This window comes from Stenella coeruleoalba (genome assembly GCF_951394435.1).
Source record: "Stenella coeruleoalba genome assembly, chromosome: 15".
Taxonomy (NCBI): Eukaryota; Metazoa; Chordata; class Mammalia; order Artiodactyla; family Delphinidae; genus Stenella; species Stenella coeruleoalba.
The window spans coordinates 83773518-83916995 of NC_137161.1; the positions used below are offsets into that span (position 1 = coordinate 83773518).

Here is a 143478-nt window from a genome sequence, read left to right on the forward strand (position 1 = left end):
TTATGTCATGCATTACCAAAAGATAGATATACCTGACATCGTATCAGGTTCCAAAGGTTCTTAGGTCAGTAACATAACAATTTAGAAAAACATACACATTTAATGGTTTCAGGTTTTCTAATGCTTAAACTATTTACACCAAAATTTACAGAAAATAAGGTAATTTCGAAATCAACAGCTCAAAATAAATGATTTGCCTAAAGTCCACTTCTCAATCGCGTAACTCCTACAAACTGTATCTTTAGTTATCCTTAAAAACAACCAAATCAATCATCTTAAAAATAAATTTAGTCTTTCAGAAAAGAAACAGTCCAGAGGTGGAATGGCTACATGGCTGGCTGGTTCAGTGGCTCAAGAGCATTGCCCAGGTCCCAGGTTCTTCCAATCTTTCTGCTCTGCCACGTGCAAATTATATCATAATTCATTGCTGAAAGACAGAGCCAGGCATCACATTCCAGAGGAGGAAAAGTTCAACAAGGTTCCATTTCACCCAGCATGATTCCTTGAAGCTTTGAAGAAAACTTTTCCAGAAATAACCTGTCAGATGTTTCCTTTATTTGTCTAGAATGGGTCCTTGGACCACTCTAAACCAGTTGCTGGCCATGAGAAAGGGATTATCATTATTGGCTGAAACTAATCAGGATTTTTCTCTTCTGTCAGGAGAAATGGATACCCAAACTTGGCCAGCCAACAATAAGGAGCGAGTGACTAGGGTGGTCACCCAACAATGCCAGCTACAAAGCCATATGAACCCACTCTTAATCCATTCAGGAAGGAGCAAAGCACAGTGTTTAAAAATACCATCCTATCAAAATTAATTCCTAGGTTACACATTATGTGTGCTCTGCACACTTACACTTAGGTAGGCATCTAAATAAAAAACCGTAGGTGGAAAAAATCAGATTAAAATGAAACTATTTTAGGTTCATCTAAAAAACTGTACTGAGTGCAATGAGTCCTATGTTCCTCACTACAGACTTCTAGCATTAACAATTGTAAATTATCTATGCCATTTGCTATTTTTTGCATAGATTTCTATCTCTTGCTAATTCAGATACAGTTGAAAACATTATTAAAAACACTGGCTCCCTTATGGAAGACTTAGTTCATTACCAATGATAAAATGCATTTATAAATGCCAGGGAAGATTACAAAAAGAAGCATACTTTTTATCCTTCAAATATTAGTTCAGTAACAATGCATATTAAGATACTAACATAGTGGTGCTACTTAAAATGGGTCTTTACCATATGCCTTAGAAATTATTCTAATAAGGATAGGATGCCTTTTCAAACATGACTCAAACTGAACAAACAATTCCTGTAATGCAGCATCTTAAAAAGCAAACAAACAGACCAAAACACCCTCAAAAGCATTAGTCCTACATCCTCAGGACCCACTCATATATGAGCTTAATGTTGCCATGTTGCTGTCTTGATTAGCTACCTGACAACTTTACAGCTTCTATTTACATAAGGAGCATATTTATTCACAACGGCCATCTTCTGCGGCTCCTTTTTTACAAAAAGCTTTATATTTTATCAGAAACATAACTTTCAGTATTCATAATTTCCAACAGAATATATTCTCCACATTCCTTAAGTTGAGAGATTTTCCCTTGGTCTGAATTCCCTGATATGTGAAATAGTTTGAATCCATGGTGAAACTATGTACAATTTAAGTATCAATAAATTTTTACTCTTGTCAACCCATCATGGGGCCTAGTTACAGTTGTGGTTTCCATCCTGTGAACTTCCAGATTCCAAGTCTGACTATAATGCTCGAAGGCTTGTCCACACTCACCTGTGTGAACTATCTTAGGATGGTAGAAATATTGAGGGTTCTGTGACATTAAATGAGGTGTGACTTCAAAGAAGCCTTCCCACGTCAAGTACGTTCATATTCCCTCTCCTGTGAATTCTTTGATGGCTATTGAAGGCTGATTTGTGGTAGAATTTTTTCCCACATTCGTTACATTCATAGGGCTTCTCTCCTGAATGAGTTCTATAATGTACTGTAAGGTATGACATCCGAGAGAAGGCTTTCCCACATTCGTTACATTCAAAAGGTTTCTCTCCTGAATGAATTCGATGATGGATAGTGAGATATGACATCTGAGAGAAGAACTTCCCACATTCATAACACTCATAGGCTTTCTCTCCTGTGTGTGTTCTCTGATGTCTATTAAGAGCTGAATTCTGGCAGAAGGTTTTCCCACATTCAGTACATTCATAGGGCTTCTCTCCTGAATGAATTCTGTGATGTATAGTGAGGTATGACATCTGAGAGAAGAACTTCCCACATATGTAACATTCATAAGGCTTCTCTCCTTTATGTATTCTCCGATGTCTACAAAGGGCTGAATTCTGGTAGAAGGTCTTCCCACATTCGTTACATTCATAGGGTTTCACGCCTGAGTGAGTTCTATGATGTATAGTGAGGTATGACAACTGGGAGAATAACTTTCCACATTCATTACATTCATAGGGCTTCTCTCCTGTGTGGACTCTCTGATGTCTCATGAGGGCTGAGTTCAGGTAGAAGGTTTTCCCGCATTCGTTACATTCATAGGGCTTCTCTCCTGAATGAGTTCTGTAATGTACAGTGAGATATGACAACCGAGAGAAGAATTTCCCACATTCATTGCACTCGTAGGGTTTCTCTCCTGTGTGTGTCCTCTGGTGTGTAGTCAGAGTAGACTTGCGGCAGAAACATTTCCCACACTCATTGCACTTATAGAGTTTCACGCCTGTGTGAATTTTCTGATGGTCATTAAGTGCTGACTTCTGGGAGAAGGTTTTTCCACAGTCATGACAAACATAGGGTCTCTCTCCTGAATGTGTTCTCTGGTGTTGTGTGAGATGTGTCTTCTGGCAAAATGATTTTCCACAATAACTACATTCATAGGGCTTCTCTCCTGAGTGAGTTCTCTGATGTTGAATGAGGTGTAACTTCTGGTAGAAAGTTTTCCCACATTCAGTACATTCATAGGGCTTCTCCCCTGTGTGTGTTCGCTGATGTACAGTGAGGGTTCCCTTCTGGCAGAAGGATTTCCCACATTGGTTACATTCATAAGGTTTCTCTCCTGTATGAGTCCTCTGGTGTATAATAAATTTTGACTTTTTACAGAAGGACTTCCCACATGCATTGCATTCATAGGGCTTCACTTCCATATGAGCTCTCTGGTGCACACTGAGGTTTGACATTTGGAGAAAGGCTATTTCAGATTCGTTCCACTTGTAGGGCTTCTCCTCCATATGATTAACAAACACTGTACCCTTTTGAAAGGCTTTTTGATATTCCATATATTCAAAGGGTTTCTCTAAAATATGAATGTTCTGATAAATACTTCCTTCATTTAGAGCATAAGCCTCCCTATTTTGATTAAATTCATAAGGTTTATCTCCTAGATGGGTTTTTTCAAGCTTAACATGGAGAAGAGATTTCCCACATGCACTACATTCATCCAGCTTCATTCTTGCATAGCTTCCATCACTACTAATATATTCTGAAGTAGATTTTAAACTCTTTCCACATGAGTCACATTTACAGGATATTTTTCTTGAAGGAACAGGGTTTGTTTCCACATTAAAAGTCTTACCAAAAACATTACCTCTCTCTTCAATCAGGGTTTTGTTGTTGACAGATTCGGTTTGCCTTGAATGTTTGTCTTCATTTTCCTGGGCTCCCTCTATCAGATCATGGGCTTCCCAGTCTTCTTCTAAAAAGAGGCAAAATTAACCAATTTTTATACATCTTCCTATATAAGATATGAGATGTGACTTGTACACAAGCCATTTCTTTGTGGCACAGGTGCTAGCTTCATGGACAGATGAAAACAATTCCAAGTGTACTTTTTTCCCTTATTCTTTTGGTTTGGAATAAGCACCCACATGCATACACACAACCTCCACAATCTCCAGTGGTGAGAAAAGCTGACAAAAGCACAAGCACCGGGCTTCCCTGATGGCGCAGTGGTTAAGAATCTGCCTGCAAGTGCAGGGGACACAAGTTTGAGCCCAGGTCTGCGAAGATCCCACATGCCACAGAGCAACTAAGCCCATGTGCCACAACTACTAAGCCTGCGCTCTAGAGCCTGTGTGCCACAACTACTGAAGGTCGCACACCTAGAGGCCGTGCTCCACAACAAGAAGCCACCACAGTGAGAAGCCTGCACACTGCAACAAAGAGTAGCCTCTGCTCGCCACAACTAGAGAAAGCCCACGCACAGCAACGAAGACCCAACGCAGCAAAAACACACACAAGCACCTTTGATCTTTGCTACTTTTAAGATTTTGTTCAAAACTGGGTATAGAAGGTAAAATACAAACGTGGAGCAATGATGAGAAGATGCTGGGTGAATGACCAATTCTTAGATGTGAAAGGACTCACTGCAAACAGGTAAACTGATGGGGCGACAATGAGTTTAGCCAGTGGACAAGGACAAGGAGGAATCAGTCTCAGGAGGTGGATCGGCACTTTCACATCAAGTGGAGAGACAGATCACAGGCTAAGGCACTGTCACCTACACCGAGATGTCTGGTACCAGCAATGCTCCAGCTTACGTTCAACCACAGGTCTCTGCTCCTATTGTTTTACTAAGTTTGCCGGACTTCCAGCCTTGATCCACTCAAACCCTATCTTTTAGGGTGTGTCCATGCTTAAAAAAAAATACTATTCAAGTCCTTTCTCAAGTTAATTAGCTCCATTTCCCCTTATAGATGAAAATAATTACTCTCCATATATTTCTGATTCAGCCTTGCATTGGAACATTAACATTCCATGTGCAATGCTGACTTTTAAATTACCCATGCATCTCTGTTTTCTTTTCTTAACCAAAACCTCTTAGAAAGTATGGCTCTATTTCCTATTTCTTTTGAACCCCTCAATAGAAATCATAGTTGTTCTTAATTTTAATCATATGGACATCTTTCGACTACCAGCAGAATATATGGGATGTCACCTAGACATACATATTTAGAAATAAATGCCTATATCTGAATCACTTTGCTGTACACCTGAAACTAACACAACACTATAAACTGACTATACTTCAATAAAAAAATAAAAATAAAATAAAAAGAAATACCTGCCTATAAATTATTTCTGATTGAATGGACAAGAAGGTTCTTTCACTGACCTGGCTCCTCAGATAATCAAAGAAATAAACATGTACTATATATTACATACTATGATGAGGGGAGAGAACATGGCCTTTTCTTTATTGGATTATGGGGGGCGTGGTGTGCAGAAGCTCAAGCAAAAAATACATAATCAAATAACAGATTCCTTGATCAGACCTAGCTTTTTTTTTAAGGCATCACCATGATGAGGTTGAGTCAAAGTCAAAGAAGAGATTGGAGTGATGATTAGAGCTGGAAGGAAAAACTTCAAGGAGGGTTTGAATATTTGAGTTCAGACTTAAAGAATGTGTAATCTGGACAAATAACCCACACCCCAATGAAACAGAAGACATTTAGAAGTGTGGACCAAAGGGAGTTTATCCGGAGTTTCAGAAAACAATAGAAAATTAAAATTTCCAGGTAACACGGGGCCGATATTGGGTAATTCTTAAAGGAGGAGGAGTTTAAATTCTTTTTAGCAATCAACAGGGAATTGCTGTAGGCTTACCCTATGAGACTAGTGATAAGATGGGTTAGAAAGGCAGATGAACACATCTTGCAAATCCAGTCAGAATGAAGGAGCGCCTACTGCTCCCACAGGAAACACTGAACCAGAGGACAGGGTGGACAATGCAGCATTAAACAGACAAAAACCCTCAAGACTTCAGACAGGAGGAGCCCTTTGAAGAAGTCGGGGAACAAACCACTGAAGTGCGAAGCAGATCCTTCAGAGACATTTCTGGAGGGGGGGTGGGAGGATAAATGAGCCACGACTCATTTCTGTACCTCCTACTCACTCCACACCTACTCCGACACGACAGCATTCAAGGCCCTGGCCACAGAACAGTAAATAGGAGACAAGATGAAAATGGGCATTTGGAGGAAGAGGGAGATACCAAACTCTAGCAGCACTCATCTCAGGAATGACCAGCACCTGTGCTCATGACAGCAAAGGTGAACTGAGTTTACTGGTTTATGCACAAGACGGGGGTTTGACCTCTGACCTCAAGGAAAGAGAAGTGAGAAGTGAAACTGCAGACAGAAACAAGTCTGAGGCATTTCATGGGAAACAAGAAAAAAGGGAAGTAAAAGAATATGGAGAGTCACGAGTTATACTCTAGTAACAGACTATGAATGGCTGAAAGCAAAAAGAATCTACGATAAGAGGTTACTGAATATGCTGTAAGAACAAGAGGATCTGAGGTTTAAGAGGAAGAAGGAAGTGAGTGGGTTTGGTTCTGGGTAGAAGCAAGCGTGGAGGAGCTCTACCAACATAAGCTTTTGTGGGGAAGGAGGAAGTCTTGGGGAGTGAGATTCGTGTAGCTACAGCACACGAGCAACTCTCCTTAGTCACTTCTAAGGCTTGGCACCATTAAAAAATTCCAGGGAAAAACACTTCTGAGTTACCGACCTCCTCACTGCCTCACTCACACACCTGGGTAACTCTGAAGTAGGAATTCTCCTCCCACTATCCATGGCTCTTCTCCTTTCTCCAACTTGGTGATAACTTCCGGTTTGATAATGTGACACCCTGTTAACAGAAATGAGAGAGAACTTGAGCCTGGCTGCTGGGCTTCCAGATCTGTCATCTAAGCAAAGGGCTGCCTTTCGAGCTACACAACAGAAGTGGCCATCTGTGCTGTACCAAAATTAGAACCTACTTGGAGGCAAAGACCAAATGCCCTCCTGCCTGGTGCCCCAGATTACTCACATTTGTCCCGTTAAATTCAAAGTTAAAGTCAGTAAGTTAGAGGGAAATCCTGTTTATCTCAGCAATTCAGAAAGCAGGTTCTCCTCACCCACAGAAACGAGGTGGCTGTAGTTCTCCAGCATCACATCCCTGTAGGTTGTCTTCTGCTCAGGGTCCAACTGCTGCCACTCATCCTGGGTGAAGTCCACAGCCACGTCCTTGAATGACACTGGCCCCTGTAATAGCACCGTGATGGGAACTGGGTGACGTGGAGAAGACTTAGGGGAACAAGAGCTCACCCAGCTCACCAAGAAAGTTAACACTGTATACCTCTTTTACGTTATGGATCTCATGGGAGGAAAATAAATGCAATACACTGCTATGAGTTCATTCAGTGTACAACGAAGAAAGAAAATATTGTCTTACACTGTGAGCCAGGAACAATCCTGGCTGTTGGGGACCTACAACAGCAGACAAAGCCCCTGCCCCCGAGGAGCACAGGCCTGAGGGCACGCGTGCCAACCCGGGATGCACTGTGCCCCTTCGCTTGGCTTCCAGACTGTTAACAGCGTGGTCCTCCTCTTACCTCCCCGGCCACTCCTTCTCAGTCTCGTTTGCTGGCTCCTCCTCTCCCCTGAGTCATCCTCAAGTTAGAGGGACCTGGGGCTCAGTTATTTTCTTTTACACTTTGCTTTGATGGTGATCCCATCTGGCCTCATGGCTTTAATTACCATCTACATGTCAACATTTCCCAAATTTATATCGCCAACCCAGGCTTCTCTCCTAAACTCCGGACACATGTGTCCCATTCCTGTCCTAAGCTTCTCCTACCGCTCACAGAAGGAGCTGAGCTGCAGTACTGGCCACACTTCCCAAAGTAACAAGCAAGCCAGGCAACACATCCTAGTTCCGTATTTTACTATGAAGATAAGCCTGGAGTGGTCTGACCCTGACCTGCCAAACGAGCTGTCAGGGACAGCTGGGTCAGCTGCCCCTAATTCCCAGCTGGGGACTTGGAATCCCTTCTTCCCATGAACACCTTCCAGGGGAGAAGCACACTCCTGACAAGGGACAGAGCGCTCACAAAAGAACTAGAAATTGCCACACCCAGACGTTTTAGCATGGATCTTCTGAATAAATTCACGAACACTCACACCAGTCATTACAAACTGTTTCCTTCTGTACCATCACCTCTGAAATAAAGATAATAATGGGGGGGCTTCCCTGGTGGCGCAGTGGTTGGGAGTCCGCCTGCCAATGAAGGGGACATGGGTTCGTGCCCTGGTCCGGGAGGATCCCACATGCCGCGGAGCGGCTGGGCCCGTGAGCCATGTCTGGAGCCTGTGCTCCGCAACGGGAGAGGCCACAACGGTGAGAGGCCCGCGTACAGCAAAAAAAAAAAAAAAAAAAAAAGATAATAATGGTACCTATCACATAATGATACAGGTCAATATCAAATGGGTTCATCCATGGAAAGCACTTAACATAGTTCTTTGGACATAAAATGCTTCTCAATGATACCTACTATTATTGTTGATAATCTAAAGTGTATCCTATTACTCGTGAAAGGAGGACAAATATGAAGCAGAAAACAGAGAAGTAAATTTAAATAACTAAATGTAATGTGGCTGTTAAGTTTATGCAATTGCCAACAAAGGAATACAACACAGGACCAGCATGTTAAACATAAAAAAGTTCAGGTGATTTCAAAAGAACGTGGAGGGAGGAATGGTGTGGAAGAGGTTAAGGAAAAGACCACGCCAAGCACAGAGGCCGTTTAAGATGGCAACAAACTCCTGACATTGACTGGAAATCAAAGTTCTTTATGTGTAACAATCGAAGAGGCAGGATGGGTCCTGTTAGCAAGGTCCCCTGAGATGCCAGGTCACCTGACCCCCAGCTCCAGATGCAGAGACGTCCGGGACCCAGGCTTTGCTGGCCTGGGAAGGCTGAGGGTGCCCACCTGCTGACAGGACACCGGGGGGTGGGGGGTGGGGGGGTGAGCGGGGCGGGGGGAAGAGCTGGTTGCCGCCCAAGGCAGACGAGCGTCTGTGCAGAACTGCCTCGGCTCAGCCTCGAGAAGCCTGTCTCAGAAATCGACAGCAAGTCTTCCAGAAGCTCTGCCCATATTCCATTCAGGCGTCACTGGTCACACCTGTGGCTGCCCGGATGAAGACTGGGGGCCCACACGTTCACACACTGAAAGTTATTACCAAATGCAAGAGAGTGAGGGATCAGACCATGAACTACTCTCATGTTAAAGCGTAAGTAGAATCACGCACACCTTATTCTCCTTTCCGGTTCTGCATTTGTAATTTCACAAAATGTGTGATCTGTGGGGCTTTTCTAATTGCTTGTAATTTTGCCGGATGAGAAAAAAACAGCACAATAAGAAAACATTATAGTTTTCACTGGTAATGGGCATAAAAATATATGCACTGTTGCTGCTTGAAAACAGCATTCATGTGAATGTTCCAGATGATTTTCTATTTGGTGATGGGTTAAGTGGCTTGCCCACGTTCACTTTTATGTAAAGGGAAGATGAGAAAACTGCACTTTAAACTTAAAAAAATGGATGTCAGGAAACCTGGATAACAAATTAAGAAAGCAATCAGAACTGCAAATACTGAGGGGTTTTAGGTCAGTTTCAAAACACAAGGGAACAACCCACGACGTATGTGTCTTAAAAAACCACTTGGTACAGTAAGATTCCACACAGACAGCCTTGTAATCCCACAAATCAGAACTGGTTACACATTTCCCACAAGCCACTTTCTCAGCGTTACGTTAACAGTGTCGGCTCACTCCCCTGCTTGGTGGCAGAGAGGACGGGTCTCCTTTCCTTTCTGAGATTCTTTTCATGAGTGGCTAGAAAGCTTAAGCACTGGAATTCCATTAGACAAAAGGAGTATTCCTCAGAGGATCGTACGTGACAAAACCCCAAGAGGGCTTTAACAGCTGCGTCCCTGTGTCAGAGATCTCCCATGCATGGCTGGGGCCCAAATGACACACAACAGCGGGGGCCCAGGGGCCGCAGTCCTAGGACGCTGCTCCACAACCAAAAAGGTCCTCTCGCTCCTCAGGGAAAAAGAAAGGTGTTCCCAGACACACACAGCCTCCACAGCCAGGAAGCGAGGATCCCACCTGCCTGGCCTGTCCCAGGAGAGTGGCTGATGCACTGCCCAGAACCAGAAAGGGGAACTGAGACCCAGCAGAAAGGGAACCACGAGACCGACGCATTCCTCCCCCCTCACGCACCTCTGCCCGCAAAGAAGCTGCACCTCAGTACTGACCAAGGAGGGTGCTCTTCAACTAGGACTCTTACCCACACAAACGTGCTGATTTCTAGAAACTTTTGAAATGCATAGTATTCAACCTCTCAAAGTAAAAAAAAAAGTAATGAATTACATAGCAATGCTGGAAAATACAGGAAAAAGACAATGAACTTTGGAAAACAATGTTTACTAACATGACCCCAACTGGAAAAATTTAGAAACATTTAACACGACTCTGAAAGCCAGTAAGACAAGGAAAACAAAACAGAACGAAACAAAACAAAACAAGACAGTATTGGGGCAGGAAGACGGGCAATGCACATGACAGGCCCTTCATATAAAAACAGAAATACACCAGTCTGAAAAGACCACAGACAGAAGGATTCCAACTACGTGACATTCTGGAAAGGGCAAAAATACACAGACAGTAACAAGATCAGCAGCTGTCGGGGGCTCGGGGACACTGCGGGGGATGAACAGGTGACCGGCACGGATGTTTCGGGCAGTGAAGTGCTTCTGGGTAGCACTGCAGTGGTGGCTGCAGGTCATCACACTTGTCCAAACCTGGGCAGTAGGACACAGAGAGGGAGCCTTAATATAAACTACAGACTCCACGGGAGAATCAGGGGTCAATGCTGATCCATCACTGCGATGACGCGCCACACAGGCCTGAGAGGTTATTAAGGGAGGGAACCCAGAGGGACGGGCATAGGAAACTGCTGTCTGCTCGATTCTCCTGGAACCCTAAAACTGCTCTAAAAACTGTCTACCCATTAAAAAGAAGAAACAGCTTCTAAGCATGTGAAAATACTCTCAACCTCATCACGATTCAGAAAACCCCAAGGGAACGTCCATACTGCTTACCGGGGCCTAGGACCAGCGGGAACACGCCGCGGCCTAGCCCCTTCCTGTCGGGCAGCGCGCTGGAGCCCAGAGTCCCCCTGACTTGACCCACCGCACCCCACCCCGTGTTTCATGCCGTCCACGGTCTCTACACATGACATCTTTAGATCAGATGACTCACTGTCCCGATTACAAGGTTTCAGTTTCTCCACAGGATGAAACAAAAACCAGCACAGGGGGGAGGCTCTTCAGTCAACCTCAGGGTCTGCCTGCATCCACGTCCCGCTGTTCCTGACGGGAGGCCCACGTCCTAAGGAAGGAGGTCCTTACCAGCACCTCAGGAGCCTCATCCAGTCCACCTCACGCTGCTCTGAGAGCCTCGCCAACCTCTGCAGCTACCCAAGTCCTGGTCACTTGAGGCCCGTCACCCTTCCCCGAGTCACTGAGCCACGTGTTCTGACGATGCATTTATAACCAGGATCTCGTACTTCCCCAGTGGCGCAGTCGTTAAGAATCCGCCTGTCAAAGGCGGGCACATGAGTTCGAACGCTGGTCTGGGAAGATCCCACATGCTGCGGAGCAACTAAGCCTGTGAGCCACAACTACTGAGCCCGCCAGCCACAACAATGGAAGCCCGCATGCCTAGAAGCCGTGCTCCTTAGTAAGAGAAGCCACCACAATGAGAAGTCCACGCACCGTCGCGAAGAGTAGGCCCCACTCGCTACAACTAGAGAAAAAGCCAGCAGGCAAAAACAAACACCCAACGCAGCTAAAAATGATTAAATTAATAAATAAATAAAAGTCTAAATAAATAAATAAAACCAGACTCTGCTTTGTCAGCACTCTGGATTTCCCTACACATTGACGGGCAGGATTCTCTTCCTCTCCTGTAATGATGTCTGTGAAGTGCCTTCCCTGCGGAGAAGAGAAGCTACTGGAAGCAGAGAACTGCTTCTTAAGATCACATTGCAGAAGCTGAAAACATTTGATGTTTATGTCTAAGAAAAAAGACACAACACTAGATGCTGTGAATGGTCTCCAAGCCAAGAGCGAGGCAAGCAGGACACTTCCTCTAGGGATCCTTCCATCAGCAGAGCAGAAAATGTCCACTGGGCCCCAGAGTTCTGCTCTCTCCTCAAACCCCCAACCTCACCCTCACCCTCAGCTGAGGAGCTGCTTCCCTGAGAACAGAGAAGCCATCAGAGGGCTTCCCCACCTGCAACCCAGCTCTGCCATCCCCTCCCCACTCCAGCACCCCGGGCAGCAGCTCTCCCCTCCCCCACACGCATCTACTGGATCATTCCCACTCTTATTTCTCCCATCAAAACACAACACAACACAACACAACACAACACAACATTCTCCCCGGACCTCAGCTCCTACTCCAGCTACTATCCAATTTCTTCTTTCCCCGTCACAGCAAAACGTCCTGAAACAGTTGGGAACAGAACAAACCCAGTTCTCCCACTCCTCTCTCCTAAGCGTCTCCGATCAGGATTTTACCCCACAGATCCATCCAAACGCATCATCAGCGAGATACGACCTCCCCCCAGTGCTCAGCTCGATGGTCAATGGCTCCATAGAACGGCAACCTCGTTTGTCCAGTCACCCAGGGAACCTCTAAAGTGGTTCCCACATGCACACAAAACGCTGTGCTTAATATTTTAGGAGAAATACTCAGCGTGGAGAATACACTTGAGCTGCTGGAGGAAAGAGCAGCACAGAAAAAAAGTTTCCGTAACTACAGAAATGAAAAGATAAGCTATTTTAATGGTAGCAAGTACGGGATGAAGGGGAACGAATAAAAACCATTTACACTACGACATTAACAAGCCTAATACTACAACGTGGTAACAGAGGCTGCAGAAGCACTTTAGAATGAACCCATTTTTCTGGGTAGGGTGACAGGCTAGACGATGCAACGATGAGCCGCCAGGGACAAAAGGAGAAGGCAAGGGGCGGGGGAGCTGTAAATAATCATTCTTGGATCTACTGGATCTAGCAATTTGAGGTGCCCTTTGGACAAACTCCACAGAGATGCTGGCAAGTGGCTGGACAGAGACATCTATCTGGTCCAGCTGGGAGAACTGACAGAGCTGGAAGTGAAAAGCACCACAAGGCGAAGTCAGACAGGTTGAAGAGTCATGAACCAAGAGTGAAAAGACAACACACAAAGAGGGGGGAAGAAAGAATCAGTCAGGAAGAGAGCAAGGAGAGATCTGTCATAGAAACCAACACAGCAGACTCTGCAGATGGGAAGGCGACAGTGGTCTGAGGTGACGACTGGCAAATCGCCACTGGTTTGTATGCTGGATGCCAGGTCACCTCAACCGGATCAGGTTCCGGGGAGGGGCAGAACCAAGACCGCAAGCTGCACGATACAATACAGGTGGGAAACACGGAATCTTTGCCACAGACATCACTACATGGTGTGTAACGCGACCCTGTTAGATTGTAAGTGACAAAGAGGGAAATTTACTGGAAGGGTGACAAGGCTGTGCTTCCAGATGCTCCTCATTGCGTCCCTGGACTGAGCACTGAAAACAATGTACCTATGTGACAACGGTGTTCTACTGAACAGAAAAGTTCTATGCCCTGAGTGCTCCCTGGAAGGCATGCTCTCGGCTTACGGGAAGGACAAGGAAGGCACCGATGTCAACACGTTAGGGGCTGTGGCTCAGGAAGGCTAGCGGCCTACAGCGGGATCCTCAAGGAAACCTTTAACGCCCGAGAACAAAAGTGCTTCGGCAGGACAATGTAAGTCAAGCAAGGGATGGCGTTTTGCCACAGATGTCAAGAACACGAGGCTTGTACTGTGTCTATAAGAGGATCGTGGGATCTACACGTGGAACTTGCCAGAAACACTTGGTACTGACCTGCTCCTCTACACTTTGTCGAAGCACATCTTTTCCGTACTCCTACTTTCCCATTTTAAATTTTGAACCATTCGCCTCCCAAGGTGTTATCACAAAAGAACAGCAGCAGGTAAATAAGTAAACAGCAAAACTCACCAGGGGCTGATTCATTTTTTGCTGCTCTTGGAACAACGTGCAGGACTGTGACAGTGGAGGCGGACCTGCAGAAGGAAAACGCAGGTAGTGAAGCTACGACTGAAGCGGCTCGGGGTTGCACGAGCACCCGCCCCGCGCTCCACAAGAGACACCTGTGGGAGACCCGCCATTTCCTCTTCAGAAGGGCCTGTTAGAATGAGGAGGGAGCAACCACCCTCAGGTCTGTAACTCCCACGTGGCTGGGGTACCTGAGGGGATACTTTTTTCAGCAGCGAGTGTACATTGAGTCCTACGAAAATAATCCTCCGCCATTAAATATGAAATTAAAAAACGCTTATAGTTTAACTCTTCTAAGTCTGTTAACAACTTAGATTAGACATCCACAGCATACCCAGAATAAAGGGACACACTCAGGTGCGTTACAGTCTTTCAATTATTTGTACAAACTTTACAAACTTATTGCGACGCTCAAAAAACACTTTTATTAAAACTGACTTTAAGGGGACAGAACACCTGCCCTAGGAGTTTAGATTCCTTGTAGCGACTGCACGTGCACACCCGGTGAGGATCTAGGACAAGTCATCTCCCTTCTCAGGCCAAATCTCTTCCTTCCTCAAGCGAGGCAGCAAGACAGAAGCCTTGCAGACTCATCCTGCACCGATAACACTGTGCGAATCCACAGGGAACAAGCGAGGGGGGCAGGGGACGCTTAGATTAGACAACCAAGGTGGTGACGCGCCTTGAGAGACACGTGCGAGATGCCGACACGGCGACAAGAGGACGTGGAGGATCGGGGTTGGACGGAAGGGAGGACGAGGCACGTCCCGGCCGAGTCTGTGGCCCCTGCTCCCCCAGAACACCCGGAGCTCACAAGTCCCAGGGGAGCCCCATCCGGAGTAGCCGGCCCTGCCCTCCAGCCCGGCCCCTCCACCTCCGGGAAGCGGTCAAACCCTCCCGATCGCACTACCGCGGGGCCCGCGGCGGGGTAACCCAAGCCCGCTCTGCAACGGCCGCAAGGTCCACAACCGCCTGCAGGCACGCAGACGCACCAATCCCGTCGAGACTCGCTGACCGTCCCCGGGCTCCCGAGGCTCCGGTCCGGGGGCTGCTCCTCCGGCGCGCTCCTCTCTCGGGGTCCCTCCTCTCCGCCTCCCTAGGCCACTGGGCCCGAGGAGCCGGCTCTGGGCCTACGGCACAAACTCCCTTCAGGCCCACGGCTCTCCCGGAAACTCGCTATGCCGCGCACCGCCGCCGGCCGCTCGGCCACTCCGGCCCAGGCCGCGGGCTCCGCGGCTCAAGCTCGGCGGTCCCACTTCCAGCCTCCGCCCGGCCTGCGCGAACCCTCGCCCGCACACCCCGCTCGCGCTTGTTGCCGGCCGGGCCGGACGGCGTCCAGCCCCGCAAGACCCGAAATGTTCGGCAAGAAGCCAAAACGGCGGAACGACGACCATAGCCGACCTGCGCACGCACAGGAAGCGAAGGCGGCGCGGCGACGGCGCGTGCGCCAACCCTCAGAAACCGTGAGGCGCACCTGCGCAGGAGGACGCCGGAAGTCCGCCTGCCAAAGCCCGACCGGAGAGCGAAACAAGTACCAAGACTCTATTTCCCAGAAGTCTCCGCGCCGTCCAGTTAGTGAGCGACGTAAATGTCTTCATCTCATCTGGCAGTGAGGAGCTGCTGTGCTGCGACGGTGGGCCGTCTGGACCAGGGACTCAATTGCCCATTTGTCTTCACTCCTGTTAGGGATCAAGGAAAGCTGCGGCCTCAAGCGGGGACTGTGTGATGGCCTCCAGGGTCCCTGGTCCTTTCCCTGCCCTGAGACATTTCGAGTTACATCTGAGATTCCCCCACCGCCAGGAGAGGGGAAGGAGTGTATCACGTTCGCTTAACTGAAACGCTACACCTGTAATTCAAATCCTAGGATACAATAAATGCCCAGCCATGATACAAACTAATATTACCCACGAAAAGAAAATAAAAATTGTAGCTGTTTGCACAACCAACACTTTAAAAACTGTACGAAAATCAGAAGGTACACACAAACAGAAAACAGACACCTGGGATCTTACCTCTTAACGAAGATACTGTTTATGTTAGGTAAAAATATCATTTTTCAAAAATGGAATCATAAGGGTAATGATTTATCACTATTTGGGGGGTGAGATAATATAACTGTGTTTTTGGCCAACTGTTCCTTAAAAGCTGCTAGGGGAAAAGTTAAAATCTCCAGGGACTTCCCTGGCGATACAGTGGTTAAGACTCCTAGGTTCCACTGCAGGGGGTACGCGTTTGATTCCTGGTTGGGGAACTAAGATCCCGCATGCTGCGCAGTGCAGTCCCATTAATTAAGTAATTAACAAAAATAAAAAATAAAATCTCCCGCCAACCGAGAAAATCCTCTACACAAATGTAGACATAAAGAAACCGGTTTTACTGTTGAATAACCATTAAACCAGACTGTGTTGTGCACCACAGGCGGACCACTAATGTTTGTGCAAATGAAATCAACTTCACCTTTTTTTTTTTTTATAGCTCAGCAGATGAAATCTGTTGCATACATGTTCTCAAGATAAACGGGAACTTGTCTCATGTGAAAAGACTTGACACCACCATAAAAATGGCATACATTCTTTCAGAGTATATCCTAAATTCACCTGGTAATCTCGGTGGCTGTCCATGCTAGTTAATACCCTTTATCCAAAGGAGAAAGACAACTGCTCCTATCTCTAGGATAAGCAGGTACTTACAGCTCAGAGTAAAGTGACTAACACCTAGCCTAAACTCCCCCGGTGACAGAGATAAAGAAGATAGCTCTCAGGTTCTTAACAAAGACATTCCTGGGTTGTAATGCTGGCAAGAGACTGATTTAGCTTTTAAAAAGATTTAGATACTTACGAAAGGGACAGAGGAACTATTTCTATTACAAGCGTCTTGAGGAAATCCTCTAAAAATGGAAATAAGAAGTGATGATTGGTCCAAATGAATAAGCACATAACCCATTGCTGATTTCCCCAGCTGAGCTGCCACATTACATTAATCCTGCACAAAATGCGTGCTTCTCCAAAATTGCTCTTGGAAGTGGCTGCTTAGAGCCAGGAATGGTCTTTTCCAGTTCTTGCTGCTGTTGACTGTGGCCTCTGCCTGAAATCGCACCGATGAAATGCTGCCTGTGTGTGAATGACAGCGACCACGCCTGCTCTGAGCCTGAGCCTGGCAAACCTCCAGGGCGCATTTCTCGCCTTTTCCATTTTCAGCACGTAAAGACGTCAGCTACACGGAGTACCTTGCTTGGAAGCACCGTGGGTGGGCAGCGCGCCCATCAGCCCGCCACCAGGCCTCCAGTTCTCAGCTCACCCACGTGCACCGACCGGGTCTCAGCAGAACACTGGGGTGGCCTGTGAACCCCAGCTGCTGTGCCCACCTCAACACCTCACTCTATCCCTTCAGCCCAGGGACATGCTGGGCTCCCCAGCCCCCTGCCCTGTACTTTGCCCTGGACACTCTCTGGAAGTATTTCTATTACCAGTTGTCTTGAGGAAATGCTCTAAAAAAGGGAATAAGTACGGAGTCATCCCAATGAATAGGATGTCCAGCAGTGAGCTGATGTCCCTCACGACTCACCCCTCTCTCCAAAAGGCGGAAAACCGTCATTTCATACATTTCCCCCTTTTTAAAGCTGTTTTAAGCTAGGAGGGTAAACCTGGACCCTGCGACTGCACCTTGACCAGAAGCAGCAACGGCCACCTTTTAGTTTGGTTTCCTTAGGATCTCTTCATATATATGGATATTTACAAAACAAAGCTTTCTGCTTGTGTATCTGCATCTCTATTAACTACAGATATTTCCCCTATTTTGTCAGTTCTCTATTTTTACTGAAGTATAGTTGGTTTGCAAGGTTTCAGGTGTACAGCAAAGTGATTCGGTTACATGTATTTATGTAAGAATATATGTATTCTTTTTCAGCCTCTTTTCCATTATGGGTTATTACAAGGTATTGAACATACTTCCCTGTGCTACACACTAGGTCATCACTGTTTATCTATTTTACATATACAACTGTGTATCTGTCAATCCCTGTTCTTTATCTTTTTAACTTTTTACTCTCACATTCTCTTACACACACTTAAAAAAGTATGTTGTGTTCAAATCTTTCACTTCCACTTCATACTTTTCATGTGTTTTGACACTGTACTTGAAGCAGCCTTTCCCATCCTGCATTTCCTAAGTACTTATCTGTGTTGTCTCCTGTTTATTTTTGCTCTCTTAACATAGCAGTTTTATCACGATAACTGGCACCCATCTTCAGGATTTGTAAAATCCTTTTCCTCTTAAAGTCTCTCAGCCATTTTTTTCAACACTAACACATCTACCACAACCGGGAAACGGAACGTTTAAGAAGAAAGCTCAGGTTTCTAATCTAACAGAAAAGGACAGGTTCTTCTTTGAAGTTCAGCGACGCGTCTTAATTTGAAGGCAGGGGAGGGACTTCCCTGGTGTTCCAGTGGTAACGAATCCGCCTTCTAATGCAGGGGATGCGGGTTCGAGGCCCGGCAACCCTGGTCCGGGAGCTAAGATCCCACACGCCACGGGGCAATTAAGCCCGTTTGCCGCAACTAAGACACGACGCAGCCTAAGAGAAATAAATATTTTTTTAAAAATAAAAGAATAAAGGCAGGGGAAGCAGGAAAGCGACCGTCACATGTGAATTCCTTCTTTTTCAAAATACAGGTCGTAGCGGTTTGCTTGGGCTGCGTCACCCAGTACGACAAACTGGCGGGCTTAAGCAACACAAATGCACTGTCCGACATTTACGCAGGTTGGAAGTCTGAGATCAAGGTGTCAGCAGGCTTGGTCCCCTCTGAGGGCCGTACGGGAGGATGTGCTCCAGGCTTCCCAGTGGAGAGGCGGTTTCCTCACCAGCACATGCACTATGCATGTACCAGGTAGGTGCCTGGGCTGAACTCTGATCCCAGGGCTGCTTATCCACGGCAGCACCGGGCTGCTGGAGGGGTTGTCACGGACGCGCTGGCAGGAGGATTGGAGGCTGACACCGACGTCCGCTCAGCTGTGGACCCATGGCCTGGCCACAGCCCTGCCACAGGATGCCTGGGTGAAATCCAGGTCACGGTTCACCTCCCTCCTTCTTATTTCATTCAACGACACCTTGAAGCCCCCCTACTGCACCAGCCTGGGTGGCACGTCCCACCCAGAGATTTCCAAATCTGAAGCATGTCAGTTGAGAAAGTTAAAGTTAGGCCCCAGCTCAGTGCTGTGGAAATAGATCTGTGAGGCTGGGTCCAGGCATCTGTGTTGTAATGTTTTCTCCACGTGACTCTCATGCCGAAAGGACTGTGTTGACAAAGCACTTGTGCTTCACTCTACTGATATTTCTGCACTAGAGCTACAGCCGTTGTTATATTAAACTGCATCCACAGGAGGAAAAGAGAGGAGGAGAGGTGATAGTTTTGCTTGTCTGCAAACACGCTGTTACTGAACCAAACTTGGGTCCACTCGCCCGCACGCACTAAAGCCAATCTACTGACACCGGGTCACGGTGAAGGAAAGTGCCGCGTTTATGGCAGGGCAACAAGCAAGGGGTCCAGGTATCTAGGGCTCAGAAGGCCCCCACTCCCCAATGGCTTTCAGGGAAAGGTGTTTACAGATGGGGTGAGGCTGTTGGTGGGAATGTACACTGGTGCCGCCACTATGGAGAACAGTGTGGAGGTTCCTCAAAACACTAAAGCTAGAGCCACCGTACGACCCAGCAACCACACTCCTGGGCACAGACCCAGAGAAAACCATAATTCAAGAAGACACATGCACCCCAATATGTATAGCAGTACTATTTACAATAGCTAAGACATGGGAGCAACTTAAACGTCCATCGACAGAGGAATGGATAAGGAAGACGTGGTACATACATGCGATGGAATACTACTCAGCCATAAAAAGAATGAGATAATGCCATTTGCAGCAACATGGATGGACCTAGAGATTATCATACTAAGGGAAGGAAGTCAGACAGAGAAAGACAAATACCATATGATATCACTTCTATGTGGAATCTAAAACAATGATACCAATGAACTTCTTTACAAAACAGAAACAGACTCACAGACATAGAAAACAAACTTACGGTTACCAAAGGGGAAAGGTGGGGGAGAGGAATAGATCAGGAGGTTGGGACTAACATACACACACAACTATATACAAAATAGGCAATCAACGAGGACCTCCTGTATAGCACAGGGACCTCTACTCAGTATTCTCTATTAACCCAGGGAGTCCCCTGCTGGCGCAGAGGTACGATTCTGGCCTTTCACGGTCGTGGCCCGGGTTCAATACCTGGTCAGGGAACTGAGATCCTACAAGCCACACAGCGTGACGAAAAAAACCACAAAATTTTGTAATAACCTAAATGGGAAAACAATCTGAAAAAGAAAAGATATCTGTGTACATATAACTGAATCACTTTGCTGTACACCGGAAACTAACACAACATTGTAAGTCAATTATAGTCCCAAAATAAAATTTAAAAAATGTTTAAAGTGAATTACAAAAGAGCAGGGTGAGGGAGGGGAGGTTGAGGGGTGTGTGGTCAGCTTGTGGACATTCTTCCGATTGGTTGGTGGTGACATAATTTGAGGTCAACATCATCAACCTTCTGGTTCCAGCTGCTCTGGGGTCTACGTGCTTGCGGGCAGCATGCAGTTCACTTCTTCCACCTGCTGGGGGCTTCAGTCTGCAAAACAGCTCCAAGGACGAGGCTCAGAACAGTATCTACAGTCCTTGAGGAAGAAGGAAAGGTCCTTGACTTTGTTTAACGTCTACACTAGTATTATTTGGTCGTTTTGGACTCTTTTCCTCTCTTTTTGCACTTTCTCCCTTCTCTGCTTAAATTGTCCCTTTCGAATTCAGGGAAGGCTAGGAGGCTAAAATTTTCTAAAGACAAGAAGCAGGCAGAAGACATGGGGAGAATCCGTCCCAGGAAGGCCCCACAAGGTCCTGCTCACTTACAACATCAGATTCGATCTGGGCTGTTTACGCCGTTTTTGGACAACATACCAACACATCTTAAGACGGGTCCCACCCGACTGTAGCACATTTGGACAAGGTGAGGTGGGGTGGGATTATGCAAATCCAGATCTGAAGACTAGATAAAGCAATCAGGGTATTTCACAGTATACAAGAGAAATTTTCACGGGGACAGAATACCAACCTTCTAAGATTTGAAAGCCTGTTAACCAACAGGGAGAGTGAACTTCTGTTCTGTTATACAAGGACCCAGTCAGCGGTGATGGCTGAAAGCACGATGAATGCAAATCTGAACTCATTTGCCTCCTAACGATGGAACGTCTACAGCAGAGGGACACAGGTCCTCAAGCAGCAGTGCTTTTCCCAGCAGTGCGGGCCCTGAGGAGAGCCGGGCTGTGGCAGCTCTGGAGGACCTCAGACGCTCTTTGCATGGCCTCTGAGACCTAGAACATCTCAGAAAGTCCACGAGTGCAAACCAAAGAGACACTCAGTCCCTGCACCTTGGATGAACTGATCTGACTCTACGTATGCATTGCCTGGGCTAATTAGAAATATGTAAGTGATCCAAAGACAAACTAAAACTCTGGGCACATCCTGAACAACAGAGATACTTCTCATCAAAGTCCAAACAATAATTCAAAAGCAAGATTCAGAGCCAAAATGTAGAACCATCCAAGCGTTCATTGACAGATGAATGGATACAGAAAATGTAGTGTGTGTATTCATACAACAGATATTATTCATCCACAAACAGGAAGGAAAGTTTCTAATTGATAGAAAGAGCATGTAGGTATTTTTCGATGATTGTTTGACATTTCTTTGTATAAACAGTGAAAATTTAACAATTCCACTTGTAAGAGGAAAGGTTAGTGTTTCTTTGTAGAAACAGTTAAGTCTCAGCAGTAGAGGCATAAGCACACACGTGCACACAGAGTAAACAGAAATACCGCCCCGCTACCTCCCCCCAATCTGATCCCCCGATGAGCCCTGCTGAGTCTCCCTCCAAATATATGGAACCTGTTGGCTTCTCTCCATCTTCTCAGACATCGTCTTCCTGCACTACCATGCCAAATTCCTAACCATATCTGGGTCTCCCGACTTCCACTCTTGCTGAATCCCCACCCCATCCATTTCTACAGCAGCCAACATCAATTGTTTCCCTTTCAGTGCAAACTGGATCACGACACCTCTCATTCACTGCTTTCCCACTGCACTTGGCATACATCTGAACTTCTTCAGACCCAGGGTTTTATTTCCTTCTCGCTCACTGTGTACTGTCCACACTGGCTTTGGGGTCTAGGAAGGAAATTTTGACACAGGCTACCACACGGATGACACTTGAAGACATTATGCTAAGTGGATAGGCCAGATACAAATGGACAAATGTTACATGAATCCACTTCGGTGACATCCCCAGAGGGGTCAAATTCATGGAGACAGAAAGTGGAAGGGTGGGTGTCAGGGGCTGGGGGGGGATGGGGAGTCAGTGTTTAATGGGGACAGAGTTTCAGTTTGACAGCATGAAAACATTCTGGAGACGGACAGTCGGGATGGTTGCACAACAATGAGAATTCTTTATTTTTTTCCTTAAGATTTTTGTTTTACTTATTTTTGGCTGCGTTGGGTCTTCTTTGCTGTGTGCAGGCTTTCTCTAGTTGCAGCGAGCGGAGGCTACTCTTCGCTGCGGTGCACGGGCTTCTCATTGCGGTCGCTTCTCCTTACGGCGGAACACGGGCTCTAGGCGCACGGGCTCAGTAGTTGTGGCTCACGGGCTGAGGAGTTATGGCTTGCGGGCTCAGTACTGGTGGCACACGGGCTACGGTGCTCCGCGGCATGTGGGATCTTCCCGGACCAGGGCTCGAACCCGTGTCCTCTGCATCGGCAGGCGGATTCTTGACCACTGTGCCACCAGGGAAACCCAACAATGTGAATTCTTCATGTCACTCAACTGTACCCTTAAAATGGGCAAATTTCATGTGATGCACATTTTATCACAATAAAAAGAGAGCGAAGGTAGGAGGGAGGGAGGGAGGCAGGGAGGGAGGAAGGAAGAGCAAGACGCAGACCCCCAGGCGAGGAGTGGAAGCATGAGTTGGGAAGTTCAGAAGAAGCTTCCAGTGACACTGCATGATCCCGAGTTGGCTATTTTCTTCTCTGCATCTCGGCTACCGTGTACTTCCTCCCCTCAGAGAAAAATAACCTGTCTTGAACTGGAGATTTTCCCATTTAGGCTTTTCTACATGTGACATTTTTATTCAGGTAGTGAAATCTCTGGGACAACAGTGATACTACATTCTCAAAATTCTGATAAGTAGACGAGAACTTCTTAATTGGAATCGAGGGGCAGGCTTTGGACAATCCACGGACTTTGTGAAATCCAAAGGTGCCCTTTTTGTGTGTGTGTGTGTGTGTGTGTGTGTCTCTGTCTGTAGACACCCGTTGAAGGGTGCGTGAGCACGTGTAGTTCTGTATGATTTTAGCTTCTCAAAATGCCTCTTGGTCTCACAGGTGCCTGAGGGTAGCGGACGTGTGCTCCCCCACTACAGAATTCTGAACACACTGCCAGTAAACACTGAGCAGAAGAGCTTTGCAGAATTCCATGTTTTAACGTAACTTTTTAATCCAGTGAGTCAATGTACCTGGGATATCTTTTTACATACTTATCTCACTCTTATAAGGCCGAACCGTTGCTGCTTCCCCTAAGTCTCCTTGTCCCTCTCCCCACTCTCCCACCAGCCTGTGGAAAAGGAATGGGAGGGAGGGGGAGAGTCCAGCAGGGAGAGGACAGCGCACCTGCTGGGAAGCGGTAAAGCGGGGTCTGGACACCTTGAGGGGGGTTTTGGAGGACGGGCAGAGGTTGGGTCAGTAGCAGGAGATACCATTTACCCCTGATCTCTGAGACAAGTGCACACATAGGTTTGACAGTTACTTGTGATTTCCTTCAAACTGCTTGCCAGGTTGGACTGACGGATGATGACATCAGAGGCTTCCGACCTTCCTGATTGGAAGGACCAGACTCCGTGGTGCTCGGCAACAGTAGTAGACAATAGCATCTCGCCAGAGCTTCTCTCCACTGCCAGTTGCCCCGCAGCTTGGAGAAGGGACGACCACTCGTGTTTAGCCCAAGTCCAGAACAAGAGTTGGGACAAAGCAGAGTCTAGGCTTTGAGGAAGGGAGGAGTTTGGGAGACATCATGGACAATCGTCCACCGAGTTCCCAGGCTGAGGACGAGACCTGCCAGCCCAGCTCCACAGGGTACCCCCTGGAGGTGACTGTCTATGAAGAAATCCCAGGACCGTCAGGTGAGGGAGCTGGCACGAGAAGGAATTGCAGAGGCTTGACCGGCAAGGAGGAATGGGTACAGAGGTCGGGAAAGAGCCCCTGCAAAAGGTGCCTATGAAAGAAAGGAGACATTTGGAAAGCCAGGGATTCAGGGAGGAGAACACAGGAGCTGGGGACACGGAACACCTGGGGAGCAAGAAAGAGGGTTAGGAGACGAGATCCAAGGATGAGAGAAGGGAAGAGAGGAAACAAGGGGAGGGTTCTTTTTTTCTTTTTTTCCCTGGTGGGAGAAATTATCTACCATGAGAAAGTTTCGAGGACAGGAAGCTGGAAAAATGACAAAAGGAGTCGGGGAGGGATCGGTAGATATGGACAGAGAAAGATGGAAAGATGACTTGGGGCAAGGTCAGCGGGCTGTGAGACTGGAAAGCACGGGGGTGCTTCAGGGGGGAGGCAGAGTCGGGGTGGGGTTGGGTGGTCACCAGTGGCTGAATTCCCAAGACGAGGGCGTCATACTGTAGTCTCTTCTCCTTCGTCAGCCCCCTGGGCCGGTTGCACCTCCCCGCCTCAGCGCCCCGGCGGTAAGAGGAAGAGGTCAGTGGCGTTCAGAGCGGAGGTGGAGGGCGACCCGGCCGCTGAGGCCCAGGACACCTGGGTCGTGGAGTGGCTGATTGGGCTCAAGATGAAGCTGAAGCGACAGCGGGTGTCTTCAGTGCTGCCTGAGCACCACGAGGTCTTCAACAGGATGCTCGGTAACGATGAAGGGGCATCACTCCCTGTCACTCGGCCCCCCTAGAAGGGGAGTCACCCCCTTTCCTCCCACAGTGAATGGTCTTCAATCCCCTCTTCCCGTCAGCTTCACCCTGGGCCACAACTTGGCATTTCCCCGGGGGGGGCGCGGTTCTCCCTCTTGGCTCTGCGATGCTCCCACGACAGCCCTGTTCCCACTGGCAACATCTGCCCTCTTTTCACAGAGGATCCCGTCGTTAAGAAATTCCTTGCCTGGGACAAAAGGCTGGAAGTATCTGACAAGGTAAACCACCCGCTGAGATGGATTCCAGCTCCAGCGCCTGTCCTGGGTGGGCGCACGGGGTGCTTTCTACACCCACGTTTCCACTCCCCTCCCAACCTGATGCCTTGTCAACACTGCCCTCCAGGGGCCTCGAGGGCCCCTCTGGGATCTGAGCCCCACGTGTGCCCCTTTGGTGGCTGCTGCCGAAGTCCCCTCTCCTCTCAGCTCCTGGGGACTCGCCTCGGCTCCGGTTCAGCAAACACAATCCAGTGCCAGTGGCCCTAAGTCCACGCCCTCAAACCCACAGCTTCCCATCCTTGGAGCGTCGCCAACTCTGACCTTCTGGCCTCTCCCCTTCCCCCAAATAATCAGGCTCACCCACCACGGGGGGACTCCTCTCCAAGTGGCACCACCCATTCCTCGTCCCCTGCTCCCTTCTCCCTCCCACTCTTTCTCCTCTTCCAGGAGGTGACCTCTCTCCTACGTTCTTTTCCCTCTTTCCATCAGTATCTCCTGTCGATGGTGATAGCTTATTTTAGCCGGGCCGGGCTCTTCTCCTGGCAATTCCAGAGAATCCATTTCTTCATAGCTCTGTGAGTACCTTGCTCCATCCCCGCCATCAATATTCAACACCCTGGGAGGGTGGAGAGAGAGACAGGGGGCTCTGACCTTTCATCTATTTTTTAAAACCCCTTTGTACTGTTTACTCTGGTGTGAAAATGACAGGATTACGGTACAGTGGTTTCTTTTTCAAACAAAGTTATGTTTTTTATACCATTCGTTGTCAAAACAAACTACCCTAATGTCAATTAAAACACTGAACGAAACAAAGCAAAACACAAAACCTTCCTAAGAGGAGAGGAAGAAAGAACTGACACCATCCTGCCCCTGAGTAAACAGACTTGAGGCGTTTCCGGTTCTGATTTTCCAGTCTCGGGTCTTCCCACATCAGCACCAAGTGTGATTATCTTCCGTTTCTGCGTTCCCACGACAAATGCCACAATCGGGGGGCCCTTATCACATAGCGCGGATCTGGTGTAAAATGCTCCCCACTGACGTTTCTTCCAAGTCTCCCAAGCCAGTCGGCTCTATTTGCCTGAATATCTCCCAAAACACAGGTCTGACCGCTTCACACAACTTCATTGGCTAATGCCGTGCCAAATCAAGGCCAGAGTTCTGGGTTGGAATTCAACTCTCTCTGCAATCTCCATCACACCGTCCTGACACTTTACTCCTGTGTTCCACCGTTCCTTCCAAATACCCTGCCCTCTAAGTTTCTATTGGGCTTTCTGTCCAGGTATCTTTCCCACACATTTATCTGAAGAAAATGACCCTATCCTTAAAGTGGGTTCAAACACCAAAACCTTCACGATGCCTCATCTCCCTAACTTCTGCATCCCGGAGCCACTTGAGTTAAAATCGTATTATAATGTGATGCTTTGCATTATAGTCATTTCTGATCTCCCCCCTTCCCCTTCCCCAGTCCCATTAGACTGGACACAATGTGGAAGGCAGGTCTTGTCAAAATGTCAATGCATTCCCAAAACGCTCAGCACAATTCTTTTCATTTTGCAAATGTTCGTTACTGTGAGTCTTCGAGGTAATCAGTATTGCATTTGGCTCTGAGATTAAATGTTCATTCATTCATTCATTCACTCATCTAATGAAACCTTATAACGTACACCCTACATGCCGCGGAATATGAGGTGATGGGAACAGAGATTCACAAAAGGCTGTTGAATTCATGCATCAATATGAACCAAGCCCTAAATGTGTCATTTGGTAGGAGAGGGATGAATGCAGAATCAGATCAGATCAGCTCCTGCCCTCAGGAACTGTCCATGTACCTACAACATAGGGAGAGAGGTGTGTGCACATAAAACAAGTTGAAGGGAACGGGGTTTGGATTTTGTCCTCATCCTCAAGGTGTGAGAGGCACCCTTCCGAAGGTCCTGCCTGGCAGTGCCTCCTTGATGACTGGGCAGCTCTCGGTGACGGTGACGGTGACGCTGGGCAGGGCTTGGTGGGTCGTGTGAGGATGTTCAGCCTGCCTCTTTCCTGGGAAGCTGATCTCAAGCGGAGGCCCTTCCTGTCCTGATGACAGCGACCTGATGTCTTTCCCCAGCTATGTGGCCAGCGACATGGAAGAGGACAACCAGGCCCCCAAACAGGCCATCTTTTCGTTCCTCTATGGAAAGAACCGCTCCCAGCGTCCCTTGTTCCACAAACTGCGTTCCCAGTTCATCCGTTCCATGGGCTGGAAGACGAGGGTCACTCGGGAAGAGTGCGAGCAGGTGGGTGGGCTGTGGCGGTCTCGGGGAGGAGGAGGGCCGCAGAGGAGGGGGGGATCACGGGGAACTCGGTTTGGGACTTGGGGATGGACGAGAAAGAACCGGAGGCCGGGCAACGGGAGGCAGCGGCATCCTCATTGCCAGGGGCTGTTTTTCTTTCCAGATCCAGGCTTTTGATCCAGAGCTCTGGGTGTGGGGAAGAGATCGCGCCCTCTTGCCCCAGGGGCCCCAGGAGCACGCAGGCCTCAAGTCATCGGCCTGCGCAAAGGTAGGTCTGCCTGCGTGCGCAAAGGTGAGGGCGGAATGACGTGTTGTCTACTGAGGAAATCGGAGGGATCCCACTGCTGGACCCACATCACCTCTCACACTGTGAAGGGGGCCAGCCGGGCACACAGCCTCACACCTACTCAGCGCCCAGCCACGGACTGACAGCCACACACAGACACCAGCACCGTGGGGCCCGTGGGCGCCAGACCTCGGGGAAACCAGTTTGTCCCAGACGCATGGGTCTCACTGAAGTCATTTCACCCAAAGCAACTGGGTCCAAATGACAGCTTTGACGAGATGGTGATTTTCTTCCATATACTGTGTTTCCAGTTTCTCTTTTTCATTCATTTTTGGCCTTACATCCCTCAGGGATATGGGTTCTAGCATTTACCTACAACAAAGTAAATGTCTACACACAGGATATTACATACAACAGCCCACACTTTCAGTAAGAGAAGATGAATTAGGACTGGCTTTATTTTCATCCAAATTTACTTTCAAATTGCTTATGGCCAGATGACCTGGGACTCTTTATTTCCCCTGACTCGCCACTTCTGGACCAATGATTCCTCTTGGACAATTCACCTTTTCCCCCTCAAGTTGACGGTCAAGGGGGTTTATCACAACGAGTGAAGGTTAAGGAATGCCATCTTCAGCATGGCTTATACCAATTGACACATTAGAGTTCTAGATGTGGGCAGAGGACTGAGCAAGCATTTGGCTTAAATCTTGCAAACTAGCTGTCTTAGTCCATTCGACCTGCCCTACCTACTACAGACTGCGTGGCTCATAAACAATACTCCACAGTCTCTTCTACAAGGCCAATCATCTCATTCATGAGGGCTCTACCCCATGACCTAATAACCTCCCAAAGACCCCACCTCCTAATACCAGCACCTTAGCGGTTAAGATTTTAAGATTTCAACATAAGAATTTTGGGGGACACAAACATTCAGCCCGTAACACTAACCAAGTTTAGGACTGAGTATTATTTAAACATTAGGATCCAGGGACTTCCCTGGTGGCAGAGTGGTTAAGAATCCGCCTGCCAACGCAGGGCACACGGTTTCGAGCCCTGGTCCGGGAACACCCCACATGCCGCGGAGCAACTAAGCCCGTGCGCCACAACTACTGCACCTGAGCTGTAGAGCCCACGAGCCACAACTACTGAGCCTGCATTCTAGAGCCCGCAAGCCACAACTACTCAGCCTGTGCGCCTAGAGCCCATGCTCCGCAACAAGAGAAGCCAACATCATGAGAAGCAACGGAGAGTACTCCTCGCTCACCACAACTAGAGAGAGCCCACACGCAGCAACCAAGACCCAATGCAGCCAAAAATAAAATAAAGGAAATAAGTAAATAAATGAAAAATTAATAATAAAATAGACATTAGGATGCAGGGTTAGCATCAGGGTTAGGGATCCGACATCAGGTCTCCTGGTCCACGATGCTGACTTGTCAGTCATGTCTATAGTGTGGTGCCAAGTTCAGAACTGAAGTGGTGCCAGAGGACCAAGGTGAGTTGAGACTAAAGCAGCATTTCTCCAAATGCCAGCTCCCTGCGCACAATCACCTGGGGTCTTCGCTATAAAGCAGATTACTGGGCCTGACCTTAGGTGTATTCAGTAGTTTTTGGAGTCAGGGTCACCAGAGTCCAAGAATCACACTTGAAAACAGTGAGTGGCTCAGGACTGGGGTTCAGAATGGAGAATTTGAGATAAAACTGCAATCATAAAGGAGTCTCAGTTCTGCTTAGAATTGACTAAGCATGTGAAAACCTTTATAGCTGCACAGTTGCCACTTTGCAATCTGACATCCTCGCTCTTTCTCTTACTTCCAGATCACAGAGCCCAGGAGAGATGAGGATGTTCAACACGAGGGCACTCCAGACAGTGATGACAGCTGTGAGGAAGGAAGGGAGAAAGCCTCTTGTGCAGAGAATCGCGAAGAACCCAGCACCTTCTAGAATGAGCTGAGAAGAGTTTTCATATCATACTCCTAGGAGCGGGGCATGCTTCTAGGAGTCTGTGGCAGGACAATAAGAAAACAGGGTTTTCTCAGATTCCATCCTTTTGGAAGTCACCACCCCAATTTTCAGATCATTTCATTCAAATCTCCCCTGAGGTCCCATTGGAGGTCCCATTTTTTATACACTTGTTTGCCCCGGTCTAGAAGCATTTGAAGGTGGAGTGTAGGGGCTCAGAATAGGAGAGAAAAAGTTTAAAATATATAATGAGAGCCATAGGGTCGTGACTGATGACTTAACTTTCACAGGCTTATTTTGAAAATGTCACCTGTAAAATTATTGTATTTTTATATTTCTATATTTATTTTAAATAGTTTTAAATATTTATTTTGAAATAGTCTTCATTTTGAAACACCTTGTTCCTACAAACTTTTCTGATGAGTATTACAGCTGTTGTATATTTACACATATATACAATTTTACTCACATTTTCAAGAGATTTTTATTTGTATCTATTACATAATATACATTTTATATATTACGTAATATTCCCATTCTACTTACAGCTAGGTGGGTATTTCCTCCCACATCTTGTAAGCATAAATTTTATTTTTTTAGTTCTCATTATTGAATTGTGGGAATTCAGTCGTAATTTTTTAACTTGTCTCAACATGTTTGCACGTTATTTTAGATTATTAAAGAGCACCGAGCAATGCAGCTTTTGGGAAATACAATAAAGATGAAAGTCTTCCCACAGTCATGACGTGTGTGGTCATTACCAGTCGGCTTCGCCTCTTTGCTGTCCAACGAGGTGTTGCTTAATGGTGTTGTGATTATCCAACCACATTTCTTAACTCTGAAAAATAATCCTGAATTATTTTTCATGTAGAGAAAACTACAGAAGATGAGGCACATCTTGCATCATTCAGGACTCCAATACTGAGAGACAAGTGTTGGGTACAAGGAAAGATAGCTTTATTGAGGAAGCCGGCAGTCCAAGAGAGATGGTGGGCTTATGTCCCGAAGAACCAACTCTCCCCTCCTGAGGTTTTGCTTGAGGACTATACAGGGACAAGAGAAAGGGGCTACATGTTGAAGAGAGGGTTACAGGGTGCGTGATCAGCTCACGGACATGCTTCTGATTGGTTGGTGGTGAGGTCACGGGGACTCAACATCATCAGCCTTCTGGTTCCAACTGGTCTGGGGTCTACGTGCTTGTGGGCAGCATGCAGTTAACTTCTTCCACCTGCTGGGGGTTTCAGTCTCCCCCAAGCAGTTCCAAGGACATGGCTCAGAATATTACCCGATAGCCCTTGAGGAGGAACTAAAGGTCCCTGACTGTGTTGAACGGCTAAAGTATGATTATTTTGTCTTTGCTGTTTTTCTGGCCACGCCACGCAGCTTGCAGGATCTTACTTCTCTGACCAGGGATCAAAAACAGGCCTCTACTAGTGGAAGCGCAGAGTCCTAACCCCTGAAATGCCAGGGAATTCCTGACAGTACACTTAAAAAAAACAAAAACAAACAGACCAAAAGAAACACAGTTTTAAGGAAGCTTAACTTTCTCAGAAATGCAGAAATTTTGTTGTGCATTTACTTTCTTTTTTTTTTTAAAATACATTTATCAATTTATTTATTTATGTTTGTCTGCGTTGGGTCTTCGTTGTTGCACGTGGGCTTCCTCTAGTTGGCGTGATCGGGGACGACTCTTCGTTGTGGTACATCAGCTTCTCAACGCGGTGGCTTCTCTTGTTGCGGAGCATGGGCTCTAGGCACGTGAGTTCCAGTAGTTGTGGCTCGCGGCCTCTAGAGATTTCTTTATTTTCTATTTTTTGCAAGTATTCATCAAATGTTTATGGCTTGAATGAATGACAAATAATTTCTTCCAACAATCTTCACACTGCTTAAACTATGACAATATTTAGCGTCTCAAATTTCGTATGACCTTACTCTCTCCGTGCTCTAGTTTCTAAAAGTATGTGGGATCTTCCCGGACCAGGGCTCGAACCCGTGTGCCCTGCACTGGCAGGCGGATTCTTAACCACTGCACCGCCAGGGAAGTCCCTGTGCATTTATTTTCAAAACATAATAAGGCCGGATGAATTCAGAACTAGGGGCAGAAACCTCTTCCAGTGAGACTCAGAAGCTCTGCTGTTCAGGCAGATTTAGAGAACAACTTTCCAACCACTTATTAAAGAGACCAACACTCCACTAGAAACAGTTACCATTTTACAGAGAGAAAACCGAACTCCAGCTCTGCATCAATATAATATTTGATACTCTGAGAACCAGAGGCTCTTTTTTGAAAACCTCTGGAATAAACATCAAAACTGAGCCGCCTTCGGCTCAGACAAATGAAATTCCCTTTCCACCCATCTCCTGCAACTTTCTATATTCACTGAGGTTGTGTCCTTCACTATCCTCTTTCTGGTGCTGGAACAATCAGTCATTTCACTTTAGGACCAAACTATTTTTGTTCCTGTTAATAAACAAAACTACATCTCATTATCCTGCATACAAAGTTGTACATCTCGGCTGCTGGAACCAAGCAGGACCCTGCAGGGCCCTTCCATGTCCCCTGCCTCTTGTTTGTAAAACAGCTGCAGTCTCCCAGGCCTCCCCTGAGTCACAAAAGGACAGGTTCAAGCAGTTCATGATTAGGACAACAGCACTCACAGAATCTTTGGTTCCTCCCGAAGGACATAAGTAACAGTGTCAGAGACACACTCCTAACTTGTTCAGCAGATACTAAAACCGCTCCAAGAGGAGAAAGCTAACTGAATGATCACCAGACTGGAGCTATGACGTAAGCTGCTCCACCTTGAGCAGACCTGAACCAATGGCTTACACAATTCCAGGAACTGCCCTCAAGGAAATGGGAACAAACCAACACTGGAGTTGAAGATTAACTGTGCCTGAAACAATCAACATGACACCGACCACACCACTGCAGGACCAATTTCAAGGTGATGGTCAGAGCTGACTGTGCTACTCTGCATGTAGCCCCCACCCGCACAGCCCAGAGACTTCCCGTCTTTTCCCTATCAACCCCTTTTCCCTCTAATTGGCAACTGGGAGATGGTTTTGGGGACACTAGTCCGCCATCTTCCCAGGTTGCCAGCTTCCTGAATAAAGCATCTTTCTTCCTCCACCAACCTTTGTCTCTGGAACATTGACTTCTGAGCGATGAGCAGCTGAACCTGAGTTCTGTTCCAGCCGATAACATTACTATTGGTCAAGTCTCATTCATATTATATTAATGATAACTTTGAACCAAAGTTACTTCCATTTCACAAAGAAAACTAGCAGTGAATAATTGACAACTGCCCATCACACATCAGCATTTTAGGCTAGGCGAGCTCATGAACACACATAGCACAACTTTACATAGCCACAAACATCCCTTACACGACTTCTCCAAGTGGTAGAGACAAACACATTCATTAACACACCCACAGACATAGCCTCTAGGTAACAAATAAAAATATGCAGCAAGAGCATAGAACTTGAGATTATGCTTAGTAATCAATGTTTCGGGTTTCTGTCTTGCTTAGAAATGACCTCGGTATCCAACGATTATCCAGTAAGTAACACAATTTAATATCAGTTCAAGGCTTTACGTAAACTAAAGATCTTGGAATTTATCGACAAGCTAACACAGTACAAAACACAGTTACTGTTGAAAGAAAGTTTGTCGGAATAATAAGTAAATGCGGTTAAACACAAATTTACATTTTTCACAGCCTTAAATACTAAGTAGAAGTAACGTTAGCTTATTTGATGGGCACACCTATATAAATTTAGGAAGAACACTCCCAAGCAGATTTTTTTAAATGTATGCCTAATACCGATAATTAAGATAGGAATAAATATTTATGAAACCAAAAATATTAAACTAGCTTCATTTGTCAAAGATTTACCTAAATTATGTAAACTTGAAGTCTTTCCGTTTCTGAGTTGATTTTTGGCTGCACACAGAGGCTTGCTGGATCTTAGTTCCCTGACCAGGGACGGAACCCGGATCCTGGCAGTGAAAGCACCGAGTCCTACCACTGGACGGCCAGGGAATTCCCTGACTTGATTTCTACAAGAATACTTTTCTAGCACATTTAACGTATGAGAAGTTCTCATTCCTTTCTCTCTGAGAATTTTAGGGATATATGATTTTTATAAGCACATTTGTATCTTTGTAGGCCAATAAGGACAGAAAGCCTTCAATTTAAGAGACTCTACAATGTACTTTAATAGATCCAGAAGTAGGAAAACATTACATACTCACACTGTCAGAGGTAAAGACCTCCTGAATTACAGACACACAGACACAGAGAATGGAACTTTTACCTTCAGTTCTCAAGTCTTAGACATGAGTCAGGAATAAACACTCACCAGTCTAGATGTTAAAGAGCAGTTCTCCTCCCATTGGGCAAGAGATTCTCAATTGATTTGAGCTTGTCCAAGTAGACAAACAGAAAAGACTAACAAACCAGATCCTCTGTTACCTCTCACCTAACTGAGATTAGTTCTGTAGAAACTTAATCCCTTTGGAGAGACCATCAACAGTCTTCAAACGACAGAGCCAAACTCAGAATCCCTGCTGCTCCAAATGGGGAACCACTCAGCTGTAATCTGAAAACAACGCAGAAACACAAAAGTAATACAAGGGGAAACTAAAGAAACAGAAAGTGCTCCAAGTTCAATGGCAGCTTGGGTTCACCCCTGGGAGAGGAGATAAGACGTACCTGGGCTTCACTGGCTAATGAAACACACCACTTGTTGCTGGGCTTTTACAGATTTATTTACGTGTAATTGATATACAAAATCCAGCCCATGTTTAATTTGTATAACCTGATGAGTCTGGACATATGCACACACCTGTGATACCACCACCACCATCACGGTAATATACTCATCACTTCCAAAACATTCCTTCTATCCCTTTGCGTGTGTGTGTGTGTGTGTGTGTGTGTGTGTGTGTGTGTGTGTTAGAAAGACTTAACACAGCAACAGGTACATGAAAAGGTGCTCAACGTCACTAATCATCCGGGAAATGCAAATCAAAATCATAATGAGATATTACCTCACATCTGTTAGAATGCCCACAATTTTTTTTTTTTTTAAAGATAAGAGTTGTCAAGGTTGTAAAGAAATCGTAACCCTTGCATATTGTAGGCAAGAATGTAACATCGTGCAGGCACTGTGGAAAACAGTATGGAGTTTTCTCAAAATCTTTTAAATAAAATTTCCATATGATCCAGCAATCCCACTTCTGGGTATACGGGCCCAGCTCAGAGACACTGCAGCTTCGGTTCCAGAACACTGCAATAAAGCGAATACCGCCATAAAGCGAGTCACATGAATTCTTTGGTGTACCCGTGCATGAAAAACTTATGTTTACACTATACTGTAGCCTGTTAAGTGTGCGATAGCCTTGTGTCTAAAAAAACAATGTACATACCTTTATTGAAATATACTTTAGGGAAGAGAAATATAGATCAGTATAACAGGATAGAAAGCCCAGAGATAAACCACGCACATATGGTCACCTTATCTTTGATGAAGGAGGCAAGAATATACAATGGAGAAGAGACAGCCTCTTCAATAAGTGGGGCTGGGAAAACTGGACAGCTACCTGTAAAAGAATGAAATGAGAACACTACCTAACACCATAACACAAAAATAAACTCAAAATGGATTAAAGACCTAAATGAAAGGCCAGACACTATCAAACTCTTAGAGGAAAACATAGGCAGAACACTCTATGACATAAATCACAGCAAGATCCTTTTTGACCCACCTCTTAGAAAAATGGAAATAAAAACAAAAATAAACAAATGGGACCGAATGAAACTTAAAAGCTTTTCCACAGGAAAGGAAACCATAAACAACAACAAAAAAACAACCCTCAGAGTGGGAGAAAATATTTGTAAACGAAGCGACTGACAAAGGATTCATCTCCAAAATATACAGGCGGCTCACGCAGCTCAATATCAAAAAAACAAACAACTCAACCCAAAAATGGACACAAGACCTAAAGGGACATTTCTCCAAAGAAGATATAAGATTGCCAACAAACACATGAAAGGATGCTCAACAACACTAATCGTTAGAGAAAGGCAAATCAAAACTACAGTGAGGTATCACCTCACACCGCTCAGCATGGCCATCATCAAAAAATCTACAAACAATAACTGCTAGAGGGGGTGTGGAGAAAAGGGAACCATCCTCCTGCACGCTGCTGGGAATGTACATTTATACAGCCACTACGGAGGACAGTATGGAGGTTCCTTCAAAAACTAAAAATAGGGCTTCCCTGGTGGCGCAGTGGTTAAGAATCCTCCTCCCAGTGCATGGGACACGGGTTCGAGCCCTGGTCCGGGAACATCCCACATGCGCAGGGCAACTAAGCCCGTGTGCCACAACGACTGAGCCTGCGCTCTAGAGCCCGCAAGCCACACCCACTGAGCCCGCGTGCCACAACTACTGAAGCCCGCACGCCTAGAGCCAGCGCTCCGCAACTAGAGAAGCCACCGTAAGAGGAGTCTGCGCACCGCACAGTGAAGTGCCTGCTCGCTGCAACTAGAGAAAGCCCACGCACAGCAACGAAGACCCAACGCAGCCGAAAATAAAGAATAAATAAAACGACATAAATTTATACAAAACAAAAAACCAACTACACATAGAACTAACATATGATCCTCCAATCTCACTACTGGGCACCTATGCTGAGAAAACCATAATTCAAAAAGAGACACGTACCACAATGTTCACTGCAGCACTATTTACAATAGGCAGGACATGGAAGCAACTGAAGTGTCCATCGACAGATGAATGGATAAAGAAGATGTGGCACATATATACCATGGAATATGACTCAGCCATAAAAAGAAACCAAATTGAACTATCTGTAGTGAGGTGGATGGACCTAGAGTCTGTGAAACAGAGTGAAGTCAGTCAGAAAGACAAAAACAAATACCGTCTGCTAACACACATTTATGGAACCGAAAGAAAAAAAAAGGGGGTTCTGATGAACCTAGTGGCAGGACAGGAATAAAGACGCAGACGCAGAGAATGCACCTGAGGACACGGGGCGGTGGGGGAAGGGTAAGCTGGGACGAAGCGAGACAGTGGCATGGACATATATACACTACCAAATGTAAAACAGATAGCTGGTGGGAAGCAGCCGCATAGCACAGGGAGATCAGCTCAGTGCTTTGTGACCACCTAGAGGGGTGGGCTAGGGAGGGTGGGAGGGAGACGCAAGATGGAGGGGATATGGGGATATATGTATACATACAGCTGATTCACTCTGTTATACAGCAGAAACTAACACAACACTGCAAAGCAAATATACTCCAATAAAGATGTTAAAAAAAAAAATACTTTAGGGACTTCCCTGGTGGTCCAGTGGTTAAGAATCCGCCTTCCAATACAGGGGGCGCAGCTTTGATCCCTGGTCGGGGAACTGAGATCCCACGTGCTGTGCTGTGCAGCACAGCCGAAACAAAAAAAGATTAAAAATACTTTACTGCTAAAAAATGTTAACCATCATCTGAGCCTTCGGCGAGTAGTAACCTTTTTGCTGATGGAGGGTTTGAAATAGTGTGAGAATTACTAACATATGACACACAGACAAGAAGTGAGCAACTGCTGTTGGAAATACGGTGCCAACAGACTTGCTCAACAAAGAGTTGCCGCAAACCTTCAATTTGTGAAAAACACAAGATCCGGGAAGCACAATAACTATAATAGAATATAATGTAATATAATATAATAAATTATAATATAGCCTGTATATTCAAAGAAAAGGAAATCAATATTTAGAAGAGATACATGCACCTCTATATTCATTACAGAATTATTCACCAGAGCCAAGATAGGAAAACTACGCAAATTTTCACCAACACAGAAATGGATAAAGAAAATGGGGTATATACATAGGATATTATTCAGACTTATTAGAAGGAAATTCTACCAGTTGTGACAACGGGGATATAACTAGAAGACATTATGATAAGTGAAATAAGTCAGTCACAGAAGGACAAAACTGTGTGTTTCCACTTATATGAGGTATCTAAAAGAGTCACACATAAATTGTCAGGGGTGGGGGAGGAGAGAATGGGGAGTTGTTCAACGGGTATAAAGTTACAGTTACACAGGATGAATATGTTCTAGAGAACTGCTGTATGACTAAGCGTCTATAGTTAACGAGGCACACTATTCTTTTCGTCTGAATTAAAAAATTTCATTCAAGTGCAACTGACCTACAACACTATGTTAGTTCCAGGTGCATAATATCAATATTTCTATACATTAGAAAATGATCACCAAGATTAAGTCTAGTTGTGGTCGAGTTACCACCCGTCACCGTACAAAGTTATAATGTTATTGACTGTATTGCCCATGCTGTATGTTTCACTCCAAAGACTCATTTATTTTGTAACTGCTTATCTGTTCCTCTTAATCTCCCTCACTTATTTCACTCATCCACCTACCCTCTTCTGGCAACCACCTGTTTGTTCTCTGTATCGATGAGTCTGTTTCTGTATAGTGACATTAGTTCATTTACTTTGTTTTTTATATGCCACATACAAATGAGATCATACGGTATTTGCCTTCCTCACTCTGACTTATTGCACTTAGCACACCACCCTCTGCCTCCATCCATGTTGCCACAAATGGCAAGATTTCATTCTTTTTTTTTTAATTTTTAAAAATTTATTTATTTTAGTTTTGGCTGCATTGGGTCTCTGTTGCTGCAGGTGGCATCTTTTCTAGTTGCGGCCAGCGGGGGCTTCTCTTCCTTGCGGTGCGTGGGCTTCTCATTGCGGGGGCTTCTCTTGTTGCAGAGCATGGGCTCTAGGTGAGCGGGCTTCAGTCACTGTGGTATGCGGGCTCAGTAGTTGTGGTTCGCAGGCTCTAGAGCATGGCTCAATAGTTGTGGCACACGGGCTTAGTTTCTCCGTGGCATGTGCAATCCTCCCGGACCAGGGCTTGAACCCATTTGCCCTGCACTGGCAGGTGGATTCTTAACCACTGCACCCCCAGGGAAGCCCCTCATTCTTCTTCTTTTTTTTTTTTTCTGGCTAATAGTCCATTGTGTGTGTGCGTGTGTGTGTGTGTGTGTGTGTGACGCATCTTCTGTATCCATTCATCTATGCATGGACACATAGGTTGCTCCTATATACTGGCTATTATAAATAATGCTCAATGAACATAGGCGTACATGTGTCTTTTTGAACTAGTGTTTTTGTTTTCTTCCAAAAAAATACACAGAAGTGGAATTTCTGGATCCTTTTATAGTTCTACTTTAAAATTTTTGAGGAATGATGTGCACTACTCTTGACACGAAGTTTACCTGGTGCTGTTAGGTGAATCCATCCAGGATCTCTGTGAAGACCTCCCAAACTGTTAAAACATAAGGGTAGGGACTTCCCCGGTGGGCCAGTGGTAAAGAATCCCCCTTACAATACAGGGGACCTGGGTTCAATCCCTGGTCAGGACACTAAGATCCCACGTGCCGCAGGGTAACTAAGGAATGGTGTGGAGGAGGTTAAGGAAAAGACCACGTCAAGCACAGAGGCCGTTTAAGATGGCAACAAACTCCTGACATTGACTGGAAATCAAAGTTCTTTACGTGTAACAATCGAAGAGGCAGGATGGGTCCTGTTAGCAAGGTCCCCTGAGATGCCAGGTCACCTGACCCCCAGCTCCAGATGCAGAGACGTCCGGGACCCAGGCTTTGCTGGCCTGGGAAGGCTGAGGGTGCCCACCTGCTGACAGGACACCGGGGGGTGGGGGGTTGGGGGGTGAGCGGGGCGGGGGGAAGAGCTGGTTGCCGCCCAAGGCAGACGAGCGTCTGTGCAGAACTGCCTCGGCCCAGCCTCGAGAAGCCTGTCTCAGAAATCGACAGCAAGTCTTCCAGAAGCTCTGCCCATATTCCATTCAGGCGTCACTGGTCACACCTGTGGCTGCCCGGATGAAGACTGGGGGCCCACACGTTCACACACTGAAAGTTATTACCAAATGCAAGAGAGTGAGGGATCAGACGATGAACTACTCTCATGTTAAAGCGTAAGTAGAATCACGCACACCTTATTCTCCTTTCCGGTTCTGCATTTGTAATTTCACAAAATGTGTGATCTGTGGGGCTTTTCTAATTGCTTGTAATTTTGCCGGATGAGAAAAAAACAGCACAATAAGAAAACATTATAGTTTTCACTGGTAATGGGCATAAAAATATATGCACTGTTGCTGCTTGAAAACAGCATTCATGTGAATGTTCCAGATGATTTTCTATTTGGTGATGGGTTAAGTGGCTTGCCCACGTTCACTTTTATGTAAAGGGAAGATGAGAAAACTGCACTTTAAACTTAAAAAAATGGATGTCAGGAAACCTGGATAACAAATTAAGAAAGCAATCAGAACTGCAAATACTGAGGGGTTTTAGGTCAGTTTCAAAACACAAGGGAACAACCCACGACGTATGTGTCTTAAAAAACCACTTGGTACAGTAAGATTCCACACAGACAGCCTTGTAATCCCACAAATCAGAACTGGTTACACATTTCCCACAAGCCACTTTCTCAGCGTTACGTTAACAGTGTCGGCTCACTCCCCTGCTTGGTGGCAGAGAGGACGGGTCTCCTTTCCTTTCTGAGATTCTTTTCATGAGTGGCTAGAAAGCTTAAGCACTGGAATTCCATTAGACAAAAGGAGTATTCCTCAGAGGATCGTACATGACAAAACCCCAAGAGGGCTTTAACAGCTGCGTCCCTGTGTCAGAGATCTCCCATGCATGGCTGGGGCCCAGATGACACACAACAGCGGGGGCCCAGGGGCCGCAGTCCTAGGACGCTGCTCCACAACCAAAAAGGTTCTCTCGCTCCTCAGGGAAAAAGAAAGGTGTTCCCAGACACCATAACCAGGCTCTCGGGCTTCCCTGGTGGCGCAGTGGGTAAGAATCCGCCTGCCAATGGTGGGCACACGGGTTCGAACCCTGGTCCGGGAAGATCCCACATGCTGCGGAGCAACTAAGCCCGTGAGTCACAACTACTCAGTCTGCGCTCTACAGCCCGCACGCTACAAGTACTGAGCCCACGGCCCACAACTACTGAAGCCCGCATGCCTAGAAGCCACGGTCTGCAATAAGAGAAGCCACCGCAATGAGAAGCCCGCGCACCGCCACAAAGAGTAGCCCCCGCTCACCACAACTACAGACGAACGCCTGCGCGCAGCAACAGAGACCCAATGCAGCCAGAAGTGAATAAATTAATAAGTAAAGAAACAAAAATTAAAACACATAGATAAGTAAATAAAAGCAGGCTCTGTTGTGTCAGCACTCTGGAGTTCCCGACGTATCGACGGGCAGGATTCCCGTCCTCTCCCGTAATTACGTCTGTGAAGTGCCTTTCCCGAGGAGAACAGAAGCTCCTGGAAGCAGAGAATTGCTCAAGATCACATGCAGAACCTGAAGACATCTGAAGTTTATGTCTAAGATAAAAGACACGACACTAGATGGCGTGAAGGGTCCCCGAGGCCAAGAGCCAGGGAAGCAGGACACGTCGTCTGGGGACCCTTCCACCAGCAGAGCAGAAAGTCTCCGTGGCCAGAACTGGCACTCAATTCGCTTTGAGCTGAGAAGCACCCGTGTAATTACATAGGCTCCCCAAAGAGTAATTCCTCCCACATGTAAGAGAGGAGATGGCTCTTCAGGCAGACAAGGCAAGTACAGTCTTCCCAGCTGGCTGAACTGTGTGTGCTGACGGTCACCATGGAGCTGGGCCCCAGAGCTCTGCTCTCTCCTCAAACCCCCAACTTCACCCTCACCCTCAGCTGAGGAGCTGCTTCCCTGAGAACAGAGAAGCCATTGGAGGGATTCCCCACCTGCAACCCAGCTCTACCATCCCCTCCCCACTCCAGCACCCCGGGCAGAAGCTCTCCCCTCCCCCACACGCATCTACTGGATCATTCCGACTCTTATTTCTCCCGTCAAAACACAACACAACACAACACAACATCCTCCCCGGACCTCAGCTCCTACTCCAGCTACTATCCAATTTCTCTTTTCCCCGTCACAGCAAAATGTCCTGAAAAAGTTAGAAACAGAACAAACCCAGTTCTCCCACTCCTCTCTCCTAAGCGTCTCCGATCAGGATTTTACCCCACAGATCCATCCAAACGCATCATCAGCGAGATACGACCTCCCCCCAGTGCTCAGCTCGATGGTCAATGGCTCCATAGAACGGCAACCTCGTTTGTCCAGTCACCCAGGGAACCTCTAAAGTGGTTCCCACATGCACACAAAACGCTGTGCTTAATATTTTAGGAGAAATACTCAGCGTGCACAATACACTTGAGCAGCCGGAGGAAAGAGCAGCACAGAAAAAAAGTTTCCGTAACTACAGAAATGAAAAGATCAGCTGTTTTAATGGTAGCAAGTACGGGATGAAGGGGAACGAATAAAAACCATTTACACTACGACATTAACAAGCCTAATACTACAACGTGGTAACAGAGGCTGCAGAAGCACTTTAGAATGAACCCATTTTTCTGGGTAGGGTGACAGGCTAGACGATGCAACGATGAGCCGCCAGGGACAAAAGGAGAAGGCAAGGGGCGGGGGAGCTGTAAATAGTCATTCTTGGATCTACTGGATCTAGCAATTTGAGGTGCCCTTTGGACAAACTCCACAGAGATGCTGGCAAGTGGCTGGACAGAGACATCTATCTGGTCCAGCTGGGAGAACTAACAGAGCTGGAAGTGAAAAGCACCACAAGGCGAAGTCAGACAGGTTGAAGAATCATGAACCAAGAGTGAAAAGACAACACACAAAGAGAGGGGAAGAAAGAATCAGTCAGGAAGAGAGCAAGGAGAGATCTCTCATAGAAACCAACACAGCAGACTCTGCAGATGGGAAGGCGACAGTGGTCTGAGGTGACGACTGGCAAATCGCCACTGGTTTGTATGCTGGATGCCAGGTCACCTCAACCGGATCAGGTTCCGGGGAGGGGCAGAACCAAGACCGCAGGCGGAACGATACAATACAGGTGGGAAACACGGAATCTTTGTCACAGACGTCACTACATGGTGTGTAACGCGACCCTGTTAGATTGTAAGTGACAAAGAGGGAAATTTACTGGAAGGGTGACAAGGCTGTGCTTCCAGATCCTCCTCATTGCGTCCGTGGACTGAGCACTGAAAACAATGTACCTATATGACAACGGTGTTCCAATGAACAGAAAAGTTCTATGCCCTGAGTGCTCCCTGGAAGGCATGATCTCGGCTTACGGGAAGGACAGGAAGGCACCGATGTCAACACGTTAGGGGCTGTGGCTCAGGAAGGCTAGCGACCTACAGCGGGATCCTCAAGGAAACCTTTAACGCCCGAGAACAAAAGTGCTTCGGCAGGACAATGTAAGTCAAGCAAGGGATGGCGTTTTGCCACAGATGTCAAGAACACGAGGCTTGTACTGTGTCTATAAGAGGATCGTGGGATCTACACGTGGAACTTGCCAGAAACACTTGGTACTGACCTGCTCCTCTACGCTTTGTCGAACCACATCTTTTCCCTACTCCTGCTTTCCCATTTCACATTTTGAACCATTCGCCTCCCAAGGTGTTATCACAAAAGAACAGCAGCAGGTAAATAAGTAAACAGCAAAACTCACCAGGGGCTGATTCATTTTCCGCTGCTCTTGGAACAACGTGCAGGACTGTGACAGTGGAGGCGGACCTGCAGAAGGAAAACGCAGGTAGTGAAGCTACGACTGAAGCGGCTCGGGGTTGCACGAGCACCCGCCCCGCGCTCCACAAGAGACACCTGTGGGAGACCCGCCATTTCCTCTTCAGAAGGGCCTGTTAGAATGAGGAGGGAACAACCACCCTCAGGTCTGTAACTCCCACGTGGCTGGGGTACCTGAGGGGATACTTTTTTTTCAGTAGCGAGTGTACATTAAGTCCTACTAAAATAAACCTCCGTCAATAAATATGAAATTAAAAAACGCTTATAGTTTATCTCTTCTAAGTCTGTTAAACAACTTAGATCAGGAAATCCACAGCATACCCGGAATAAAAGGACACAGGTGCGTTTCAGTCTTTCAATTATTTGTACAAACTTTACAAACTTCAGTGCGACGCTCAAAAAACTCTTTCATTACAACTGACTTTAAGTGGACAGAACACCTGCCCTACGAGTTTGGAGTCCTGTTAGCGACCCCACGTGCACACCCGGTGACGATCTAGGACAAGTCATCTCCCTTCTCAGGCACAATCTCTTCCTTCCTCAAGCGAGGCAGCAGGACAGAAGCCTTGCAGACTCATCCAGCACTAACTACACTGTGCGATTCCACAGGGCACAACCCAGGGCGGCAGCGGACACTTAGCTCAGACAACCAATGGGCTAACGCGCTTTGAGAGACACGTGCGAGATGCCCAGACGGCGACAGGAGGAGGAAGACGAGGAGGATCGCGGTTGGACCGAGGAATGGACGCGGCACGTCCCGCCCCTGCTCCCCCAGGACCCCCGGAGCTCACGAGTCCCAGGGGAGCCCCATCCGGAGCAGCCGGCCCTGCCCTCCAGCCCGGCCCATCCACCTCGGGGAAGCGCTCAAACCCTCCCGGTCGCTCTCCGGCGGGGCCCGGGGCGGGCTACCCGAAGCCCCGCTCTCCAAGGGCCGCAGGGTCCACAACCGCCTGCAGGCACGCAGACGCAACACCTACCCCGTCGAGACTAGCTGACAGGCCCCGGGCTCCCGAGGCTCCGGTCCGGGGGCTGCTCCTCCGGCGCGCTCCTCTCTCGGGTCCCTCCGCTGCGCCTCCCGAAGCCACTGGGACCGAGGAGCCGGCTCTGGGCCTACGGCACAAACTCCCTTCAGGCCCACGTCTCTCCCGGAAACTCGCTATGCCGCGCGCTGCAGACGGTCGGGCACTGCACCGCCGCCGGCCGCTCGGCCACTCCAGCCCAGGCCGCGGGCTCCGCAGCTCGACCTCTGGGGTCCCACTTCCAGCCTCCGCCCGGCCTGCGCGAACCCTCGCCCGAACAACTCGCTCGCGCTAGCTGCCGGCCGGGCCGGACGGCGCCCAGCCCCGCAGGCCCCGAAATGCTCGCCCACAACAGGCCAAGTCGAGGGAACCACGACCAGCAGACACCAAGGCACACACAGGAAGCGACGGCAGCAAGGCGACGATGCGTTGCGCCAACACGCACAAACCGTGAGGCGCACCTGCGCAGCAGGACGCCGGAAGTCCGCCTGCCAAAGCCCAACCGGAGAGCGGAACAAGTGCCAGGACTCTATTTCCCAGAAGTCTCCGCGCCGTCCAGTTAGTGAGCGACTTAAATGTCTTCAAGTCATCTGGCCGTGAAGAGCTGCTGGGCTGCGACTGTGGGCCGTCTGGACCAGGGACTCAATTGCCCATTTGTCTTCACTCCTGTTAGGGATCAAGGAAAGCTGTGGCCTCAAGCGGGGGCTGTGTGATGGCCTCCAGGGTCCCTGGTCCTTTCCCTGCCCTGAGACATTTCGGGTTACATCTGACATTCCCCCACCGCCAGGAGAGGGGAAGGAGTGTATCATGTTCGCTTAACTGAAAAGCTACAACTTTCCTTCAAATCCTAGGATACAATAAATACCCAGCCATGATACAAACTAATATTACCCACGGAAAGAAAAGAAAATAGAAATTGTAGCTGTTTACACAGCCAACACGATAAAAACTGTACGAAGATCAGATACCAGGGATCTTACCTCTTAAAGAGGATACCGTTTATGTGAGGTAAAAATATCATTTTTCAAAAATGGAATCATAAGGGTAATGATTTATCACTATTTGGGGGGTGAAATACTATAACTGTGTTTTTGGCCAACTGTTCCTTAAAAGCTGCTAGGGGAAAAGTTAAAAATAAAATCTCCAGGGACTTCCCTGGCGATACAGTGGTTAAGACTCCTAGGTTCCACTGCAGGGGGTACGCGTTTGATTCCTGGTTGGGGAACTAAGATCCCGCATGCTGCGCAGTGCAGTCCCATTAATTAAGTAAGTAATTAACAAACAAAATAAAAGAAAAATCTCCCGCCAACCGAGAAAATCCTCTCCACAAATGCAGACGTAAAGAAAACGGTTTTACTGTTGAATAACCATTAAACCAGACTGTTGTGCACCACAGGCGGACCACTAATGTTTGTGCAAATGAAATCAACCTCACTTTTTTTTTTTTTTATAGCTCAGCAGATGAAATCTGTTGCATACATGTTCTCAAGATAAACGGGAACTTGTCTCATGTGAAAAGACTTGACACCACCATAAAAATGGCATACATTCTTTCAGAGTATATCCTAAATTCACCTGGTAATCTCGGTGGCTGTCCATGCTAGTTAATACCCTTTATCCAAAGGAGAAAGACAACTGCTCCTATCTCTAGGATAAGCAGGTACTTACAGCTCAGAGCAAAGTGACTAACACCTAGCCTAAACTCCCCCGGTGACAGAGATAAAGAAGATAGCTCTCAGGTTCTTAACAAAGACATTCCTGGGTTGTAATGCTGGCAAGAGACTGATTTAGCTTTTAAAAAGATTTAGATACTTACGAAAGGGACAGAGGAACTATTTCTATTACAAGCGTCTTGAGGAAATCCTCTAAAAACGGAAATAAGAAGTGATGATTGGTCCAAATGAATAAGCACATAACCCATTGCTGATTTCCCCAGCTGAGCTGCCACATTACATTAATCCTGCACAAAATGCGTGCTTCTCCAAAATTGCTCTTGGAAGTGGCTGCTTAGAGCCAGGAATGGTCTTTTCCAGTTCTTGCTGCTGTTGACTGTGGCCTCTGCCTGAAATCGCACCGATGAAATGCTGCCTGTGTGTGAATGACAGCGACCACGCCTGCTCTGAGCCTGAGCCTGGCAAACCTCCAGGGCGCATTTCTCGCCTTTTCCATTTTCAGCACGTAAAGACGTCAGCTACACGGAGTACCTTGCTTGGAAGCACCGTGGGTGGGCAGCGCGCCCATCAGCCCGCCACCAGGCCTCCAGTTCTCAGCTCACCCACGTGCACCGACCGGGTCTCAGCAGAACACTGGGGTGGCCTGTGAACCCCAGCTGCTGTGCCCACCTCAACACCTCACTCTATCCCTTCAGCCCAGGGACATGCTGGGCTCCCCAGCCCCCTGCCCTGTACTTTGCCCTGGACACTCTCTGGAAGTATTTCTATTACCAGTTGTCTTGAGGAAATGCTCTAAAAAAGGGAATAAGTACGGAGTCATCCCAATGAATAGGATGTCCAGCAGTGAGCTGATGTCCCTCACGACTCACCCCTCTCTCCAAAAGGCGGAAAACCGTCATTTCATACATTTCCCCCTTTTTAAAGCTGTTTTAAGCTAGGAGGGTAAACCTGGACCCTGCGACTGCACCTTGACCAGAAGCAGCAACGGCCACCTTTTAGTTTGGTTTCCTTAGGATCTCTTCATATATATGGATATTTACAAAACAAAGCTTTCTGCTTGTGTATCTGCATCTCTATTAACTACAGATATTTCCCCTATTTTGTCAGTTCTCTATTTTTACTGAAGTATAGTTGGTTTGCAAGGTTTCAGGTGTACAGCAAAGTGATTCGGTTACATGTATTTATGTAAGAATATATGTATTCTTTTTCAGCCTCTTTTCCATTATGGGTTATTACAAGGTATTGAACATACTTCCCTGTGCTACACACTAGGTCATCACTGTTTATCTATTTTACATATACAACTGTGTATCTGTCAATCCCTGTTCTTTATCTTTTTAACTTTTTACTCTCACATTCTCTTACACACACTTAAAAAAGTATGTTGTGTTCAAATCTTTCACTTCCACTTCATACTTTTCATGTGTTTTGACACTGTACTTGAAGCAGCCTTTCCCATCCTGCATTTCCTAAGTACTTATCTGTGTTGTCTCCTGTTTATTTTTGCTCTCTTAACATAGCAGTTTTATCACGATAACTGGCACCCATCTTCAGGATTTGTAAAATCCATTTCCTCTTAAAGTCTCTCAGCCATTTTTTTCAACACTAACACATCTACCACAACCGGGAAACGGAACGTTTAAGAAGAAAGCTCAGGTTTCTAATCTAACAGAAAAGGACAGGTTCTTCTTTGAAGTTCAGCGACACGTCTTAATTTGAAGGCAGGGGAGGGACTTCCCTGGTGTTCCAGTGGTAACGAATCCGCCTTCTAATGCAGGGGACGCGGGTTCGAGGCCCGGCAACCCTGGTCCGGGAGCTAAGATCCCACACGCCACGGGGCAATTAAGCCCGTTTGCCGCAACTAAGACACGACGCAGCCTAAGAGAAATAAATATTTTTTTAAAAATAAAAAAATAAAGGCAGGGGAAGCAGGAAAGCGACCGTCACATGTGAATTCCTTCTTTTTCAAAATACAGGTCGTAGCGGTTTGCTTGGGCTGCGTCACCCAGTACGACAAACTGGCGGGCTTAAGCAACACAAATGCACTGTCTGACATTTACGCAGGTTGGAAGTCTGAGATCAAGGTGTCAGCAGGCTTGGTCCCCTCTGAGGGCCGTACGGGAGGATGTGCTCCAGGCTTCCCGGTGGAGAGGGCGGTTTCCGCACCAGCACATGCACTATGCATGTACCAGGTAGGTGCCTGGGCTGAACTCCGATCCCAGGGCTGCTTATCCACGGCAGCACCGGGCTGCTGGAGCGGTTGTCACGGACGCGCTGGCAGGAGGATTGGAGGCTGACACCGACGTCCGCTCAGCTGTGGGCCCATGGCCTGGCCACAGCCCTGCCACAGGATGCCTGGGTGAAATCCAGGTCACGGTTCACCTCCCTCCTTCTTATTTCATTCAACGACACCTTGAAGCCCCCCTACTGCACCAGCCTGGGTGGCACGTCCCACCCAGTGATTTCCAAATCTGAAGCATGTCAGTTGAGAAAGTTAAAGTTAGGCCCCAGCTCAGTGCTGTGGAAATAGATCTGTGAGGCTGGGTCCAGGCATCTGTGTTGTAATGTTTTCTCCACGTGACTCTCATGCCGAAAGGACTGTGTTGACAAAGCACTTGTGCTTCACTCTACTGATATTTCTGCACTAGAGCTACAGCCGTTGTTATATTAAACTGCATCCACAGGAGGAAAAGAGAGGAGGAGAGGTGATAGTTTTGCTTGTCTGCAAACACGCTGTTACTGAACCAAACTTGGGTCCACTCGCCCGCACGCACTAAAGCCAATCTACTGACACCAGGTCACGGTGAAGGAAAGTGCCGCGTTTATGGCAGGGCAACAAGCAAGGAGTCCAGGTATCTAGGGCTCAGAAGGCCCCCACTCCCCAATGGCTTTCAGGGAAAGGTGTTTACAGATGGGGTGAGGCTGTTGGTGGGAATGTACACTGGTGCTGCCACTATGGAGAACAGTGTGGAGGTTCCTCAAAACACTAAAGCTAGAGCCACCGTACGACCCAGCAATCACACTCCTGGGCACATACCCAGAGAAAACCATAATTCAAGAAGACACATGCACCCCAATATGTATAGCAGTACTATTTACAATAGCTAAGACATGGGAGCAACTTAAACGTCCATCGACAGAGGAATGGATAAGGAAGACGTGGTACATACATGCGATGGAATACTACTCAGCCATAAAAAAGAATGAGATAATGCCATTTGCAGCAACATGGATGGACCTAGAGATTATCATACTAAGGGAAGGAAGTCAGACAGAGAAAGACAAATACCATATGATATCACTTCTATGTGGAATCTAAAACAATGATACCAATGAACTTCTTTACAAAACAGAAACAGACTCACAGACATAGAAAACAAACTTACGGTTACCAAAGGGGAAAGGTGGGGGAGAGGAATAGATCAGGAGGTTGGGACTAATGTACACACACAACTATATATAAAATAGGCAATCAACGAGGAACTCCTGTATAGCACAGGGACCTCTACTCAGTATTCTCTATTAACCCAGGGAGTCCCCTGCTGGCGCAGAGGTACGATTCTGGCCTTTCACGGTCGTGGCCCGGGTTCAATACCTGGTCAGGGAACTGAGATCCTACAAGCCACACAGCGTGACGAAAAAAACCACAAAATTTTGTAATAACCTAAATGGGAAAACAATCTGAAAAAGAAAAGATATCTGTGTACATATAACTGAATCACTTTGCTGTACACCGGAAACTAACACAACATTGTAAGTCAACTATAGTCCCAAAATAAAATTTAAAAAATGTTTAAAGTGAATTACAAAAGAGCGGGGTGAGGGAGGGGAGGTTGAGGGGTGTGTGGTCAGCTTGTGGACATTCTTCCGATTGGTTGGTGGTGACATAATTTGAGGTCAACATCATCAACCTTCTGGTTCCAGCTGCTCTGGGGTCTACGTGCTTGCGGGCAGCATGCAGTTCACTTCTTCCACCTGCTGGGGGCTTCAGTCTGCAAAACAGCTCCAAGGACGAGGCTCAGAACAGTATCTACAGTCCTTGAGGAAGAAGGAAAGGTCCTTGACTTTGTTTAACGTCTACACTAGTATTATTTGGTCGTTTTGGACTCTTTTCCTCTCTTTTTGCACTTTCTCCCTTCTCTGCTTAAATTGTCCCTTTCGAATTCAGGGAAGGCTAGGAGGCTAAAATTTTCTAAAGACAAGAAGCAGGCAGAAGACATGGGGAGAATCCGTCCCAGGAAGGCCCCACAAGGTCCTGCTCACTTACAACATCAGATTCGATCTGGGCTGTTTACGCCGTTTTTGGACAACATACCAACACATCTTAAGACGGGTCCCACCCGACTGTAGCACATTTGGACAAGGTGAGGTGGGGTGGGATTATGCAAATCCAGATCTGAAGACTAGATAAAGCAATCAGGGTATTTCACAGTATACAAGAGAAATTTTCACGGGGACAGAATACCAACCTTCTAAGATTTGAAAGCCTGTTAACCAACAGGGAGAGTGAACTTCTGTTCTGTTATACAAGGACCCAGTCAGCGGTGATGGCTGAAAGCACGATGAATGCAAATCTGAACTCATTTGCCTCCTAACGATGGAACGTCTACAGCAGAGGGACACAGGTCCTCAAGCAGCAGTGCTTTTCCCAGCAGTGCGGACCCTGAGGAGAGTCGGGCTGTGGCAGCTCTGGAGGACCTCAGACGCTCTTTGCATGGCCTCTGAGACCTAGAACATCTCAGAAAGTCCACGAATGCAAACCAAAGAGACACTCAGTCCCTGCACCTTGGATGAACTGATCTGACTCTACGTATGCACTGCCTGGGCTAATTAGAAATATGTAAGTGATCCAAAGACAAACTAAAACTCTGGGCACATCCTGAACAACAGAGATACTTCTCATCAAAGTCCAAACAATAATTCAAAAGCAAGATTCAGAGCCAAAATGTAGAACCATCCAAGCGTTCATTGACAGATGAATGGATACAGAAAATGTAGTGTGTATATTCATACAACAGATATTATTCATCCACAAACAGGAAGGAAAGTTTCTAATTGATAGAAAGAGCATGTAGGTATTTTTCAATGATTGTTTGACATTTCTTTGTATAAACAGTGAAAATTTAATAATTCCACTTGTAAGAGGAAAGGTTAGTGTTTCTTTGTAGAAACAGTTAAGTCTCAGCAGTAGAGGCATAAGCACACACGTGCACACAGAGTAAACAGAAATACCGCCCCGCTACCTCCCCCCAATCTGATCCCCCGATGAGCCCTGCTGAGTCTCCCTCCAAATATATGAAACCTGTTGGCTTCTCTCCATCTTCTCAGACATCGTCTTCCTGCACTACCATGCCAAATTCCTAACCATATCTGGGTCTCCCGACTTCCACTCTTGCTGAATCCCCACCGCATCCATTTCTACAGCAGCCAACATCAATTGTTTCCCTTTCAGTGCAAACTGGATCACGACACCTCTCATTCACTGCTTTCCCACTGCACTTGGCATACATCTGAACTTCTTCAGACCCAGGGTTTTATTTCCTTCTCGCTCACTGTGTACTGTCCACACTGGCTTTGGGGTCTAGGAAGGAAATTTTGACACAGGCTACCACACGGATGACACTTGAAGACATTATGCTAAGTGGATAGGCCAGATACAAATGGACAAATGTTACATGAATCCACTTCGGTGACATCCCCAGAGGGGTCAAATTCATGGAGACAGAAAGTGGAAGGATGGGTGTCAGGGGCTGGGGGGGGATGGGGAGTCAGTGTTTAATGGGGACAGAGTTTCAGTTTGACAGCATGAAAACATTCTGGAGACGGACAGTCGGGATGGTTGCACAACAATGAGAATTCTTTATTTTTTTCCTTAAGATTTTTGTTTTACTTATTTTTGGCTGCGTTGGGTCTTCTTTGCTGTGTGCAGGCTTTCTCTAGTTGCAGCGAGCGGAGGCTACTCTTCGCTGCGGTGCACGGGCTTCTCATTGCGGTGGCTTCTCTTTACGGCGGAACACGGGCTCTAGGCGCACGGGCTCAGTAGTTGTGGCTCACGGGCTGAGGAGTTATGGCTTGCGGGCTCAGTACTGGTGGCACACGGGCTACGGTGCTCCGCGGCATGTGGGATCTTCCCGGACCAGGGCTCGAACCCGTGTCCTCTGCATCGGCAGGCGGATTCTTGACCACTGTGCCACCAGGGAAACCCAACAATGTGAATTCTTCATGTCACTCAACTGTACCCTTAAAATGGGCAAATTTCATGTGATGCAAATTTTCTCACAATAAAAAGAGAGCGAAGGTAGGAGGGAGGGAGGGAGGCAGGGAGGGAGGAAGGAAGAGCAAGACGCAGACCCCCAGGCGAGGAGTGGAAGCATGAGTTGGGAAGTTCAGAAGAAGCTTCCAGTGACACTGCATGATCCCGAGTTGGCTATTTTCTTCTCTGCATCTCGGCTACCGTGTACTTCCTCCCCTCAGAGAAAAATAACCTGTCTTGAACTGGAGATTTTCCCATTTAGGCTTTTCTACATGTGACATTTTTATTCAGGTAGTGAAATCTCTGGGACAACAGTGATACTACATTCTCAAAATTCTGATAAGTAGACGAGAACTTCTTAATTGGAATCGAGGGGCAGGCTTTGGACAATCCATGGACTTTGTGAAATCCAAAGGTGCCCTTTTTGTGTGTGTGTGTGTGTGTGTGTGTGTGTGTGTGTGTGTGTGTGTGTGTCTGTAGACACCCGTTGAAGGGTGCGTGAGCACGTGTAGTTCTGTATGATTTTAGCTTCTCAAAATGCCTCTTGGTCTCACAGGTGCCTGAGGGTAGCGGACGTGTGCTCCCCCACTACAGAATTCTGAACACACTGCCAGTAAACACTGAGCAGAAGAGCTTTGCAGAATTCCATGTTTTAACGTAACTTTTTAATCCAGTGAGTCAATGTACCTGGGATATCTTTTTACATACTTATCTCACTCTTATAAGGCTGAACCGTTGCTGCTTCCCCTAAGTCTCCTTGTCCCTCTCCCCACTCTCCCACCAGCCTGTGGAAAAGGAATGGGAGGGAGGGAGAGAGTCCAGCAGGGAGAGGACAGCGCACCTGCTGGGAAGCGGTAAAGCGGGGTCTGGACACCTTGAGGGGGGTTTTGGAGGACGGGCAGAGGTTGGGTCAGTAGCAGGAGATACCATTTACCCCTGATCTCTGGGACAAGTGCACACATAGGTTTGACAGTTACTTGTGATTTCCTTCAAACTGCTTGCCAGGTTGGAATGACGGATGATGACATCAGAGGCTTCCGACCTTCCTGATTGGAAGGACCAGACTCCGTGGTGCTCGGCAACAGTAGTAGACAATAGCATCTCGCCAGAGCTTCTCTCCACTGCCAGTTGCCCCGCAGCTTGGAGAAGGGACGACCACTCGTGTTTAGCCCAAGTCCAGAACAAGAGTTGGGACAAAGCAGAGTCTAGGCTTTGAGGAAGGGAGGAGTTTGGGAGACATCATGGACAATCGTCCACCGAGTTCCCAGGCTGAGGACGAGACCTGCCAGCCCAGCTCCACAGGGTACCCCCTGGAGGTGACTGTCTATGAAGAAATCCCAGGACCGTCAGGTGAGGGAGCTGGCACGAGAAGGAATTGCAGAGGCTTGACCGGTAAGGAGGAATGGGTACAGAGGTCGGGAAAGAGCCCCTGCAAAAGGTGCCTATGAAAGAAAGGAGACATTTGGAAAGCCAGGGATTGAGGGAGGAGAGCACAGGAGCTGGGGACACGGAACACCTGGGGAGCAAGAAAGAGGGTTAGGAGACGAGATCCAAGGATGAGAGAAGGGAAGAGAGGAAACAAGGGGAGGGTTCTTTTTTTCTTTTTTCCCCTGGTGGGAGAAATTATCTACCATGAGAAAGAGTTTCGAGGACAGGAAGCTGGAAAGATGACAAAAGGAGTCAGGGGAGGGATCGGTAGATATGGACAGAGAAAGATGGAAAGATGACTTGGGGCAAGGTCAGCGGTCTGTGAGACTGGAAAGCACGGGGGTGCTTCAGGGGGGAGGCAGAGTCAGGGTGGGGTTGGGTGGTCACCAGTGGCTGAATTCCCAAGATGAGGGCGTCATACTGTAGTCTCTTCTCCTTCGTCAGCCCCCTGGGCCGGTTGCACCTCCCCGCCTCAGCGCCCCGGCGGTAAGAGGAAGAGGTCAGTGGCGTTCAGAGCGGAGGTGGATGGCGACCCGGCCGCTGAGGCCCAGGACACCTGGGTCGTGGAGTGGCTGATTGGGCTCAAGATGAAGCTGAAGCGACAGCGGGTGTCTTCAGTGCTGCCTGAGCACCACGAGGTCTTCAACAGGATGCTCGGTAACGATGAAGGGGCATCACTCCCTGTCACTCGGCCCCCCTAGAAGGGGAGTCACCCCCTTTCCTCCCACAGTGAATGGTCTTCAATCCCCTCTTCCCGTCAGCTTCACCCTGGGCCACAACTTGGCATTTCCCCGGGGGGGGGCGGGGCGCGGTTCTCCCTCTTGGCTCTGCAATGCTTCCACGACAGCCCTGTTCCCACTGGCAACATCTGCCCTCTTTTCACAGAGGATCCCGTCGTTAAGAAATTCCTTGCCTGGGACAAAAGGCTGGAAGTATCTGACAAGGTAAACCACCCGCTGAGATGGATTCCAGCTCCAGCGCCTGTCCTGGGTGGGCGCACGGGGTGCTTCCTACACCCACGTTTCCACTCCCCTCCCAACCTGATGCCTTGTCAACACTTCCCTCCAGGGGCCTCGAGGTCCCCTCTGGGATCTGAGCCCCACGTGTGCCCCTTTGGTGGCTGCTGCCGAAGTCCCCTCTCCTCTCAGCTCCTGGGGACTCGCCTTGGCTCCGGTTCAGCAAACACAATCCAGTGCCAGTGGCCCTAAGTCCACGCCCTCAAACCCACAGCCTCCCATCCTTGGAGCGTCGCCAACTCTGACCTTCTGGTCTCTCCCCTTCCCCAAACAATCAGGCTCACCCACCACGGGGGTCTCCTCTCCAAGTGGCACCACCCATTCCTCGTCCCCTGCTCCCTTCTCCCTCCCACTCTTTCTCCTCTTCCAGGAGGTGACCTCTCTCCTACGTTCTTTTCCCTCTTTCCATCAGTATCTCCTGTCGATGGTGATAGCTTATTTTAGCCGGGCCGGGCTCTTCTCCTGGCAATTCCAGAGAATCCATTTCTTCATAGCTCTGTGAGTGCCTTGCTCCATCCCCGCCATCAATATTCAACACCCTGGGAGGGCGGAGAGAGAGACAGGGGGCTCTGACCTTTCATCTATTTTTTAAACCCCTTTGTACTGTTTACTCTGGTGTGAAAATGACAGGATTACGGTACAGTGGTTTCTTTTTCACACAAAGTTATGTTTTTTATACCATTCGTTGTCAAAACAAACTACCCTAATGTCAATTAAAACACTGAACGAAACAAAGCAAAACACAAAACCTTCCTAAGAGGAGAGGAAGAAAGAACTGACACCATCCTGCCCCTGAGTAAACAGACTTGAGACGTTTCCGGTTCTGATTTTCCAGTCTCGGGTCTTCCCACATCAGCACCAAGTGTGATTATCTTCCGTTTCTGCGTTCCCACGACAAATGCCACAATCGGGGGACCCTTATCACATAGCGCGGATCTGGTGTAAAATGCTCCCCACTGACGTTTCTTCCAAGTCTCCCAAGCCAGTCGGCTCTATTTGCCTGAATATCCTCCCAAAACACAGGTCTGACCGCTGCACACAACTTCATTGGCTAATGCCGTGCCAAATCAAGGCCAGAGTTCTGGGCTGGAATTCAACTCTCTCTGCAATCTCCATCACACCGTCCTGACACTTTATTCCTGTGTTCCACCGTTCCTTCCAAATACCCTGCCCTCTAAGTTTCTATTGGGCTTTCTGTCCAGGTATCTTTCCCACACATTGATCTGAAGAAAATGACCCTATCCTTAAAGTGGGTTCAAACACCAAAACCTTCACAATGCCTCATCTCCCTAACTTCTGCAACCCGGAGCCACTTGAGTTAAAATCGTATTATAATGTGATGCTTTGCATTATAGTCATTTCTGATCTCCCCCTTTCCCCTTCCCCAGTCCCATCAGACTGGACACAATGTGGAAGGCAGGTCTTGTCAAAATGTCAATGCATTCCCAAAACGCTCAGCACAATTCTTTTCATTTTGCAAATGTTCGTTATTGTGAGACTTCGAGGTAATCAGTATTGCATTTGGCTCTGAGATTAAATGTTCATTCATTCATTCATTCATTCATCTAATGAAACCTTATAACGTACACCCTACATGCCACGGAATATGAGGTGATGGGAACAGAGATTCACAAAAGGCTGTTGAATTCATGCATCAATATGAACCAAGCCCTAAATGTGTCATTTGGTAGGAGAGGGATGAATGCAGAAACAGATCAGATCAGCTCCTGCCCTCAGGAACTGTCCATGTACCTACAACATAGGGAGAGAGGTGTGTCCACATAAAACAAGTTGAAGGGAACAGGGGGTTTGGATTTTGTCCTCATCCTCAAGGTGTGAGAGGCACCCTTCCGAAGGTCCTGCCTGGCAGTGCCTCCTTGACGACTGGGCAGCTCTCGGTGACGGTGACGGTGACGCTGGGCAGGGCTTGGTGGGTCGTGTGAGGATGTTCAGCCTGCCTCTTTCCTGGGAAGCTGATCTCAAGCGGAGGCCCTTCCTGTCCTGATGACAGCGACCTGATGTCTTTCCCCAGCTATGTGGCCAGAGACATGGAAGAGGACAACCAGGCCCCCAAACAGGCCATCTTTTCGTTCCTCTATGGAAAGAACCGCTCCCAGCGTCCCTTGTTCCACAAACTGCGTTCCCAGTTCATCCGTTCCATGGGCTGGAAGACGAGGGTCACTCGGGAAGAGTGCGAGCAGGTGGGTGGGCTGTGGCGGTCTCGGGGAGGGGGAGGGCCGCAGAGGAGGGGGGGATCACGGGGAACTCGGTTTGGGACTTGGGGATGGACGAGAAAGAACCGGAGGCCGGGCAACGGGAGGCAGCGGCATCCTCATTGCCAGGGGCTGTTTTTCTTTCCAGATCCAGGCTTTTGATCCAGAGCTCTGGGTGTGGGGAAGAGATCGCACCCTCTTGCCCCAGGGGCCCCAGGAGCACGCAGGCCTCAAGTCATCGGCCTGCGCAAAGGTAGGTCTGCGTGCGTGCGCAAAGGTGAGGGCGGAATGACGTGTTGTCTACTGAGGAAATCGGAGGGATCCCACTGCTGGACCCACATCACCTCTCACGCTGTGAAGGGGGCCAGCCGGGCACACAGCCACACGCCGACTCAGCGCCCAGCCACGGACTGACAGCCACACACAGACACCAGCACCGTGGGGCCCGTGGGCGCCAGACCTCGGGGAAACCAGTTTGTCCCAGACGCATGGGTCTCACTGAAGTCATTTCACCCAAAGCAACTGGGTCCAAATGACAGCTTTGACGAGATGGTGATTTTCTTCCATATACTGTGTTTCCAGTTTCTCTTTTTCATTCATTTTTGGCCTTACATCCCTCAAGGATATGGGTTCTAGCATTTACCTACAACAAAGTAAATGTCTACACACAGGATATTACATACAACAGCCCACACGTTCAATAAGAAAAGATGAATTAGGACTGGCTTTATTTTCATCCAAATTTACTTTCAAATTGCTTATGGCCAGATGACCTGGGACTCTTTATTTCCCCTGACTCGCCACTTCCGGACCAATGATTCCTCTTGGACAATTCACCTTTTCCCCCTCAAGTTGACGGTCAAGGGGGTTTATCACAACGAGTGAAGGTTAAGGAATGCCATCTTCAGCATGGCTTATACCAATTGACACATTAGAGTTCTAGATGTGCGCAGAGGACTGAGCAAACATTTGGTTTAAATCTTGCAAACTAGCTGTCTTAGTCCATTCGACCTGCCCTACCTACTACGGACCGCGTGGCTCATAAACAACCCACCACAGTCTCTTCTACAAGGCCAATCATCTCATTCATGAGGGCTCTACCCCATGACCTAATAACCTCCCAAAGACCCCACCTCCTAATACCAGCACCTTAGCGGTTAAGATTTTAAGATTTCAACATAAGAATTCTGGGGGACACAAACATTCAGCCCGTAACACTAACCAAGTTTAGGACTGAGTATTATTTAAACATTAGGATCCAGGGACTTCCCTGGTGGCAGAGTGGTTAAGAATCCTCCTGCCAACGCAGGGCACACGGGTTCGAGCCCTGGTCCGGGAACACCCCACATGCCGCGGAGCAACTAAGCCCGTGCGCCACAACGACTGCACCTGAGCTCTAAAGCCCACGAGCCACAACTACTGAGCCTGCATTCTAGAGTCCGCAAGCCACAACTACTCAGCCTGTGCGCCTAGAGCCCATGCTCCGCAACAAGAGAAGCCAACATCATGAGAAGCAACGGAGAGTACTCCTCGCTCACCACAACTAGAGAGAGCCCACGCGCAGCAACGAAGACCCAATGCAGCCAAAAATAAAATAAAGGAAATAAGTAAATAAATGAAAAATTAATAATAAAATAGACATTAGGATGCAGGGTTAGCGTCAGGGTTAGGGATCCGGCGTCAGGTCTCCTGGTCCACGATGCTGACTTGTCAGTCATGTCTATAGTGTGGTGCCAAGTTCAGAACTGAAGTGGTGCCAGAGGATCAAGGTGAGTTGAGACTAAAGCAGCATTTCTCCAAATGCCAGCTCCCTGCGCACAATCACCTGGGGTCTTCGCTATAAAGCAGATTACTGGGCCTGACCTTAGGTGTATTCAGTAGTTTTTGGAGTCAGGGTCACCAGAGTCCAAGAATCACACTTGAAAACAGTGAGTGGCTCAGGACTGGGGTTCAGAATGGAGAATTTGAGATAAAACTGCAATCATAAAGGAGTCTCAGTTCTGCTTAGAATTGACTAAGCATGTGAAAACCTTTATAGCTGCACAGTTGCCACTTTGCAATCTGACATCCTCGCTCTTTCTCTTACTTCCAGATCACAGAGCCCAGGAGAGATGAGGATGTTCAACACGAGGGCACTCCAGACAGTGATGACAGCTGTGAGGAAGGAAGGGAGAAAGCCTCTTGTGCAGAGAATCGCAAAGAACCCAGCACCTTCTAAAATGAGCTGAGAAGAGTTTTCATATCATACTCCTAGGAGCGGGGCATGCTTCTAGGAGTCTGTGTCAGGACGATAAGAAAACAGGGTTTTCTCAGATTCCATCCTTTTGGAAGTCACCACCCCAATTTTCAGATCATTTCATTCAAACCTCCCCTGAGGTCCCATTGGAGGTCCCATTTTTTATACACTTGTTTGCCCCGGTCTAGAAGCATTTGAAGGTGGAGTGTAGGGGCTCAGAATAGGAGAGAAAAAGTTTAAAATATATAATGAGAGCCATAGGGTCGTGACTGATGACTTAACTTTCACAGGCTTATTTTGAAAATGTCACCTATCAAATTATTGTATTTTTATATTTATATATTTATTTTAAATAGTTTTAAATATTTATTTTGAAATAGTCTTCATTTTGAAACACCTTGTTCCTACAAACTTTTCTGATGAGTATTACAGCTGTTGTATATTTACACATATATACAATTTTACTCACATTTTCAAGAGATTTTTATTTTTATCTATTACATAATATACATTTTATATATTACGTAATATTCCCATTCTACTTACAGCTAGGTGGGTATTTCCTCCCACATCTTGTAAGCATAAATTTTATTTTTTTAGTTCTCATTATTGAATTGTGGGAATTCAGTCGTAATTTTTTAACTTGTCTCAACATGTTTGCACGTTATTTTAGATTATTAAAGAGCACCGAGCAATGCAGCTTTTGGGAAATACAATAAAGATGAAAGTCTTCCCACAGTCATGACGTGTGTGGTCATTACCAGTCGGCTTCGCCTCTTTGCTGTCCAACGAGGTGTTGCTTAATGGTGTTGTGATTATCCAACCACATTTCTTAACTCTGAAAAATAATCCTGAATTATTTTTCATGTAGAGAAAACTACAGAAGATGAGGCACATCTTGCATCATTCAGGACTCCAATACTGAGAGACAAGTGTTGGGTACAAGGAAAGATAGCTTTATTGAGGAAGCCGGCAGTCCAAGAGAGATGGTGGGCTTATGTCCCGAAGAACCAACTCTCCCCTCCTGAGGTTTTGCTTGAGGACTATACAGGGACAAGAGAAAGGGGCTACATGTTGAAGAGAGGGTTACAGGGTGCGTGATCAGCTCACGGACATGCTTCTGATTGGTTGGTGGTGAGGTCACGGGGACTCAACATCATCAGCCTTCTGGTTCCAACTGGTCTGGGGTCTACGTGCTTGTGGGCAGCATGCAGTTAACTTCTTCCACCTGCTGGGGGTTTCAGTCTCCCCCAAGCAGTTCCAAGGACATGGCTCAGAATATTACCCGATAGCCCTTGAGGAGGAACTAAAGGTCCCTGACTGTGTTGAACGGCTAAAGTATGATTATTTTGTCTTTGCTGTTTTTCTGGCCACGCCACGCAGCTTGCAGGATCTTACTTCTCTGACCAGGGATCAAAAACAGGCCTCTACTAGTGGAAGCGCAGAGTCCTAACCCCTGAAATGCCAGGGAATTCCTGACAGTACACTTAAAAAAAACAAAAACAAACAGACCAAAAGAAACACAGTTTTAAGGAAGCTTAACTTTCTCAGAAATGCAGAAATTTTGTTGTGCATTTACTTTCTTTTTTTTTTTAAAATACATTTATCAATTTATTTATTTATGTTTGTCTGCGTTGGGTCTTCGTTGTTGCACGTGGGCTTCCTCTAGTTGGCGTGATCGGGGACGACTCTTCGTTGTGGTACATCAGCTTCTCAACGCGGTGGCTTCTCTTGTTGCGGAGCATGGGCTCTAGGCACGTGAGTTCCAGTAGTTGTGGCTCGCGGCCTCTAGAGATTTCTTTATTTTCTATTTTTTGCAAGTATTCATCAAATGTTTATGGCTTGAATGAATGACAAATAATTTCTTCCAACAATCTTCACACTGCTTAAACTATGACAATATTTAGCGTCTCAAATTTCGTATGACCTTACTCTCTCCGTGCTCTAGTTTCTAAAAGTATGTGGGATCTTCCCGGACCAGGGCTCGAACCCGTGTGCCCTGCACTGGCAGGCGGATTCTTAACCACTGCACCGCCAGGGAAGTCCCTGTGCATTTATTTTCAAAACATAATAAGGCCGGATGAATTCAGAACTAGGGGCAGAAACCTCTTCCAGTGAGACTCAGAAGCTCTGCTGTTCAGGCAGATTTAGAGAACAACTTTCCAACCACTTATTAAAGAGACCAACACTCCACTAGAAACAGTTACCATTTTACAGAGAGAAAACCGAACTCCAGCTCTGCATCAATATAATATTTGATACTCTGAGAACCAGAGGCTCTTTTTTGAAAACCTCTGGAATAAACATCAAAACTGAGCCGCCTTCGGCTCAGACAAATGAAATTCCCTTTCCACCCATCTCCTGCAACTTTCTATATTCACTGAGGTTGTGTCCTTCACTATCCTCTTTCTGGTGCTGGAACAATCAGTCATTTCACTTTAGGACCAAACTATTTTTGTTCCTGTTAATAAACAAAACTACATCTCATTATCCTGCATACAAAGTTGTACATCTCGGCTGCTGGAACCAAGCAGGACCCTGCAGGGCCCTTCCATGTCCCCTGCCTCTTGTTTGTAAAACAGCTGCAGTCTCCCAGGCCTCCCCTGAGTCACAAAAGGACAGGTTCAAGCAGTTCATGATTAGGACAACAGCACTCACAGAATCTTTGGTTCCTCCCGAAGGACATAAGTAACAGTGTCAGAGACACACTCCTAACTTGTTCAGCAGATACTAAAACCGCTCCAAGAGGAGAAAGCTAACTGAATGATCACCAGACTGGAGCTATGACGTAAGCTGCTCCACCTTGAGCAGACCTGAACCAATGGCTTACACAATTCCAGGAACTGCCCTCAAGGAAATGGGAACAAACCAACACTGGAGTTGAAGATTAACTGTGCCTGAAACAATCAACATGACACCGACCACACCACTGCAGGACCAATTTCAAGGTGATGGTCAGAGCTGACTGTGCTACTCTGCATGTAGCCCCCACCGGCACAACCCAGAGACTTCCCGTCTTTTCCCTATCAACCCCTTTTCCCTCTAATTAGCAACTGGGAGATGGTTTTGGGGACACTAGTCCGCCATCTTCCCAGGTTGCCAGCTTCCTGAATAAAGCATCTTTCTTCCTCCACCAACCTTTGTCTCTGGAACATTGACTTCTGAGCGATGAGCAGCTGAACCTGAGTTCTGTTCCAGCCGATAACATTACTATTGGTCAAGTCTCATTCATATTATATTAATGATAACTTTGAACCAAAGTTACTTCCATTTCACAAAGAAAACTAGCAGTGAATAATTGACAACTGCCCATCACACATCAGCATTTTAGGCTAGGCGAGCTCATGAACACACATAGCACAACTTTACATAGCCACAAACATCCCTTACACGACTTCTCCAAGTGGTAGAGACAAACACATTCATTAACACACCCACAGACATAGCCTCTAGGTAACAAATAAAAATATGCAGCAAGAGCATAGAACTTGAGATTATGCTTAGTAATCAATGTTTCGGGTTTCTGTCTTGCTTAGAAATGACCTCGGTATCCAACGATTATCCAGTAAGTAACACAATTTAATATCAGTTCAAGGCTTTACGTAAACTAAAGATCTTGGAATTTATCGACAAGCTAACACAGTACAAAACACAGTTACTGTTGAAAGAAAGTTTGTCGGAATAATAATTAAATGCGGTTAAACACAAATTTACATTTTTCACAGCCTTAAGTACTAAGTAGAAGTAACGTTAGCTTATTTGATGGGCACACCTATATAAATTTAGGAAGAACACTCCCAAGCAGATTTTTTTAAATGTATGCCTAATACCGATAATTAAGATAGGAATAAATATTTATGAAACCAAAAATATTAAACTAGCTTCATTTGTCAAAGATTTACCTAAATTATGTAAACTTGAAGTCTTTCCGTTTCTGAGTTGATTTTTGGCTGCACACAGAGGCTTGCTGGATCTTAGTTCCCTGACCAGGGACGGAACCCGGATCCTGGCAGTGAAAGCACCGAGTCCTACCACTGGACGGCCAGGGAATTCCCTGACTTGATTTCTACAAGAATACTTTTCTAGCACATTTAACGTATGAGAAGTTCTCATTCCTTTCTCTCTGAGAATTTTAGGGATATATGATTTTTATAAGCACATTTGTATCTTTGTAGGCCAATCAGGACAGAAACCCTTCAATTTAAGAGACTCTACAATGTACTTTAATAGATCCGGAAGTAGGAAAACATTACATACTCACACTGTCAGAGGTAAAGACCTCCTGAATTACAGACACACAGACATATAGAGAATGGAACTTCTACCTTCAGTTCTCAAGTCTTAGACATGAGTCAGGAATAAACACTCACCAGTCTAGATGTTAAAGAGCAGTTCTCCTCCCATTGGGCAAGAGATTCTCAATTGATTTGAGCTTGTCCAAGTAGACAAACAGAAAAGACTAACAAACCAGATCCTCTGTTACCTCTCACCTAACTGAGATTAGTTCTGTAGAAACTTAATCCCTTTGGAGAGACCATCAACAGTCTTCAAACGACAGAGCCAAACTCAGAATCCCTGCTGCTCCAAATGGGGAACCACTCAGCTGTAATCTGAAAACAACGCAGAAACACAAAAGTAATACAAGGGGAAACTAAAGAAACAGAAAGTGCTCCAAGTTCAATGGCAGCTTGGGTTCACCCCTGGGAGAGGAGAAAAGACGTACCTGGGCTTCACTGGCTCATGAAACACACCACTTGTTGCTGGGCTTTTACAGATTTATTTACGTGTAATTGATATACAAAATCCAGCCCATGTTTAATTTGTATAACTTGATGAGTCTGGACACATGCACACACCTGTGATACCACCACCACCATCACGGTAAGATACTCTTCACTTCCAAAACATTCCTTCTATCCCTTTGCGTCTGTGTGTGTGCGTGTGTGTGTGTGTGTGTTAGAAAGACTTAACACAGCAACAGGTACATGAAAAGGTGCTCAACGTCACTAATCATCCGGGAAATGCAAATCAAAATCATGATGAGATATTACCTCACATCTGTTAGAATGCCCACAATTTTTTTTTTTTTTTTTAAAGATAAAGAGTTGTCAAGGTTGTAGAGAAATCGTAACCCTTGCATATTGTAGGCAAGAATGTAACATCGTGCAGGCACTGTGGAAAACAGTACGGAGTTTTCTCAAAATCTTTTAAATAAAATTTCCATATGATCCAGCAATCCCACTTCTGGGTATACGGGCCCAGCTCAGAGACACTGCAGCTTCGGTTCCAGAACACTGCAATGAAGCGAATACCGCCATAAAGCGAGTCACATGAATTCTTTGGTGTACCCGTGCATGAAAAACTTATGTTTACACTATACTGTAGCCTGTTAAGTGTGCGATAGCCTTGTGTCTAAAAAAACAATGTACATACCTTTATTGAAATATACTTTAGGGAAGAGAAATATAGATCAGTATAACAGGATAGAAAGCCCAGAGATAAACCACGCACATATGGTCACCTTATCTTTGATGAAGGAGGCAAGAATATACAATGGAGAAGAGACAGCCTCTTCAATAAGTGGGGCTGGGAAAACTGGACAGCTACCTGTAAAAGAATGAAATGAGAACACTACCTAACACCATAACACAAAAATAAACTCAAAATGGATTAAAGACCTAAATGAAAGGCCAGACACTATCAAACTCTTAGAGGAAAACATAGGCAGAACACTCTATGACATAAATCACAGCAAGATCCTTTTTGACCCACCTCTTAGAAAAATGGAAATAAAACCAAAAATAAACAAATGGGACCGAATGAAACTTAAAAGCTTTTCCACAGGAAAGGAAACCATAAACAACAACAAAAAAACAACCCTCAGAGTGGGAGAAAATATTTGCAAACGAAGCGACTGACAAAGGATTCATCTCCAAAATATACAGGCGGCTCACGCAGCTCAATATCAAAAAAACAAACAACTCAACCCAAAAATGGACACAAGACCTAAAGGGACATTTCTCCAAAGAAGATATAAGATTGCCAACAAACACATGAAAGGATGCTCAACAACACTAATCGTTAGAGAAAGGCAAATCAAAACTACAGTGAGGTATCACCTCACACCGCTCAGCATGGCCATCATCAAAAAATCTACAAACAATAACTGCTGGAGGGGGTGTGGAGAAAAGAGAACCATCCTCCTGCACGCTGCTGGGAATGTACATTTATACAGCCACTACGGAGGACAGTATGGAGGTTCCTTCAAAAACTAAAAATAGGGCTTCCCTGGTGGCGCAGTGGTTAAGAATCCTCCTCCCAGTGCATGGGACACGGGTTCGAGCCCTGATCCGGGAACATCCCACATGCGCAGGGCAACTAAGCCCGTGTGCCACAACTACTGAGCCTGCGCTCTAGAGCCCGCAAGCCACACCCACTGAGCCCGCGTGCCACAACTACTGAAGCCCGCACGCCTAGAGCCAGCGCTCCGCAACTAGAGAAGCCACCGTAAGAGGAGTCTGCGCACCGCACAGTGAAGTGCCTGCTCGCTGCAACTAGAGAAAGCCCACGCACAGCAACGAAGACCCAACGCAGCCGAAAATAAAGAATAAATAAAACGACATAAATTTATACAAAACAAAAAACCAACTACACATAGAACTAACATATGATCCTCCAATCTCACTACTGGGCACCTATGCTGAGAAAACCATAATTCAAAAAGAGACACGTACCACAATGTTCACTGCAGCACTATTTACAATAGGCAGGACATGGAAGCAACTGAAGTGTCCATCGACAGATGAATGGATAAAGAAGATGTGGCACATATATACAACGGAATATAACTCAGCCATAAAAAGAAACCAAATTGAACTACCTGTAGTGAGGTGGATGGACCTAGAGTCTGTGAAACAGAGTGAAGTCAGTCAGAAAGACAAAAACAAATACCGTCTGCTAACACACATTTATGGAACCGAAAGAAAAAAAAAGGGGGTTCTGATGAACCTAGTGGCAGGACAGGAATAAAGACGCAGACGCAGAGAAGGCACCTGAGGACACGGGGCGGTGGGGGAAGGGTAAGCTGGGACGAAGCGAGACAGTGGCATGGACATATATACACTACCAAATGTAAAACAGATAGCTGGTGGGAAGCAGCCGCATAGCACAGGGAGATCAGCTCAGTGCTTTGTGACCACCTAGAGGGGTGGGCTAGGGAGGGTGGGAGGGAGACGCAAGATGGAGGGGATATGGGGATATATGTATACATACAGCTGATTCACTCTGTTATACAGCAGAAACTAACACAACACTGCAAAGCAAATATACTCCAATAAAGATGTTAAAAAAAAAAAATACTTTAGGGACTTCCCTGGTGGTCCAGTGGTTAAGAATCCGCCTTCCAATACAGGGGGCACAGCTTTGATCCCTGGTCGGGGAACTGAGATCCCACGTGCTGTGCTGTGCAGCACAGCCGAAACAAAAAAAGATTAAAAATACTTTACTGCTAAAAAATGTTAACCATCATCTGAGCCTTCGGCGAGTAGTAACCTTTTTGCTGATGGAGGGTCTGAAATAGTGTGAGAATTACTAACATATGACACACAGACAAGAAGTGAGCAACTGCTGTTGGAAATACGGTGCCAACAGACTTGCTCAACAAAGAGTTGCCGCAAACCTTCAATTTGTGAAAAACACAAGATCCGGGAAGCACAATAACTATAATAGAATATAATGTAATATAATATAATAAATTATAATATAGCCTGTATATTCAAAGAAAAGGAAATCAATATTTAGAAGAGATACATGCACCTCTATATTCATTACAGAATTATTCACCAGAGCCAAGATAGGAAAACTACGCAAATTTTCACCAACACAGAAATGGATAAAGAAAATGGGGTATATACATAGGATATTATTCAGACTTATTAGAAGGAAATCCTACCAGTTGTGACAACGGGGATATAACTAGAAGACATTATGATAAGTGAAATAAGTCAGTCACAGAAGGACAAAACTGTGTGTTTCCACTTATATGAGGTATCTAAAAGAGTCACACATAAATTGTCAGGGGTGGGGGAGGAGAGAATGGGGAGTTGTTCAATGGGTATAAAGTTACAGTTACACAGGATGAATATGTTCTAGAGAACTGCTGTATGACTAAGCGTCTATAGTTAACGAGGCACACTATTCTTTTCGTCTGAATTAAAAAATTTCATTCAAGTGCAACTGACCTACAACACTATGTTAGTTCCAGGTGCATAATATCAATATTTCTATACATTAGAAAATGATCACCAAGATTAAGTCTAGTTGTGGTCGAGTTACCACCCGTCACCGTACAAAGTTATAATGTTATTGACTGTATTGCCCATGCTGTATGTTTCACTCCAAAGACTCATTTATTTTGTAACTGCTTATCTGTTCCTCTTAATCTCCCTCACTTATTTCACTCATCCACCTACCCTCTTCTGGCAACCACCTGTTTGTTCTCTGTATCGATGAGTCTGTTTCTGTATAGTGACATTAGTTCATTTACTTTGTTTTTTATATGCCACATACAAATGAGATCATACGGTATTTGCCTTCCTCACTCTGACTTATTGCACTTAGCACACCACCCTCTGCCTCCATCCATGTTGCCACAAATGGCAAGATTTCATTCTTTTTTTTTTAATTTTTAAAAATTTATTTATTTTAGTTTTGGCTGCATTGGGTCTCTGTTGCTGCAGGTGGCATCTTTTCTAGTTGCGGCCAGCGGGGGCTTCTCTTCCTTGCGGTGCGTGGGCTTCTCATTGCGGGGGCTTCTCTTGTTGCAGAGCATGGGCTCTAGGTGAGCGGGCTTCAGTCACTGTGGTATGCGGGCTCAGTAGTTGTGGTTCGCAGGCTCTAGAGCATGGCTCAATAGTTGTGGCACACGGGCTTAGTTTCTCCGTGGCATGTGCAATCCTCCCGGACCAGGGCTTGAACCCATTTGCCCTGCACTGGCAGGTGGATTCTTAACCACTGCACCCCCAGGGAAGCCCCTCATTCTTCTTCTTTTTTTTTTTTTCTGGCTAATAGTCCATTGTGTGTGTGCGTGTGTGTGTGTGTGTGTGTGTGACGCATCTTCTGTATCCATTCATCTATGCATGGACACATAGGTTGCTCCTATATACTGGCTATTATAAATAATGCTCAATGAACATAGGCGTACATGTGTCTTTTTGAACTAGTGTTTTTGTTTTCTTCCAAAAAAATACACAGAAGTGGAATTTCTGGATCCTTTTATAGTTCTACTTTAAAATTTTTGAGGAATGATGTGCACTACTCTTGACACGAAGTTTACCTGGTGCTGTTAGGTGAATCCATCCAGGATCTCTGTGAAGACCTCCCAAACTGTTAAAACATAAGGGTAGGGACTTCCCCGGTGGGCCAGTGGTAAAGAATCCCCCTTACAATACAGGGGACCTGGGTTCAATCCCTGGTCAGGACACTAAGATCCCACGTGCCGCAGGGTAACTAAGGAATGGTGTGGAGGAGGTTAAGGAAAAGACCACGTCAAGCACAGAGGCCGTTTAAGATGGCAACAAACTCCTGACATTGACTGGAAATCAAAGTTCTTTACGTGTAACAATCGAAGAGGCAGGATGGGTCCTGTTAGCAAGGTCCCCTGAGATGCCAGGTCACCTGACCCCCAGCTCCAGATGCAGAGACGTCCGGGACCCAGGCTTTGCTGGCCTGGGAAGGCTGAGGGTGCCCACCTGCTGACAGGACACCGGGGGGTGGGGGGTTGGGGGGTGAGCGGGGCGGGGGGAAGAGCTGGTTGCCGCCCAAGGCAGATGAGCGTCTGTGCAGAACTGCCTCGGCTCAGCCTCGAGAAGCCTGTCTCAGAAATCGACAGCAAGTCTTCCAGAAGCTCTGCCCATATTCCATTCAGGCGTCACTGGTCACACCTGTGGCTGCCCGGATGAAGACTGGGGGCCCACACGTTCACACACTGAAAGTTATTACCAAATGCAAGAGAGTGAGGGATCAGACCACGAACTACTCTCATGTTAAAGCGTAAGTAGAATCACGCACACCTTATTCTCCTTTCCGGTTCTGCATTTGTAATTTCACAAAATGTGTGATCTGTGGGGCTTTTCTAATTGCTTGTAATTTTGCCGGATGAGAAAAAAACAGCACAATAAGAAAACATTATAGTTTTCACTGGTAATGGGCATAAAAATATATGCACTGTTGCTGCTTGAAAACAGCATTCATGTGAATGTTCCAGATGATTTTCTATTTGGTGATGGGTTAAGTGGCTTGCCCACGTTCACTTTTATGTAAAGGGAAGATGAGAAAACTGCACTTTAAACTTAAAAAAATGGATGTCAGGAAACCTGGATAACAAATTAAGAAAGCAATCAGAACTGCAAATACTGAGGGGTTTTAGGTCAGTTTCAAAACACAAGGGAACAACCCACGACGTATGTGTCTTAAAAAACCACTTGGTACAGTAAGATTCCACACAGACAGCCTTGTAATCCCACAAATCAGAACTGGTTACACATTTCCCACAAGCCACTTTCTCAGCGTTACGTTAACAGTGTCGGCTCACTCCCCTGCTTGGTGGCAGAGAGGACGGGTCTCCTTTCCTTTCTGAGATTCTTTTCATGAGTGGCTAGAAAGCTTAAGCACTGGAATTCCATTAGACAAAAGGAGTATTCCTCAGAGGATCGTACATGACAAAACCCCAAGAGGGCTTTAACAGCTGCGTCCCTGTGTCAGAGATCTCCCATGCATGGCTGGGGCCCAAATGACACACAACAGCGGGGGCCCAGGGGCCGCAGTCCTAGGACGCTGCTCCACAACCAAAAAGGTTCTCTCGCTCCTCAGGGAAAAAGAAAGGTGTTCCCAGACACCATAACCAGGCTCTCGGGCTTCCCTGGTGGCGCAGTGGGTAAGAATCCGCCTGCCAATGGTGGGCACACGGGTTCGAACCCTGGTCCGGGAAGATCCCACATGCTGCGGAGCAACTAAGCCCGTGAGTCACAACTACTCAGTCTGCGCTCTACAGCCCGCACGCTACAAGTACTGAGCCCACGGCCCACAACTACTGAAGCCCGCATGCCTAGAAGCCACGGTCTGCAATAAGAGAAGCCACCGCAATGAGAAGCCCGCGCACCGCCACAAAGAGTAGCCCCCGCTCACCACAACTACAGACGAACGCCTGCGCGCAGCAACAGAGACCCAATGCAGCCAGAAGTGAATAAATTAATAAGTAAAGAAACAAAAATTAAAACACATAGATAAGTAAATAAAAGCAGGCTCTGTTGTGTCAGCACTCTGGAGTTCCCGACGTATCGACGGGCAGGATTCCCGTCCTCTCCCGTAATTACGTCTGTGAAGTGCCTTTCCCGAGGAGAACAGAAGCTCCTGGAAGCAGAGAATTGCTCAAGATCACATGCAGAACCTGAAGACATCTGAAGTTTATGTCTAAGATAAAAGACACGACACTATTGGCGTGAAGGGTCCCCGAGGCCAAGAGCCAGGGAAGCAGGACACGTCGTCTGGGGACCCTTCCACCAGCAGAGCAGAAAGTCTCCGTGGCCAGAACTGGCACTCAATTCGCTTTGAGCTGAGAAGCACCCGTGTAATTACATAGGCTCCCCAAAGAGTAATTCCTCCCACATGTAAGAGAGGAGATGGCTCTTCAGGCAGACAAGGCAAGTACAGTCTTCCCAGCTGGCTGAACTGTGTGTGCTGACGGTCACCATGGAGCTGGGCCCCAGAGCTCTGCTCTCTCCTCAAACCCCCAACTTCACCCTCACCCTCAGCTGAGGAGCTGCTTCCCTGAGAACAGAGAAGCCATTGGAGGGATTCCCCACCTGCAACCCAGCTCTACCATCCCCTCCCCACTCCAAAACCCCGGGCAGAAGCTCTCCCCTCCCCCACACGCATCTACTGGATCCTTCCGACTCTTATTTCTCCCGTCAAAACACAACACAACACAACACAACATCCTCCCCGGACCTCAGCTCCTACTCCAGCTACTATCCAATTTCTCTTTTCCCCGTCACAGCAAAATGTCCTGAAAAAGTTAGAAACAGAACAAACCCAGTTCTCCCACTCCTCTCTCCTAAGCGTCTCCGATCAGGATTTTACCCCACAGATCCATCCAAACGCATCATCAGCGAGGTATGACCTCCCCCCAGTGCTGGGCTCGATGGTTCCATAGAACGGCTACCTCGTTTGTCCAGTCACCCAGGGAACCTCTGAAGTGCTTCCCATATGCACACAAAATGCTGTGCTTAATATTTTAGGAGAAATACTCAGCGTGCACAATACACTTGAGCAGCCGGAGGAAAGAGCAGCACAGAAAAAAAGTTTCCGTAACTACAGAAATGAAAAGATAAGCTATTTTAATGGTAGCAAGTACGGGATGAAGGGGAACGAATAAAAACCATTTACACTACGACATTAACAAGCCTAATACTACAACGTGGTAACAGAGGCTGCAGAAGCACTTTAGAATGAACCCATTTTTCTGGGTAGGGTGACAGGCTAGACGATGCAACGATGAGCCGCCAGGGACAAAAGGAGAAGGCAAGGGGCGGGGGAGCTGTAAATAGTCATTCTTGGATCTACTGGATCTAGCAATTTGAGGTGCCCTTTGGACAAACTCCACAGAGATGCTGGCAAGTGGCTGGACAGAGACATCTATCTGGTCCAGCTGGGAGAACTGACAGAGCTGGAAGTGAAAAGCACCACAAGGCGAAGTCAGACAGGTTGAAGAGTCATGAACCAAGAGTGAAAAGACAACACACAAAGAGGGGGGAAGAAAGAATCAGTCAGGAAGAGAGCAAGGAGAGATCTCTCATAGAAACCAACACAGCAGACTCTGCAGATGGGAAGGCGACAGTGGTCTGAGGTGACGACTGGCAAATCGCCACTGGTTTGTATGCTGGATGCCAGGTCACCTCAACCGGATCAGGTTCCGGGGAGGGGCAGAACCAAGACCGCAGGCGGAACGATACAATACAGGTGGGAAACACGGAATCTTTGCCACAGACGTCACTACATGGTGTGTAACGCGACCCTGTTAGATTGTAAGTGACAAAGAGGGAAATTTACTGGAAGGGTGACAAGGCTGTGCTTCCAGATCCTCCTCATTGCACCCGTGGACTGAGCACTGAAAACAATGTACCTATATGACAACGGTGTTCCAATGAACAGAAAAGTTCTATGCCCTGAGTGCTCCCTGGAAGGCATGATCTCGGCTTACGGGAAGGACAGGAAGGCACCGATGTCAACACGTTAGGGGCTGTGGCTCAGGAAGGCTAGCGGCCTACAGCGGGATCCTCAAGGAAACCTTTAACGCCCGAGAACAAAAGTGCTTCGGCAGGACAATGTAAGTCAAGCAAGGGATGGCGTTTTGCCACAGATGTCAAGAACACGAGGCTTGTACTGTGTCTATAAGAGGATCGTGGGATCTACACGTGGAACTTGCCAGAAACACTTGGTACTGACCTGCTCCTCTACGCTTTGTCGAACCACATCTTTTCCCTACTCCTGCTTTCCCATTTTAAATTTTGAACCATTCGCCTCCCAAGGTGTTATCACAAAAGAACAGCAGCAGGTAAATAAGTAAACAGCAAAACTCACCAGGGGCTGATTCATTTTCCGCTGCTCTTGGAACAACGTGCAGGACTGTGACAGTGGAGGCGGACCTGCAGAAGGAAAACGCAGGCAGTGAAGCTACGACTGAAGCGGCTCGGGGTTGCACGAGCACCCGCCCCGCGCTCCACAAGAGACACCTGTGGGAGACCCGCCATTTCCTCTTCAGAAGGGCCTGTTAGAATGAGGAGGGAACAACCACCCTCAGGTCTGTAACTCCCACGTGGCTGGGGTACCTGAGGGGATACTTTTTTTTCAGTAGCGAGTGTACATTAAGTCCTATTAAAATAAACCTCCGTCAATAAATATGAAATTAAAAAACGCTTATAGTTTATCTCTTCTAAGTCTGTTAAACAACTTAGATCAGGAAATCCACAGCATACCCGGAATAAAAGGACACAGGTGCGTTTCAGTCTTTCAATTATTTGTACAAACTTTACAAACTTCAGTGCGACGCTCAAAAAACTCTTTCATTACAACTGACTTTAAGTGGACAGAACACCTGCCCTACGAGTTTGGAGTCCTGTTAGCGACCCCACGTGCACACCCGGTGACGATCTAGGACAAGTCATCTCCCTTCTCAGGCACAATCTCTTCCTTCCTCAAGCGAGGCAGCAGGACAGAAGCCTTGCAGACTCATCCAGCACTAACTACACTGTGCGATTCCACAGGGCACAACCCAGGGCGGCAGCGGACACTTAGCTCAGACAACCAATGGGCTAACGCGCTTTGAGAGACACGTGCGAGATGCCCAGACGGCGACAGGAGGAGGAAGACGAGGAGGATCGCGGTTGGACCGAGGAATGGACGCGGCACGTCCCGCCCCTGCTCCCCCAGGACCCCCGGAGCTCACGAGTCCCAGGGGAGCCCCATCCGGAGCAGCCGGCCCTGCCCTCCAGCCCGGCCCATCCACCTCGGGGAAGCGCTCAAACCCTCCCGGTCGCTCTCCGGCGGGGCCCGGGGCGGGCTACCCGAAGCCCCGCTCTCCAAGGGCCGCAGGGTCCACAACCGCCTGCAGGCACGCAGACGCAACACCTACCCCGTCGAGACTAGCTGACAGGCCCCGGGCTCCCGAGGCTCCGGTCCGGGGGCTGCTCCTCCGGCGCGCTCCTCTCTCGGGTCCCTCCGCTGCGCCTCCCGAAGCCACTGGGACCGAGGAGCCGGCTCTGGGCCTACGGCACAAACTCCCTTCAGGCCCACGTCTCTCCCGGAAACTCGCTATGCCGCGCGCTGCAGACGGTAGGGCACTGCACCGCCGCCGGCCGCTCGGCCACTCCGGCCCAGGCCGCGGGCTCCGCAGCTCGACCTCTGGGGTCCCACTTCCAGCCTCCGCCCGGCCTGCGCGAACCCTCGCCCGAACAACTCGCTCGCGCTAGCTGCCGGCCGGGCCGGACGGCGCCCAGCCCCGCAGGCCCCGAAATGCTCGCCCACAACAGGCCAAGTCGAGGGAACCACGACCAGCAGACACCACGGCACACACAGGAAGCGACGGCAGCAAGGCGACGATGCGTTGCGCCAACACGCACAAACCGTGAGGCGCACCTGCGCAGCAGGACGCCGGAAGTCCGCCTGCCAAAGCCCAACCGGAGAGCGGAACAAGTGCCAGGACTCTATTTCCCAGAAGTCTCCGCGCCGTCCAGTTAGTGAGCGACTTAAATGTCTTCAAGTCATCTGGCCGTGAAGAGCTGCTGGGCTGCGACGGTGGGCCGTCTGGACCAGGGACTCAATTGCCCATTTGTCTTCACTCCTGTTAGGGATCAAGGAAAGCTGTGGCCTCAAGCGGGGGCTGTGTGATGGTCTCCAGGGTCTTATAGCTCAGCAGATGAAATCTGTTGCATACATGTTCTCAAGATAAACGGGAACTTGTCTCATGTGAAAAGACTTGACACCACCATAAAAATGGCATACATTCTTTCAGAGTATATCCTAAATTCACCTGGTAATCTCGGTGGCTGTCCATGCTAGTTAATACCCTTTATCCAAAGGAGAAAGACAACTGCTCCTATCTCTAGGATAAGCAGGTACTTACAGCTCAGAGCAAAGTGACTAACACCTAGCCTAAACTCCCCCGGTGACAGAGATAAAGAAGATAGCTCTCAGGTTCTTAACAAAGACATTCCTGGGTTGTAATGCTGGCAAGAGACTGATTTAGCTTTTAAAAAGATTTAGATACTTACGAAAGGGACAGAGGAACTATTTCTATTACAAGCGTCTTGAGGAAATCCTCTAAAAACGGAAATAAGAAGTGATGATTGGTCCAAATGAATAAGCACATAACCCATTGCTGATTTCCCCAGCTGAGCTGCCACATTACATTAATCCTGCACAAAATGCGTGCTTCTCCAAAATTGCTCTTGGAAGTGGCTGCTTAGAGCCAGGAATGGTCTTTTCCAGTTCTTGCTGCTGTTGACTGTGGCCTCTGCCTGAAATCGCACCGATGAAATGCTGCCTGTGTGTGAATGACAGCGACCACGCCTGCTCTGAGCCTGAGCCTGGCAAACCTCCAGGGCGCATTTCTCGCCTTTTCCATTTTCAGCACGTAAAGACGTCAGCTACACGGAGTACCTTGCTTGGAAGCACCGTGGGTGGGCAGCGCGCCCATCAGCCCGCCACCAGGCCTCCAGTTCTCAGCTGACCCACGTGCACCGACCGGGTCTCAGCAGAACACTGGGGTGGCCTGTGAACCCCAGCTGCTGTGCCCACCTCAACACCTCACTCTATCCCTTCAGCCCAGGGACATGCTGGGCTCCCCAGCCCCCTGCCCTGTACTTTGCCCTGGACACTCTCTGGAAGTATTTCTATTACCAGTTGTCTTTAGAAAATGCTCTAAAAAAGGGAATAAGTACGGAGTCATCCCAATGAATAGGATGTCCAGCAGTGAGCTGATGTCCCTCACGACTCACCCCTCTCTCCAAAAGGCGAAAAACCATCATTTCATACATTTCCCCCTTTTTAAAGCTGTTTTAAGCTAGGAGGGTAAACCTGGACCCTGCGACTGCACCTTGACCAGAAGCAGCAACGGCCACCTTTTAGTTTGGTTTCCTTAGGATCTCTTCATATATATGGATATTTACAAAACAAAGCTTTCTGCTTGTGTATCTGCATCTCTATTAACTACAGATATTTCCCCTATTTTGTCAGTTCTCTATTTTTACTGAAGTATAGTTGGTTTGCAAGGTTTCAGGTGTACAGCAAAGTGATTCGGTTACATGTATTTATGTAAGAATATATGTATTCTTTTTCAGCCTCTTTTCCATTATGGGTTATTACAAGGTATTGAACATACTTCCCTGTGCTACACACTAGGTCATCACTGTTTATCTATTTTACATATACAACTGTGTATCTGTCAATCCCTGTTCTTTATCTTTTTAACTTTTTACTCTCACATTCTCTTATACACACACTTAAAAAAGTATGTTGTGTTCAAATCTTTCACTTCCACTTCATACTTTTCATGTGTTTTGACGCTGTACTTGAAGAAGCCTTTCCCATCCTGCATTTCCTAAGTACTTATCTGTGTTGTCTCCTGTTTATTTTTGCTCTCTTAACATAGCAATTTTATCACGATAACTGGCACCCATATTCAGAATTTGTAAAATCATTTTCCTCTTAAAGTCTCTCAGCCATTTTTTTCAACACTAACTCATCTACCACAACCGGGAAACGCAACGTTTAAGAAGAAAGCTCAGGTTTCTAATCTAACAGAAAAGGACAGGTTCTTCTTTGAAGTTCAGCGACACGTCTTAATTTGAAGGCAGGGGAGGGACTTCCCTGGTGTTCCAGTGGTAACGAATCCGCCTTCTAATGCAGGGGACGCGGGTTCGAAGCCCGGGAACCCTGGTCCGGGAGCTAATATCCCACACGCCACGGGGCAATTAGGACCGTGTGCCGCAACTAAGACACGACGCAGCCTAAGAGAAATAAATATTTTTTTAAAAATAAAAAAATAAAGGCAGGGGAAGCAGGAAAGCAACCGTCACATGTGAATTTCTTCTTTTTCAAAATACAGGTTGTAGCGGTTTGCTTGGGCTGCGTCACCAAGTACGACAAACTGGCAGGCTTAAGCAACACAAATGCACTGTCCGACATTTACGCAGGTTGGAAGTCTGAGATCAAGGTGTCAGCAGGCTTGGTCCCCTCTGAGGGCCGTACGGGAGGATGTGCTCCAGGCTTCCCGGTGGACAGGGCGGTTTCCGCACCAGCACATGCACTATGCATGTACCAGGTAGGTGCCTGGGCTGAACTCCGATCCCAGGGCTGCTTATCCACGGCAGCACCGGGCTGCTGGAGCGGTTGTCACGGACGCGCTGGCAGGAGGATTGGAGGCTGACACCGACGTCCGCTCAGCTGTGGACCCATGGCCTGGCCACAGCCCTGCCACAGGATGCCTGGGTGAAATCCAGGTCACGGTTCACCTCCCTCCTTCTTATTTCATTCAACGACACCTTGAAGCCCCCCTACTGCACCAGCCTGGGTGGCACGTCCCACCCAGAGATTTCCAAATCTGAAGCATGTCAGTTGAGAAAGTTAAAGTTAGGCCCCAGCTCAGTGCTGTGGAAATAGATCTGTGAGGCTGGGTCCAGGCATCTGTGTTGTAATGTTTTCTCCACGTGACTCTCATGCCGAAAGGACTGTGTTGACAAAGCACTTGTGCTTCACTCTACTGATATTTCTGCACTAGAGCTACAGCCGTTGTTATATTAAACTGCATCCACAGGAGGAAAAGAGAGGAGGAGAGGTGATAGTTTTGCTTGTCTGCAAACACGCTGTTACTGAACCAAACTTGGGTCCACTCGCCCGCACGCACTAAAGCCAATCTACTGACACCGGGTCACGGTGAAGGAAAGTGCCGCGTTTATGGCAGGGCAACAAGCAAGGGGTCCAGGTATCTAGGGCTCAGAAGGCCCCCACTCCCCAATGGCTTTCAGGGAAAGGTGTTTACAGATGGGGTGAGGCTGTTGGTGGGAATGTACACTGGTGCCGCCACCATGGAGAACAGTGTGGAGGTTCCTCAAAACACTAAAGCTAGAGCTACCGTACGACCCAGCAATCACACTCCTGGGCACATACCCAGAGAAAACCATAATTCAAGAAGACACATGCACCCCAATATGTATAGCAGTACTATTTACAATAGCTAAGACATGGGAGCAACTTAAACGTCCATCGACAGAGGAATGGATAAGGAAGACGTGGTACATACATGCGATGGAATACTACTCAGCCATAAAAAGAATGAGATAATGCCATTTGCAGCAACATGGATGGACCTAGAGATTATCATACTAAGGGAAGGAAGTCAGACAGAGAAAGACAAATACCATATGATATCACTTCTATGTGGAATCTAAAACAATGATACCAATGAACTTCTTTACAAAACAGAAACAGACTCACAGACATAGAAAACAAACTTATGGTTACCAAAGGGGAAAGGTGGGGGAGAGGAACAGATCAGGAGGTTGGGACTAACATACACACACAACTATATACAAAATAGGCAATCAACGAGGACCTCCTGTATAACTCAGGGACCACTACTCAATATTCTCTATTAACCTAGGGAGTCCCCTGCTGGCGCAGAGGTTACGATTCTGGTCTTTCACGGTCGTGGCCCGGGTTCAATACCTGGTCAGGGAACTGAGATCCTACAAGCCACACAGCGCAACGAAAAAAAACACAAAATTTTGTAATAACCTAAATGGGAAAACAATCTGAAAAAGAAAAGGTATCTGTGTATATATAACTGAATCACTTTGCTGTACACCGGAAACTAACACAACATTGTAAACCAACTATAGTCCCAAAATAAAATTTAAAAAATGTTTAAAGTGAATTACAAAAGAGTGGGGTGAGGGAGGGGAGGTTAAGGGGTGTGTGGTCAGCTTGTGGACATTCTTCCGATTGGTTGGTGGTGAGATAATTTCAGGTCAACATCATCAACCTTCTGGTTCCAGCTGCTCTGGGGTCTATGTGCTTGTGGGCAGCATGCAGTTCACGTCTTCCACCTGCTGGGGGCTTCAGTCTGCAAAACAGCTCCAAGGACGAGGCTCAGAACAGTATCTACAGCCCTTGAGGAAGAAGGAAATGTCCTTGACTTTGTTTAACGGCTACACTAGTATTATTTGGTCGTTTTGGACTCTTTTCCTGTCTTTTTGCACTTTCTCCCTTCTCTGCTTAAATTGTCCCTTTCGAACTCAGGGAAGGCTAGGAGGCTAAAATTTTCTAAAGACAAGAAGCAGGCAGAAGACATGGGGAGAATCCGTCCCAGGAAGGCCCCACAAGGTCCTGCTCACTTACAACATCAGATTCGATCTGGGCTGTTTACGCCGTTTTTGGACAACATACCAACACATCTTAAGACTGGTCCCACCCGATTTTAGCTCATTTGGACAAGGTGAGGTGGGGTGGGATTATGCAAATCCAGATCTGAAGACTAGATAAAGCAATCAGGGTATTTCACAGTATACAAGAGAAATTTTCACGGGGACAGAATACCAACCTTCTAGGATTTGAAAGCCTCTTAAGCAAGAGGGAGACTGAACTTCTGTTCTGTTATACAAGGACCCAGTCAGCGGTGATGTTTGAAAGCACGATGATTGCAAATCTGAACTCATTTGCCTCCTAACGATGGAACGTCCACAGCAGAGGGACACAGGTCCTCAAGCAGCAGTGCTTTTCCCAGCAGTGCGGGCCCTGAGGAGAGCCGGGCTGTGGCAGCTCTGGAGGACCTCAGACGCTCTTTGCATGGCCTCTGAGACCTAGAACATCTCAGAAAGTCCACGAATGCAAACCAAAGAGACACTCAGTCCCTGCACCTTGGATGAACTGATCTGACTCTACGTATGCATTGCTTGGGCTAATTAGAAATATGTAAGTGATCAAAAGACAAACTAAAACTCTGGGCACATCCTGAACAACAGAGATACTTCTCATCAAAGTCCAAACAATAATTCAAAAGCAAGATTCAGAGCCAAAATGTGGAAACAACCCAAGCATTCATTGACAGATGAATGGATAAAGAAAATGTAGTGTGTATATTCATACAACAGATATTATTCATCCACAAACAGGAAGGAAAGTTTCTAATTGATAGAAAGAGCATGTAGGTATTTTTCAATGATTGTTTGACATTTCTTTGTATAAACAGTGAAAATTTAATAATTCCACTTGTAAGAGGAAAGGTTAGTGTTTCTTTGTAGAAACAGTTAAGTCTCAGCAGTAGAGGCATAAGCACACACGTGCACACAGAGTAAACAGAAATACCGCCCCGCTACCTCCCCCCAATCTGATCCCCCGATGAGCCCTGCTGAGTCTCCCTCCAAATATATGAAACCTGTTGGCTTCTCTCCATCTTCTCAGACATCGTCTTCCTGCACTACCATGCCAAATTCCTAACCATATCTGGGTCTCCCGACTTCCACTCTTGCTGAATCCCCACCGCATCCATTTCTACAGCAGCCAACATCAATTGTTTCCCTTTCAGTGCAAACTGGATCACGACACCTCTCATTCACTGCTTTCCCACTGCACTTGGCATACGTCTGAACTTCTTAATTGGAATCGAGGGGCAGGCTTTGGACAATCCACGGACTTTGTGAAATCCAAAGGTGCCCTTTTTGTGTGTGTGTGTGTGTGTGTGTGTGTCTCTGTCTGTAGACACCCGTTGAAGGGTGCGTGAGCACGTGTAGTTCTGTATGATTTTAGCTTCTCAAAATGCCTCTTGGTCTCACAGGTGCCTGAGGGTAGCGGACGTGTGCTCCCCCACTACAGAATTCTGAACACACTGCCAGTAAACACTGAGCAGAAGAGCTTTGCAGAATTCCATGTTTTAACGTAACTTTTTAATCCAGTGAGTCAATGTACCTGGGATATCTTTTTACATACTTATCTCACTCTTATAAGGCCGAACCGTTGCTGCTTCCCCTAAGTCTCCTTGTCCCTCTCCCCACTCTCCCACCAGCCTGTGGAAAAGGAATGGGAGGGAGGGAGAGAGTCCAGCAGGGAGAGGACAGCGCACCTGCTGGGAAGCGGTAAAGCGGGGTCTGGACACCTTGAGGGGGGTTTTGGAGGACGGGCAGAGGTTGGGTCAGTAGCAGGAGATACCATTTACCCCTGATCTCTGAGACAAGTGCACACATAGGTTTGACAGTTACTTGTGATTTCCTTCAAACTGCTTGCCAGGTTGGAATGACGGATGATGACATCAGAGGCTTCCGACCTTCCTGATTGGAAGGACCAGACTCCGTGGTGCTCGGCAACAGTAGTAGACAATAGCATCTCGCCAGAGCTTCTCTCCACTGCCAGTTGCCCCGCAGCTTGGAGAAGGGACGACCACTCGTGTTTAGCCCAAGTCCAGAACAAGAGTTGGGACAAAGCAGAGTCTAGGCTTTGAGGAAGGGAGGAGTTTGGGAGACATCATGGACAATCGTCCACCGAGTTCCCAGGCTGAGGACGAGACCTGCCAGCCCAGCTCCACAGGGTACCCCCTGGAGGTGACTGTCTATGAAGAAATCCCAGGACCGTCAGGTGAGGGAGCTGGCACGAGAAGGAATTGCAGAGGCTTGACCGGTAAGGAGGAATGGGTACAGAGGTCGGGAAAGAGCCCCTGCAAAAGGTGCCTATGAAAGAAAGGAGACATTTGGAAAGCCAGGGATTCAGGGAGGAGAACACAGGAGCTGGGGACACGGAACACCTGGGGAGCAAGAAAGAGGGTTAGGAGACGAGATCCAAGGATGAGAGAAGGGAAGAGAGGAAACAAGGGGAGGGTTCTTTTTTTCTTTTTTTCCCTGGTGGGAGAAATTATCTACCATGAGAAAGTTTCGAGGACAGGAAGCTGGAAAGATGACAAAAGGAGTCAGGGGAGGGATCGGTAGATATGGACAGAGAAAGATGGAAAGATGACTTGGGGCAAGGTCAGCGGTCTGTGAGACTGGAAAGCACGGGGGTGCTTCAGGGGGGAGGCAGAGTCAGGGTGGGGTTGGGTGGTCACCAGTGGCTGAATTCCCAAGACGAGGGCGTCATACTGTAGTCTCTTCTCCTTCGTCAGCCCCCTGGGCCGGTTGCACCTCCCCGCCTCAGCGCCCCGGCGGTAAGAGGAAGAGGTCAGTGGCGTTCAGAGCGGAGGTGGACGGCGACCCGGCCGCTGAGGCCCAGGACACCTGGGTCGTGGAGTGGCTGATTGGGCTCAAGATGAAGCTGAAGCGACAGCGGGTGTCTTCAGTGCTGCCTGAGCACCACGAGGTCTTCAACAGGATGCTCGGTAACGATGAAGGGGCATCACTCCCTGTCACTCGGCCCCCCTAGAAGGGGAGTCACCCCCTTTCCTCCCACAGTGAATGGTCTTCAATCCCCTCTTCCCGTCAGCTTCACCCTGGGCCACAACTTGGCATTTCCCCGGGGGGGGCGCGGTTCTCCCTCTTGGCTCTGCGATGCTCCCACGACAGCCCTGTTCCCACTGGCAACATCTGCCCTCTTTTCACAGAGGATCCCGTCGTTAAGAAATTCCTTGCCTGGGACAAAAGGCTGGAAGTATCTGACAAGGTAAACCACCCGCTGAGATGGATTCCAGCTCCAGCGCCTGTCCTGGGTGGGCGCACGGGGTGCTTCCTACACCCACGTTTCCACTCCCCTCCCAACCTGATGCCTTGTCAACACTTCCCTCCAGGGGCCCCGAGGGCCCCTCTGGGATCTGAGCCCCACGTGTGCCCCTTTGCTGGTTGCTGCCGAAGTCCCCTCTCCTCTCAGCTCCTGGGGACTTGCCTTGGCTCTGGTTCATCAAACACAATCCAGTGCCAGTGGCCCTAAGTCCACGCCCTCAAACCCACAGGCTCCCATCCTTGGAGCGTCGCCAACTCTGACCCTCTGTCCTCCCCCCTTCCCCAAATAATCAGGCTCACCCAACACGGGGAGTCTCCTCTCCAAGTGGCACCACCCATCCTCGTCCCCTGCTCCCTTCTCCCTCCCACTCTTTATCCTCTTCCAGGAGGTGACCTCTCTCCTACGCCTTTTTCCCTCTTTCCATCAGTATCTCCTGTCGATGGTGATAGCTTATTTTAGCCGGGCCGGGCTCTTCTCCTGGCAATTCCAGAGAATCCATTTCTTCATAGCTCTGTGAGTACCTTGCTCCATCCCCGCCATCAATATTCAACACCCTGGGAGGGTGGAGAGAGAGACAGGGGGCTCTGACCTTTCATCTATTTTTTAAAACCCCTTTGTACTGTTTACTCTGGTGTGAAAATGACAGGATTATGGTACAGTGGTTTCTTTTTCAAACAAAGTTATGTTTTTTATACCATTCGTTGTCAAAACAAACTACCCTAATGTCAATTAAAACACTGAACAAAACAAAGCAAAACACAAAACCTTCCTAAGAGGAGAGGAAGAAAGAACTGACACCATCCTGCCCCCGAGTAAACAGACTTGAGGCGTTTCCGGTTCTGATTTTCCAGTCTCGGGTCTTCCCACATCAGCACCAAGTGTGATTATCTTCCATTTCTGCGTTCCCACGACAAATGCCACAATCGGGGGGCCCTTATCACATAGCGCGGATCTGGTGTAAAATGCTCCCCACTGACGTTTCTTCCAAGTCTCCCAAGCCAGTCGGCTCTATTTGCCTGAATATCTCCCAAAACACAGGTCTGACCGCTTCACACAACTTCATTGGCTAATGCCGTGCCAAATCAAGGCCAGAGTTCTGGGCTGGAATTCAACTCTCTCTGCAATCTCCATCACACCGTCCTGACACTTTACTCCTGTGTTCCACCGTTCCTTCCAAATACCCTGCCCTCTAAGTTTCTATTGGGCTTTCTGTCCAGGTATCTTTCCCACACATTTATCTGAAGAAAATGACCCTATCCTTAAAGTGGGTTCAAACACCAAAACCTTCACGATGCCTGATCTCCCTAACTTCTGCATCCCGGAGCCACTTGAGTTAAAATCGTATTATAATGTGATGCTTTGCATTATAGTCATTTCTGATCTCCCCCCTTCCCCTTCCCCAGTCCCATCAGACTGGACACAATGTGGAAGGCAGGTCTTGTCATAATGTCAATGCATTCCCAAAACGCTCAGCACAATTCTTTTCATTTTGCAAATGTTCGTTATTGTGAGTCTTCGAGGTAATCAGTATTGCATTTGGCTCTGAGATTAAATGTTCATTCATTCATTCATTCATTCAGCTAATGAAACCTTATTACGTACACCCTACATGCCGCGGAATATGAGGTGGTGGGAACACAGATTCACAAAAGGCTGTTTTATTCATGCATCAATATGAACCAAGCCCTAAATGTGTCGTTTGGAAGGAGAGGGATGAATGCAGAATCAGATCAGATCAGCTCCTGCCCTCAGGAACTGTACCTGTACCTACAACATAGGGAGAGAGGTGTGTGCACATAAAACAAGTTGAAGGGAACGGGGTTTGGATTTTGTCCTCATCCTCAAGGTGTGAGAGGCACCCTTCCGAAGGTCCTGCCTGGCAGTGCCTCCTTGACTACTGGGCGGCTCTCGGTGACGGTGACGGTGACGGTGACGCTGGGCAGGGCTTGGTGGGTCGTGTGAGGATGTTCAGCCTGCCTCTTTCCTGGGAAGCTGATCTCAAGCGGAGGCCCTTCCTGTCCTGATGACAGCGACCTGATGTCTTTCCCCAGCTATGTGGCCAGCGACATGGAAGAGGACAACCAGGCCCCCAAACAGGCCATCTTTTCGTTCCTCTATGGAAAGAACCGCTCCCAGCGTCCCTTGTTCCACAAACTGCGTTCCCAGTTCATCCGTTCCATGGGCTGGAAGACGAGGGTCACTCGGGAAGAGTGCGAGCAGGTGGGTGGGCTGTGGCGGTCTCGGGGAGGGGGAGGGCCGCAGAGGAGGGGGGGATCACGGGGAACTCGGTTTGGGACTTGGGGATGGACGAGAAAGAACCGGAGGCCGGGCAACGGGAGGCAGCGGCATCCTCATTGCCAGGGGCTGTTTTTCTTTCCAGATCCAGGCTTTTGATCCAGAGCTCTGGGTGTGGGGAAGAGATCGCGCCCTCTTGCCCCAGGGGCCCCAGGAGCACGCAGGCCTCAAGTCATCGGCCTGCGCAAAGGTAGGTCTGCCTGCGTGCGCAAAGGTGAGGGCGGAATGACGTGTTGTCTACTGAGGAAATCGGAGGGATCCCACTGCTGGACCCACATCACCTCTCACACTGTGAAGGGGGCCAGCCGGGCACACAGCCTCACACCTACTCAGCGCCCAGCCACGGACTGACAGCCACACACAGACACCAGCACCGTGGGGCCCGTGGGCGCCAGACCTCGGGGAAACCAGTTTGTCCCAGACGCATGGGTCTCACTGAAGTCATTTCACCCAAAGCAACTGGGTCCAAATGACAGCTTTGACGAGATGGTGATTTTCTTCCATATACTGTGTTTCCAGTTTCTCTTTTTCATTCATTTTTGGCCTTACATCCCTCAGGGATATGGGTTCTAGCATTTACCTACAACAAAGTAAATGTCTACACACAGGATATTACATACAACAGCCCACACTTTCAGTAAGAGAAGATGAATTAGGACTGGCTTTATTTTCATCCAAATTTACTTTCAAATTGCTTATGGCCAGATGACCTGGGACTCTTTATTTCCCCTGACTCACCACTTCCGGACCAATGATTCCTCTTGGACAATTCACCTTTTCCCCCTCAAGTTGACGGTCAAGGGGGTTTATCACAACGAGTGAAGGTTAAGGAATGCCATCTTCAGCATGGCTTATACCAATTGACACATTAGAGTTCTAGATGTGGGCAGAGGACTGAGCAAACATTTGGTTTAAATCTTGCAAACTAGCTGTCTTAGTCCATTCGACCTGCCCTACCTACTACGGACCGCGTGGCTCATAAACAATACTCCACAGTCTCTTCTACAAGGCCAATCATCTCATTCATGAGGGCTCTACCCCATGACCTAATAACCACCCAAACACCCCACCTCCTAATACCAGCACCTTAGCGGTTAAGATTTTAAGATTTCAACATAAGAATTCTGGGGGACACAAACATTCAGCCCGTAACACTAACCAAGTTTAGGACTGAGTATTATTTAAACATTAGGATCCAGGGACTTCCCTGGTGGCAGAGTGGTTAAGAATCCTCCTGCCAACGCAGGGCACACGGGTTCGAGCCCTGGTCCGGGAACACCCCACATGCCGCGGAGCAACTAAGCCCGTGCGCCACAATGACTGCACCTGAGCTCTAAAGCCCACGAGCCACAACTACTGAGCCTGCATTCTAGAGTCCGCAAGCCACAACTACTCAGCCTGCGCGCCTAGAGCCCATGCTCTGCAACAAGAGAAGCCAACGTCATGAGAAGCAACAGAGAGTACTCCTCGCTCACCACAACTAGAGAGAGCCCACGCGCAGCAACGAAGACCCAATGCAGCCAAAAATAAAATAAAGGAAATAAGTAAATAAATGAAAAATTAATAATAAAATAGACATTAGGATGCAGGGTTAGTGTCAGGGTTAGGGATCCGGCATCAGGTCTCCTGGTCCACGATGCTGACTTGTCAGTCATGTCTATAGTGTGGTGCCAAGTTCAGAACTGAAGTGGTGCCAGAGGACCAAGGTGAGTTGAGACTAAAGCAGCATTTCTCCAAATGCCAGCTCCCTGCGCACAATCACCTGGGGTCTTCGCTATAAAGCAGATTACTGGGCCTGACCTTAGGTGTATTCAGTAGTTTTTGGAGTCAGGGTCACCAGAGTCCAAGAATCACACTTGAAAACAATGAATGGCTCACGACTGGGGTTCAGAATGGAGAATTTGAGATAAAACTGCAATCATAAAGGAGTCTCAGTTCTGCTTAGAATTGACTAAGCATGTGAAAACCTTTATAGCTGCACAGTTGCCACTTTGCAATCTGACATCCTCGCTCTTTCTCTTACTTCCAGATCACAGAGCCCAGGAGAGATGAGGATGTTCAACACGAGGGCACTCCAGACAGTGATGACAGCTGTGAGGAAGAAAGGGGGAAAGCCTCTTGTGCAGATAATCGCGAAGAACCCAGCACCTTCTAGAATGAGCTGAGAAGAGTCTTCATATCATACTCCTAGGAGCGGGGCATGCTTCTAGGAGTCTGTGGCAGGACAATAAGAAAACAGGGTTTTCTCAGATTCCATCCTTTTGGAAGTCACCACCCCAATTTTCAGATCATTTCATTCAAACCTCCCCTGAGGTCCCATTGGAGGTCCCATTTTTTATACACTTGTTCACCCCGGTCTAGAAGCATTTGAAGGTGGAGTGTAGGGGCTCAGAATAGGAGAGAAAAAGTTTAAAATATATAATGAGAGCCATAGGGTCGTGACTGATGACTTAACTTTCACAGGCTTATTTTGAAAATGTCACCTATCAAATTATTGTATTTTTATATTTATATATTTATTTTAAATAGTTTTAAATATTTATTTTGAAATAGTCTTCATTTTGAAACACCTTGTTCCTACAAACTTTTCTGATGAGTATTACAGCTGTTGTATATTTACACATATATACAATCTTATTTTTATCTATTACATAATATACATTTTATATATTACATAATACTCCCATTCTACTTATAGCTAGGTGGGTATTTCCTCCCAAATCTTGTAAGCATAAATTTTATTTTTTTAGTTCTCATTATTGAATTGTGGGAATTCAGTCGTAAATTTTTAACTTGTCTCAACATGTTTGTATGTTATTTTAGATTATTAAAGAGCACCGAGCAATGCAGCTTTTGGGAAAATACAATAAAGACGAAAGTCTTCCCACAGTCATGATGTGTGTGGTCATTACCAGTCGGCTTCGCCTCTTTGCTGTCCAACGAGGTGCTGCTTAATGGTGTTGTGATTATCCAACCACATTTCTTAACTGAAAAATAATCCTTTTCATGCAGAGAAAACTACAGATGAGGCACATCTTGCATCATTCAGGACTCCAATACTGAGAGACAAGTGTTGGGTACAAGGAAAGATAGCTTTATTGAGGAAGCCGGCAGTCCAGGGGAGATGGTGGGCTCATGTCCCGAAGAACCAACTCTCCCCTCCTGAGGTTTTGCTTGAGGACTATACAGGGACAAGAGAAAGGGGCTACATGTTGAAGAGAGTGTTACAGGGTGCGTGATCAGCTCACGGACATGCTTCTGATTGGTTGGTGGTGAGGTCACGGGGACTCAACATCATCAGCCTTCTGGTTCCAACTGGTCTGGGGTCTACGTGCTTGTGGGCAGCATGCAGTTAACTTCTTCCACCTGCTGGGGGTTTCAGTCTCCCCCAAGCAGTTCCAAGGACATGGCTCAGAATATTACCCGATAGCCCTTGAGGAGGAACTAAAGGTCCCTTGTTGAACGGCTAAAGTATAATTATTTTGTCTTTGCTGTTTTTCTGGCCACGCCACGCAGCTTGCAGGATCTTACTTCTCTGACCAGGGATCAAAAACAGGCCTCTAGTAGTGGAAACGCAGAGTCCTAACCCCTGAAATGCCAGGGAATTCCTGACAGTACAGTTAAAAAAAAAACAAAAAAAAAAACAGACCAAAAGGAACACAGTTTTAAGGAAGCTTAACTTTCTCAGAAATGCAGAAATTTTGTTGTGCATTTATTTTCTTTTTTTTTAATACATTTTTCAATTTATTTATTTATTTTTGTCTGCGTTGGGTCTTTGTTGTTGCACGTGGGCTTTCTCTAGTTGGCGTGATCGGGGACGACTCTTCATTGTGGTACATCAGCTTCTCAATACGGTGGCTTCTCTTGTTGCGGAGCATGGGTTCTAGGCACGTGGGTTCCAGTAGTTGTGGCTCGCAGCCTCTAGAGGTTTCTTTATTTTCTATTTTTTGCAACTATTCATCAAATGTTTATGGCTTGAATGAATGACAAATAATTTCTTTCAACGATCTTCACACTGCTTAAACTATGACAATATTTAGCGTCTCAAATTTCGTATGACCTTACTCTCTCCGTGCTCTAGTTTCTAAAAGCATGTGGGATCTTCCCGGACCAGGGCTCGAACCCGTGTGCCCTGCACTGGCAGGCGGATTCTTAACCACTGCACCGCCAGGGAAGTCCCTGTGCATTTATTTTCAAAACATAATAAGGCCGGATGAATTCAGAACTAGGGGCAGAAACCTCTTCCAGTGAGACTCAGAAGCTCTGCTGTTTACGCAGTTTTAGAGAACAACTTTCCAACCACTTATTAAAGAGACCAACACTCCACTAGAAACAGTTACCATTTTACAGAGAGAAAACCAAACTCCAGCTCTGCATCAATATAATATTTGATACTCAGAGAACCAGAAGCTCTTTTCTGAAAACCTCTGGAATAAACATCAAACTGAGCCGCCTTCAGCTCAGACAAATGAAATTCCCTTTCCACCCATCTCCTGCAACTTTCTATATTCACTGAGGTTGTGTCCTTCACTATCCTCTTTCTGGTGCTGGAACAATCAGTCATTTCACTTTAGGACCAAACTATTTTTGTTCCTGTTAATAAACAAAACTACATCTCATTATCTTGCATACAAAGTTGTACCTCTCGGCTGCTGGAACCAAGCAGGACCCTGCAGGGCCCTTCTATGTCCCCTGCCTCTTGTTTGTAAAACAGCTGCAGTCTCCCAGGCCTCCCCTGAGTCACAAAAGAACAGGTTCAAGCAGTTCATGATTAGGACAACAGCACTCACAGAATCTCTGGTTCCCCCCGCAGGACATAAGTAACAGTGTCAGAGACACACTCCTAACTTGTTTTGCAGATACTAAAACCACTCCAAGAGGAGAAAGCTAACTGAATGATCACCAGACTGGAGCTATGACGTAAGCTGCTCCACCTTGAGCAGACCTGAACCAATGGCTTACACAATTCCAGGAACTGCCCTCAAGGAAATGGGAACAAACCAACACTGGAGTTGAAGATTAACTGTGTCTGAAACAATCAACATGACACCGACCACACCACTGCAGGACCAATTTCAAGGTGATGGTCAGAGCTGACTGTGCTACTCTGCATGTAGCCCCCACCCGCACAGCCCAGAGACTTCCCGTCTTTTCCCTATCAACCCCTTTTCCCTCTAATTGGCAACTGGGAGATGGTTTTGGGGACACTAGTCCACCATCTTCCCAGGTTGCCAGCTTCCTGAATAAAGCATCTTTCTTCTTCCACCAACCCTTGTCTCTGGAACACTGACTTCTGAGCGATGAGCAGCTGAACCTGAGTTCTCTTACAGCTGATAACATTACTATTGGTCAAGTCTCATTCATATTATATTAATGATAACTTTGAACCAAAGTTACTTCCATTTCACAAAGAAAACTAGCAGCGAATAATTGACAACTGCCCATCACACATCAGCATTTTAGGCTAGGAGAGCTCATGAACACACATAGCACAACTTTACATAGCCACAAACATCCCTTACACGACTTCTCCAAGTGGTAGAGACACACACATTCATTAACACACCCACAGACACAGCCTCTAGGTAATAAACAAAAATATGCAGCAAGAGCATAGAACTTGAGATTATGCTTAGTAATCAATGTTTCGGGTTTCTGTCTTGCTTAGAAATGACCTCGGTATCCAACCATTATCCAGTAAGTAACACAATTTAATATCAGTTCAAGGCTTTACGTAAACTAAAGATCTTGGAATTTATCGATAAGCTAACACAGTACAAAACACAGTTACTGTTGAAGGAAGGTTTGTCGGAATAATAAGTAAATGCGGTTAAACACAAATTTACATTTTTCATAACCTTAAATATTAAGTAGAAGTAACGTTACCTTATTTGATGGGCACACCTATATAAATTTAGGAAGAACACTCCCAAGTAGAATGTTTTTAAATGTATGCCTAATACCGATAATTAAGATAGGAATAAATATTTATGAAACCAAAAATATTAAACTAGCTTCATTTGTCAAAGATTTACCTAAATTATGTAAACTTGAAGTCTTTCAATTTCTGAGTTGATTTTTGGCTGCACACAGAGGCTTGCTGGATCTTAGTTCCCTGACCAGGGACGGAACCCGGATCCTGGCAGTGAAAGCACCGAGTCCTACCACTGGACGGCCAGGGAATTCCCTGACTTGATTTCTACAAGAATACTTTTCTAGCACATTTAACGTATGAGAAGTTCTCATTCCTTTCTCTCTGAGAATTTTAGGGATATATGATTTTTATAAGCACATTTGTATCTTTGTAGGCCAATCAGGACAGAAACCCTTCAATTTAAGAGACTCTACAATGTACTTTAATAGATCCAGAAGTAGGAAAACATTACATACTCACACTGTCAGAGGTAAAGACCTCCTGAATTACAGACACACAGACATATAGAGAATGGAACTTCTACCTTCAGTTCTCAAGTCTTAGACATGAGTCAGGAATAAACACTCACCAGTCTAGATATTAAAGAGCAGTTCTCCTCCCATTGGGCAAGAGATTCTCAATTGATTTGAGCTTGTCCAAGTAGACAAACAGAAAAGACTAAGAAAAGACAAACAAACCAGATCCTCTGTTACCTCTCACCTAATCGAGATTAGTTCTGTAGAAACATAATCCCTTTGGAGAGGCCATCAAAAGTCTTCAAACGACAGAGCCAAACTCAGAATCCCTGCTGCTCCAAACGGGGAACCACTCAGCTGTAATCTGAAAACAACGCAGAAACACAAAAGTAATACAAGGGGAAACTAAAGAAACAGAAAGTGCTCCAAGTTCAATGGCAGCTTGGGTTCACCCCTGGGAGAGGAGAAAAGACGTACCTGGGCTTCACTGGCTCATGAAATACACCACTTGTTGCTGGGCTTTTACAGATTTATTTACGTGTAATTGATATACAAAATCCAGCCCATGTTTAATTTGTATAACTTGATGAGTCTGGACATATGCACACACCTGTGATACCACCACCACCATCACGGTAATATACTCATCACTTCCAAAACATTCCTTCTATCCCTTTGTGTGTGTGTATGTGTGTTAGAAAGACTTAACACAGCACCAGGTACATGAAAAGGTGCTCAACGTCACTAATCATCCGGGAAATGCAAATCAAAATCATAGTGAGATATTACCTCACATCTGTTAGAATGCCTACAATTTTTTTTAAAAGATAAGAATTTTCAAGGTTGTAGAGAAATCGTAACCCTTGCATATTATAGGCAGGAGTGTAACATCGTGCAGGCACTGTGGAAAACAGTATGGAGTTTTCTCAAAATCTTTTTTGTAAAATTTCCGTATGTTCCAGCAATCCCACTTCTGGGTATACGGGCCCAGCTCAGAGACACTGCAGCTTCGGTTCCAGAACACTGCAATGAAGCGAATACCGCCATAAAGCGAGTCACACGAATTCTTTGTTGTACCCGTGCATGAAAAACTTATGTTTACACTATACTGTAGTCTGTTAAGTGTGCGATAGCCTTGTGTCTAAAAAACAATATGCATACCTTTATTGAAATATACTTTAGGGAAGAGAAATATAGATCAGCATAACAGGATAGAAAGCCCAGAAATAAACCCACGCACATATGGTCACCTTATATTCGATAAAGGAGGCAAGAATATACAATGGAGAAAAGACAGCCTCTTCAATAAGTGGGGCTGGGAAAACTGGACAGCTACCTGTGAAAGAATGAAATGAGAACACTACCTAACACCATAACACAAAAATAAACTCAAAATGGATTAAAGACCTAAATGAAAGGCCAGACACTATCAAACTCTTAGAGGAAAACATAGGAAGAACACTCTATGACATAAATCCCAGCAAGATCCTTTTTGACCCACCTCTTAGAGAAATAGAAATAAAAACAAAAATAAACAAATGGGACTTAATGAAACTTAAAAGCTTTTTCACAGCAAAGGAAACCATAAACAAGACAAAAAACCCAACCCTCAGAACAGGAGAAAATATTTGTAAATGAAGCGACTGACAAAGGATTAATCTCCAAAATATACAAGTGGCTCATGCAGGTCAATATGAAAAAAAGCAAACAACTCAATCCAAAAATGGGCACAAGACCGAAATAGACATTTCTCCAAAGAAGATATAAGATTGCCAACAAACACATGAAAGGATGCTCAACGACACTAATCGTTAGAGAAAGGCAAATCAAAACTACAGTGAGGTATCACCTCACACCGCTCAGCATGGCCATCATCAAAAAATCTACAAACAATAAATGCTGGAGAGGGTGTGGAGAAAAGGGAACCCTCCTGCACTGTTGCTGGGAGTGTACATTGATACAGCCTCTATGGAGAACAGTGTGGAGGCTCCTCAAGAAACTAAAAATAGGCCTTGCCTGGTGGCGCAGTGGTTAAGAATACACCTGCTAATGCAGGGGACACGGGTTCGAGCCTGGTCCGGGAAGATCCCACATGCCGTGGCACAACTAAGCCCGTGCGCCACAACCACTGAGCCCGTACACCACAACTACTGAGCCCACGTGCCACAACTACTGAAGCCCACATGTCTAGAACCCACGCTCTGCAACAAGAGAAGCCACCACAATGAGAAACCCGCGCACTGCAACAGAGTAGCGCCAGCTCTCTGCAACTAGAGAAAGCCCGCCCACAGCAACGAAGACTCAACACAGCCAAAAATAATAAATAAATAAATATAAATAAATTTATTTTTTAAAAACAACTAAAAATAGAACTACCATATGATCCAGCAATCCCACTCCTGGGCATATACGCTGAGAAAACCATAATTCAAAAAGAGACACGTACCACAATATTCACTGCAGCACTATTTATAATAGGCAGGACATGGAAGCAACTTAAGTTCCACTGACCGATGAATGGATAAAGAAGATGTGGCACATATATACAACGGAATATAACTCAGCCATAAAAAGAATGAAATTGAACTATTTGTAGTGAGGTGGATGGACCTAGAGTCTATGAAACAGAGTGAAGTAACTCAGAAAGAAAAAAACAAATACCGTATGCTAACACATATTTATGGTACCTAAAGAAAAAATAAAAAAGTGGTTCTGATGAACCTAGTGGCAGGACAGGAATAAAGACGCAGAGAATGCACTTGAGGACACGGGGCGGGGCTGGGGGGGGCGCGGGGAAGGGTAAGCTGGGACAAAGGGAGAGAGTGGCATGGACATATATACACTACCAAATGTAAAACAGATAGCTAGTGGGAAGCAGCCGCATAGCACAGGGAGATCAGCTCAGTGCTTTGTGTCCACCTAGAGGGGTGGGCTAGGGAGGGTGGGAGGGAGACTCAAGATGGAGGGGATATGTGGATATATGTATACATATAGCTGATTCACTTTGTTATACAGCAGAAACTAACACAACATTGTAAAGCAAGTATACTCCAATAAAGATGTTAAAAAAAATACTTTAGGGACCTCCCTGGTGGTCCAGTGGTTAAGAATTAGCCTTCCAGGGCTTTCCTGGTGGCGCAGTAGTTGAGAGTCCGCCTGCCGATGCAGGGGACTCGGGGTCCTGCCACGGTCCGGGAGGATCCCACATGCCGGGGAGCGGCTGGGCCCGTGATCCATGGCCGCTGAGCGTGCGCGTCCCGAGCCTGTGCTCGGCGGCGGGAGAGGCCACAACAGTGAGCGGCCCGCGTGCCACAAAAGAAATAATAATAATAAAAAGAATTCGCCTTCCAGTACAGAGGGTGCACCTTTGATCCCTGGTCAGGGAACTGAGATGCCACGTGCTGTGCAGCACAGCCAAATAAATAAATAAATAAAAATACTTTATTGGTAAAAATCGCTAACCATCATCTGAGCCTTCGGTGAGTAGTAATCTTTTTGCTGATGGTAGGTTTGAAATAGTGTGAGAATTACTAACATATGACACAAAGACAAGAAGTGAGGAACTGCTGTTGGAAATACAGTGCCAATAGACTTGCTCAACAAAGAGTTGCCGCAAACCTTCAGTTTGTAAAAAACACAAGATCCGGGAAGCACAATAACTATAATATAATATAATGTAATATAATATAGCCTGTATATCCAAAGTAAATGAAATCAACATCTGGAAGAGATATATGCACCTCTATATTCATTACAGCATTATTCACAAGAGCCAAGATAGGAAAACAACGCAAATTTTATCAACAGACAAATGGATAAGGAAAATGTGGTATATACATATAACAGGATATTATTCACTTATTAGAAGGAAATCCTACCAGTTGTGACAACAGGAATATAACTGGAAGACATTATGGTAAGTGAAATAAGTCAGTCACAGAAGGACAAAATTGTGTGTTTCCACTTATATGAGGTATCTAAAAAAGTTAAACATAAATTGTCAGGGGTAGGGGAGGAGAGGATGGGAATTGTTCAATGGGTATAAAGTTACAGTTACACAAGATGAATATGTTCTAGAGAACTGCTGTATGACTAAGTGTCTATAGTTAACGAGACACACTATTCTTTTCTTTTCAATTAAAAAATTTTAATTCAAGTGTAACTGACTTACAACACTTTGTTAGTTCCAGGTGCATAATATCAATATTTCTATACATTAGAAAATGATCACCATGATAAGTCTAGTTATGGTCTAGTTACCATCCATCACCATGGTCTAGTTACCATCGGTCACCATACAAAGTTATTATAATATTCACTGTATTGCCCATGCTGTATATTTCATTCCCATGACTCATTTATTTTGTAACTGGTCATCTGTTTCTCTTAATCTCCCTCACCTATTTCACTCATCCACCTACGCCCCTCTGGCAACCACCTGTTTGTTCTCTGTATCTATGAGTCTGTTTCTGTTTAGTTACATTAGTTCTTTTGCCTTGTTTTTTAGATTCCACACACATATGAGATCATACGGTATTTGTCTTTCTCTGTCTGACTTATTGCACTTAGCATAATACCCTCTAGCTCCATCCATGTTGCCACAAATGGCAAGATTTCATTATTTTTTTTAATTTTTAAAATTTATTTATTTTATTTTTGGTTGCGTTGGGTCTTTGTTGCTGTATGTGGCCTTTTCTCTAGGTGCGGCGAGCGGGGGCTTCACTTCACTGCGCTGCGTGGGCTTCTCATTGCAGTGGCTTCTCTTGTTGCAGAGCATGGGCTCTAGGTGAGCGAGCTTCAGTAGTTGTGGTATGCAGGCTCAGTAGTTGTGGCTCACAGGCTCTAGAGCGCAGGCTCAATAGTTGTGGCACACGGGCTTAGTTGCTCCTTGGCATGTGGGATCTTCCTGGACCAGGGCTTGAACCCATGTCCCCTGTACTGGCAGGCGGATTCTTAACCAGTGAAACCCCAGCGAAGCCCCTCACTCTTTTTTTTTTTTTTCGTGGCTAATAGTCCATTGTGGTGTGTATGTGTGTGTATATATATATATATATATATATATATATATATATATAAAACGCATCTTCTTTATCCATTCATCTATGGATGGACACATAGGTTGCTTCTATACACTGGCTATTATAAATAATGCTCAATGAACATAAGGGTGCATGTATCTTTTTGAACTAGTGTGTTTTTTTCTTCCAAAAAATACACAGAAGTGGAATTTCTGGATCCTTTTATAGTTTTACTTTAAAATTCTTGAGGAATGATGTGCACTACTCTTGACACAAAGTTTACCTGGTGCTGTTAGGTGAATCCATCCAGGATCTCTGTGAAGACCTCCCAAACTGTTAAAACATAAGGATAGGGACTTCCCTGGTGGTCCAGTGGTAAAGAATCCCCTTACAATGCAGGAGACCTGGGTTCAATCCCTGGTCAGGGAACTAAGATCCCACGTGCCGCAGGGTAACTAAGCCCGCGTGCCACAACTACTGAGCTTTCACACTTCAACTAGAGCCCGAGTGCCGCAAGCTAGAGCTCACGTGCCCTGGAGCCCGTGCACCACAACTAAAGAGAGAAAACCAGCCCGCCACAACTAGAGAGAAGCCCACGCACCACAAGTAGAGAGAAGCCCAAGCTCCACAACATAGAGCCCGCCTGCTGCAACTAAGACCTGACGCAGCCAAAGGTAAATAAAATAAATAAATAAATAATAAATCTTAAAAAGAAAATAAGGGTGAGATCATGACTCTTATACAGATATAAAAATGAGCACAGGCTAAGTATTTTATTTCATTCAAGAGGGAACCTGCAGCTGTTATAACCGGTTCAAAAGAGAATCTGAGAAACAGACACATTACAGATCAGGACTACTGAAATGAATATGTAAATAAAGAAATGAAGGTAAAATTGGATTCTTCCTGGGTAGGGGTTTGGCGAGTCAACTGAACTTCCTACCAAGTGGACAGAATTTCATGTTACCTACAACCTTCGAAGACGTGTAAAACAGCTCAAAGACAGAGAGAGGGCTGAAATCAACGCAGAGCGATGTCCTCCAATAATGCTTAGTTGGCCATTGAAACACACAATTTTTTTTCCACACACATAATCCTCTTCAGGAAGTAAAGGTATGGGTAATTTTCTTCTTTCAATTCTGTATTTTATGATTTTTTCTACAGTTTTCACGAATTAAAAGTGGTTTGGAAAGCCTATGTTTCTTTTTCCCTATGAGGGGGAGGAAGGTATCCTAGGCTAATACTCTATTATGTTAACGCTAAGTTCTATTCACTAATATTTTGATTAAATAGCTCACTATGATAGTAAGCTAACATGATAAACTCCTTTCCCTTATTTATCAGTTGTCTGTGGACACTTATTCTAAGACTTAAGCATTCAAGGTAAGGAAAAGATTAGCGCACCAGGACACAGGTAAGAGTCCTCGAGAAGCGGTGACATAACAGACGTTCCCTTAAAGTAAGGGGAAATTTGAGTCCCTGGTCCAGGCGGCCCAACTTCTCACCACAGCACCTCTTCACCGCCAGATGAGATGGAGATATTTAAGACGTTCCCTAACTTGACGGCGCGGAGACTTCTGGGAAATAGAGTTCTGGTATTTGTCTCGCTCTCCGGGGCGGGCCTTGGCAGGCGGACTTCCGGCGTCCTCCTGCGCTAGTGCGCCTCACCCTGTGTGCGTGTTCGCGCACGCGCACCGGCGCTGCGCCGCGCCGCTCTTGTTTCCTATCCGTGCCCAGGTCACCGCTTGCTTTCGTTCCCAGGCTGTGGCCTCCGGCGAGCGAGGATTCCGGGGCCTGAAGGGGTGGACGCCGTCTGGCCCGGCCGGCACCCAGAGGGCGCGGGCTGTGTGGGCGAGGGTTCGCGTGGGCTGGGCAGAGGCTGGAACGAGGACCCCTGAGCGCGAGCTCCGGAGCCCGCGGGCTGGGCCGGAGGGGCCCGCCGGGCGGCGGCGGCGGCGGCGGCGCAGTGCCAGGCAGTCTGCAGCGCGCGGCACAGCGAGGTCCCGGGAGGGACGTGGGCCTGAAGGGAGCTTGTGCCGTAGGCCCAGAGCCGGCTTCTCTGGCCCAGTGGTCTCGGGAGGCGGAGCGATCCGTGAGAGGAGCGCGCCGGAGGAGCAGCCCCCGGACCGGAGCCTCGGGAGCCCGGGGCCGGTCAGCTAGTCTCGACGAGGTAGGTGTTGCGTCTGCGGGCCTGTAGGCGGTTGTGGACCCTGCGGCCGTTGGAGAGCGGGACTTGGGGTAGCCCACCCCGGGCCCCGCGGGAGAACGACCGGGAGGGTTTGACCGCTTCCCCGAGGTGGATGGGCCGGACTGGAGAGCAGGGCCGGGAGCTCCGGATGGGGCTCCCCTGGGACTTGTGAGCACCCGGTGTTCTGGGGGAGCAGGGGCCGCAGGCTCGGCCGGGACGTGGCGCGTCCACCCCTCCGTCCAACCCCGATCCTCCTTGTCCTCCTGTCGCCGTCTCGGCATCTCGCACGTGTCTCTCAAGGCCCATCAGCACCTTGGTTGTCTAATCTAAGCGTCCGCTGCCCCCCTGGGTTGTGCCCTGTGGAGTCGCACAGTGTAGTTAGTGCAGGATGAGTCTGCAAGGCTTCTGTCCTGCTGCCTCGCTTGAGGAAGGAAGAGATTGGGCCTGAGAAGGGAGGTGACTTGTCCCAGATCCTCACCGGGTGTGCATGTGGGGTCGCTAACAGGACTCCAAACTCCTAGGGCAGGTGTTCTGTCCACTTAACGTCAGTTTCATAATAAAACACTCAGAAGTGCAGCGGTAACCAAATTGAGTCAGATGATTTACAAACAGTGCGGTGCCTTGATGCATGTTTATCCCACTTTTGAGAGCTTACATTCTCCCTTACTGTGGAATCTTTGATTTTAATCAATTCAAAGAGACAATAAGAAAATACTTAAGTAGTGTCACAGGGAAATTTTTTTTATTTGCATTTTTAATTTAACTCTTTGAAACAGTCGTTCATATTCACCAATGAGAGTAACTTGATCATGTTGGTGTTGGAAAGGTACAGGTGTGTGTTTCTCTTGTAGGACCCTTTTAGCCTCTTGAATGTTCATAGGGTGTCATTTTATTGGACTTTCTTTGATGGTCCTGATGCAGGAGGTTCCTGCCTGGGCAGGTCAGGTTACTCAGCACTTCAGTTACTTGCTTCCCTTCCTCTAGGTCCACCGTTTACAGTCTACGATTTTTCCAAGAGCAGCAGAAAATGAATGAATCCCAGGTGAGTTTTCCTGTCGGTGTATGTATTCCCCCACTTTGTTTTGTAATGCATTTTAGGAGGTGTATAAGGATCCACATTTTAAAACGTGAAGGTAGAAATAGGTAAAAGACATTATCACATAAAATACAGTTGTTACAGAGTCAGGGCGGCACGTAGTTGTTGTCAGGTTCACACATATAGGTAGTATGATGCTTTAAGGCTACTGGAATTGAGCTGCAAATATGACTCATGTTCTTGACAGTTATAGAAAAAGGAAGATACCATCCATCGTGTGATTTGTGTTGACTATAAGAAGAAAGCATTTTTGTTACTTGTGGATTTCAAAGATTTCCTAAGACCTGGAAAAATTTGTTTGTTGAAGTTGAAGTAATTGTGGATAGCTCTCCTAATAACAGGCATCAAATCATTTCAGTATATGACTTAGACTTATTGTTTATCTTAGCAGTGGGCCTGCTGCCCAACGGGAACTTGGTGCATGTGATTTTTCCAGGCTCCAAAATATTGTGATCCAAGTAGACCTGTTTACATTTTTACTATTTAGTCCAAGGCTAAAACCTAAGTCATGGAATGGCCTTCTCATCCTTCAGATATTTCTGTTAGTGTGTTTTTGGGGGGTTGTACAGCACACAGTACAGACAGATATTCTCCAATAAGGTGTTTTCACTTCCCATTCCCATTTTAATTCTCGGTGTCTTGGTTTTGTCCTTACCACTCTCCTGAATCTGTTGGTAAAGATTAGCAGTGACCTAATTATAGTCAAATCCAGTGGACATTTTCAGGTCCTTACCTCTCCTGACCATCCATCTGCCTTTGACATCTGTTACTGCCAAACTCATGGAGTCTCCCTTTTCTTGGCTTTAAAAAAAATTCATTTGGGACTTCCCTGGTGGCACAGTGGTTAAGAATCCGCCTGCCAGTGCACGGGACACGGGTTTGAGCCCTAGTCCGGGAAGATTCCACATGCTGCAGAACAACTAAGCCCGTGCGCCACAGCTACTGAGCCTGCGCTCTAGAGCCCCCGAGCCACAACTACTGAGCCTTTGTGCCACAACTACTGAAGCCTGCGTGCCTAGAGCCCATGCTCCACAACAGGAGAAGCCACCGCAATGAGAAGCGCACGCACCGCAACTAGAGAAAGCCTGTATGCAGCAACGAAGACCCAACACAGCCAAAAATAAATAAATAAAATTAATTAAAAATAAATATTCATTTAAAAACCCTTTAGAAAAAATTCACTTGTATTTCTGTATGTATCTTTAAACAATAATGAGTCTTTTAAAAAGTGGGTGGGGATAACCCACAATATCATTTTTTCTTAGTGTTCAAAGTTTCACAATTTTCTACATGTTTTTCAGTTTTTTCTTTTCAATGAGGATACAAATAGAGCCCATATGTTGCAGTTGATTAGCCTTGAATTGTGTTGACTGCATTGCAATTGTTTTAACTTTAACATATTTTTTTCTGAACCGTTTGAGAGTGTGTCATGCCCCTTTACCCTGTAATGTCTCAGTTGTATCTCCTAAGATCAAGAATATTTTCTTATGTATGCTTGCCAGAGGTAACTGAATTCAGGAAATTTCACAATGATATAATACTTTATTTATTTTTTCAAAGAATTTTTAAAATTTATTCATTTTGGCTGTGCCATGTCTTAGTTGCAGCATGCAGACTCTGCATTGCAGCCTGCAGGCTTCTTAGTTGCGGCATGCATGCAGGATCTAGTTCCCCAACCAGGGATCGACCCCAGGCCCTCTGCATTGGAAGTCTTACACACTGGACCACCAGGCAAATTCCTGATATAATACTTTATTTTTATTTATTTATTTATTACTTATTTTTGGCTGCATCAGGTCTTAGTTGTGGTGAGTGGGCTCTTTGTTGTGGCGCATGGGCTTCTCTCTAGTTGTGGCATGGGGTTTTTCTCTTCTCTAGTTGTGGCGCACTGGCTTCAGGGCGTGTCGGCTCTCTAGCTGTAGCGCTCCTTTTCCAGAGCTTGTGGGCTCTGCACTTTGCGGCACGAGGGCTCTAGTTGAGGCGCCCGAGCTGAGTACTTGTGGTGCGTGGGTTTAGTTGCCCTGTGGCATGTGGGGTCTTAGTTCCCTGACCAGGGATCGAACCCACGTCCTCTGCATTGTAAGGTGGATTCTTTACCACTGGACCACCAGGGAAGTCCCCTTGATATAATACTTTAATCTACAGTTCATCCAGTCATCCAACTTCCAGTTTTGTCAGTTTTCCCAGTAATTTCCTTTATAGCAATTTTTAATTTTTGATGGAGGACGCAGTCCGGAATTATGAATTGCATTTAGTTTTCATGCTTTTTAAGTCTGTTTAATATGGAATAGTTTCTTAATGCCATTATAGTAATTGAAGAATACAGGCCAATTATTTTGTAGAATTCTTTGAATTTATGTTTCCCCGATGTTTTTTCATAGATTTAGATGGTGATTTTTCGGCAGGAACACTACATAAATAATGACTCTTTTAAGATTTATGACCCAGAATAGGTCTCTCTCGGAGAAGCTCCACGTGCACTTGAGAAGGGTGCCTGTTCTGCTCTCGGTGGGTGGAGTGTTCTCTAAATGTCGGTAACATCAAGTTGGGAATGTTTGGCAGGTGCACCATATCCTTGCTAACCTTCTGCCGACTTGTCCCATGAGTCGTGAGAGAGGGGGAATTGAAATCTCCTGCGATTGTGTTTTGTCTGTTTCTCCTTGCAATTCTGTCAGTTTTTGCTTCATGAATTTTGTGAGAAGATACCTAACCATTTAAGATTATTAGGTCCTTCTGATTAATTAACCACTTTGTTGTTGTGAATTGGCCTCCTTTATCCTGGCAATGGTCTGTGCTGTGAAATGGAATCTCTGATACTTATAAAGCCATTCCAGCTTTCTTTTGAGTAGTGTTGGTGTGCAATGTTTTATTCTGTCCTTTTACTTTTAACCTATTTGCATCTTTATATGTGAAGTACAGCGCTGTAGACAGCATATAGTTAGGTCTTCTTTTTTTTATCCAATTTGATAATTTCTGTCTATTAATTGGGGTGTTTAGACTATTTACTTGTAAAGTGAATATTGATACAACCAGTTAGGTTATAGTCTGTTGTCTTTATTTTCTATTTGTCCCATCTTCTTTGTCTTCCTTCTGTTTGATTGACTTTTTTGTGATTCCATTTTATATCCTTTGTTGGGTTATTAGCCATAACACTTGTTATTTTAGTGGGTGCTTTAGTGTTTATAGTATGTAGCTTTAATTTATTATAGTTTATCTTCAAGTAATATGCCTGATCACTTAGCTACAGTTCCATTTTTCCCTTCTTGGTCTTTATACTGTTGTTGCATTTTATTTTTAGAGGTAATACCAATCCCACAATACATTGGGTTTTTTGTTGTTGTTTGTTTTTTTTTTTTTTTGTCAAACCGAGTGACTAGTGGGATCTCAGTTCCCCGACCAGGGATTGAACATGGGCCCCTGCAGTTAAAGTTCTGAGTTCTAACCACTGGACCACCAGGGAATTCCTGATACATTGTCATTTTTAATTAATCTTTTAAAGAGATTTAAATAATGAAAGAAAATACATAGTTGCCATTTCTGGTGCTTCATTCTGTTGTGTAGATCCACATTTTTATCTGCTGTCATTTTCCTTCTGCCTGAAGGACTTTCTTTAACATTTCTTCTAGTTGATAATGAATTCTTATGGCTCTTGTATGTCTGAAAATATCTTTATTTTGCCTTCACTTTTAAAGAGATTATTGCTGTTTTTTATATTCTCCAGTACTTTAAATGTGTTCCTCCACTGGCTTCTTGCTTACATTGATTCCAAGAGAAATTTGATGTCATCCTCATCTTTGTTCCTCTGTGTATAACGTGTCTTTATTTCTTTATTTTTTATCACTAGTTTTTAGCCATTTGATTTTTATACATCTTGGTGAAGGCATGCCTCCTTTTATTGTGCTTCACAGTGTGTTCAAGAACAAGGAGAATCATTCCATTTGTTCAGGTCTACCTCTCTGTCTTTCAGGAGTGTTTTAAAAATTTTCTAGTATAGATTTTGTATATTTCTTATTAAGAGTTTTTTTCTGTTGCTATTGTAAACTGTGTGTACACTTGAATTACATCTTTTTACTCTTTTTTACATAGTGAGGGCTGTTGTCTTTATGTGTGTTAACTATATATTGTGACCTAACAGCATTCTTTTTATTGATTTGGTTCCATTGTTGATTCTTTGAGTTTTCTAGGTATAGTATATCATCTGTGAATAGAAATAGTTCCACTTTTTCTTATTGCTTATTAGGCCTTTAATTGTTTTCTCTGATTGGAGATAATGAGCATTTTGCCTTGTTTCTAATCTTTCTGAGAATGTGTCTATTGTTTACCCATTAAGTAAGTCCTGACTTTAGAACTAAGAGGACTGAAGCATAGATATGTGTTTGTGTCTGGACTCAAAAAAGTGTATGTATGTACCCGTGTGTATATGTATCACACGTACTGTGCACATTAGGGTATGAGTATGTGTATACATAGGTATATTCATGTTGGTGAAGTATCCATCAATTCCTATTTTCTTGAGGGTTTTTTACATTTTTAATTAGGTATGCGTTTGAATATTGTCAGAGGTCTTTTCGTCATCTTAGGAAATGTAAGATTTTTCTTCTTAGTTATATTATAATGGCATATTGTATTAATGGATTTCCAAATATTAAACCAGTCTATATGCTTGGAGTAAGTCCTGTTTAGGTAATTACGTATTTTCTTTTCAACGTGGTATTGGATTTTGTTTGCTAATATTTCATTTTGGATACTTGTGTCGATAGAAGCAATATTGATATGTAATTTAATTTATTTGCTTGATTGGTCAGTCTTCTAACCCCTGCCACTTCTTGCCTTCTGGACTGCCTTAACCCAGAAGGTTATTACTTCCTATAGGTGATGTTAAAGCTCATTTGGCTTACCTTGGGATAATCTTAGGCTCTCTTGGGGAATCTCAGCTGTGAGACCTGCACAGATGTGGCTGTACCAGTGGGTGAAATCCCTTTATAAACAGTAGGATAATAGAACATGTTTACTGAGCAGTTCCCTTCCAAAATACAAGTTAAATGTTTACAGTCCCAACAAGTGCTCCTTCCAACAACTGAGAACCCATTTTGCTGGTCATGCAGTGAGGTTTCTACATCCCCATGTTCGTCTTTGTTGGAACTCTCGGGTTTCGGAGGAGTTTGTCACTGACTGTTTTAAGGAAACTGTTTTCTTCAACAAAAATTGTCTTGCTTTTCTGAAAATACCTTTATAGTGTCTTTAGACTTAAATGATAGTTTGGCTTGGTGTACAGTTCTAGGTTCAAAATCCTTTTTCCTTAAAAGTTGTGGGCGTTCTCCATTGTTTCCTCTTGGTTGAGAATTAGAATGTCAGTTTCCAGGGTAACTAGTGTATTTTTTTCACTCACTCTGTAACTTTTTAGGATTCCCCCCTCCCCCTTTTCTTTTTCTTTTTCTTTTTTTTTTGGCTGTGCAGCTTGCGAGATGCCAGCTCCCCAACCAGGGATTGAACCCAGGCCCCCGTAGCAAAAGCGCCAAGTCCCAACCAGAGGGAAGTCCCAACCAATTAGAGGGAGTTCCCTCTAATTTTTAAATTTTGGATGTTTTATCAGGAAATTTCTTGATCTGTTTCCCCAGTATTTTTCTTTGCAGATTATATGGTCCCTTTTGATGATGTTTTGTTTTGTTTTGTTTTGTTTGTTTATTTTTATGATCTTCACCTCAGGAATCATTTTCCATTCTGCCTTTGATGATTTTTTGTTCATCGTCTATCATCTCTTTCTGAAAATGTTGAATCTGTTGGATCTGGCTTCAATATCTCAAAATTTCATCATTTCAATTTCTTGTTTTCAGAGAGATTTTCTAAGTTATCTATTTTATGTCCCATTTATTATTCAAGCTTCTTACTTGAGGATTTTTTAAAAATTCAACAATCCAGTCTTTAATTTCTAAGTATTCTCCAGTGGCTTTTTCTTAGCAGAATGTTCTCATTTTCTGAAAGCAATATCCTGCTTAATTTATTAAAAAATATAAATCAGTAGACACAAATGCAAGTTGTTTCCTTTGTGAATTTGGTTCAGTCATTGTTGAGTTGTTCATCCTGATGCTTATCCTTTATTTATGTTGTTTTCTCAATTAGCTGATGATTCTTAATTTTTAAATTTCACTTTTTGAGAGAATTACTAATAACTAATGTGAACATACTCAACCCATGACCCCATTTCATTCTTCTTTCCTTTGTGGAGGGAATGGCTGCAGAAGCTCTGTAAGGGAGTGGGTAGGGGTGTGTAATTAGAGAGGCATCACTGCATTTTTTTTTCTTTCCACTTTTTTTTATTGTGGTAAAATACACATAACATAAATTTAGTATCCTAACCTTTTTTTTCCTTTAACATCTTTATTGTAGTATAATTGCTTTACAAGGGTGTGTTAGTTTCTGCTTTATAACAAAATGAATCAGCTATACGGATACATATATCCCCATATCTCCTCTCTCTTGCGTCTCCCTCCCACCCATCCTAACCATTTTTTAGTGTACAGTAGAGTGGTATTAAGGCCATTCATAATGTTGTGCAGTCATCACCACCATCCACCTCGAGAGTGTTTCTCATCTTCCAGAACTGACACTCTGCCCCCAGTAAACAGTAACTTCCCATTTCTCCCTCCCCAGCCCATGGCAACCACCATTTTACTCTCTGTCTCTAGTATTTTGACTAAATACCTCATCTAAGCGGAATCCTACAGTATTTGTCCTTCCATTAAGCTCATTTCACTCCGCTTAATGTCCTTAAAATTCATTCATGTGGTAGCAGATGTCAGAATTTCCTGCCTTTTTAAGGCTGAATCATACTCCACTGTGTATGTATATTACATTTTGTTAACCATTTGTCCATCGATGGACACTTGGGTTATTCCCACATTTTAGCTATTGTGAATAATGCTGCTGTGAACCTAGGTATACAGATACCTCTTTAAGTCTTTGCTTTCATATTTGGGGGGTATAGACCCAGAAGTGGAATTGCTGGATCATATGTTAATTCTGTTTTTCATTTTTTGAGGAACCACCATGCTGTTTTGCACAGCAGCTGCACCATTTTACATTTTCACTAACAGTGCACAAGGGTTCCAATTTCTCCAATACTTGTAATTTTCTCGTTTTTTTTATAGTAGCCGTTCTAATGGGTATGAGGTGGTATCTCATAGTTTTGATTTTCATTTCCCTATTAGTGATGTTCAACATCTTTTTCATATACTTATTGGTCATTTGTAAAACTTATTTGGAGAAATGTCTATTCAAGTGCTTTGCCCATTTTTCAAAATTTTATTTTATTTATTTCACTTTGTTTTAAAACTGTTGTTTTTGTTGTTGAGTTTTAGGAGTTCTCTGTATATTCTAAATTTTTTTTAATTAATTTTTATTGGAGTATAAATTTACAGTGTTGTGTTAGTTTCAGCTGTACAGCAAAGTGAATCAGCTATACGTATACACATACCCCGTTTTTTGGATTTCCTTCCCATTTAGGTTACCACAGAGCATTGAGTAGAGTTCCCTGTGATATACAGTAGGTTCTCATTAGTTATATATTTTATACATAGTAGTGTATATGTGTCAATCCTAACCTCCCAATTCATCTTATCGCCCCCTACCCCCTTGGTATCCATACATCCTTTACCTCTGTGTCTCTATTTCTGCTTTGCAAATAAGTTCATCTGTATCATTTTTCTAGATTCCACATATAAGTGATATCATATGATACTTGTTTTTCTCTTTCTGACTTCACTCTGTCTGGCAGTCTCTAGGTCCATCCACGTCTCTGCAAATGGCACAATTTTGTTCCTTTTTATGGCTGAGTAATATTCCATTGTATATATGTACCACATCTTCTTTATCTATTCTTCTGTTGATGAACATTTAGGTTACTTCAATGTTTTGACTGTTGTAAATAGTGCTGCAATGAACATTGGGGTGCATGTATCTTTTTGAATTATGGTTTTCTCCAGGTATATGCCCAGGAGTGGGATTACTGGGTCATATGGTAGTTCTATTTTTAGTTTTTAAGGAACCTCCATACTGTTCTCCATAGTGGCTGTATCAATTTACATTCCCATCAACAGTGTAAGAGGGTTCCTTTTTCTCCACATCCTCTCCAGCATTTATTTTTGTTTTTTTTTAATTTATTTTATTTATTTATTTTTGGCTGCATTGGGTCTTCATTGCTGTGCGCAGGCTTTCTCTAGTTGCGGTGAATGGGGGCTATTCTTGGTTGCGGTAGCTTCTCTTGCGGAGCACGGGCTCTAGGTGCACGGGATTCTGTAGTTGTGGCTTGTGAGCTCTAGAGCGCAGGCTCAGTAGTTGTGGCGTACGGGCTTAGTTGCTCTGCAGCATGTGGGATCTTCCCGGCCCAGGGCTCGAACCCGTGTCCCCTACATTGACAGGCAGATTCTTAACCACTGTGCCACCAGGGAAGCCCTCCAGCATTTACTGTTTGTAGATTTTTTGATGATGGCCATTCTGACTGGTGTGAGGTGATCATTGTAGTTTTGACTTGCATTTCTCTAATAACTAGTGATGTTGAGCATGTTTTCATGTGTTCTTCCACCCATTTTTTGATTGGGTTGTTTGTTTTTTTGATATTGAGCTGCATGAGCTGCTTTTAATCCTTTGTCAGCTGCTTCATTTGCAAATACTTTCTCCCATTCTGAGGGTTGTCTTTTCATTTTGTTTATGGTTTCCTTATATATATTCTAGATACCAACCCCTTAGCAGATACGTGATTTGCAAATGTTTTCTCCCATTCCTTGATCTCCCTTATTCTTTGTCAACTGTGTCTTCTGATGCACAGAACCTGTGGGCACTACTGCATTTTGAACTGGTGGCAAGTCGGCAGACAACGTTAAGTTGCTCAGGTGCTTTATGGTGAGAGTAGTCTTCTAAGAGTTGCTTTAGGAGAAACGTCCATGTCCAACATGGAAACAGTTGGCTTTTTGTCTAGACGTGCCTGACATAGTCTTGGGTTGCACCTCCTTTCCTGGTGTCCTGTCGGGTTTATCCTTCGTCCCAGACAGCAGTTTTCCGTTTGGACAGTGAATGTGTGATCACCCTCATTGCAGGGGTCCCGGCTCCATCTCTGTCCCCCGAGCCCACGGCCAGGGGCTGTCGACACAGTCTGAGTGGATCTGGCTGCTCTGTGCAGTGAGAACAGGAAGCCTGTCAAGCTGCTTGGTCGATTGTGTGAGTCATTCCTCTGTCAACCAGTCACTCTACTGCTGCAGGAACCCTAGGCCCCCTGGATGGGCCTGGAGATTTTCCAGGGCTCTGGTGGTGAGCCTGCTGTCACTTTTGCTGCAGTCCCGCCTCTGCCCCTGTGTGAGTGTGTTCCGTGGTCCTGGTTTCTCATCTGCTCTACTCGATAAATCAAGAATTTCCTCAGAAACTTTCCTGCTGTTGGTAACTTCTGTGTTCCAGTGCTCTTATGAGAACACTACTTTTATATTTCTTTGAATTGGGCTTTTTGGGTTTTTGTCTTGTTTTTGAGGCAGGAAAGTATTGGGTTGGCCAAAACGTTTGTTTGGGTTTCCTGAACGAACATTTTGGCCAACCCAATACTTGCATATGTTCGTTTACTCTCTTGAATTAGAGGCAACTCTTCCTGTCCAAAAGCTGCCCTCGAGAAAGTGCCTTCTTGGTCTCTGCCCTGTGCCAACCTCTTAAGTATTGGTGCTGCTGCAGGTTTTGCCATGGGTACTTTTTACACTGCGTCCTCTTCTCTCCCCTGAATCCTGTAGAACACCCGGCTGAGCCTGCGGAGCCTCGTCTGCCAGCATAAAATTAAAGTAGTTTACTTCTCTCGTGTTAGACCATGCTCCACCTTGTGTGTGTCACGCTGATACCTCGGGCAGTCTTTCAAGCAACAGATTTTCATTGCTGCCACAATGTGATGTTTGAGACACCGCTTGAAGGAAGTACTAGAAAACTTAGCCAAGCAGATGGGTCCAGGTAGCTGGCTGTAAGAATGGAGGGGCCAGAGGATGAAAAAGTTGAACCGGGATGGCCCGAGTCCTGGGCCGCGCCAGCATGAGGAGGGAGGGGGAGGGGGCCCAGCCAGCAGAGGCTGCTGAAGAGAGCAACAAGGAGAGAAATGTCCGTGTTCACTTAGCCAGTGTCTCCTCGCCGGGCTGTAAGCTCTTTGAGTGAGAGCCGGAGTGGTGGTTCATTAACTTATGTCCCCAGAACTCAGATACTTCAGTTGCAAAATTGGAGCTCTTTTTTTTTGGTTTGAGAGGTTTTTTGGCTGGTTCGTTTGTTTGACACATTAAGGAACCCCAAGGCAGTGTGTTTCTAATATGGCTTGTTTTCCTCCCACGATCTGTAACAATCAGGGTCCGTAGTTGACTTTCCCGGTGAGCCGGGTGAGCTCTTGTTCCCATAAGTCTTCTCCACGTCACCCAGTTCCCATCACGGTGCCATTGCAGGGGCCAGTGTCATTCACGGACGTGGCCGTGGACTTCACTCAGGAGGAGTGGCAGCAGCTGGACCCTGATGAGAAGACAACCTACAGGGATGTGATGCTGGAGAACTACAGCCATCTGGTCTCCGTGGGTGAGGAGAGCCTGCTTTCTGAGTTGCTTCTCTGCGGGGGCTTCCAGTTTAAGGATTTTATGCTTGACTTCGAAGAAATCAGTGATGAGACTGTTTAATTTTTTTCTGGGCACCAGATAAAGTATTTGTTTATTTGCTTATCGATCAAAAGGTTCTGATTTCGATTAGGTGCAAAATAGACGCTTTATTTTTTGGCCTCTGAGGCAGCACCTTCTACTCAGAGACCCAGAGCCGAGCAGCAGGTCCAAGTTGGCTCTTTCTCATCCACAGGGTACGACAGCACCAAACCGAACGTGATCCTCAAGTTGGAGCAGGGAGAGGAGCCTTGGGTAGCAGATGGCGAGTTCCCACGGCAGTTTCACCCAGGTGAGGTGGTGGAGTGTGAATTTGTAAATGGTCGCTCCGGTCCTCTGGAGTGACCACAGATGCCCTAAATCTCACCTCCTGGCACCAATAGCACTTGCCCTCCACCATGTATGTGCACACTCCCTTTCTGATTTTGCACCGGCCTTACATTTTACAGGATTTCCGTGTCTTCTAGGACTGAGGGTGCATTCACTCCCTCTTCCTCTCATACTGTCCGTGACTAACCTCCCTATTATCACAGAATTCCTTTGTTTTCAGGCTCTCAAAAGTCTGACAGAAAAGTTAACTGGAGACTTTCCTGGTCATTCTTTTTATCTTCCATTTTCTTTCCTTCCTTGCTGTGAAACGCCTCCGGTTTGTGTTCCACCCCAGTTTCATGCCCCCCTCTAGGCCCTCAGACACCCAGCGTGGTCCCCTCCTCGCCGTGGGTGCACTGGTCACTGTCCCTGAAGCCCATCCTCGGTGACACAGCACGAGTTGGGCCGTCCTCTTTCCCAAATGCTCCTTCCTGTCCCGTCTGTCTGCCCATCCCTGTGTCGGCAGCAGATGTTCAGGAAGAGTTTATTTCATCAGTGAATTCCCATTCTTCTCTGGCCTCCTCAGGAGCCCCTAGGACCTGTCTTCCACTTCTTTAGTCTTCTTTGTATCCCATAAAAGCGTTCATCTAGCCTCAACTTTGAAGACTTTTTTATTTATGTTGCTCATCCAAATTGATACCCAACATCTGTAACCTGTAGCCTCTTTAACTCTTACCTGACAGAACAATAGCACAGGAAGGATCGTCCCCTTCCTTCTTCCTTAGCACATCTGATGATAAACTGACCTTTCCAAACCGCGAATTCTGTGCATCTTCCCCAAGTCCCTTAATTTATTACGTTGTACTTGTCTTTTCTGCCTTGTTCCTGTTTTTGTCTTTTATGAAATGCCTTAAAATTTTTCTGCATATTCTCAGTTTCTTTTGACATTGGTGTAAACAGTATTTTCTCATACGTACCTGGATTACAGTGAATCCTATTTGGAAATTGCAAAATCTGTTCATTTGAAACATACAGTTGATCTTATCACTAGGCTCAGAAGATAAGCCTATAACTATTCTGTTTCTTCTTAAGTAGAATTTAAGTTCTCCTCAATCCCCCACAGTGTGGTGCAATGTTACATATCAAAATGAATGTCCTGTTTCCCCCAACTCTTGTCAAATGCCATTTAGTCTAGATTTCTAAATGTCTTCCATTCAAACTAAGCAGAGGTGTCCCTGCTTAGTTGTCCCTCTGCTCTCCCAGATGATACATCTTCTTTCCCTCTGTTCTCCCTTCTTTCCTTCCTTAGTTGTAGTTTGGAAAAAAAAAAAAACCCCATAAAATTTACCATTTTAACCATTTTTAAGTGAACAGTTTAGTGGTGTTAACTGTATTCACATTGTTGTCCAACAGAATCTCTAGAACTTTATCCTTTAAATTTGACCTTGAAAGTTCAACTCCTGCTTGAAGTTTCCCTCATTTCTCGCTCTTCATCCAGTCTTTCCTTTCTCTTCATGGCCCCTCCACGTAGTGGTTGTTAGCACAGGATTGTGCACTCTGATGTGTAATGGCAAGTGTTTGTCGCTTAAGCTCCTTTCTCGACCTGAATTATAACCCTACAAAAAGGAAGGGTCTTAGTACTCTGCTTTTCTGTGTAACATGTAGAAGATGCTCCATTTGCTCACTGATGAGCTTCTTTTGAGAGAGAATTTATTCTGAACTGCGGATTCTGAAAAAACTGCTGGGAGTTAGAGTCTAACCTGAAAGCACCCCATTTGATTCAGATTAGAAACTACTACTTTAATTTCTGTTGGACAGATTTAAAAAAATAGCAAGTGTGGTCATACTTTTGACAAGCAGAGGTTTGAGTTAGGAAAGGAGAGCACAGCTGCATGAACTAGTTTAAAATTAGCTTTCAAACGGAATGTTCATAATCAAATACATGATATATAACTTTGTGTTAAGGCTATTTTAAAATTTAAGGGAAGGAGAGCTTCAAAAAGTTGGAAAGAGACTTTATAAATATTTTAAGGCTTCTCCTGAAACATAGCTAGGTTTTGAGTACGTACCAGGCTGGAAGTCAGGTTGAGTGAACAAGAGCATGTGCAGACTTGTGGTTGGGCGTGAGCAGGGCAGTGCCCAGGCTTCCTGGAGCAGAAGGTGTTTTTGGAAGATGAGTACAATGCTAGTTTGAATATATATTGTGAATCTAGGTAATGAAAATTTTACTGGTAAAGGATAACTTTTTTTTTTTTCTGCTGGTATTTGGGCACAGGGATGTTGTAGATTTCTGAGCCCAGAACTGTTAGTGTTGTGTTGAATGTGGATGAGAGCAACTAAACATAGTTCAAAAGATCCAAAAACATGTAAAATACATGGAAATAAAAGTTGATATTGTAGGGGCTACTTTAGAAATCTGATATTGAAGATTTTACACCAAATGAAACCTGAGAGTATGGGAACTCTTGTTTGTATTTAGACTTAAGCTATAGTATTATGTCAGGAACATGACTGGTTTTGGTAAATTTAAGTCAGCAGATTGAAAGAAAATTCACGGAAAAACTTACTGAGCATTTGTTTTGTGTCACTGTTCTAAGCATTAACATGTGCTAACTAATGTATCAATAGTCTTTGCCCAGCCCTATGTGTTAGGAGCTCTTGTCCACATTTCAGGTGAGCAAAACTGCATCACAGTTAAGTAACTTGCCCAGGTCCCCCAGCCTATGACGCATTGGAGTTGGGGTCCTGGTGCTTGTAGCCACTGTGCACTGTGTTGTAGACAAGTCACTTAGTGTTAAAGGAGACCACAGGACTCTCCAGAGAGCTGATCTTACTGGAGAGATTGGTCTACTTAGGTTTCTTACAGACATTTATGTGCCTGGGTCTCTCCTTATAGGTCAGCGTAAGTCAGGGCAAGGGAGTTGGAGCCCTGGTTGTGGGACTGTCTCTAAACATGAGGAAATTGGAGCATTTAGAATGTTTATTTGGATTTATGTGCAGAAGAGAAAGGCAAAGATTTTGGAAGGGTCTAGGTTAGTGAGCATGTTACCATGCTAATCTTGGTATGAAGTGATATTATATAGTTTAATATACATTGTGATCTGTTTCTCCCAAACATAATCCATACTTGAATATTTCCTAGGATTATACATCCAGTAATTGTTCTTGCTTTCCCACGAATCCCACTTGCTCTCAGTCCTCCCGTTTCAGCCTCGATCTGGGACCCCTTCAGTGACTTTGTCCTCTGCTCATCATTTCTTGGGTTTATTTCACGTTTCCTACCAAAGTTTTGAACATATTTGTAAAGTAACAAAGGTACTTGTGTTCAGTGTGAATTTACTCTTTCTTCTACTGCTGAGTCCTATCCTGCTCTCATCCTTTCCCCATCCCTCCCCCACCCCCCATGTCTGTCTGTTTGTCTTATATGACAAATCAAGGGGGAAAGAGGATTATATACTGATAATTTTATTTGTGGAGATTGACCCTAAAGCCAGAGTCAAGCCCACAGTAGGCCCTTGAGTACTGCTCCCATTCTATAACTGGTATGTTCAGATTCACAAGGTTTGTTTAATTTTATTCCTTTTTAGAAGAAGTCTGGAAAGTTGATGACCTGATGGAGAGAGCCCAAGAAAATAAAGACGAATGTTCAAGGCAAGCTGTTTCTATCAACAGCAGAACCCTGACTGAGGAGAGAGAGGTTGCATTTGATAAAACTTACAACATGGAAATAAGCCTTGTTCCTTCAAACCTAATGTCTCATAATTGTGTCTCATGTGGAAAGACTTTGGGATCTACTTCAGAATTAATTATTAGTGATGGAAGCTATGCAAGAGAGAAACCTGATGAGTGTAGTGAATGTGGGAAAACATTTCATGGAGAGAAACTCTATGAATTTCATCAAAATGGGGAAGCCTTTTCTCAAAATGAAGAAAGTATTCAGAAAATTAGTATTTTGGAGAAACCCTTTGAATATAATGAATGCACAGAAGCCTTAGACAATGAAGCTGTTTTCATTACTCATAAGAGAGCTTATATGGGGGAGAAGCCCTATGATTGGAATGATTCTGGATCAGACTTCATCCAGATGTCAAGTTTTAATGTATACCAGAGATCACAGATGGAATTGAAGCCCTTTGAATGCAGTGAGTGTGGGAAATCCTTCTGTAAAAAGTCAAAATTCATTATACACCAGAGGGCTCACACAGGAGAGAAACCTTACGAATGTAACGTATGTGGGAAATCCTTCAGCCAAAAAGGAACCCTCACTGTACATCGGAGATCACACTTAGAGGAGAAGCCCTATAAATGCAATGAGTGCGGAAAAACCTTCTGTCAGAAGTTACACCTCACTCAACACCTGAGGACTCACTCAGGAGAGAAACCCTATGAATGTAATGAATGTGGGAAAACCTTCTGCCAAAAGACACATCTCACCTTACACCAGAGAAACCATTCAGGAGAGAGACCGTATCCATGTAACGAATGTGGCAAATCCTTCTCCCGCAAGTCAGCCCTCAGTGACCATCAGAGAACGCACACGGGAGAGAAACTTTATAAGTGTAATGAATGTGGGAAATCCTATTACCGAAAATCCACCCTTATTACCCATCAGAGAACACACACAGGAGAGAAACCCTATCAGTGTAGTGAATGTGGGAAATTCTTTTCTCGGGTGTCATACCTCACTATCCATTACAGAAGTCATTTAGAAGAGAAGCCCTATGAATGCAATGAATGTGGCAAAACCTTCAATCTAAACTCAGCCTTCATTAGACATCGGAAAGTACACACAGATGAGAAACCCCACGAATGTAGTGAGTGTGGAAAGTTCTCATATCTCACCAACCATCACACAACTCACTTAGGAGAGAAGCCCTATGAATGTAGTGAATGTGGGAAAACCTTACTTGAAAATTCAGCCTTTGATGGGCACCAGTCACTTCCCAAAGGGGAAAAGTCCTATGAATGTAACATATGCGGGAAATTGTTCTCTGAGCTGTCATACTATACTATACATTATAGAAGCCATTCAGAAGAGAAGCCCTACGGATGTAACGAATGTGGGAAAACCTTCTCCCATAACTCATCCCTCTTTAGACATCAAAGAGTCCACACAGGAGAGAAACCCTACGAGTGTTATGAATGTGGGAAGTTCTTCTCTCAGAAGTCTTACCTCACTATACATCATAGAATTCATTCAGGAGAGAAGCCCTATGAATGTAGTAAGTGTGGGAAAGTTTTCTCTCGGATGTCAAACCTCACCGTACACTATAGAAGCCATTCAGGAGAGAAGCCCTATGAATGTAACGAATGTGGGAAAGTCTTTTCTCAGAAGTCATACCTCACTGTGCATTATAGAACTCATTCAGGAGAGAAGCCCTATGAATGTAATGAATGTGGGAAAAAGTTCCATCACAGGTCAGCCTTCAATAGCCATCAGAGAATTCACAGGAGAGGGAATATGAACGTACTTGACATGGGAATGCTCCTCTGAAGTCAGATCTCATTTTAGAAAACCCTCTGCACATAATGAGTATGGGAAGTCAGTTGGGAGTCAGATATCACTGTCTGAGAGTTCATGTTTCTGAATGAGGAAAAGCATTTAGATGTTAGATTTATTCTAATCTGAATTTTCATAGAGAAGAATCCCTAAAACTGCAACAAGAAGCAAAACCTTCAGCAAGACCCTACAACTCATTGGACACTAGACAGTTTATACAAGAGTGAAACTCTATAAATATTTAATATTTATTTTGGATTCCAATTGTATTCACATATCAGGGAATCATACCAAGGCGAAACCTGTCAAAGTGATGAATGTGGAAAATACATTGTCATGGAAATTGTTATACTAAAAGCCATATTTCTGATATAAAATCAGATGTTTTAAGGAATGACATCAGAAGCTATCAGCTCTGAATAAACCTTCATTGCAGAAAATGAAGTTTTAAAATCTTCTGGAGTTGATTATGAGGATCGTAGCATTAAATATGTATATGGCGGTTTCTATCACGTTTCCAAAATGTGATTAATTCTATGCAACTCTGCCAGTTGGGATTTGAATAATTTGTGAAAAGGCAGTATTCTTATTTGAGTATTAAGATGGCAAAATGTACTAATGTAGGACATATTGTTGGTGAGATGTTTGATAGGTATAGAATAGTTAAATACATAGTTTTCTGTTCTTTAGAGGCATTTACAAATGGTTTTTAATGAGTGCTTCATCAAGAGAGGAACCAGTGATTTTTGTAAAGTTTCCAACTGCATTTGAGCAAAAAAGACTTAAAAATACTATTTTCATAAACTATGCATAGATGATTTGGAATCTAGTCTGTTCAGTGAAGGATGGCTGTACTGCTCATGCTCTATAACATAGGCCCAGCTCTCCTACCACTCTTGTTTTTTAACCCATAGGTTTGAGCGTGCAGTATGCCACTATTTTGTAATTCAGAAATTTTACCTGTGCTTTTATTTGATATGAATACGGTGTCATTATTTTGTGCATTGTCTCTTAGTCCCAGTATTTTGGAACAAATTAATGCAAGCTTCTAGCAGACATTTTTTGTTGATTAACCTCAGTGTCCTCCCTCTCTTTACTTGCTGGAAGAGTTTAGGTATCTACTATTCACAAGACACGGAGGGTAAATCCTGAGTAAACTAAATCAGTCATGCTAATTTCATTATGATCACCAGTAACTCGTTTATAGTGGTCACATGACCAAATCCTAGGTTAGCACAACAGACCATTTCTGGAAAAAAGGTAAAACAGTGATCAAATGGATCTTACTCCAGGAATGTGAGGGTGTTTTAATAAGAAAAAAAAAAATCACTGTAATATATCACATTGAAGAAAAGTAGTCTAGTATGCAGGAAGCGTGGTGAAATCAATATCCATTTGTGTTCTTAGCAAACTATGGATAGAAGGGAACTTCCTTTATTGGCTGAAGAGTATCTTATACTACAACAAACAGCATATCAAATGGTGAAATATTGAAAGTTTTCTCCCAAGATCAAAAAACGAGACAAGGTTATCTGCTATGACTAATTTTATTCAGTATTGTGTAGAAGGACCTAGCCAGGAAAGTAGGGGAAGCAAAAGAATGAAAAGGCTTAAGGATTAGAAGTAAAACTTTTATTTGCAGATGATATGCTTTTATACATAGGAAATTCTAGGGAATATTCAGACAATTAGAATTGAGCAGAATCTCCACATACAAGGTCATTATGCAAAAATTGGTTTTTAATATACCAGCAACGAACACAGAAAATGAAAAGTTTTAAAACAATGTCACTTACAGTGATATCAGAAATCCTTAAGTGCCTGGGGGGAAAATTACCTAACACTGTATTTTCAAGAATTGTATCCAGGGGAAAAAAAAATTACAGAACAGTAAGAGGGATATATCCTGTTCATGGATTGCAAGACAATCTTAACAAGATGTCAGTTTTCCCCAAATTAATTCATATATTCAATGCAATCTTAATCAAAATCCTAGCAAGTTTTTATAACTGAAAATTCTCAGATTCATGTGAAAATTCAGAAGACCAATAATAGTCAAAGCTATCTTCTAGAATAGACAGAACTAGAGAACTTATAGTGCTAGATATCAAGAACTGTTACAAAGCCATAGGAATTATGATAGTGTGGTAATGGCACAAAGATAAACAAATTGACCAGTGGAACAGAATAAAGATTCCAGAAACACCCAAATGTAATTCAGTCACCTGACTTTTGGTGAAGGTAATAATGCATCGTAATGTGGGAAAGGATGTTCTTTCCACTAAATGCTCTGTCGTCATTTAAATTTCATAATTTAATAGAAAATAGAAAAATCAATTGAGGTGGAGTGCAGTTTTAAGTATGAAATGTGAAATAATAAAGCTATAAGAAGACTATAACCTTACAGCAAGCAGTTTTCTTAAGACCCAAAAAGCACTGAATCATAAAATAAAACTTGTTAATTTGAGTATATTACATTAAAGAACTTCTGTTTCTCAAAAAGCCACCATTGAGAAAGTGAACAGGCAGACCACAGAGGGGAGAAGATATTTGCAACTCAAATACATGGCAGCAGAATCGAGTGCAGAAGAGGGCTTGGTAAACGTTTTTGGGGAGGGGCCAGATAGTATTAATATTTGGGGCTTTGGGCTTCCCTGGTGGTGCAGTTGTTGAGAGTCCACCTGCCGATGCAGGGGACACGGGTTCGTGCCCCGGTCCGGGAAGATCCCACATGCCGCAGAGCGGCTGGGCCCGTGAGCCATGGCCGCTGAGCCTGCGCGTCCGGAGCCTGTGCTCCGCAACGGGAGAGGCCACAACAGTAAGAGACCCGTGTACCACCAAAAAAAAAATAAAATATATATATATATATATATATATATATATATATATATATATATATATAGGGCTTTGTGGGCTACACAGTTTCACTCACGACTACTCAACTTTGCTGTCGTAGTGTGAAAGCCATAAATAAGACAAAAACGAATGAACGTGGCTATGTCCCAATAAGACTTTATTCACAGATACTGGTGGAGGACAGGATTTGGCCAGCAGGCCATAGTTGCTGACCCCTGATCTAAAATAACACCTACAAATCTACAAGAAAAAAAAAATGGGCAAAAGACTTGGATGTCCACTTCATAAAAGAGGCTATCCACATGGCCAGTAAACATATGAAAAGGTATGTTAATTTTATTAATAATCTTGGAAAAGGCGGATTTAAAACCCTGTGTGGCACTACTGCCACCCTCTGAAATGGTTAAAATGAAAAGCATGAAAAAGCAAGATTTGGCAAGAACGTAACAGGAACTTGCCTACACTCCTGTTGGTATTGCCCATTGATAGAGCCATTTTGGAAAGCTGGCACTTCGAGCAAACCTGTGTTTGTACCCTTTTAACAAACCCAAACCTAGCAGACATGCATGAATGTGTCCACTGTGCATGTATATGTCCACCAAGGGACATGTCCTAGAATTTTCATGACCTAAAACTTCAAAAAACAACTCTGAAGGCACCTACCTATGCAGTAGAACTTTGAACGTCAGTGGTGTGTTTCCGCCACAGAACACTCTAAGGCAAGGAGAATGAATGGGTAGTAAGCACAGGCAATAGCAGCTCAATTTCACGAAGAATGTTAAATGAAGGAATCTAGACACAAAAGCAAACAGGTAAAGTATAAGAACAGGTAAAACTTGGCTATGCAGTTAGAAATCAGGATAGCGGTTAGCCTTGGCCAAGGCTGACAAGGAGCATTCATCTGGTGCTGGTAATAATTGGTTTCTAAATCTAGGTGCTGAATATCTGAGTGTTCTGTGCACTCAAGCTTTGTGTGTTTTTCTGCATGTATATTACACTTACATAAAATGTTGTTAAAAATCACAAGTGTCTACCATTTTTGTCGCTCAGCACTCTTGCCGTATTTTTCTAGATGTATATGGGTATGCTGCATAACAGGAATTAACTGGTAGATTTTGCATAATTTTTGTGCAGGAAATACTCTTAGTTTTAATGGCAACTACTAAGATTTCCTACACTGACCGTAAAGCTTAGTATAAAGTATATTTTCAGTAAATATTTGAAAAGGTGACAGGGCCATTACATATGTTGTCATCCTACCATTCTGCATATATAAATGCATCTGGCACATATAAATAGGTCTGGACTGCCTCTTCAATAAAGAACTGATGTGTGTAAACCTTTCATATTTTCTCAGGCGAATTGTTTTTTACATTCCTGAATTTGGGATGCATCTTAACCATCACACTGTCACAGAGGTGAGCTTTCTTTGAGGTTAAGTATAACGGTGAGTTTGATTTGATAAAAAAATTTTTTAAGTTTTCAAGTTATCCTTTCAGCAAATTTAAAATAGGCAGTTAACAGCACAAATGTTAGTGAGTGAAGGATATAGTTAAGACCTCGCAGTATAAAATGTAAGAGCACTCAGCACGGGGAATGGGGGGTGCTGGCTGGGTTTACGGCACAACAGTGAGGAATTACGACATTTGATGGTGTGGACTATGTACTTAGTTGTTTTTTTAATATATATTTTAAATTTCATTTATTTTTATTTTTGGCTGTGTTGGGTCTTCGTTGATGCGTGCAGGCTTTCTCTAGTTGCAGCGATTGGGGGCTACTCTTCGTTGCGGTGCACAGGCTTCTCATTGCTGTGGCTTCTCTTGTTGCGGAGCACAGGCTCTAGGCGCACGGGCTTCAGTAGTTGTGGCACGTGGGCTCAGTAGTTGGGGCTTGTGGGCTCTAGAGCGCAGACTCAATAGTTGTGGCGTACGGGCTTAGTTACTCCGCGGCATGTGGGATCTTCCCTGACCAGGGCTCGAGTCTGTGCCTCCTGCGTTGGCAGGTGGATTCTTAACCACTGCGCCACCAGGGAAGTCCCCCACCTGATCCCTGTAAAGAGGGGAAACATGGCAATGACAGCGTCACAGTGTTCCCCAAATTAAGTTATATGAAGGCCACAAAGAAAAAAGTAACCCTCCCCAGTCGCCACAGTGGTAATTATAACAAAAAAAATAAATTTTCTTTCACATTAAAGAAATCAACCCCCTTGTAGTTCCTGCCGGATTGGTGAACTGCCATTGAATGCTGACTTGTGAGCAAAGGGTATGGAGTGGAAACAGTGTCAGGAATCCTCCGAGGGAAGAAGGGATGGCTGTGCTCAGTGGAGGAAGATGTGGAGTCGGGACAGTGAAGAAACTGGTGCAAATATCATGGCATCTGCCGAGCGCACCTTCACAAATGTTCTCTCCACACGTTAGCCCAGGGGAATCTGCCTGACTGATTGATCAGTGGGAGGAGAAAGCCAGCACTGAACCCCCAATCCTGTGGGGGGAGTAGATGAAACAAATATAGGGTGTTGAGACCTGTGTCAGAAGAAGTTTGATATTTTAGTGATGATTTTAAAGAAGTGGAGTCCTTTTGTAGCACGATGTCGGGGAGGGGTTGACAGGCTCAGGTGGTCCATCCCTGCTTGGCTGTGTTCCTGCTGAGGCAGCTGTGTCCTCCATAAACTCACACTGAGAAGCGGGGCTAGGACTGGCCTTTCCTCCGGTCAAAAGTGCAGGAACTCCCAGGAGAAAGTGAGTTCTGGCAAAAAAAAAAAAAAAAACAACAACCCTGAGGACTTCAGCCACAGAAGAAAGACAAACAGAACCACCTGTGCTAAATAAATATCCTCAAAGAAAAAAGTGTATTGATAAAGCAATGTGGAGGTAAACAGTTCAAAAGAAGGAAATACTTAGTATCAACAATAAAAATTCAGTATATTAGATGAGCCAGTGGTTAATGAGTGGGAGACACTGTGTAGCAAAGAGCTTTTGCAGAAGGCTTTAGAGAGTAAAGAAAATGTGATGTGAAAAGGTGAGAAGTAGAGATTTCAGCAAGACACCCACAAATGAAGGGGAGGAGCTACACGGAGGGAGGGGAGTGATCATTTTATATAAGTGAAAAACCCAATATGTTGTCAAATTAAAAGAACAGTTGGAGCTCCAAACAGGAAAGATACTGAGATATCCATGTCATTAAAGTGAAATTTAAGAATATCAAAGATACATTTTCGAAGGCTTCTCTAAAGAGGCAGTCACCCTAAAGATAGCAAGCAGGTGTCTCATCGTCCATGTTCAACCACGATGGAGTAACAGGAAGCAGATTTCCTCTCCTGACTACATAACTGAAAAATCGGACAAAACAGATGAAACCATGGCGTTCTGACACTGGACATCAGGCAGGACTGTGATCCCTGAGAGAGGAGAAACAAAGTGGCCCCGAGGCCACAGTGCAGGGAAGAGCACCCGAAGCAGAGCTGGGTGGCCTCCCCGAGTTGAGAATTCAGGAAGGCTGAGGAGCTAGAAGTCAGGGCAGTGTGAACAGGAGAGAGCTGCGCAGGGCTGTGGGATGCTAACACTGGAGAACCCCAAAACTCCAAACACAAGGGCGTTGGGGGCTCCATTCTGGGGCAGGACTGCTCAACAAATAGAGGTGTGGCTCTGGCTTAGGGGCGTGGCCTGCTGTGATAGGGCGTGGCTTTGTCCTGGGGGGCAGGGCCTTTGTAGAGTGGTGGGGTGGGCGTAACAGTGGACAGGACGTGGCTCGGGCCAGGGGTGCGGTCAGCAGTGGAGCTTGCCTTGGGCTCAAAAAGGTGCAGCTGCCACTCCTCAGGCGAGAACTGTTTGGATCTAAGAGTCCTTGGGGGGCCAGAGGCCAGCGACCGGAAGACACGGCAGGCCTGTGGGCAGGCCTGCAGGCAGGTGAAGAGTGACAGACCTGTGTGTGAGGCACCGGGCACGTGGAAGGGGGAGGGGATAGAGAGGGGAGTACAGGGGCGAGGGTGGGGATGGAGGGGACAAAGGGCGGGGCCCCTGACCACCCACAGCTCGCACCCTCCCAGCTGCCCTGCCTGCCTGGCCACGTGGTGCCCGCTGCTGCTGCTCCCGGGCGCCCGTGTCCCCACCGCCACTGCCGCTCCCATCCCAGACGCCAAAGCCCAGGACAGCCTGCAGAGCCTCCAGCAAGGTCGAAGCAGCCTCTTGTTGGGGGCTGGGGAGAGGAGGACGGAGAAGAGGGGCAGAGGCACACAGCAAGAGAGGAAGCCAGAGGGACACCGGGAAGGGAGAGAGAGATATAGGGAGGGGGCCCGAGGGACAGAGACAGGGAGATACAGCAGAACAGACGAGGGGCAGGAATAAGGAAATAATGGGACAGAAAAGAGATGGGACAGAGGGGCAGGGACAGATAAGAACGGGACAGGATTGGGTTGGGGTAGACTGGTTCAGCCCTGAGGGTCAGAAGATGGAGGGGGTCGAGGGGATATGGGGACAGGTCTGGAGGGGCATCTGAGACCCACACACCACCTGCTCCAAGCCCTGGGGGGACCTGCCCTGGGGCTCAGTGCCTGTCCAGGAACTGCACAGCACAGAGGACCAGGGCGCCGGCTCGGGAGCCGCACCCTTCCAGCAACACCTGGAGCCAACTTGTTCTTCCCCAGCTACCCAAGCTGGAGGAAACAGCGCTGCGGGCAACCGCAAGGCACATCACTCACTTCCGCTGTCCTCCCGCGGTATGAGGTGGCTGCCACGGCAGTGCAGCCCCGGAGCCTGGGAGGCAGGCCTGTGGCTCTGTGAGGAGCATCCCAGGCTACAGGCGGGGTGACCTGGAGCCTCCCCAACCCCAAATAACACCCACCCAAGACCCACTTCTTGTCCCTTCCCAGGCTCAGGAGCAGGGGCTGGGGGTGGGCAGGGGACAGACGTGTACCCTCACCAGACCCCACCCCCAGCTCCATTTAGTAAATTTCTTTCTTACAGCCAGCTATGGAGGTTCCTTTTCGGGCCAGTCTCCAATGTGTGGCTGTCTAAAACAACTTCTTTACTTTTACCTAATCGCTTTTGGAATTTCCTGCGGCAGGAACTGGGCTCTGTTGCATGAGGCTTACCAGAGAAGAGTGGCTCTCATTTGATTCTCAAATACATTTTGTTGTGGAGAATGGAGGTCACATAGCTGCGTCCCCTGGGTGCTGTCTGGAGGGACACGCTCCCTGATGCTCCAGCCCCAGGCTCATCTTGAAAGTCGCCTAAAATGATGATCATATGGGACTGTTTAAAAATGCTGAGTCCTTATAAGTGTCCTAATGCTGAAAATTGAAGATAACACACATAGATCGGTGTTGGGCAGCACAAATATTGAATAATATCCCCCAAATTGAGAAGAAACTTTAAGACCGAAAACAAAGCGGGCAACCCCATAAAGTACAATTATGAAGTGCGTTGTGGGTAACTTACCTACAGGCAGACGAGTATCCGGAGGCATTTATTTGCAGCTAAACTCTGTGCTGCTGAAAGGGGTACAGGGGGATTTACAGGGGCCAAAGCTAAAATTAGAATCTGACAACCAGGGGAGATGCTCGGCGGCACTGACGGGAAATGGGGTTTTCCCCCCCTTAGGGGTCTCATGACCATTAACCATCTGTGCCAGCAGAAGGCATTCTTCCAGTTTTCATATCAGATGAAGGCAAGGGTACATATGGAGCTTACCTGGCGGGGGTGCATTCCTTGTGAGTGGGCTAAAGCTCAGGCCAGGGATGGGGGGCGGGGGGGACCGCGGGCCCGAGATGGAGCTGACAACGTGGGGTCAGTGTGGTTCTGATGCACAGTGGGTCATCACGAAGGAGGACACTTGCTAAAATTAAGTTTTGAGGTTAAAGAAATGACAGATTCCTTGTCAGCTCTGTTCTGTGTTCTGGGGTCCGATGTTGGGCGCAGGCCGTGGGGCTGTCTGGGCCCTACGGCAGCACAGGCATGTCCAGCTGTGCTGCGGCTCTGAGGGTCCCAACTCCATCCAAGGAGAGGTCCCTGTGCTGCGGCTCTGGAGAGGTCCCTACTCCATCCAAGCCAGAGGAGATGGCCCACCGTGACATCTGTCTTCAGGTGGTGGGGCAGGATGGGTGTATGGGCATCAAGAAAAGGGGCAGGGGGCAGAGCTGGAGGCCAGAGAGGGAGGACGTGCAGACAGCCGGGCTGGCATAAAAAGGCAAGATGGGTGGGCGTGACTGGTAATTATAAACTGGCTCACGAGGGTAGGGGTGCAGCTGGTGGGGGTGTGGGTGCACCAGGGGCCTGGAGTGAGCATGCCTAACAAAAGATATTGGGCAGCAAGAAATGGGGCCCAAATGGTGCAGGGAAGCTTCCAGAAGGTGTGATGGTTGCCCTGCCCCCGTCTTCAAAAGTGTGACTTTTGAAGCGTGACTCAGGTTGTCTCTGGGACCCCAGGCTGACAGAACCATCCAATCAAATGGCAGCTCCTTCTGCCGGCAGAATGCCCAGCGAGTAACCGCAGGTCCTGGTATTGGGACCCTTTATATCTTTGGGGCATGTGCCCCAAATCTCCAGACAGACGAGGGGGTCCAGCGGCTGGTCCATCCTCTGTGCCTGGACTTTGTGCTAACCTCCACTGCCCGCAGCGCCTGTCTCTGTCCTCGCCTCAGCCCGTCAGGAAAGGAATAAAGTGAGACATCATTCCAGAGTCAAGAAGAAGATATGAAAATTCTGTGCCAATACATTTGATAAAATGCACAGCTTTCTGGAAAATACAACTTACTGAAACTGTAAGTTTAAAAAAGTTTTAAATTTGTAAAAATTTACGAATTTCATCTGTAGTTTAAAATTTTCCCACCAAGAAATCGAAAGGCTCAGATGACCTCATTAGTAAATCCTTCTGATCACTAGTAAAATATTAATGGCAATTTTATACACATTCCAGAGAATAGGAAACCTGTGTTTGGAAGCCAGAATAGCCTTGTTGCAAAAAACCCCAAGAACTAAATTTTGAGAAAGGAACAATTTTCAGTCCAGTATGTTTCATGAACATAGATGAAAAGATCTTAAACGAGATATTAGCCAAATCAATCACTGTCTAAGGCAGATAATTGTGAGAACAATGGCTTAATCACATAGGAAACCTCAGCCCCAGGTTGCCGCGCACAGAGCTGTTCTGGTGAGTATACAACAGAGTAGGATCCAGCAACTGAAGACAGAGTGTCACATGGTGTAGAATTCAGGGCTGAGTCCGTTGAGTTAGGCGTCATGTTTAATTCGGGGAAAAACGAGATTCAGATGAAATATTAATTTTGCACGGGTAAGGAAGAGGCAGATCCACGACAGATACTCTTTTCTTCTAGTCTGGCTTTAATCTGCTGCAAGACTCAGATTTGCTGACAAGTGCACCTCAGAAGCTTCGTTTGTGGTTGGAGGCACCAGCCCTGAGGACCTCACCCAGCGTGGAGCCTGGGGGAAGGAATCCACAAGCCACTCCCCACAGAGGCCAGGCCACGGGTGTCCCTCCAGAGGGCGAAGCAGGTACTACTGTCGACTGCTGATGGATGACTGATTTGCAATCCCTTCTTCCTGGATGATGAGTTCTAGAACCTGCTTGGGGGGGGGGTGTGTGTGTGTGCTCTCAAGGGGAAGGGGAGGGACTTCCCTGGTGGCGCAGTGGTTAAGAATCCGCCTGCCAATGCAGAGGACACGGGTTCGAGCCCTGGTCCGGGAAGATCCCACATGCCGCGGAGCAACTAAGCCTGTGCACCACAACTACTGAGCCTGTGTGCCATAACTACTCAGCCCGTGTGCCACAACTACTGAAGCCCGCGCGCCTAGAGCCCGTGCTCCGCAACAAGAGAAGCCACCGCAATGAGAAGCCCATGCACTGCAATGAAGAGTAGCCCCCGCTCGCCGCAACTGGAGAAAGCCCGTGCGCAGCAACGAAGACCCAAAGCAGCCAAAAGTAAATTAATTAATTAATTAATTTTTTAGAAAAAGAGGAAGGGGAAGCAGGTTTGGGGTTTGGTCAGGAGTGGGGAAACTGCTTCCTGTGGGGGGAGGTGGTACCCGAGGCTGGTAAAGCTGAGGGGCAGCGAGGCAGTGGTGTGATGTTGAGTGTCAACAGCTGGCTCTCTGAGTGAACGGAACCCCGACTGGTAGTGTGTGCCAATTTTCACAGTGTAAATAATCCTACTCTGGCTGATCTAAAGACACCACTGTGATGTGTACCTTCTGCTTCTCAGAAAAGACAACTCCCTCTTCCCCCTGAGCTCACTGTTGCACACGATCAATGACTTTCAGGTCAGTGGCCTGCAGCTCTTCAGTGTAGTCGTGGCTTCGGCTATCTATGCCTTTTTTCACTAAGGTGGTACTATATGCTATCCATAATTTCCATTGGCCATATTGGGCATGCGTGATGCCCAGTTATCTGAGGAGGACATGCCAAGCATTCTATTGTTTCGGGTTTTGTTTTTTTTTTTGCGGTACGCGGGCCTCTCACTGTTGTGGCCTCTCCCGTTGCGGAGCACAGGCTCCGGACGTGCAGGCCCAGCGGCCATGGCTCACGGGCCCAGCCGCTCCGCGGCATGTGGGATCTTCCCGGACCGGGGCACAAACCCGTGTCCCCTGCATCGGCAGGCGGACTCTCAAACACTGCGCCACCAGGGAAGCCCCTGTTCTATTGTTTTATTTCCGAAAATGGGTCTCACCACTGGGATATAAATTGGGATCTGGAAAAATCTTATGCCATTGGCAACATTTGTCTCTCCTCGTGTTTCCAGAAAGGGATTTTCACGCCTCTGAGGAAGTACAGAAGGTCTCTCCACCCTCTTCGCCCCCTGCTCACCTGGACTCACAGTATTTGTGAGTTTGGAGGAGGCGCTGAGTACGCTGAGCAGACCCCACCCGGTCTCTCCGGGGCAACCTGTCCTTAGGTCCTTCTTTCCTTCACAGAAGACACCTGTGGCTTTCCAGTTCACCAGTGGCTGGCAGGTGCAAAGTATTGGGCAACCCACATGGCCCCAGATCTAGATCACTCCTCCAATTCAGAGTTATTCTTAATAAAGCTGATATTTTCACGTCTGTGTGTCTGACTTCTGTGTGTGTCTCTCAGTGAATTACAAACTTCGGATGGGAGGAGAGCAGTGTGACCTGCCCTTTCACAAGCCCCCATATCTGCTGTTCTGTTCACTTCCTGCATAAGTAAGTGTATGTGTCAGCTTGGGTATCTTTGCTCTTTTTACTTCATCCCACCACCTCCAGAGAATGGTGCACGCAGAATCTGCGGGATGCAGCAGCTAACCTCCCCCAACCTACCAACCAGCCTGGGACAGGCTTATCTCCACTCGGCCTGAAAACCTGCAACACGGAATTTATTATTTTTTAAAGAGGCTTAAACCCCAAGGATAAAGGGAGCATAAAAAGAGTTGAAAGCAGGAACTTCTCTGGTTGTCCAGTGGTTGACTCCATGCTTCCACTGCAAGGGGCGCAGGTTTGGTCCCTGGTCGGGGAACAGGGATCCCACGTGCCTCTCCCTTCGGCCGGGGGCGGGGTGGGGGCTGGGGAGAGAGTTGAAAGCAGAAGAGAGAGGTCCACACCATGTTAGAAGAGCAAGGATGTGCTGATGGGCATTGCCTGAGCCGAGCGAACAGGACGGGAGCGTAAGTTCCTGCAGCAGAGCAGAGGAGAGGGCTCGGGGTTGGGGGACCCAGGGACCTAGTGTGGGGGGGATGAGGAGTGAGGCTGATAACAGGAGGGCTGGATAAACTGAGTGGAGAGCAGTGAGACGTCAGGACCCCCCCAAACCCTGCACGGACACTCGCCCCAGCCTGAGATGGAAGAGAAAGCGGCTCTGCGCTTGCAGGTGGTGGCACAGGTGAAGGACTCGAGTGAAGACGGCCTTCACGGGAAAGCCGCACGCCCAACACTGAGACCACGACCGCCCCCTTCCACGGCTCGGCTCCTGAGCGGAGAGCACCCTCGCCCGTCGCGCCCGGCAGGAGAGCGCAGGATTCTCCGTGGACAAACCGGCCCACGCGGGGAAGCCGGCTGCAGTGGGAGCGCCGCGTCCCCGGGGAACGTGCGGGCAGCCCTTCTCTCTGGCGGCAGCGCTCGGAACTGCACCGCCAACTCGCGTTCTTTCCTCCCGGAACTGTTGCGCCCCGGCCGGGGCCGCTGTGTGTGTGGACCTGGGGACACCCCCAGTCATGAGCGCCCTGTGGGCTACCAGTCTAATGAGGAGACAGACAACACTTTGATGGAAAACAATTACTGCTGTGAAGGGAGCAAGCGTCTCAGGGAGGTGATAAGGGAGGGACCGGCTGAAGACCAGGGACGTTTGATGTGGTTTGAAGGATGGCCTCTGGGTTCCGGAGGCTGACCTTTGTCCCCAGGGCTACCCAGGCTGGGGAGCAGAGGTTTTAGCCGGGCTCCCCATTCTGGTCTCCTCCTCCTCCTCGTCCCAGGCTGTGAGTGCTGGGCTGTGGGCCCCCTGGTGTTGGGGCCTCTGGGCTGCCGCTGCCCGGGGCCTTGTTCGTCTTCCTCAGAAAGGTTTGAGGGGTTGAGGTCTGGATCCCTGGCTCTGAGCCCTTGGGTCCCGACCAGGGGTTCTGAGCTCAGGTTCCCTCGGGCTGAGGGAACAGAAATTTTTAAGAAGCCGGAAGAGGAATTTCGGCAAAGCTTTCTTGGGATTCACGCTGCAGCACGAGGGAGTGAAAACGAGTAACCTGTGCCCTTGCGTGCTCTCCAAGGAGGGTGGGCTGCCTCCTGAAATGGGGTGAGGGTGGGGGAGGATCGGTGGGTCTGCCGGGGAGGCGGCGGCTTAGGTGGGCTGCCCACCCCCTTGGTGGTGCAGGGAACATGCCCTGCTTTTGCTCCAGGCGCCTCAGAAGTGGCAGTTGGTTTGTGGCCTTTTTGTATCTCATTGTTCCTAATTTGCCCCGTTTGCGCATGCCTGCAGTTATTTTTAGTCCCTTTTAGTTTCTTTATATTCTGTTGCTTGAGGAGACCTTTGTCCAGGTGCCAGCCCTGCAGCAGAGGGTCCCAGCCTAGCTCCCTTGAGTCTGGGGAAAGCAGGAGCTGAGTTAAGGGTCTTGGGGAGAGTGTTTTCTTTGCCCAACGCACAGCAAGTCAAACAGTGAGGAGTGAGGTGCACAGCAAAGAAAACGTTTGTTTATTCAGGAGGCCACCAGGTGAGAACAGGAGAACAAACCTCAACCCGCCTCCCTGAAGGGGAGGGGCTCAGGATATTTACGGAATAAAGCTGCCACGTGGGGAGTCACCTGGGGAAAGGTGATTGGAGATAAGAAAACTGTGAGGCAACTGTAATTCTGCGCAGGTTAAACTAAGCTACAGCTTTCTTCATGGAAGGAGAAGGGCGGCTCCAGCACGTTCTGAGGGTGGAGTTCTCCACCCTCTGACGTCAGAAGGCCACACATCAGCTGCTCGCGCATGCCCACGTGGGGGGGGTGGGGGTCAGTAGTCTCAACCAGTCTTAACCGGCTCAAGCTCGAGCTAGACACTGCCGACTTCAAGTGCCTGAAAAACAACTTGGGCAAACATCTTACTGTTTAGGCCACCTGGAGGACATGCAAGTTTTTTGTAGCAACAGTTAAAGCAAGCTTGATGCTGACGTCAGTACAGTTCATTATTTATTAAGCAAGTTATAGCTTAATGGATCTGACGACTGCCCTCAGTTTCAAAAGGAGTGGACCCTCTTCTCACTGATGCCATGGACCAGCCCTAAGACAGACGGAGATGGAGGTGAGAGTTCCAGACTCAGGACCTGTGTCCAGGAGACCCCTGTGTCACCCCCAGGTCAGTCTGCCCTGGAGAGAATTCTAGAGCCCCTGGAAAGGATGGACTGGGCTTGGGGCTGAGGATAGTGGCGGTGTCCCTCTGGGAAGCATGGGGGAGAATTGGGAGCCCAAGGAGGCCCCTCCAGCTGGAGAACATTCACAGTTCAGGAGTAAAGCAGGCTGACCCCATCCAGCCCTGACTCGAGAAGCAGGGTAAGGTCCGGTGTTGGAGGATGGGTGTGAAATGGAGGACAGTGCAGGCACAGACACCTGGCTCGCGTCCTCCCCCAACATAGTCTCTGCTGAGATGTGACTGCTCCCTTCTCAAATGCGGGGTCTCCATTTTCCCATCTGAAAAATGGGAACAGGAGTAGCACCTCCCACAAGAGGGGGCTCCCCATTCCCTTGGGCTGCTATGTTTGTTTCATAAAGTTTTTTAAAAATTATTTATTTATTTATGGCTGTGTTGGGTCTTCGTTGCTGCATGCAGGCTTTCTCTAGTTGTGTGGAGTGGGGGCTACTCTTCATTGCGTTGCACGGGCCTCTCGTTGCGGTGGCTTCTCTTGTTGCGGAGCACGGGCTCTAGGCTCACGGGCTTCAGTAGTTGTGGCTCATGGGCTCTAGAGCACAGGCTCAGTAGTTGTGGCGCGCGTGCTTAGTTGCTCCGCCGCATGTGGGATCTTCCCGGACCAGGGCTCAAACCCGTGTCCCTTGCACTGGCAGGCTGATTCTTAACCACTGCGGCACCAGGGAAGTCCCGGGCTGCTATGTTTGATAGGAGCGTGGAGCCTGGGCATGTGAAGAAGGGGTGTGCTAACCAACTTTTATAGATGTTATCATAGATGATTTGGCATCTTCTGATCACAGGGCCAAACTACTGGCCAAAGGTGTTTTGTGATTTGGCTCTTGTGGGCATACAGGGCACGATGTGTCTCTGGTTTGGGGGAGCGGGGGACATTGAGTAATGAACCCTATTAATAAATTTCCAGAGCCTTCCTTGGGGGCTTCCTGAGGACCCCTGGAGGAGGTGCCTCCAATCCGCCACCCCCCACCCCATGAATAGCGCAGAGCCCCACCCTCTGGCGGCAAAGTGTGGAGTTGCGTTTTCCCAGCATCTCTCCACCTTGACCCATTTGGCAAAAGCCCTTGCTCTGTCCTCCGGGCTGGGAGGACTGTGCTCCCTCTCTAATCTAATAAAGTCTCTGACCCAAAGGGCTCCACCAGGCAAACGTGAAATTTGAGAGGCCAGTTTGTAGGGACAAGTACCACATTTCATTCCAGAAAGTTACAGCCCACCAGCTGTGTGTGAGAAACCCCACTGGCCCACTCCAGATTTAGAAACTTAAAAAAATTTTTGCCAATATTTTTGCAAAAGCAGAATATTTTAATTTTTTTGACTTATTGAATCAAGGGTGAATTTGAGGGAATGAGCACTTACAGAATGGAAAAATAAGGATCTCTGAAAATCTTTTATAAAAGCAACAAAAACATTGGCAAAAATTGTCAAAATCTATCAATAGTTTTCCAGAACTTTGGAATTTAGCCAAAGGCTTGCAACAATTTGGAGGTTTTTTTCAAGAAAATGGCTGAATATCTATGAGAACAGTGAACTTTGGGGCACTTTAACTTGCACTATTTCCATCCCCCTCTCCCCAGCTTTGTGGCGGCCTTGAAAACTGATGGCCACAGAAACACAGTAGCTGTGAAAACCAGCAGCCTGGTTGCCACCGGAGGGGACCAAATGGGTTTGAAGCTCCCGAAAAGCCTCGTCGAAGCCCTGGAAAGCGCCATTCACAGGAATTGTCTTTCTTTGCCCTGATTAAGAGCTCACTCTGAGAGTAAAGGTCTATCCCCTGGGCATTTGCCAAAAACAATCAGTGGCCATTGATTAACATTATAGCTATCTGAGGTGATATCAGTTAGGGCAAACAAGAGGCTGGCCACGAAACTTACAAGGAAAACTTCGGGAATGAGAAGCCTGTGTGGGGCTTTGAAAGGATCTGATGTATTTTCCCAGGGATCTAGAAGATCATGCCCATGCATAGGACTGTGCATATGCCCAAGAAAATCCTTAGACAGCTTTAGTCGCTCACATCTGGCTGGCCTTGAGCTGCTGAGCAAATAGGGAATGCCGGCTAAGGCAGAGCTGTGGACTGCTGGGGCATTGAAGGTGGTCCTAACACACAGGGGCCCCTTGGTAAAGCCTGGGAGACTTATTGGTTTAAGGCATGTAAGGAAACCTCTGTCCCATCATTAACTGAAAGCTAAAATAACTGAGCAGAGCCTTCACACAAAAAGAATACAGACTTTAGGGTCTTCCCTGGCAGTCCAGTGGTTAGAACTCTGAGCTTCCAAGGCAGGGAGTGTGGGTTCAATCCCTGGTCAGGGAACTAAGATCCTACATGCCATGTGGCACAACAGTTTGGAGTCTTTTTTTTTTTTTTTTTTTTTTTTTTGCGGTACGCGGGCCTCTCACCGTTGTGGCCTCTCCCGTTGCGGCTCACAGGCTCGGGACGCGCAGGCTCAGCGGCCATGGCTCACGGGCCCAGCCGCTCCGCGGCATGTGGGAGCTTCCCGGACCAGGGCACGAACCCGTGTCCCCTGCATCGGCAGACGGACTCTCAACCACTGCGCCACCAGGGAAGCCCAACAGTTTGGAGGTTTTTGTTTTTTGGTTTTTTTAAAGAAAATGGGAATACAGATTTTATAGAATTAGTCAAAGAAAATCAGCAAATAACAAACAGCACAACAACAAAGGACAAAAACAAACTGAAGAGGGAAAAGGGAATCTGATTACTAGAGGTGTATATTATTTAAAATGTTCAGTTTTATGAAAAAAGAGCGGGGGCGGGGAGACATGCAAAGAAACAGAAAAGTGTGGCTCATACACAGAAAATTAAAAAAGCAGTTCATGGAAACTGGTCCCGAGAAAGCCCAGATGTTGGATTTTCTAGACAAAGAGTTTAAGCCATTAAAAATATGTTCAAATAAGGAAATTACAAAACCTGTGTTGATGGGCTCATAAGATGTAATTTGTATGACAAAAATAGCACAAAGGAGGGGCAGGTGTATTGTAGGAGTGTTTTTGTGTACTGTCGAATTAGGTTGGTAGTAATTCAAGCTAGACTGTTCTAAATTAAGATTTTTTAAAATTTATTTATTTAATTTTGGCTGTGTTGGGTCTCTTGCTGTGCACGGGCTTTCTCTAGTTGGAGCGAGTGGGGACTACTCTTTGTTGCGGTGCTCAGGCTTCTCACTGCGGTGGCTTCTCTTTATGGCGGAGTGCAGGCTCTAGGTGCACAGGCTTCAATAGTTGTGGCACTCGGGCTCAGTAGTTGTGGCTCGCGGGCTCTAGAGCGCAGGCTCAGTAGTTGTGGTGCACGGGCTTAGTTGCTCCGTGGCATGTGGGATCTTCTCGGACTAGGGATCAAACCTGTGTCCCCTGCGTTGGCAGGCAGATTCTTAACTGCTGCACCACCAGGGAAGTCCCTAAATTAAGATGCTATTTGTAAGTTACAAATGGTCCCTGACGTACTATGGTTTGACTTACAATTTTCTGATTTTACGATGGTGTGAAATCAATACACGTTCAGCAGAATTTTGAATTTTGTTCTTTTCCCTGTGTAGCAACACGTAGCATGAGACTGGGCAGTGGTGACGAGCCACAGCTCCAGTCAGCCACACAATTGCAGTCATGACGGTAAGCAACCAATATACACTTACAACCATTCTGGACACATACAACCCTTCTGTTTTTCACTTTCAGAATAGTATTCAATCAATTACATGAGATATTCAGCACTTTATTATAAAAGAGGCTTTGTGTTAGATGATTTTGCCCAACTGTAGGCTAATGTAAGTGTTCTGAGCCCATTTAAGGTAGGCTGGACTAAGCTATGATGTTCAGTACGTTGGGTGTATTAAACACATTTTCGACTTGCAATAATTTCAATTTAGGATGGGTTTATCAGGAGTAACCCCATCAAAAAACATCTGTATAACTCAATAGCATTTTGAGTGCCATATGTATCACTGTACTGCAACATTTTTTAAAAAAACAGCTCAGGATATAGTCGTGTTTCCTATTTCCCAAGCGGCTCCAGGGACGTAGTCCTGTTTCCTATATCGCTGGTGGCTCCGGGGATGTGGTCATGCTTACTATATCCCAGTGGCTCCTGTGATATAGATCCAGTCTGTAAAACAAGAAAAGTATATTTTAAATACTTTTAAGACTTAGTGGAGCAAAGATTATTTTGTTATTGATTTAGGTGTCAAAGTATTGTGTTTATTATGTAATGACACCATGGCTATGCTAAATACAATATCATCGACCTTACTGGACTAAACACTCATTGCAGTGTTCCCAATTCACAGGAAGCATAAGTAAGAAAAATTAGAAAGTTTTAAAGAGAATAACTTAACACCAGAATTTCTTCACAAAAATAAAAAGTTAAAAAGAGGCTGCAGCTAACTAAGTTTCTGGGTGGCCGATTTATTCGCCAGGCAAGGAAAACCACTTACTAATGGTGAGTGAATTAAATCCTAATAGAGGCAGCTGAAAAAATATGTACAGAGAAAATAAACACGTTCTAAAACTTTTAGTTTTTTTGGTCTTTGAAAAATTGAGGACATTGATAGCAACATCAATAGTCAATTTTAAAAAAAGACAAGTGATTTTGAGTGATTTTCCTTGTCTTTTGATGAGTTGACAGTTGTTGCTAATATTGCTCAGTTCATTGATTTGTTTGAAAAGTCAGTGCCAAGTTTGAAATGATTGAGGAATTAGCCTCTATGAATAGCAAGGAGCAACTACAGGTTAGAATATTTTCAAAGAACATGAAGTTCAGAAGAGCCAATGAAGTTCACAGTTGACACTACTGTTTTATAACATATGATAGGTTGAAATATTTTTCAAAAAGTACCTGCTGATAAATAATGCAATTAATAACCGTAGACTTTAATTAGATTATTTGTTTGCTTGTTTTTGATATTGAGTTGTATGAGCTGTCAGTATATTTTGGAAAGTAACTTTTTTTTTTTTTCTGGTACACGGGCCTCTCACCGTTGTGGCCATTCCCATTGCGGAGCACAGGCTCCAGACGCGCAGGCTCAGCGGCCATAGCTCATGGGCGTAGCCGCTCCGACGCATGTGGGATCTTCCCAGACCGGGGCACGAACCCGTGTCCCCTGCATCGGCAGGCGGACTCTCAACCACTGCGCCACCAGGGAAGCCCGGAAAGTAACTTCTTGATGGTTGTATCTTTTGCAGATATTTTCTCCCAGTCCATGGGTTGTCTTTTCATTTTGTTTATGATGTCCTTTACTGTGCAAAAGCTTTTAAGTTTGATTGTGTCCCATTTGTTGATTTTTGTTTTTGTTTCTTTTGTCTTGGGAGACTTGCTACGATTTATGTCAGAGACTGTTTTGCCTATGTTCTCCTCTAGGAGTTTTATCATGTCATGTCTTATTTTTAGGTCTTTAAACCATTTTGAGTTCATTTTTGTATATGGTGTGAGGGAGTATTCTGACTTCATTGATTTACATGAGGCTGTTCAGCTTTCCCAATACCACTTGCTGAGGAGAGTGTCTTTCCTCTATTGTATACTCTTGCCTCTTTTGTTGAAGATTAATTGACCATAGATGTGTGGGTTCATTTCTGGGCTCTCTAGTCTGTTCCATTGATCTATATGTCTGTTTTATGTCAATACCATGCTGTTTTGATTACTGTAGTCTTGTAGTACTGTCTGAAGTCTGGGAGGGTTATGCCTCCAGCTTTGTTCTTTTTCCTCAAGGTTACTTTGGAAATTCTGAGTCTTTTGTGGTTCCATATAAATTTTAGCAATATTTGTTCTAGTTCTGTGAAAAATGTAATGGGTATTTTGATAGCGATTGCATTAAATCTGTAGGTTGCTTTCAGTAGTATGGCCATTTAACAAGAATTAATTAATATTAATTCTTTCAATCCAAGAGATATCTTTCCATTTGTTTGAATCATCTTTAATTTCCTTTATTAATGTTTTATAGTTCTCAGCATATAAATCTTTTACCTCCTTGGTCAGGTTTATTCCTAGGTGTTCTTTGATGCAATTTTAAATGGGATTGTTTTTTACTTTCTCTTTCTGAGATCTCATTGTTAGTATCAAGAAATGCAACAGATTTCTGTGTAATAATCTTGTATCCTGCTACCTTGTGAATTCATTTATTGGTTCTAATAGTTTTTGTGTGGAGTCTTTAGGGTTTTCTATATAGAGTATCATGTCATCTTCATAAAATGGCAATTTTACCTCTTCCCTTCAAGCTCGGATACCTTTTATTTCTTTTTCTTTTCTGATTGTTGTGGCTAAGACTTCCAATACAATGTTGAATAGAAGTGGTAAGAGAGGATATCCTTGTATTGTTCCAGAATTTAGTGGGAAGGCTTTCAGCTTTTCACTGTTGAGTAGTTATTGGCTCTGGGTTTGACTTATATTTTCACAAGCTTTGTACATTTGTCAGGCTAAGCCTTTTTCTGCTCTACAAATATTTTTGCCAACATCAATTGCAACACATCTTAGAAGATTTACCGCAGGTAATGAATTCTTTCAGCTTTTTTGCATCCATAAATTTTTTAAAATTTGTCATCTTTTTTGAAAGGTATTTTCACTGGGTACAGATTTTTGTGTGTGTGCTTTAAAGATGTTGCTCCACTGTCTTCAGCCTTGCATTGTTTATGACAAGAAGTTGGCTGTCACTCCTATATTTATGACTCTGTGTATCATGTATCTTTTCATTTAGATATTTTTATATTTTTTTTTGTCACTGATTTAAAGCTGTTTCATTGTTTTCTTCATATTTCTTGTGCTTGGGGTTTGTTGAGCTTCTTGGATCTGTGGATTTAATTTTTATTACATTTCAAAATTTATTTAGTTCTTTTCTTTTTCTTTTCATTTTGGATAGTTTCTATGGCAGTATCTTCAAGTTCACGAGTCTCTTCTGCATTGTCTAATCTGTTAATCCCATCCATTGTACTTGTTACTAGGACATGGTTGTTTTCTCCTATACAAGTTTCATTTTTCATCTTTTTTTATATATGCCATGTTCCTCCTAAACATGTCCTATGTTTTCTCTAGCTTCATGAACATATGGAATACAGTTACAATAACTGTTGTAACGTCCTTGTCTACTAAATCTATCATCTGTGTTGTTTCTGGATTGGTTCTGATTGATTTTTCACCTCATTATGGATCACATTTTCCTGCATCTTTGCATACCAGGTAATTTTCTATTGCAGGTAAGGTGTTACAGAAAGATAGCTTGTCCTTATTCTCCACAGCTAAACTCTCAAGTTTTCTGGTGAATCTACAAACCACTGAAATTGTTTTCTCTGATACCACTCATCAATCAGCTAAAGACAGATTGTTCTGACTTCCTTGCTAATTTACAGCTAATCAGTGTACCTGAAACACAAAAGTGCAAACAAGAATCACTGTTCCAAGACTGTCTGTAGCATTTATTCTTTCCTTTCTCTCTCTATTTTTTTTTCAGGCCATGCCATCTGGCTTGCAGGATCTTAGTTTCCTGACCAAGGATCAAACCCAGGCCCCCAGTGGTGGAAGCTCAGAGTTCTAACCACTGGACCACTAGGGAATTCCCCTTTTTCTCTCTTTTATTAAAATTTTGGTAGGTTTTTTTAGTTACTTAGAAGTCAACCCATGGTTTTGGTCTCCATTGTGTACAAGTAAAGAGCATGCAGATAGTTAACTATTTGTCTTTAAGTTTTTCTTTGATGTCAGACAAAAAAGAATATGTACTTTAGAGTTCAAAGACAAGCAAAACTAATATAACGTGCTAAAAAACAGAATACTGTTTTCCTTTAGGGAAGAGGGAGGGCAGTGGTAGGAAGGGGAATGAGGAGGGTTCTTGGAATTCTGGTAATGTTCTATTTTATCACTTTGTAAAAATTCACTCAACTCTACCATTATTTTATTTTATTTTTTTTGCAGTATGCGGGCCTCTCACTGTTGTGGCCTCTCCCGTTGCGGAGCACAGGCTCCGGACGCGCAGGCTCAGCGGCCATGGCTCACGGGCCCAGCCGCTCTGCGGCATGCGGGATCTTCCCGGACCGGGGCACGAACCCGTGTCCCCTGCATCGGCAGGCGGACTCTCAACCACTGCGCCACCAGGGAAGCCCTGTCTAGCACTTTTGATGCTGAACATGTGATGATGATGGTGGTGATGGTGATGTGAGGATGAGGATGTTTACCCCCACCAACTACACCAGTCAGCCCTTCCTGAGATCTTCAGTCTCCTGGCCACCCCTTGGCTCAAACTTTGGGGAAACGTGGAGAGAGCAGGAACTTTCCTCTCTTCTCTCCAGGGAGCTGTCTCCCAACCTGCTTTGTGCTGTTCATTCCCCCGGGTTGAAGTTTACCCCCAGCTCTCGCTGCAGACCATCTCTTTATCACTTGAGAGCAGTGGCTTCCTATCCCCGTTGCCCAGAAGTTTCAGAATCTCCCAGGATATCCCAGTTCAGGGTCCCAAGTTCCCCTCCAGCCCCCAGCCTTCTGAGACCATCAAGTTCCTTAGGTACCACAGTGTGGGGAGAAGATTACTAATGAGGCCGTGGGGCCTTGGATCCCGCCCGACCCTTAAGTGGGCCCTGGGAAACCTATTAAGTGACCCTTTTCTTACTGAGAGTCCCTGGGAACAGAAGCTGGAAGGTGATGGGAGAAGAGGGGGAATGAGGTGGTGGAGTCCGTGGGCTTCCACAGACTACGCTTCTACGGTCTACACTGCTACTTTATTATTTTTATTCACAGAGAAGCTGGTGTTTGATCTCTGCCTTGAAGAATGAGTAGACTTCCAGGTGGGGAAAGGACATTCCGACATGGAGAAGGGTGCGTGAGGTCAGGGAGAAAGGAGTGACCGGGGCACATGCAGGTTGCTCTGCGGCTTGCCAGTAAGGTGAGGGTGAGGCCAGAAAGGTAAGCTGGGTCCATGTTGTGATGGTTGGAACTTGCACTTCTTCCAACCAGAATTCAAGCCACCTTCTCCTCCACCCAGACTGGATCTCTCCCTTCTCAGGAGTCATTGCTAAGACTCTGTTCCCTCCAGGATTGGAGGGTGGGTAAATGCACCCAGCCAACCGAGGAGCTGAGGATTGAATTCAGCTGGCATTGGGGGTCTGGATGTCTCCTCTAAATGAATCTCCACATCCTGGTCTCCTTTCTCCTGGGACGCCATAGAAGATGGCGCCTTGTGGGTGTGGGTAGCGGGGGCTGAGTGCAGAGCTCATGCTAGAATTCACCAACTCAAATCCCCATTTGCAGTAGAGAGGAAACCTGGGAGGAGGGAGTCTGAGGTCCAGAAGTTTCGGGGGATGTAGGAGATTCTCTGTCTCTCTTTGTCTCTGTCTCTCACCATCCCTCCCTCTGTTTCTCTGTGTGTGTGTATCTGTGTCTATCTCTGTCTCTCTCCATCTTTCCCTCTCTTTCTTTCTGTCTCTCTGTCATCCCAGAGCCTGGTGAACCACCTGGGCTGGGGACACTGCCGAGCAACAGGTGTCTTCACCGCCAACCCATCTGCCGCCTCAGCAGGTGCAGCCCTTCCCGTTTCTGGTCGTGCATCTCATTCTGTTCCTGCCTCTTTGCCTCTGAGTCTGCTGCCTCCTCTCTCTTCAGTCCCTTTCTGTTTCCCCTCATTTTGGGGTGAGGGGGGACCGACAGGTGAGAGAGACCCAGAGAAGAGCGGGCTCCCTCACTTAAGACCACAGACTTTGGAACCAGCCAGATCTGGGGACAAACCCTGATTCAGGAGGATGCTGGGTGATGCCTTCCACGGGTCAGTCTCTCCAAGTCTTGGCTTCCTCACCTGTAAATGAACGTGATGATGATGCGTACAACTCCATAGTGGGATCACAAAGATTAAATAATACTGTGCAGGCAGAGCACTGGGGACACGCCTGCCACTTGTGAGGACTTGACAAATAGCAGTGATAGCGGCCCCGCAGTGGTGGTGGTTTCGATGCGGTTCCTTGGCTCCCATCGGTGTGTAGAGGGAATGGTGTGGAGGCCTGTGGGGCAGTGCCGGTGAAGAGCGAGAGGCAGAGACAGCGTCTCTGGACCGCTTTCCAGGGGCCGGTGGTGGGAGAGCCGGGGTGAGGGGCTGGGGAATCGAGGCACAGGCGCCAGCTTGCCGGCATTCTGGGTCTTGGAATCAGAGCAGACGGGAGAGGTGCTGCTGACGTGTGGCAAGTGCCGCTGCGCTGGTCCACACATGGCCTCTCCTCGCTCCACTGCTTACTCGATCTCTCCAGGTGACTCTCCATCCAGGGCAGAAGGTACCAAATACACAGGCAGCAGGAAACAAGCGAAAGGACTAAGCATGTCTTGATATTTTGGTATTTTTTCATTCAGTAACACCTCCTATAGCAGGGGGTGCTGGGCCAGACACCTGCCCCACATTATTTCTCTCCATCATTAAAACCATCCTCTGGGGTCGGGGAGGCTGCCGATGCTCTCAAAGGTTAAAAACTCTCTCCGAGCTCTCTCCGCTGGCCAGTGAAAGAGCTGAGACGAGAAGCCGGGTGTGTGCCCCTGAGCCTTCCTGGCTGCAAGAGGACGGAGGAACTAGACCATTGTATCTTGGGGTGCTCTTGGGAGCCACAGAGAAAAGAGGTGGCTCGGGCAGTATCACAGACAGGACCAGAAACCAAACCTCCTTACCCAGCCCCCCAACATCCCTATTATCTGAGCACTGCCCCCCAAAATTGAATGATGAGGTAGAACACATCCAAAAATGCACTGCGCACTCGTGTGAAAATAGATGCACAAACCCACGGGTGTAGCTAGAAGGGGCTGTGCTGATACGTGCACTGGCCTGAGGCCCTTCTAGGATCCGTAAATCGTCGTCTGTTTCCTTTACTGATGGTAAATTAAACTGACCTCTTGCAGCTTCCTTATGGACCCCTAAAACATCAAAATATCCTTTGAAATGGCTTAGCTTGGGAGTAAACGCATAAGCACAAACACAACTTTTGATAGAATCCTAAAATATCAGAACTGGAAGAAACTCTCAAGGTCACCTGGCCCAACTCTCTTACGTTACAGGTAAGGAAACAGGCAGTGGTGCCTCGTGACCGGCTAGCGGATGGTCAAGGGTTTCGTGGTTCACGGCTCAGCGGCTGTTGGTGCACATTCTATAAGATGGCCTCAGCGCAGGAGGAGAGGAACCATCGGGTAACTATGAAGGGACAGCTCGAGGGATGCTGGAATGTCCGCATCGGCACCGGCCTGATCCGGCAGCTTGACGTGTGTCGATGGATGTCCGCTCTGTTGTTAACGCGTGTAAGTGCCTTGAAATGGTGATCGGCCCCAGCCGGATAGGGCTCCTTAGGAAAGGTCAGCTTGCATTAGCTTTCGAAGGAGTGACATTTTAAGGATCAGAGTGTACGGAGAGAGAGAAGAATGTGTCTCTTGTTGAGTGAATTAAGGGGATGGCAGGACAATTGACCTTTGATGGCTGGATGGGGAGATGAACATGATTCCAGTAGGGTGTTTTTTGGGGGGGGGGCATTGACCCTGAAGATGATTGACTGCGTGTACCCCATCTGAGACTGACGGCAACGTGGAGTTTAAATGGCCAGGAGCATTTTAGGGAAGGAGCCCACAGAAGTTGGGGCAGTTGGCTGTTGTGAAGGGGCCGGGCCTCTGAGGTTCCAGGGCCAGAAACCCAGATTAGGGACATAATAGGGACACTGAGAGGAGGCATATATGTGGGAGAAATGAGGAGTGCGTAACTCCTTCACTTACAGTCGTTCTGCGAACGACAGTGGCGTTGCCATAACGCCGTGGAATGAGAGGATGACACGAAGCCTGCCTGGGGGGCAGGAGTCTTTCCCCGGGATGCGGGTGGCTTGTAAATTCCGCCTTGGAGGAGGAACAGAATTTCCCAATTTTTAGGTAGATAACGCCGGGACTCCAGGGGATCGGACCAGCAGGATGTGAAGCTGGGCATCGTGCTGTGCTGAGGACTTTGGACTTAAGCCTGAAGGTAAGGAAGGGAGAGTTAAGCAAAGAATTGGTATCCATCCTTTGGAAGGGCTGTTCCCGTTGGTGGTATGAAAAAGTGTTTGGACGGAAGCAGCTGGGAGCAGGAGGCCGGGTAGGATCCGCTGTGCTCATTCAGGAAAGAGAAAGCAGGAGTCGTGGGAGAAACGAGCCTCTGGAGGCTGTAGGTGTGCCCAGCAGGACGTGGTGCCCTGTTGTACTTGAAGGAGCAGGAGAGGGAACTCACCTGCCCTGCCTTCCTGGTTTCCAATTTTGGCACTAGGCAAGCTCCTCCCACAGAAGGAGGGGAAGTTTGGGGTGGAAAGAACGGATTTAGTTCAAGGCTGGTTGGATTGGAAGTGTTGGTGGAAATGCAGCTAAGAGAAGGGAGTGGGTTGTGAGAGAGATGTAGGGCATAAGTCATGGAAGAGGGTGCTATCATTCAGGAAGGTGGCTGCTCGTCGTAACGTGGAGGGGGTGGACCATCTTCCCTGGTCATTTTTTCCCCTGTAACTGAGCCCAAGAGGCACAGGCCCCGGAGTACCGTGGGTTTGTCCTGAATCCAGCCAAGAGGAAGAAATGGCAAATAAATACGACAGGAAGCAAAGGCCAGGGTAGGTAAGAGAGGAGCACACGAGTCTATCTGCAAAGAGCCGGGAGCTGTGATCTCCCCGAGGGGTGCCAAGTGCAGGGGGAGAAGGCGGGGCCTCTGTGAGCCAGAGATGCTAGTGCTATTCAGGGTTGGCTGGCA

The 143478-nt window shown here is 46.3% G+C and overlaps 5 protein-coding genes and 2 long non-coding RNA genes across 31 annotated transcripts in view; 5 read left to right on the plus strand and 2 right to left on the minus strand.

The window, feature by feature from the left end:
• Window positions 1–3336: 3336 nt before the first annotated feature.
• Window positions 3337–45120, minus strand: LOC307197788. Of its 4 annotated transcripts, XR_013831501.1 has the most exons (6): window positions 44514–45120; window positions 43463–43527; window positions 13943–14007; window positions 6923–7049; window positions 6559–6654; window positions 3337–3721 (listed from the first exon to the last, which is right to left on the minus strand). It is a non-coding gene; the product is annotated as an uncharacterized lncRNA (long non-coding RNA). The 4 variants fall into 4 exon arrangements; XR_013831500.1 differs by lacking the exon at window positions 13943–14007; XR_013831502.1 differs by lacking the exon at window positions 43463–43527 and having other exon boundaries at window positions 44514–44959.
• Window positions 24168–30237, plus strand: LOC307197787 (speedy protein E4-like). The gene is made up of 7 exons (XM_079944127.1): window positions 24168–24279; window positions 24799–25011; window positions 25234–25292; window positions 25779–25864; window positions 27397–27565; window positions 27726–27830; window positions 29670–30237. The coding sequence occupies exons 1-7, from the start codon at window positions 24171–24173 to the stop codon at window positions 29793–29795; spliced, it is 867 nt and encodes a 288-aa protein (XP_079800253.1). The 5' UTR covers window positions 24168–24170; the 3' UTR covers window positions 29796–30237.
• Window positions 45121–53722: 8602 nt separating the features above from the next.
• LOC307198538 (speedy protein E4-like) lies at window positions 53723–59356 on the plus strand (the record flags this gene model as incomplete). The annotated part of the gene is made up of 7 exons (XM_079945503.1): window positions 53723–53831; window positions 54354–54566; window positions 54795–54853; window positions 55338–55423; window positions 56958–57126; window positions 57287–57391; window positions 59231–59356. The coding sequence occupies 7 exons, from the start codon at window positions 53723–53725 to the stop codon at window positions 59354–59356; spliced, it is 867 nt and encodes a 288-aa protein (XP_079801629.1).
• Window positions 59357–70299: 10943 nt separating this feature from the next.
• Window positions 70300–74793, minus strand: LOC307197790. Its single transcript, XR_013831507.1, has 3 exons — window positions 74064–74793; window positions 73013–73077; window positions 70300–70783 (listed from the first exon to the last, which is right to left on the minus strand). It is a non-coding gene; the product is annotated as an uncharacterized lncRNA (long non-coding RNA).
• Window positions 74794–81447: 6654 nt separating this feature from the next.
• Window positions 81448–87295, plus strand: LOC307198539 (speedy protein E4-like; the record flags this gene model as incomplete). Its single annotated transcript, XM_079945504.1, has 7 exons — window positions 81448–81556; window positions 82077–82289; window positions 82512–82570; window positions 83055–83140; window positions 84679–84847; window positions 85008–85112; window positions 86952–87295. 7 exons carry the CDS (start codon window positions 81448–81450, stop codon window positions 87075–87077), a joined length of 867 nt encoding a protein of 288 aa, XP_079801630.1. The 3' UTR covers window positions 87078–87295.
• Window positions 87296–98013: 10718 nt separating this feature from the next.
• RBAK (RB associated KRAB zinc finger) lies at window positions 98014–120850 on the plus strand. Its single transcript, XM_079945105.1, has 5 exons — window positions 98014–98500; window positions 99503–99560; window positions 110069–110195; window positions 110466–110561; window positions 114166–120850. Exons 2-5 carry the CDS (start codon window positions 99546–99548, stop codon window positions 116070–116072), a joined length of 2145 nt encoding a protein of 714 aa, XP_079801231.1. The 5' UTR covers window positions 98014–98500; window positions 99503–99545; the 3' UTR covers window positions 116073–120850.
• Window positions 120851–130391: 9541 nt separating this feature from the next.
• The window catches only part of LOC307198132 (uncharacterized protein), a 19168-nt gene continuing 6081 nt past the window's right edge, over window positions 130392–143478 (plus strand). For 4 of the 22 annotated variants that reach the window (XM_079944845.1, XM_079944837.1, XM_079944839.1 and 1 more), the window contains exons 1-6: window positions 130392–130720; window positions 132358–137954; window positions 138226–138360; window positions 138684–139644; window positions 141789–142025; window positions 142641–142731. Coding sequence is in view for 4 of the 22 variants with exons in the window: in XM_079944837.1 (XP_079800963.1) it covers window positions 139615–139644; window positions 141789–142025; window positions 142641–142685 (312 nt within the window). In the remaining 18 variants the exon portion in view is untranslated. The remainder of the gene's footprint in view (window positions 130721–132357; window positions 137955–138225; window positions 138361–138683; window positions 139645–141788; window positions 142026–142640; window positions 142732–143478) is intronic. The other 18 variants (XM_079944832.1, XM_079944836.1, XM_079944834.1 and 15 more) reach the window with 15 other exon arrangements.

What these genes read in the sequence shown, in the direction of transcription:
- RBAK (XM_079945105.1), top strand. An exon ending in CAGCCATCTGGTCTCCGTGG is followed by an intron (nt 110,196 to 110,465) that starts GTGAGGAGAGCC and finishes TCTCATCCACAG; the next exon opens with GGTACGACAGCACCAAACCG. An exon ending in CCCACGGCAGTTTCACCCAG is followed by an intron (nt 110,562 to 114,165) that starts GTGAGGTGGTGG and finishes ATTCCTTTTTAG; the next exon opens with AAGAAGTCTGGAAAGTTGAT.
- LOC307197787 (XM_079944127.1), top strand. Translation starts at nt 24,171, where the DNA reads ATGGACAATCGTCCACCGAGTTCCCAGGCTGAGGACGAGACCTGCCAG. An exon ending in GGTCTTCAACAGGATGCTCG is followed by an intron (nt 25,012 to 25,233) that starts GTAACGATGAAG and finishes CTCTTTTCACAG; the next exon opens with AGGATCCCGTCGTTAAGAAA. An exon ending in GGCTGGAAGTATCTGACAAG is followed by an intron (nt 25,293 to 25,778) that starts GTAAACCACCCG and finishes TCTTTCCATCAG; the next exon opens with TATCTCCTGTCGATGGTGAT.